Source organism: Salvia hispanica, chromosome 1, assembly GCF_029641045.1.
Source record: "Salvia hispanica isolate PSC_SH4W2 chromosome 1, Shi_PSC_v1, whole genome shotgun sequence".
NCBI classification, from domain to species: domain Eukaryota; kingdom Viridiplantae; phylum Streptophyta; class Magnoliopsida; order Lamiales; family Lamiaceae; genus Salvia; species Salvia hispanica.
The window spans coordinates 61701114-61845292 of NC_142692.1; the positions used below are offsets into that span (position 1 = coordinate 61701114).

Sequence of the window (144179 nt, forward strand, 5' to 3'; positions counted from 1 at the left end):
TTTACATATTCAGGAATAGACAATTGAGCTTCAAACTTGTGAGGATATGGGTTGCTGCCAGCTTCCTTTTGAGCTGCAAGAGCTTTTAGCCTATTTTCATAGTATTGCTGCAAATAAAACATATCATCTGAGAACAGCTAAAGTCCCTTCATAACTTTAATATCCTCCTTTTAAACATAAGAAACAAAAGAAAATCTCAAGATTACTAATGCAAGATAGATTCATACTGTTGGATCCATGCCCTCATCTTCTGCTGGCGCAGCAGATTTCTTTCCTTGACCTTTTGCCTTCGCAGATGCCTGAAATGAATACCACCACAATCATATAAGATCATGAAAAACTTTAAACATCACACCTTGTTCTCCATAAAATATGCAATAAGCATATAGATAACAGCAGCCACAAACAAACAATCAAACCACTATAATCCAAATAAAATATTAATAAAACAAGAATTACCTGATCATGATAACATGCCCTTTTCTGGGACTAAAACAGTTTAAGCAGGTAATAGCATGTAATTCTCTTTCAAAGGCTGATGGGAAAATAGCGATCAAAATACTAAATCATACTCCCTCCGTCCCATAAAAATAGACCAGTTTTTCCATTGTGGTACGTCCCATAAAATTAGACATTTCTATTTGTGGTAAGTTTTTTCTCTTTAATGAGGTGGGCCCATTCTCAACTAAAAATTCTTCAATAACTTTTTCTTTCTATTTCTCTCATACTTTACTAATTGTGCATTAAAACCAGCATCATTCCAAAGTGTGCTATTTTTATTGGACGGAGGGAGTGTTTAATTAGATAAAATAACGGAACATCTAATATATTGCATTTTAGCCATTTGCATTCTATAGGAACTCAGAAAGTCAATCGTATGGGATTTAACTAACTTCTTGCAAACAAGTATCAAAATTAAATGAATGAAGCAAATGTTTAAGAGCAGTTACTTGAACCGATATTCTTCTTCAAACCCATTTCGGCTGCAAATACAGAAAGCCTGTTTGCAGCTTCCATAGTCATTGCATAAATGCTAATACTCTTTTTTTTAAAATCCCCTTATGGTAACCAATCAGTCTAGTCAAGCTCCCCAAACTCCCTCTACCAAGTAAGCAACTCTGTCCCTTACTCTATCTATCTGCCTCAAAAACGACTTCCCTCTTGGCGCCAAAGATACTTATTTACAGTCGCTGATTAGAGGCCAGGGTGGGTTCAGCTGTCAGCCTATATTCGAATTATGTTAGGGTTTCTTTCACTTTTGCCAGATCTAGAGAGAAACTATCGCCGCAGCCATCTGGTTCTCCAGTACTACCAAAACGTCTCATGCCTAAGTTGCAATGTTACTACCAAAACGTCTCATCACAGAATCTCTAGTGTTTCCAAACAAAAAAAAGTCCATAAAGCTTGCAAAATTCATCAGAGTCATAAGCAGAGCAAATTAGCCATACAAGAAGAGTCCGAACTTTAACCGATAATTCAACTGATAATAACAAAGCTATTTGTTCTATACATGATGGCATAATTTTGTTTAACCATGCTATAGCAGAGTGAGATTGACAGTTCATTCACAAATCATTTTAAAGGTAAACTTTAAAGTTGAAAATTCAATAAGAGAAAAGCAAACAAAAATTCACAAACAATCAAAGGAAAGAGAGGGATTACCATGTTGATTGTTGGGGTGAAATGGAAGACTGCTGATGAAAAGGTTGACGCACTCTTCGCACCCCTAATTTATCTGCCAATGACTCAGAATGAACTTTGCTAAAACCCTAGCACTTGAAATTCAAGCTTTACTTTATATATGAGGAAGTGAATTAAGTTATGGGCTTTTGTTCGTTTTCAAGATTGGGTCGAGTTTGGGCCTTGCCCAACTACCAAATTGTTTAAGATTGGACCAGACTGACCTGACCGAACTGGGCCGGGCCTGTTGTCATAATGCTAAAGATTAAGTTGTTCAATCCAAAAAAAGTTGGGCCGCAACCTCAACGCATTTACTCCACCGTCCGTAAAATATTGTCCAGTTTTACTATTTTATTCTGTCCATAAAAAGTTGTCCACTTTATTTTTATTTTTTGGTAAATGGACCTCATTTCTCACTAACTCTTTACACTCGCATTTTATTATAAAATTAACATATAAATATAGACTCACATTTCTTTATAGTATTTCTTAAAATCTACGCCGAGTCAAACTTGGACAATATTGCATGGACGAAGGGAGTAGTAATTTAGAATAAACTTCATAAATCCATGAAAAAAATGGAGTATGCAACTTTTAGATCTTTACAGTATCTCTAATAATACTCCCTCCATTACATGGTAGTTGAGTCATTTTGTCATTTTAATGCGTTTCATGGTAGTTGAGTCATTTCTCCTTTTAGTAAAAGTCAACACACTTCTTCTCACTTACTTTACTCCCTCTTACTTTTTACTCTCTACCTTTTTCATTTCCTTCTTTATTCATCCTTTTAGGTCGGTCAAAATAGATATCAGGTAATTGAATACCCAATACCCGATTTTTTGAGTTTCGGGATTGGGATCGGGTTCGGGTATTGAATTTTTGGATTATTGGGTATCGGGTATACCCAAATTACCCGATTTTTAAAATTTCTTTTAAATTTAATAAATGGTGTATCTATTTTATAATTAAAAAAATCATATGTACTCCCGAAATCCTTCACTCTTAAGTCACATTTAGGGTTAAGGTATGACTTGTGAAGTTTATTATGGATGAATGATATGAATTTTTTATTTCTAATAATTTGTAGTAGTTTTTTTTTTTCCTTAAATTCGAACTACTTCAAGTTTGTCTCAAATTCGAACTACAAGTTTGTATTTCTAAAATTTGTAGTTAATTTTCTTACAAAAATAACTAAAAAAATATTTAAACAAATCCACAATTGGGACTGGATACCCGAGTCGGGTATCTGAGTACCCGAAATCATTTTCGAATCGGGTATCGGGTATTAAATTTTGGGAAATTCGGGATCGGGTACCCGAAATTTTTGGATCGGGTATCCGCGAGTACCCGATTTGACAGGCCTACTTCCTTTACTTAACTCACTTAACACAATTTTTCTTAAACCGTGCCGAAAAGAAACACCTCCTCTACTATAGAACAGAGGGAGTATATATTAAAGTCAAACTTATTTTTAAATAATAATTTTAATCCAATTATTTTTACTAAAATCTAATTTAAAAGAACATTCGCAATCCATTTAATTTTATATACAAATAGTTTTGAAAAAGTGATTTAAATTAAATTTATTTAATTTAAATCTAAGAATAGTAATTTTTTACTCGAAAACCCAAAATAGGATGAGTTTTGGAGTGTAAATGTCACATCAAATATGATTTTAATTCAACCGTTTATACTAAACTCAAATTTAAAAGAATATTATCTATATTATGTTTTTTACTAACAAAATTTGAAAAACTGGATTTGAGTTTAGTGTAAACCTAAAGATAGATATTTTTTTTCCCAATCATAAAAAATGAGATTGGTTTTGAAGTACTATTGGAGCTAAGACCATCTCTAATGGTACAAATAAACCAAAAATGGGATAGAAATTAGCTCCAATAATACTCCAAAACCAATCCTATTTTGGTTTTTTCGGAAAAAAAATACTTACTCTTTTAGTTTACATTAAACCCAAATCCAAAAAAATTTCAAATTTTGTGAGTAAAAAAAGCATAATATAGAGGATATTCTTTTAAGTTTGAGTTTAGTGTAAAGGTTGGAGTAAAACTATATTTAATGTGATATTTACACTAAAATGTGTTTGATTATAATGTAAATGGTTGGAGATGTTCTAATTACCTATCCCAATTTAAGTTTTAGTGTACCCTTGGAAATGGTGTCAGAGTTTGTCTATTTTATAATGGACTATGAAAAATGGTAGTAGGAAAAAAAATCATATTTTGAGATCTAAAAAATAAAAAAATTCATATTTTATCTATGCTATTGTTTGTAGGGTGCTTTTGGTTGTGTGTTGTTTTTTAGTTTTTCGGCTGTTTGGGTGAGCGTGTTGGTTTCTTGGCCATTGACGCGTTTTGTTGGTTGTCTGTCAGGTAGCTTTGACCGTTGTTTGTTGTTTTTTTTGTTTGGATTTTTGTACTCTGAGCTTGTTTGCTTGCCGATTTTGACTTGAGCCTTTTTGATATATATATATATATATAGGGAGATGATCAAAATAAGAATGCATTTAAATCCAGAAATGCAACCCAAATCTTGGCCCTAGGATTAGATGATCTAATGGTCAATAATTAACCCAAAACAGGGAAGGTCATAATTAAGTAGTTTTAGGTCATATTATAAGATTTGGGTTTATGTTATGTTAAGATCATTTTAGGTCATGCTTTGTTAGCATGACCTAAAAATAAACTAACTATGACCTAAAAATTTCTTATGTATGACCGTGTTCTGCGTTTCTATATTTAAATCTGATCTTCATAGATCAAAACCATATATATATATATATATAGGGATGTATTCAGGTCAGAACGCTAAGTATAAGTAAAACTCAAAACACTTGCAGTCCATTGGATCATATGATCTAATGGTCAGATTAATGCCACGTGTCATCTAATAATGTAGAATTTTAGACTAATAATGTAGCTCGGATGATAATGTAGCATTTTAGTTTAATAATGTAGCATTTTAGTTTAGAAATGTACAGTTTTAGTCTTACAATGTACATTTCTAGTCTAATAATGTACCTCGCCTAATAATGTAGATTTTTAGTATCATAATGTAACAAATCACAGCCATCCAATCTAATGATCCAAGGGCTGTGATTTGTGCTGTGTTTTACGCTAAGATGCTGTAAGGACCCTAACACACCTATATATATATATATATATATATATATATATATATATATATATATATAAAACCTATACAAGGCCTCATGTGACTATTTTGCCCATGAGAATATGAAAGATATATAAATCTTTTTCTCTCTTTCGTTATTAATTTCTGACATTGCCATTATTCATGTAATTAGTATAGTACTAATATACTACCACATCAAATATCTTCATGATTGTATTCGTATTTTTATTTTTCGTAAAATACGCACAGATGCAATAGTATATGAAGAAGTAGTTTTCTCTATCTTGCTCACTTTCTGATGTAAACTTATACTTTTATTAATTCCATTCATTACACAAAATTTTGACTTTGTTCTATATTTTTTAATTTGGTATTTTTGTAAAGCTTTTATATTCCTTCACGGGATCAATAATTGTCCATAAAAATACGAACTGTTTGCTCATATTTCATATAGTGTTTTAATTTACGCATTATCTTTATTGTATACAAATTCAAAAAGATCAAATTTTATATGACTAGTGATGTCTTGAACAAAGCCAATTACATTTTTTAATTGGAACATTTATTATATGGTCACGAAGATGTCTAAAACTATTTAAAATTCTAATTATCTATTTTTTATATGAAATTTAAATTGTAAAATTATAATTCAATTTCAAATTAAATATTTTTAGATTTGAAATTGAAGGCTTTAATTCCAATTTTGCATATTAATTATATTGATTTTATTTTCGTATTATTAAATGTTCATGCACGGATGCACCTACGGGCTACGGTTACAGACAAAATAATGCAACTAATTATGCTACAAGCCTATAAGTATAGCCATTCTATTTCCTCATATATGAAGAAAAATATTCAATGCATTCTTAAAAGTAAATCCACATAAGTGTACTCACCAAACATCTGAGTGTGCAATAATACAAATTATACTTTTAGAAAATAATATACTTCCTCCGTCCTATATAGGAGCGCTATTTAGTTATAGCACGGATTTTAAGAAATGTAAAGCAAAATGAGTTGAATAAATTAGCAGAATAGGAGTCTCACTTCAATGTCAACTAAGATGCATTTTCAGCCACTCATTCACAATTTTCGCGCAATATCAACTACTGAGACATTATGTCAACTAGGGGGTATAATTATCATTTTCGCACGATGTCAACTACAAAGACATTATGTCAGCAACAATGTCAACAACAAACGTTATTTATGTCAACTACGATGTCAACAACAAACTTTATTTATGTCAACTACGATGTCAACAACAAACTTTATTTATGTCAACTACGATGTCAACAACAAACTTTATTTATGTCAACTATTATGTCAACAATAACGTTTTACAAATAATTAATGTCAACGACGTATATTATTTATACCAACAAAAACGATTTACATATAATTCATGTCAACAACAATGTTTTACATATAATTTATGTCAACAACATTTTTCATAAAATTTATGTCAACGACCTATTGTTGGGGTTTGGTGCCCTTTGCACAACGGAAGACTTGTACAAAACAAATAAATCAGACGTAGGATCTATTTGACCGATTATGCGATTAATCAATTCACATGTTAAACAGATAATTGCATGCTAGAACGCAAATAATTCATGCTCAAAGAAAGTAAATCCTAAAACATGAATTCTACGGTTTAGGGTTACTGATTTGATTCTCCAAAGAATCGTCGATTGCTCGCGCCTTCTCCACGATGATCTTCAATACTAGACCACGGATCTTCTCTCTGGTTCCCGAATTGTATCTCGATATCAGGGTGTGCTGATCTTATCAAAATACTAGGACTCGAATAAAGAAGACAAAAGAAATCCTTCTCCAATTAGGAGAGAAATTCAAACTCCTCTAGGTAGAGAGAGACGAAAAATATGAGTAATAATAATGAATGAATTATGTCTCCTTTATTCTCCTATTTATATTAAGTTCCTTTTGGGCCCAGACAGGGATCTATGGAAGGTTTTGGATATGGGCTCCCCCAATTAGCTTTTTACTAATTAAATGAACCCACAATTTAATACAAGCTTATATTCGAATATTACGAGCAACCGCTACAGAAGTAATATTGAACTCTCCCCATCCAAATCCGAAATTACAAGTAATCCGGGTTTCCACTTTGTTTATTATTTATTTCTCGCGCTTAAGATATAAATGTCCATTAATTAATTAATGTCTGCTATGGACTTAATTTATTAATATCTTATTAATTCCAAGAGTGGACTTAGCAAGAAACATTTATTTATTATTCATAGAGTAATAAAACTCCAACTGGCCAGTTTTCCGAATAATAAAACCTTGTTCGAGCTCCTCTTGAGGACATTATCAAACGAGACTCACCTCGCGCACGTTTCAACATAATAGCAATCCTAGCACCGCTAGATATTAATCACCACTACCCAATATATCAGGGTTATTGGGTTGCGAAAAACCTGCACCATTTGATAAGTCAAAGTAGTGCATAATCAATACCGTATGCTCAATGCTAATATATGTAGATTAAGAAATAGTATTTTATCAAGACCTAGTCTTTCAGTAGATAGCATAAAGGCACGTCTTGCTGTTAGATCCGTTCAGTGCTATACCACACTAATGTCATCTTATTTTAGTAAGGCTTAGAAATATGCGGACTGACATTGCAACCTTTCACGATAGGTAGCCAAAGCTTATCTAGGTTGTGAAATTCTTCTTTTTCTTTTGCAAAATATTGCATAGATCTGACCGTGTTACCTTAAAGTGGACGACGCCCACAACCGTTCTACTAAGCAAAAGACTTAGACTTTGTTTGCTTCTTATACATTTAAATGTTTATAAAACATCTTATAAATGCACAAGCAAACACAATGTAATAATATACTGATTCTATTCGTGCGAAACTGCTCGAATAATACTGAATCGGGTTAAAAGTGGATTATAGAGTTTTACGTATACAAGCAAGATTCTATTCGAGCGAAACTTGCTCGAAACATGCTTTTTAGTATACCAAACATAACACCTATATAATTCATGTCAACAACAAACGTTATTATGTCAACGAGCAAATGCAAGTGATTTGCGAAGCAGATTTGAGAGGCATAAATCGAATTAAATAAAAAAATGCGAGATCTCTGTTGAAATCGCGAGATAAAAGCGAAATTCAGCATTGAAATGAGCAGAAATCAGTATTTTCAGATTTTTCCCCAAATGTTCAAGCATTTTGATAAAAACAGCGAAAATCGCGAAGATGAACCTTAAAATAGTCGACTTTCTAGATTCTAGACAGAGCTCTGGCGACAGACGCGAACAGGAGCAGCGAAAACAGAGGTAGCAATTTCTCTCACTAAAAATCAGTTCACATCCATACTTGAATCAACAATTAAGCTTCTGGCGAAGCGACGTCGTGAGAAGCGAAGGCTGTTCGGAGCTTCGTACAGCAGGAGCAGCGAAGCGTAGTGAACAACAGCGACATTAAACCACGCGAGAGAGAAAGGGCGTGTCTGGAGGCGGCGTCGTCTCTGGCTTGATTGATGATCGGCGAAGACGATTGATTGTGGCGACGGGCTGCACGATCAGTAGCACCGGCGAGCACTACAAATTGGTGCCGAAGAGAGAGGGCAGCGGCCGAGAGGAAATTGAGAGAGAAAGGATGAGTTGAAGATGTGTCATTCTGAAATTACCATTCTGCCCTTTCATAATAAATTAATCTAAAAATATTTTCTGTGTGGCAAAATCTGGACCACTCATTTAATAAAAATGAGTGGCTGATATTGCATCTCATTTTTCAATTACCCTAAAAAATCTCAATTGATCATGGACCTATTAACTTATATATATTAGTTTTATAACAAAATGTGAATGGAATAAGTTGGTGGAATGTGGAACCTATTTATCATTTATGTTAAAAGTAAAATATAACTCTTATTATGGGACGAACATAAATGACTAAACAAGACTCTTATTGTGGAACGACGTGAGTACTTAGACTATAATTATGAAAGCGACTTAATCATAAAAATAAAAACAATAACTATTTACGAAGAATGGTAAGAATTATTAAAATACATCCACCTGTAAAATATGCTCTCCAAATCTAACTTTCTTTACTTAGTGAGCATGATAATAATAATTAAATCACCAACAACCTTTTTAAGTCACAAGCCATGTCTGTTTCATTTTCCAAGTAAACATTCTTGTTTATTGCGTGTACATTCTGCAATGAATGATGGTACTCTCTACAGCTCATATAATAACCTTTTAATTCGACATTAAATTAATTGATTTTGAACAGGTAAGTTCGACTGTTTTTGCACTTTTGCTCCAAATCAAGCTCGGTTTAGTGTTTACACAGGTGATCCGAAATAGTAGTATTTAAAATCAAATTTGTTTCCAAGTAATTGTTTTATTTTTATAATTGTGAACAAATATGGTTTCACTTTCATTAGTTTTTGCAATAGTAAGAATAATTGATTTCGAAAAATGGGTATGATATAATTAAAGAATATACATCAAAGAATGACATCCTAGCAAAGAATCTATATATAAATATGTATGCACATATCTAGTTGTCAAAATGCATAACACTTGGTGCAAACCTCAATAATCTATCCAAAGCATTTAGAGTGAATTTTCTTGCAAACAAATAGCAAACATTCGTCTTTGCTCCATTATACTCGCAGCTGCTCCCACTCCTCATCTTTTCCAAGAACTCTTTCGTGATATCCGTCCTAATAAACTTCGAGGGGTGGGGTCCGCCCCTCGACCAGTCAACCCAAGTCAACGTCCGGTTCGCGTTCCTCTCTCCGAATTTCATGCTCACGAACGTTGGTAGGTAGTGCTCGTCCGCGTAGCACGAGCCGCTGCAGTAATTTTGGAAAACTGGAAAATACGTCTTGTCTGAAATGATTTCCATGGCCAAATTTCGGTCGATCTGGAACCACTGGGACCCCTTCCGCCACATGTCTAGGGTGATGCTGGGGCCCATCTCTTGGCTGTATCTGCCGCGGCCCACAGGCCCCGGCAGATCATAAGACTCGACGAAGTTGTGGGAAGACTCCATTAGATGGGAATATATAGTGGAGAAGTTGTAGAGAGGAATGCAAGACTCTGAGAGGAGGACAAAGTATTGATTTGAGAAATCAAGAAGTGCATTTGCTAGTAATCTTCTCTCTGCTTCGACCATGTTTACATTCCCCCATTGTACCTCCTAAATTCATTTTAAAAAAATAGTCAGTAAATCACCCACGGTCTTTTACAAATTTTAGGAATTCTTGAATTGTGCATTTGATAATGCAAAATTTAAGCTCACCCAAAATGTAGCACATGACATAAAACTTTAGTTAACATCATAGGCCATAGCTGCTTATGCATTGCATTAAATCACACATGGGCCGGAGGCATAGCCTAGCTAACTCATAATTTCTTAAAAATAAACTGTAACATTTAATAATTATTCGAATGGTGTTCATAATTAAACACACCTAACTTATTATGTAATTTCAGCAATTCCAGTATATACAACATATATTTCAAATTTGAATCCTAGACTATAGTCTCAAACAAGACGCGTTAGGTTGACTATGTGATCTGGCATGATGAATGCAGTGATTGGGGTAACATCTAATTTCACATTACAATTTTTCCACATACAAATTGCTTCTGCGTGTTAAATTTACTAAATAAACGGACCCATAAGTTAGAAAGTTAATTAAACTCTACCCCCAAAAAAGTTGCCACATCTTTCCTCAATTTATTAGGAATTTGAATACAAAATCTCACTAACCAAATATTGAATGTGTCTGGACCACTACGCGTAACAAAAAGGGCAATTTTGAGATGAATCTTTTACCTAACATATTTGCTACATTCACAATCAGGAATTATCAGAAGCATATTAATACAATTCCTATAACTATTAGCAGTTGAGGAAGTATAAAAATTTTGAAGCCAACACAATAACACAATATTAACCGTACGTGTGTGAATTGTGATGTTTTGGGATAATAATGAATTAATTAATGAATAAAGCCAAAAAACATAATGTATATTATCTCGTCTTTAAAGTTATTTGCCAAAAAAAGAAATGACTTGGACTGACCTTACTGGCAATTCTCCGGCCATAAAACACGGAGCCCTCCGGCTCCGATCCATTAAACGATGGATCAGAGTGGACGTAAATCGAGTAAAGCCCTTGGCTTCCCTTGAAGAACCGGTCCCACAGCGGCGCCAGCACGACCGGCCCTTTTGTCAAGAACATGAAGGCGATCTTCGGCACGCGCTTGAACGGAAACTCTTGGATTTTGGGCGCCATCGAGGCCTTCCACAGCAGCTCCTCGTCCCGCATTCCGTGCATCAAGCTTGGCGGTGGCGGCGGCGGAGGGGGCGACGACGACGGCTGCGCGGTGGTGATGGAGAATTGGCCATTGGTGACTTGGAGATTGAAGGAGAAGCTTTTGAAGTGGAAGCAGATGATGATGCCGAATGTGAGGCCGGAGATGAAGAAGAAGAGGTGCGCGAGGAGGTTCGCCATCGGGGATGGGAAGCTCGCTCGTTTCACTGCGGCCGATATCGGGTTCTTCATAGCGACTGACGGCGGCGGCGGTGGAGAAATCGAGAGGGAATGAATATTCTGATGAAAACAAAGATACATGGATTTTTTTAGACAAGTCTTATATATAGAAGAGTTGGGGAAAGAAGAAAATTCTAAGGCTTAGTTGGTCAAAGAAGTTGGACACTGATTTATTTCATTTTTCCCTATTGTAAATGAGCAAATATTCCATACTTTTTCTTTTGCAAAAATAAATTACTTTTCACACATTTTTTTATTTATCATTTTCTTATTTATCTTTCGAATTTGCCTCATGTTTGCTGTAAATGTATGCATTCGGAACAAGGCTAATTAAATAGTATTCCAAAAATTTGCCAATTCTCGTCGTCGTATTAGTTGAAGTGAGAAATTATATATACATTGACCATTGGAGATATGTTGACATTCTAAAGAGAATTAATGATGATGTGAAAATAAAACAATAAAGATTTCGTGCATTTCGAGGAATGATTTTTAACTTATGTAAATTAGAATTTAATGAAAATTCATGCATTCAAAACAAATTGCTCATTTTTTTATATATGAGTTTTTGTTAAATAGGGAAAAAATTCCTAATGCATATGTGAATGCTAAGACTCTCCACCAATGCCTTCTTAATATATTATAAAAACCGTTGAACTAATATGTCACACATCGTGTTGTTTAAAATAGATTCATAATAAGTAGTAGAAAAAACGATCGCATGTCAAATGCATGGTCAGTATTACAAAGATTTTGCAATACATTATTTTAATTTGTGTCCTAATTAATAGTGCAAGATTTCCCAATTAAGCTTGCTAATATGATATAAATATTAATAAATGACACCAAGTCACCAACTGTCGGTTGTAGTGTGAAATTATTCCAAAGTATCTGATAAGAAAAGCAAACTTTGGATTAGAGAAGAAGTCTGTGTTGCCAATGATAGTAGTATATACTTATTACTTAGCACACTTAGTTAAATATATATGTTATTAATACTCGAAGGTCCTTTTTATTTTGTTTTCTTTATTCACATACAAACTACACATTTTTTATACATACATTACCATATAAATATCAATTTATTTGTCATTTCTACTATATAGTCCACTATTTTCTACACTAACAATATATACTAGTATTCGTTAATTTTTATAAAACTATCATCAAACTCAAGTAAAATGTAAAGTTTTAGTTAAAGGGAAAAGGACGAAAGGGGTTTTTTTTGTTGTTTACACGAGTTGCATATGTTATAATAAAAAAACACGTCAAAACTGATTAAACATTAATGTTGTTGGATTTTTGAACTCTCCAATGTCAAAAACTTAGGAGTTTTCACAACTCGGGGCCTATATGTAAATTATTAAAATACGTCCTAAAAAGACACAAAGTTTGCGATGGTTATTTCAAACAATTCTTTATATATTTTAAGAGAAAATCAAATGAAAAATCTAAGAAAAAAAATTAAAGAATTATGATTATTGAGTCTAAATAAATTTCTCTCTTAAATTTATCTAATCTATGAAATGGAGCAGACGATTTTTAAAAAGTCAAATAAGCACGATTGGAAATTGGTTGAATTTTAAAAAAAGTCATACAGATGGTCCATGACGGTGGCTACGGTTACACCAGAAGATGTGTTGATGTTGATGACCAAAAATACCACCACATTCATTACCAATTCGTTACTCGTTAGCCCATCTGTTACTATCACAAAGCATAGCACTTTCTAGGAATGGGCTCCATTATCAAATAAATATAATCAAGTTATTATTACTTTTAATGGCAAAATGCAAAATCAAAATAAAGAATTTATTGTAAAATAACGCAGAGTTTCATTATTAGTTTGTCCTTAGTTTATAATAGAAAATTCAAAATTTTGAAATACGCAGACAACATCCGTGTTTATAAAAGTTTGAATTTTCTACAATAAACTAAAACAAATTTATAATAAACTCCCTATTATTTTATAGTGATTTTTAGTGTTTTGGTTATGTGTTTTGCATAAAACTAGTTTTACATATGATAAAATATCATATTGTGTTGCAAAATAATATGAACAAAAATTGTCAGCACACTATCAACAAAATGTTAACACAGTATCAACCGTTGACTTTGTGTTGACATTATATGTTGATATTATTTTATCATCTGTTGATTTTTTCTAATAGTCCAAATCATAGTTTAAAGTTTATACAATATATAGAGTTTGCATTTGATTCAATATTGCAAAATAATACCAACACAAACATGATTAGTTAATATCGGTAATTAGACTGGATGTGAAACAATAAATTACCATATCATATTTTGCTGAGGAGATTTAAGGAGAGGAAGGCGACTTAGTAGCATACAAGCCAAACTAGGCCATGGCCCTCGAAATATTGATTTCTTTTCAAGTATTTCAGTGATATTTATTGTTAATTATGAACTGCTAAAATATTTAAACTAATTTAATTTGAAAATTATAAAGTGAACTTTTCCAATGATAAAAATAATTTAATCCCTTGTAAATATATAAATTATTTCCAAAGTTTGGTGGCGAATTAATATTATTATATTCTAGTTAAAATTAAATGAATTGATAAAATTTAAAATCTGGCATAGCTAGTGATTCAGTTTTCGTGAGTATGACGTAAAATCCAAATGTAATTTTCTTATGGTATCTGTAATGCTGGATTCTGATTATAAAAATTTTGTTGTCATGAAAGGAAAACATGACGTCTAATTAAATGAGATAAATAGAGTATTAATGTTAAATCACATACCTAATTAACTCAGTGAGAAATATTTCTAAAATTGATTCATATTTGCATATAAAAACTTAATCCTAATGAGAAACTACGTAAAATAATTTCTAGATATACAGTAGGTAAATCAGGAAAATAAATAAAACGTAGCTAAATCGGGAACCATTGATGTCAAATAAAAAACCTAACTACTAAACTGTTCCTTATTTGAGTTTGTAATTATGGTATGTTTCTTATTTGAGTTTGTAATTATGGTATGATAATTGCAATCTTATTCATCATAGAAATTTTACTCTACGAATCAATCAAGCAAATTATTACGTATATACATAAATCCTCCGATCCATAGACTTGATTGAGAATGTGAGGTTTCCTATTAGTAATTAGCTACCATTAAATTGGTTGTGACTTGTGAGCAAATAAGAGACCTGACATCTGATTCTATTATTAACAATAACCATGGCTACTAGACCTACCTCAATTTAATTGAATCATGTGTAGATGGGAGATAAAACTCAAATGATTGCGAATTAAATATGATAAGAAGTTATTTGTCATTTTCAAACATAACTGAGATTTTGTTGGTGCAATATATTGGTTGTCCACAAAAAATCTTCATTCAAATTCTGCAATTAGATTTTGGAATGGGCTTTATATACATGATTATAGATAGGGCCCAACCCACTTCGTATAGTGTGCTATAGGCCTTAGACTGGTTGTTTATAGCAATTCATATATAAGCATACAGAAATGATACCGAGTTCGTTTTGATTTATATATTTAGTTTGATTTTAATTAATTAAAAATTATTATTGAAAATTTTAATTTTATAAAATTTATAAAAATCAAAGTTCGATTTACTCATTTTCTCTATAGTTTTAAATAAGAGTGAATTACATATTTAGGACCTATACTTATCACGACGAACGTTTGCGGTTCCTATACTTACAAAATATCATTTGCGGTCCTTATACTTGTACTTATGCACGTTTTAAGGTTCTTTTCACTTTCTAATATTTTGTTGGACAAAAATATCCCCAAAGAAAAAATTTATACACTATTTTCTCTCTTTCATCCTCCTTCTTTCTTTTTCCTTTGTCTATAATAAAATTAGAACTAAAATTATGGGTTTGTTAATCTTATTTCCTTGTATTCTGTTAAATTTTTTGAGAAATTTAATCATATGATGATAAATTTTATATTTCCACGTCATTTTTCTTCATCACACTAGAGTATTTGTGATTATGCTTCAAATGTGGAGTATTATAGTTAATGATCCCGTAAATAAAAGATTAAAAATTTGAACGACGAATTTCAACAAGTGAATATTTGAATCTAATCAACCGTAAAGTGAGGAATAATAAGCGATAAATGGAATGTATGAAATTATGGTAATTTTGGTTGTGTGTATTTAGCAAGTGCGCAGCGCCCGCGACTTATGTGGGTTCTCACATCAGAAATTTATCTTCGCAATTCTAACAAAATAATGTAAAATAAACTTCTTAGCTGAACATTTGATTTGTCTAATTTCCTTCTTCAAATATGTCTCATCTCAATTTTTGTACTAATTATACAAGTCATTTACAAAAAGAAGAAAGAGAAAATATGAAGAAGAAAGAAAAAGGAGAGAAAATAGTAATAATATATAAATTTGCCCTTCATTTATTTGGGGGTATTTGTGTCCTAAAAAATGTCAAAAAAAGAAAAGAACCTTGAAACGTGCATAAATACAAGTATAGAGACCGCAAATGATATTTTGTAAGTATAGAGACCGCAAACGTGCGTCGTGATAAGTATAAGTCCTAAATATGTAATTCACTCTTTAAATAAATTAATAAAATAATAAATCAAGCTTTGATTTTAATGAATTTTGTGAAATTAAATTTTTCATAACATTTTTAATATATTCGAGTCAAACTAAATATATAAATTAAAACGAACGAAATAAACATGCATCAAACTGGAGTGATGCTCACGTAAAAAGCTCACGGCATAGGAGGGACATTTGCCTCTCCTCATATTTTCTAGTCCATGTATATATTACCAATTATAAAATTCATTTCTTCTAATTTTTCACTAAATATCCCTCCTCAAATTCCTAAATTTACTTAATAGAAAAATTTGCCCCTTCCCTGCAAATTCCTAGCTCCATCCCTACTCATATTAAATACGTAACATATCATTCCTCAGTATACAAATATTTATCATACTTACACTAGCATTTACAACATTAATACGTTACCTTATTTATTTACTCAAGAATCAAGATAGTTAGCATAGTCGTGATATTGGTATTATTTGTATATATCCTTAAAAAAAAATTACTATATAACTCTTTCATCTTTGTCTGCAGTTTATTTATGCAAATATGGATTTGTGTTTTTCATTGAAATGACAATGTGAATTTCTCTAGGCTTTTCATAGATAAAAATAGGCAATTTGAGAAACCATTTTTATATGCATCGTGATTCTTTAATATTACTCCATCCATCTCGTAAAAGTATGCCCTCTTCCTTTTTAGTTTGTCTCATAAGAATCTGTATATTTTTTTAAGCAAACGAAAACTCCTTTATGTTAGTTGAAAGTTGAATGGTGGTCGTGTCCAAAACGACCATTGGAGAACTTGAAAGATGAACTCACAAGAAAGTATCCTATGCAGTATTCTATTCGTCTTATTGCAAGTGGTCAACTTTCTATTTTTGGTTGTCTCATAGCAAGTGATTGCTTTATTTTTTTTTAAAAAAAAATTACATATTTTTTTTCTCTCTTACTTTGTTCTTTATTTTTATATCTCCTACATCTTTCATATATTATTCTCTCCACTTATCTCAATAAATATCATCTTCTTAATTCCCTTGCAATAAAGAAGTTGATCATTTGCGGTAGAACACACGGAGGTAGTACTATTTATTATCGTTCCAAATACTCTCTAAACGACCCATATTAATAGATATAATCAGTGGACAACTTTTTGCCCCCAAGTTCAAAATTTTCTTAAAGGGCAAAAAAATGTATGAAAATAGTGCAAAAAGTCCTTGAAAAATGATAACCTCTTATGTTTCAAATACTATATATGATAAAGAAACTCACCGGATACTTAACCTATTCTTCATGGCCCATCAAATGCACCCAGGCCTAAGGTGCTAATCGGCCCAAAAGGTATTGATAGCTAATTGGAGTGAGTCAGAAAGATCAGTAGTAGTAATTAATTTGCAATTACTTGTTTGCCCCTACTTTTACTCAAACATCAACATTTTCATTTTGTAATCAACAAAAAAAGAAGATAAACATTTCGTTATTGTCGACCTAGCAAAAAAACATTGAATCGAAAAGAGTAAATACCAAAATTGGTCCTGAACATATGACCATTTTATGGTTTTGGTCCTAAATATTATCTTTTGGATTTTTTGGTCCTGAACATATGGAAATTTGATCATTTTGGTCCTCCGTCAACATTTCCGTTAATATTTAACAGTTAACGAATTTAATCATAATTTTGACCAAATTAAGTATGTTAATTCTGATTTTTAAGTCACTCATTAAAACCTTAATTAGTAGTAAATATTAATTTAAAATCAAAAATATTAAATAGAATTAGGGTTCTTATTTCATTTCCTCACATCGTGTTTACGGAGCAGCATTCAACTTTCAGCTCCAATGATTTTCCCCAAATCCCAAATCCAAAATTTCCCTAAAATATTCATACTCATAAATCTATGTTAAGTCCCCCAAATCCAAAATTTTCCCTAACATGTGAAACCCTAATCACTTTAAAACTGAAACAACCCTAATCACATGTTCCCCCATTTACATTTTAAAAGCACTTTTAACTAAAATTTCACCTTCAAGATAAGCAGTCGGGGCCCATACATTACGTCTTGGAAATGGTGGAATTTCAGTCGGAAGTGGTGGTCGCGGTAGATTTTGAGAGGCAAGTGGTGGAATTTGAGTCAGAGATGGTGGTTGCGGTTGATTCTCAGTAGGAGGCGGTGCTTGAGGTCGATTCTCAGTCGGATTCGATTTTGAGAGGTAGGTGCTCTTCCCCTTCCCCTCCCCCTCCCCTTTCTCCTTCTCCGTCGACTTATCGTTCTCCTTCTCCATCTAGAGTTTACTTCCGCCGCTCGCCGTCGGAGTGAGAGAGGGTGAGACAGTGACGAATGGTTTTTGTTCAAAATTTTCTTGAGTGTTGAAAACGTATTCTGTACTCTTTATTTTCTTTTTTAATTTTCTTTTTTAATACTCTTATTTTAGTATTTTAAATGATACTCCCTCCGTCCACGAATAAGAGTCCCGTTTTTCCATTTTGGTCCGTCCACGAATAAGAGTCCCGGTTCATAATTACCATAAATGGTAAAGAGACCCCACATTCCACTAACTCATTCCACTCACATATCATTTAAAACTAATACAAGTGGGACCCCTATTCCATTAACTTTCTTCTACTCACTTTTCTTAACATTTCTTAAAACCCGCCCCATTTAGAAATGAGACTCTTAATCGTGGATGGATGGAGTATATGCTTAAAATAATTAAGGTTATGATTAGGAGTTGGTAATCCCACTAAAAATTGCTTAAGTTGGTCAAAACCGGGTTAAAATAGTTGACTGTTAAATATTAACGGAAATGTTGACGGAGGACCTAAATGATCAAATTTTTATATGTTCAGGAAAAAAAAATCCAAAAGATAATGTTTAGGACCAAAAACGTAAAATGGTCATATGTTCAGGACCAATTTTGGCCTTTACTCAATTGATAATCACGAAGTGGACTAAAGATCTCGCAATGGCGTATGACGTCTTGTAGGTTGGTATCTCTCGCTGCTTTTTTTTAATCAAGTTAATTACAAGAATTTCCTCTCTCCATCTTCTTCAACTCAAAATCACTCCAAAAACACCATGAAATTTCTAAGTTCGTGAAATTAGAGCCTAGAACAAATGCGTGAATCAACATAATGTTGGAGGATATAAATGTCAATCCAAAGGACATGAGACTGTATACATATGAACCAAATATGTGAGAAACAAAATAATGGAATGTAAAAACCCAAACTAAACAAGAGGCCCAAATTTCATAACTAAAAAAAAAAGACTTCTGTAGACCCCTTACTCGTTATTCTTTAATTATGGTTCCTGACAAATCAACTCCTCCTAATTGTAAAACAACCTAATTTATAATGGATTTGGATCCCCTGGCATTTGTGGCACAAATACCACAGCAGGGGATGTTGTGCACATCACCACCATTGATTTGTAAATAAAAGAAAATTGTATAACTTTATAGAAATAAATAGAAGGTGATGATGTGCACAACATCCCCTGCTGTGCATTTTGCCACAACAGAGAATCCAAGTCCATTTATAATTCCTCTTCTCTTAGTAACTGGATAAAGATGGTGAATTGAGCAATTTTGAAAATAAATAGATGTATTTTTCATTAAATGGAAGCTGTCTACACTTTCTTTATATTCAAGTACATCTACATATTTATAGACTTTATTTTAATGTAAAATTGATAGAATTGGAGAAAATAGGAAGTAATTAACACGCAGTGGCATTTGAATTAGTTTATCAGTTTAAATGTTTAAAAAGTATCCCAATTTGCTGTCTAGATAGGAGGAGTATTATTTTAATCTAGATCACTATTACTATTACATCATATACCTAACTCGTAATATTTATTTTCTTATAACATCAAATATCCTTAAAATTAACACATATTTACACACAAACTTCAAACTTTAAAAGGCCTAACCAGGTTTTCGGGCTAAAAGCCCAATGCTTTTGGGCCAAGAAGCTCGCCTAGGATTTTTTTTATTTTAATTTTTTACATTTAGTTAATTATATCTTTTCTGTTAAAACAACTTTTATTATAATATTTGAAATTCATGTAATGATCAAATGGTATTATATATATTAGTTTTTAAAACATTTATTGAGCTGCATATTACAGGATAGTAGTGAATAGAAATCATCCTTTTCTTGATTCATGGGTTGTGTTTTTGACATGATTGTTGTTAGTACTACATGCGAAATAAACTTATACTCCATGCACATAATAAGTTAGGTCTCTAGATCTTTTTAAGTTAATAAAAAAGGAAAACCAAGCAGAAAATTTCAAACTCATTCATATAACTATGTGGTAGTGATAAAATGCAAACCTATATATTGTACAAACTCCAAACTATGATATGGATCATTAGAAAATGTCAACAAATGATTAAAATACATCAACAGAAAATGTCAACAAGTTTCAACACAATATCAACTGTTGACATTGTGTTGACATTTTCTGTTGATATAATTTTGTCATCTGTTAACATTTTTAATAATTCAGATCATAGTTTGGAGTTTGTACAATATTTAGAGTTCGCATTTGATTATATCCACTGTGGGTATAATGATTATAATATAAAATACAAATAAAATACACCAAACAAAAATCCAATCCAAATCTATAAGTGAGATGGTACATTCATGCAACCAAAAACAGGAACTTAATTCAAATAATTAGCCAAAAATGGACTCTCGTACCGGAATTTGCATTAAAAGACTAGCAAAATTAATAAATTCATCGAAGCAAAATCTATTTGATCGATTAATCGATTAAACTAATTGACTAGTGCATAACAATCAAATGCCAGGAAAAAGTATTCGCAATAGGGTCGGAATTCCGGCCGGCTCCATGCGGTGCAATTTCCGGCACTAATGCATTTGGCCGGAGGAGGGAGCACGAGTGGATTTTTCTCTTTTTTGAATTTAAATATATTATTCTATCTTTTAATACACACATTCTTCTTCTGCTACGGTAGTATTTTAATCCATGTTATTTTTTATAAATCAAAAATTAAAATAACAAAATATGAATAATAGTGAAATAATATCAGCTTTGGTAGATTTTGGGGCCTACGTAGGTATTGGGGTTGGAATTTAAAATGCTGAAGTAACATGGAAAAAATGAATTCTTGCCGATTTTGGGACAATTTTTATGTCCATCATCGTAGATGCCCTAGAATGCAAATAGTAAATCACATAAATGAGTTAAATATCAATACATTATTTCTACTGTTAGTTAAATATATCGTTGATGATTCTCCAAATAATTGAAGATGAGATGCTATGTCTTCATATTGTATCGCAATTCTTTTAATCTGTTTCCCACACTATTTATTTAATTTTTGGGTTGGCAACACTAATCAAATAACATAGGATTTCACCATTATAGAGACAAAACTTTAGCCCCCGGAGAGAGATGAAGAATTTGATTTGTTAAATTCTTCAAATCATTGTCCCACATCGGCTTGGTGATGATCCTAGCTTATCTATATAAGTGTGGATAACCCTCCCCCTTATGAGGCCTTTTAAGGGGCGAGTGGCCCATTTCTAATATGGTTCAGAGCAGGACCCAAGTCGATGATGGTTTATCTCTTTATCTCTTCTCTTGCTTACCCACGTGATGGAAGTTCGATGTGTCATTCCGGCCCACACGTGAGGGGGCGTGTTAAATTCTTCAAATCATTGTCCCATATCGGCTTGGTGATGATCTTAGCTTATCTATATAAGTGTGGATAACCCTCCCCCTTGTGAGGCCTTTTAAAGGGCAAGTGACCCATTTCTAATAATAATTAAATGAAAGAGGAATATCAGATCGACTCGTAATTTTGAGATTGAACGGTCAGACAATGTTATTTTATCGGAGTAACTGATTATAACTCTAGTGAGGTTGAATTAAATTGGAGATCAATTTAATAAGTAAAAGTGCAACGAGTGTGACCTAGTCCAACCTCCATAGATCTCTTGTATAACCGTTATAACTTTATAAATAGTAGGTTAGACATGATAAAAAACTCTAATCCTGTAAGTCATAATTTTTCAAGATTGCTCTAGTGTAGGAAGAATTCGAATTCTTCTCTTATTTTTTGTAGAAATCATATTAGAAATGGGCCATTCACCCCTTAAAAGGCCTTATCTGTATTAGAAATGAGGCCTTTTAATGGGCGAGCCAAATCTATTACAGAGAACATAGAAAAACAAAAGCCAAACAACTAGAGCAAAAACAAAACCAAAAAACAAAGACAAAGTCACCTATGAAAAGTCCTAACAACAAACCTACAACACGAACCCACTCAAGAATAAAGCTGTCAAACCTGAAGACCATTCCCCAGTTCGTCCGAGCTATGGGTCCTATCTTTTATCTGACCATCTCCTCAAATCATTAAAGAGCATCCGCAACGAGTGTCCGTCCGTTCGTGCCAGCGGCAGGGACACCCGCCGTCCGCCAATGCACATCGTCCGTCCGTACCGCTGAGCACCCTTACGTGGCAGCTTCTGATTGGCCAACGGCATAGCCTTTGGTAAATTGAATTTTTCTTTTTTTTTGAAAAAAAAAATGCAAAATTAATTAAAAAAATGGTTTTAAATAAAAAAAAATATTTTTCTACTTCTCAATAAATTATAACCATTTTATACACATTTTTAATTTATTTTTCAATTTTTTTCCCCAAAATTCACATTTTCATCTTTAAATACCTCCACTTCAACACAAAAAAATTCCCATAACACTACACAATTCTCACCTTCTATCATCTAAATTCTCTCATCTATTTTCCCATCGATTCTCATCTATTCTCTCATCTTTTCCCATATTCTCTCATCTAAATTCCAACCACACTACACAATGTCTGGCTCCGGCGATCACCCCTCCAGCTCCCGCGGTTGGAACCACGAATGGTTCGGCTCCGAGCCATTCTCTAGTCCGAAAACGCAATTTTCGGCCCCTCCTCAAACCCAAGGTTCTCAAGTTCCGGGTGGTTACTGGCCTTACCCAGTGGACGACCAAGATGCTCCTTAGTTCGAGTGGGCACCCGAACCCGGATCGAGAGGGAACGACAGCTCTGCTCGTACTCCTACTTCTATTCCTACACCTACTCCTCCTACTCAGGGTACCCATGTTGGAACTGGCAGCGGAAGCGGGCGCATAAATAACAATCACATAATAATCAGATCTATTTAGCAGATTATTTAGACAAAACCTATTCGCGTAATTATCACATGTATCATGCTCATAACTTGAATTAATCATGCTTTAAGAATAATGAAACCTAAAACATGCTTTTCTACGGAGCAGAAAAATACCTAACTAATTCTCCAAAGAATTGAAGATGGCTAGCTTCTTCTCCACGTGATGCTTTGAGTACTAGACCAAAAATCTTCTCTCTGGTTCCCGAACTGTATCCCAATATCAGTGTGGGCTGATCTTACTAGAATACTAGGACTTAAATAAAGAAGACATAAGAAATCCCTTTTGGAATAGGAGAGGAATTCGAGAATCTCCTCAGCTGGGGAGGGGAATTTTCGAAAATTACAATAATAAAAATTGTGTTTTTTTCTGTCTCCTTTTTCTCCTATTTATGCTTCCTTTTGGGCCCAGACAGGGATCTATGGAAGGTTTTGGATATGGGCTCATCCAATTTACTTTTTACTAATTAAATTGAACCCACAATTTAATATAAGTTATAATTGGAATATTACGAGCAGCCACTTCCAAATCCGAAATTACAAGTAATCCGGGTTTCCGTTTAACTTTCATTTCCCGTGCTTAAGATTAAAATGTCCATTAATTAATTAATGTCTGCTATTGACTTAATTAATTAACTTCTTATTAATTCCAAGAGTGAACTTAGCATGAAACGCTTATTTATTATTCATAGAGTAATCACACTCCAACTAGCTAGGTTCCGAATAATAAAACCTTGTTTCGCGCTCCTCTTGAGGACATTATCAAATGAGACTCAGCTCGCGCACGATTCAATATAATAGCAATCCTAGCACCGCTAGATACTGATCACCACTACCCAATATATCAGGATAATTGGGTTACGAAAAACCCGCACCATTTGATAAGTCAAAGCAGTGCATAATCAATACCGTATGCTCAATGCTAACCTACATTGATTAAGAAATAAATATTTATCAAGACCTCGCCTTTCAGTAGATAGCCTAAGGCAAGTCTTGCTGTTAGATCCGTTCAGTGCTATACCACACCAATGTCATCTTATTTCAGTAAGGCTTAGAAATATGCGGACTGACATTGCAACCTTTCTCGTTGGATAGTCAAATTCCAACTAGGTTGTGAAATTCATCTTTTTCTTTGTTTAGAACTGACCGTATTACCTTAAAGTGGACGACGCCCACAACCGGTCTACTAAAACAAAGACTTAGACTTTGTTAGGCTAACTTATACATTTAAACATGCATTAACATCTATTAAATGTAAAACATAACAACATTATGACAAAAAATAATCTGTTTTATTTATTGGAAAATAAAATAAGAGTTTTACAGTATTCAATCACTCGAAACGTGATTTCTAGTATACAAACTCTAACAATCTCCCACTTATACTCAAAACACTTTCGAGTATACAAAAAAATTGTGCTAACGTCTAAATAATCTCCCACTTATACTGAAAGCGGATTTCCCATTCCTTCAACATGGCTTTCATACGGCTTTACCGCTAATGCCTTCGTGAAAGGATCTGCCAGGTTGTTCTCTGACTCAATCTTGACCACTTGTATGTCTTCTCTCTGGACTATATCTCGAATGATATGATACTTCCTCTCTATGTGCTTGCTCGCCTTATGAGCTCGTGGTTCCCTCGAATTTGCCACAGCACCAGAATTATCGCAATAAATGGTGATGCTCTTGGGCATATTCGCAACCACACCTAAATCCAGAAGGAAGTTCTTAAGCCATGCAACCTCTTTTGCAGCCTCCGAAGTGGCCACATATTCGGCTTCCATGGTAGAGTCCGCAATGCATTTCTGCTTTACACTCTTCCAAATTACAGCTCCACCTCCTAAGGTAAACACATATCCGGAAGTTGACTTCCTCGAATCTACATCAGATTGAAAATCTGAATCTGTATATCCTAAAGGACAGAGCTCGGCTGCATTGTAAACTAGAACATAGTCCTTAGTCCGATTAAGGTACTTGAGTATGTTCTTTACGGCAGTCCAATGACCTTGGCCGGGATTGGATTGATATCTTGCTACCATGCCAACAGCAAAGCAGATATCGGGTCTAGTACAAAGCATAGCATACATGAGACTACCAACTGCCGAGGCATATGGTATTATTCTCATCTCTGCTATCTCAGATGTTGTCTTAGGACACATCTCTTGAGATAAATGGATGTCATGTCTAAAAGGTAGAAAACCTTTCTTGGCATCTTGCATGCTAAAGCGTCTAAGTACTGTATCGATGTAAGATTCTTGGGATAAACACAACATTCTCTTAGCTCGGTTCCTAAGAACCTTGATACCGAGAATGTGTCTCGCATCACCCATATCTTTCATCTCGAACTGGCTGGACAACCAAGTTCGCACTGATGACAACATCTTTTTATTGTTTCCAATTAGAAGAATGTCATCTACATATAAAACTAAGAACACAACATTTCCTTTTTCAACCTTCTTATACACACAGCTCTCGTTAGGGCATTTTTCGAATCCAAACTTATGAACAGTGTGATCGAAGCACTGATTCCATGATCTAGATGCTTGCTTGAGGCCATAAATGGCCTTCTTAAGCTTCCAAACCATGTGTTCCTTGCCCTTTACCACATAGCCTTCGGGTTGTTCCATGTAGATGGTTTTCTCAAGACTCCCGTTTAAAAACGCAGTCTTGACGTCCATCTGCCATACTTCCCAATCCATGTAAGCTGCTATAGACAAAAGTATACGGATCGATTTGAGCATGGCCACTGGGGAGAAGGTCTCATCGTAATGGGTATACCCCTTTGCCACTAGTCTTGCCTTGAAGTCTTTAACTCGTCCATCGGGTCCACGTTTACGTTTGTATATCCACTTGCTCCCAATGGCAGTACAGCCTTCGGGTAGGACAGACAAATCGTAGACGTCCTTGTCTACCATTGATTGTAGTTCCGAATCCATTGCTTTCACCCATTCGCAATGATCGACATCTGTCTGCGCCTCTGCAAAATTCCAGGGATCAAGTACATTGCTGTCCGAGGAGTGATCCATGCACTCTCCCAAACCAATGTATCTTTCGGGCTCATGAGAGACCCTCCCACTGCGGCGCGGCACTACAATATCTTGAGTATTAGTTGAAATTTCTGGAATTGTTGATACACTAGGTAATTGTTCTTGGTTAATGGAAGTTGTAACTTGAGTGAGCTCTTCAAGAGCTATCTCACTACTGGGCTTATGATTCATTACATAGTCTTCCTCTAAGAATGTGGCATGAGTGCTCACAATCACTTTCTGATCTCTGAGACTATAGAATTCATAAGCTTTCGTTCCTCTAGGGTATCCTATAAACACACAAACCTCCGTCCTAGATTCCAGCTTAGTTGGATCCTTTTCCAATACATGAGCCGGACACCCCCATACTCTGAGATGTTCCAGATTGGGCTTTCGCCCATTCCACAACTCATATGGGGTAGTAGGAACTGATTTAGAAGGTAAGTTGTCTAAGAGATAGTTTGCTGAAAGAAAAGCATGACCCCAAAACGAAACAGGTAACCGCGCATAACTCATCATCGAGCGAACCATATTCAATAAGGTCCTATTCCTTCTTTCAGCCACGCCATTCTGCTGGGGTGTGCCCGGCGCAGTCGTTTGGGATTCAATTCCCGCCACTGATAAATAGTCCAAAAACTCGGCACTTAGGTATTCGCCTCCGCAATCTGATCGCATTGATACTCTTTCCATGATGCGTCTCCACTTTAGACTTAAACTCCTTGAACTTGTCAAAAGTTTCAGACTTGTAGCGCATCAAATAGATGTATCCGATTTTCGAGTAGTCATCTGTGAAGGTGAAGAAATATCGAAAACCGCCCCTTGCCTCGGTTGACATTGTTCCACACACATCAGTATGAATGAGCTCAAATACTTCCTTGGCCCTATTCCCCTTTGACCTAAAAGGTCTCTTAGTCATCTTGCCTTCGAGACAGGACTCACACTTCGAAAACGGTTCCTTCTCAAGACCTTTGATAAGATCTTGATCAACCATCGCATGAATCCTTCTTTCGTTGGCATGACCAAGTCTAAGGTGCCATAAGTACGTTTCATTCATTGAAGTTGAAGGTTCTTTTCTTTTCTTAGAAATTTTCGATGTAGTATTGAGTTCTGATTTACGTTGATTAAATTGTGTAGAAGTGATTGTGTACAGATTGTTTTCCATGATACCACGACAGATATAAGAACCATCTTTCTTAATAACGCAATTGTCATTAAAAGAAATCGAATATCAATCAAAAGACAATTTAGAAACTGAAATTAAATTTCTTCTAAAAGAAGGTATCAACAAAACATTCTTCAAAATCAAAAATCTATCACTAGAAAAACGTAAATAAACGTCTCCCACTGCAACGGCCGCCACTTTCGTAGCGTCGCCCAGCTGGACTTATATCTTACGATCATGTAACCGTCTTGTCACCTGCATTAAGTCAGGATCAAAACAAATATGATCAGTTGCTCCAGTATCAATAACCCAAGTATGAGTAGATGTCGAAGCCAAACATGACTCGACTACTAGAGCATGGTGCATACCTGTAGCCTTGCCCTTTTTAGGACAATCTGGCTTCCAATGACCCTTCTCTCCACACTTGAAGCACTTTCCAGTAGGCTTCTTGTCACCCCGCTGTTTCTTCTTTCCCTTAGCATTCTTAGCTGCCACTGGGTTCGACGCCTTTTTCTTTCCTTTTATAGGCTTAGAGCCAGAGGAATTAGGCGCCAAACTCATCATAGCTACCTTAGCTTGAACCATAAGGTCCTCCGCCGACTGAAGTTCAGTCAGCAGCTCTGCCAAAGTGTAATTCCGCTTGTTCATCTCGAAATTGAGCTTGAACTGTTGGAAGCTAGGGGGAAGACTCTGAAGGATTATAGTAACCTGGGACTCGGGATTGATCGTCCCTCCCAAAACCTCAATCTGGTTGAGGTGACTCATCATCGCGAGGACGTGTTGCCTCACAGACGAGCCTTCCTTCATAGACTTCGTCATGATACTCCGAAAAGCTTGAGACTTAGCCGTTCGATTCTGAGTACCAAAAAGATTTGCGAGATTCGTCATGATCTCGGCGGCAGTTTCCATGACAGAATGCTGATGCTTGAGTACTGATGACATAGAAGCCAACATATAGCACTTAGCCATCTCATTCGCCTTATGCCACCGTCTATGCGCATCTCGCAGTGCTTCCGCGGCATTAGCTGCCGGCACAGCTGGGCGTGGAGTAGTGAGCACAAACTTGTACTCTTCGGCTGTGAGAACGATATCCAAGTTTTGTTTCCATTTTATGTAATTTTGGCCCTCGAGTTTGTTTTCTTTGAGAATGGCAGAAAGAGGATTAAAAGACATCTTGACGGATTTTATTGCACTGCAAAAAGAAGATTTTACTATTTGTTATAAACTTATGTAAGGAAATTGAGTAGATTAACCATAAAACTTTTCAAAATCTTACAACAGCAAAATTAATAAATTGTATCCTCCTCTGGAGGTTAATACGCATTAAAAATTCAACAATTTACTGGTCACAACACCGACGTATCAATAGCTTCCTCCTCTGGAGGTCGACACATCTAATGTTGCCTAAGCACGACCATCAGGTTTAGCATTACAGAATTTTATTTCTACAACACACTCCCATAACAATGTTTAAATTCTGATTGAACCCTGAAACTCGTAGTTCCTTAGGATTATTGTCCCTACTCTGTAGGTGGCGATAATATTAGGAACCACTTTCTAGTTCATTCTATTTATTATTTGAGAAGTCCGCCCTTATGAATTTATTGTTTTCGTAGGATTATTGTCCCTCCTCTGTAGGTGGCGATAATATTAGAAAATCAGCTTCACAATATTTGGCAGTCCAACCGATGGAGACCATATATAAACTTTTAGTTCATAATTATCGCTTAGATATTTGAGTTATGGTTTTAATTAATTATCCTTTAGCCTTAAGGCAGATTAAGACTAATTAAATTCTGTTGGTATTTAATTGACTGGATAATTAAATCTTTTATTATCTTTAATATCTTAGTTTAGGAATTATTAATCTAGAAATTAATTCTTATTCATGTCATACTATAAGATATATCTAAAATAAAGTACATTATTTATAATCTTAACTAGACATGAAAAATTAAATTCATATAATTTCCAAGTTCAAGATTTAGGAAGAAAATGAATTATATTATTTAACGTAATCTTATATATATCTACCTTATTATAGATTCTAGATATATTATATTTAGGAAACTATTAAATTATTCTTATCTATATCATCTAGGATATAAAATATTCATAGATATAGAAAATAATCCAAATATTCATAAAATCTAGGGAAATCTTCCCAAAATATTTTATTTCATTAAATAATATTATTTTTAATGATTTTTATTAATTAAACAATTAAATAATCATTAAAATAATCTTTCGTCAATATCTTGCGATTCGAGGTTGGCACGAATCTACACGACGAAGATTTGAAGATATCCTCCCGGAGACACTTGCCGGAGCGGCGAGATCGCCGCCCGACTGCCGCCGGCAGGCGCGCGCACTGGGCGCGCCGCTTCCTCCCTTCTTCGCGACGATTGCACGCCGCGAACCCCTTTCCGTCGCTGACAATCCAGCTGCGCAGCAAGAGCCGCGCAGCTCCGGCGTCTTCTCTCTGCTCCGGCGGCCTTGCGCTAACCAGCAGCCGCCGTCTCCGGCGATGCTGCTCTCGGTCGTGCGCCGCTAGGGCTAGGCGACTAGGGTTAGGGTTAGGGTTGAGGCTCGGCGCCTCGGTGGCTCTCGGACGAGCCACCGCGCCTCTCTCTTCCGCGCGACGTTGCGGATTCCGGCTAGGGTTGCGGTCTCGCCCGGCGATGCGCACGAGCCCATGCTCGTCGGCGCATCGCCGCGTGATCACGTCCCTCGGCTCCCACTGGTCTGTCGGCAATCGTCGAGCTCGATCGGGTGCCACCTAGGGTTGCGAAGAATCTTGGCCGGCGGCGCGCGCGAGCCCATGCTCGCCGGCGCGTCGCCCCTTGATCGTCGACCCTCGGCTCCCCTTTCGTCGACTAGTTCGTCGAATTCGTTCGGGCGCCGGCTAGGGTTAGGCGGGTTCGGCTGGTGGCGCGCGCGAGTCCAATCTCGCCGGCGGGTCGCCCCTTACCCGTCTCTCTCGGCTCCCACTCAATTCGACAACCCTACTCCGATCGCATGTAGTGTGATTCGTCCCGGCGTAAGCGCCGACGAATCGCACATCTCGTGCGTTCGAATAATTCAAGTTCTATGATTCGAATGTTCTTGAGTTCAACATGCATATACAAAAATAACAAAATCACAAGAACATACTTTGTAATCAAATAATACATGCATACATGAATTTCGCGAAATTTAAATCCAAATAATTAGAGCCAAAGACTGGCTCTGAAACCAATTGTTGGAACTGGCAGCGGAAGCGGGCGCGTAAATAACAATCACATAATAATCAGATCTATTTAGCAGATTATTTAGACAAAACCTATTCGCGTAATTATCACATGTATCATGCTCATAACTTGAATTAATCATGCTTTAAGAATAATGAAACCTAAAACATGCTTTTCTACGGAGCAGAAAAATACCTAATTAATTCTCCAAAGAATTGAAGATGGCTAGCTTCTTCTCCACGTGATGCTTTGAGTACTAGACCAAAAATCTTCTCTCTGGTTCCCGAACTGTATCCCAATATCAGTGTGGGCTGATCTTACTAGAATACTAGGAATTAAATAAAGAAGACATAAGAAATCCCTTTTGGAATAGGAGAGGAATTCGAGAATCTCCTCAGCTGGGGAGGGGAATTTTTGAAAATTACAATAATAAAAATTGTGTTTTTTTCTGTCTCCTTTATTCTCCTATTTATGCTAAGTTCCTTTTGGGCCCAGACAGGGATCTATGGAAGGTTTTGGATATGGACTCATCCAATTTACTTTTTACTAATTAAATATTTGTATGTTGCTACTTGCTAGTGAATATTAATCCGCTGCAATATTGTTAGTAATTTATTGCTAACGAGATTTATTTGTTGCTACTTAGCAGTGCAAATGAGTCCGTTGTAATTCCGTTGGTAATTGTATACCAACAAAATTTGTACGTTGCTACTTACCAGTGAATATCAATCCACTACAATGTTGCTAGTAATTTATTACCAGCAACATTTGTTCGTTGCTACTTACTAGTGAATATCAATCTGTTGCAATATTGTTGGTAATTTATTACTAGCGACATTAGGTCATTGCTAATTACCAGTGACTATCAATTTGTTGCTATATACGCTGCTAATCATGACCCGTAATTGTGAAATCAAAATCCATCATAAATTTGCTACTAATTACGCTAGTACATTTACTAGTGGACTTTCCGCTCCCAATCCGCTACTAACAGCAACATACTATATCCGCTACTAATTTTCGCTGGTAATCTGACAGTTTTTTGTAGTGAATTGAACCCACAATTTAATATAAGTTATAATTGGAATATTACGAGCAGCCACTTCCAAATTCGAAATTACAAGTAATCCGGGTTTCCGTTTAACTTTCATTTCCCGTGCTTAAGATTAAAATGTCCATTAATTAATTAATGTCTGCTATTGACTTAATTAATTAACTTCTTATTAATTCCAAGAGTGGACTTAGCATGAAACGCTTATTTATTATTCATAGAGTAATCACACTCCAACTAGCTAGGTTCCGAATAATAAAACCTTGTTTCGCGCTCCTCTTGAGGACATTATCAAATGAGACTCAGCTCGCGCACGATTCAATATAATAGCAATCCTAGCACCGCTAGATACTGATCACCACTACCCAATATATCAGGATAATTGGGTTACGAAAAACCCGCACCATTTGATAAGTCAAAGCAGTGCATAATCAATACCGTATGCTCAATGCTAACCTACATTGATTAAGAAATAAATATTTATCAAGACCTCGCCTTTCAGTAGATAGCCTAAGGCAAGTCTTGCTGTTAGATCCGTTCAGTGCTATACCACACCAATGTCATCTTATTTCAGTAAGGCTTAGAAATATGCGGACTGACATTGCAACCTTTCTCGTTGGATAGTCAAATTCCAACTAGGTTGTGAAATTCATCTTTTTCTTTGTTTAGAACTGACCGTATTACCTTAAAGTGGACGACGCCCACAACCGGTCTACTAAAACAAAGACTTAGACTTTGTTAGGCTAACTTATACATTTAAACATGCATTAACATCCATTAAATGTAAAACATAACAACATTATGACAAAAAATAATCTGTTTTATTTATTGGAAAATAAAATAAGAGTTTTACAGTATTCAATCACTCGAAACGTGATTTCTAGTATACAAACTCTAACAACCCACACCCCGTACACTCCGGATGAGATGATGCAGATGTTCAAAGCCTACTTGGCAGTCTCCGAAGACACAGATGTTGGCATGAACCAAACCGGGGAAACGTATTGGTGACGCATCACTCGTCTTTACAATGAAACCCAACCGGAGGGAACCATCTATCGCAATGATAGTATGGTACGCAATTGCATCTTCAGATGCAACGAGATAATCGGTATGTTGTAGGGGTATTACCAACAAGAAGAGCGCGCGGGGGGGGGGGGGGGGGGGGGGGAGGGGGGGAGCGGCAAGTGCGAGCTCGACATCATCAATGCGGCCTTGGCGACCTACCAAAGCTTGGAGTTGAAACCGTTCAAGTACCTCAGTTGTTGGCAGGAGGAGCGCCAACATCTGAAGTATAGGGGTGGCGTAGTAGCATCCTCCTCCAGCTCCTCCAGCAAACTGTCGAGATCGGTAGCCCTATCCGACTGCGCCTCCGATGATGTGGCTACCCAGCTTGCCGGAACTAACTTGGGTAGCTCCGACGCTGGCCCGAGCAGTTCCCGCCATCACGCCCCGAACAACTCGTTGTGGGCCCTCTTGGGTCAACTCAATATGACCGATACGTCTAACATGACTCCCGACCAACTTGCAACACATGTGGGAATGATCCGGGGTCTCAAGAGAACATTGGGGATAGAGGACTAGTCTTCCACGTGGGTATTTTTTAGTCTTTAATTATGTAATTTTTAATTTGTAGGATTTTAATTATGTATTTTTTTTTTATTTTCTAGGATTTTAATTATGTATTTTTATTTTTTAAAATTTTAATTATGTAATTTTTATTTTTTGGGATTTTAATTATGTAATTTTTATTTTTTAATGTATTTTTATAATGTAGAAATGTTTTTAGTAATTGAAATATTTAAATTGAATAATAGAATGGTGGGACCCTTGAGCTTGTCCTTAGCTAAGTGCACGGATGTTGGTGTTGTGCTCACAGATGGGGATGCTCTAACTTTTTGAGAGTTTGTTCAGGAGAAAAGGGAAAATCATGGCACCAACCCCGAGTCCACAAGCCAAGCTACCAGAAAACTCAAAATCTCAATTCGGATTGAAGCCTTGAAAGACCACCTTAATCCGGATATTCCAGATGGATTATGTAATGACAAAGAACAGGGACATCCAAATCTTCCTGTCAAACTTTACAAAAGGCGCCCCATTCTAAGAGAGAAGACTTGCCTTTTGCTTGGATTGGAAGACAATAAGAAAAGTTCCATTGATGACAACAGTAATGCCATAAGTTGCTGGAGAATTTGCATTTAAAAAAAATGATAGATGGTTTCACTTTCATCCTTGCATAGCGCACACCTATCATCACCAATCCCTTGTGCTACATGCTTGCATAATCTTCCTTTGTATTGATTCTTCTATGGAGCAAAATCCACACATGCAGTTGCGCTCGTGGCGGAGCAATTTTCATCCAAGCCAATCTTCCATCTTCCATGTCTCTTGAGTCCATTTGGCAATTGATCTGCAAAAAATATTTAGAGACCATAAAGGAAGGTGCATTAGTGTTAAAAGCCCACACCCTCACATCCCTTGAGCTTCCTCTCATCCTCTAACGATTCACAACATGCAAAAGATCTCCAACTAAGTTCTCTTCCCAAGAAAAAAGCTTTCTTCTCCATTGGAATTTCCATGTCCATTTTCAAACAGTAACGAATTCAGAACTCGAAATGGATGGGGCGGAATTAAATATATAAAAAATTTAATATAATTTTTAATAATAATATTAGTTAATATATTAAATAAAATGTAATAATACAAAAGTCATACTATAAGTTAAGTAGTAAATATTTAGACTCCATAAATATTTCAAATATTTATTTTGGTATACAAGTAATAATATGCAATAAAAATCACATAAAATAAGCACTTTATAGTACTAATAAATGGTAGTAAAATGTAGTACATCAAATATTTTAAAAAAATTATTTAACTAAAAATAAATAGTAATATAACGATAATATGTGTAAATAAATAAAAATATAGATCTATAAAATATTTTAATGGATTGATTTGGTAATAAGAAGTCATTTGAATTGATAAAATAAAATAAAGAAAGTAAGGTTAAAAAAAAGTAAAAAAATGCTTGAGGCTTCTTAGTTAAAAGACAAACAACATAACCACTAGGCTAATAACTTTAATATGACATTTATTAAAAATTTATATTTTTCTACATACAGAGGAGGCGATTTTGTTATTTCCGGCTTGACCATAGAGGCTCTTCTCATGCCGGGAAAGGGCGATCGCCGGCTCCTATCCCCTAGATCCGCCGGTCATCCAAACCCATCCCTAGTGCAATTAATCCAATTTAAAATTATATTGCATATTTTCATCTAATAATATTATTAGTATGATAATATTTTACTACTACAAATTTTGCATATATTCTTATCCCTAATTATAATAAATCTATAGGGAATAAAAGTGTAGCAAAAAAAAAGGCCGCGGACCCTAGCCATTTGATCAACTCAAAAAAATTGAACTCGAAAACGTTGCGCGAGGAGAGGGCGGACATGAGGATATTACGAAAACACCCCTCCACCTCCGTATATAAAATTGGTTGCTTCCGTCCGTTCCCGGCGATTTTCCCATAATTTTACTCCCACCGCAAATTAGGAGAATTGCGAGAGAAAGTATATGAGCAAACAAACCCTTGTGTGCTTCAAATTTCGAGAAATTGAAGCTCCGAGATCTCCCAGACTGTGTGTGTTTTGTATGTGTGCGAGATCGTGAAAAACAAATCTTCATGGCTATGGGGACGGAACGATCCAAGGCGTTGCACAATTTCACGATGCCGTGCGGCCTCCGCTGGGGCAATCACCGGATCCTCCGCTGCATGAGGGTCAACTCCGACGCCCAAACCTCCCCCCTCCGCCGCCACTCCGATCACCACCCAATCCAGCAGCGCCGCACCACCAGGGAGCGCAATAAGGACGACTTTCTCAACGAATCGCCCAAAACGTGCGCCCGTGGATTCTCCGAGGACGCCGACAACGGGATTGCCGCCACCAGGGAGAAAGTCATGCTCGATCTCCAGACGGCGGCGGATAAGATGAAGGATGCGATCTTCAAGGACGGCCTCGAGGAAGGGGAGGTCGCCGCCGCCTCCCTGCCTCCTGCCGAGGCCGAGGGTTACTGCCCCTGGAATTTGAGGACGCGCCGCGCCGCGCCGGGAAGGAGCAGTGGCGACTCCGCCGCCGATGTCGGCGGCGGGAAGAGTTTCAGGACGGATTTGCCGCGGCCGGCTGGATCCTCTCAGATTCGGTCAGGGCAGAAATCGCCGATGCGTAAGAGTGACGACGGCGGTGCGGCGGCGGCGAGCGGGAAGAAGAGAGAGCGGGAGAAGTTCTCAGTGGCGCTATCGAAGCGAGACATCGAGGAGGATTTCTACGCGATGGTAGGTCACCGGCCGCCCCGTAGACCGAAGAAGAGGCCGAGGATTGTTCAGAAGCAATTGGATGTAAGCCTCAAATTCCGAATTGACCTAATTTCTTCATAGCTTGATTTGTCTCTGATTGATGATTTGTCGTGCATCACTGTTCCATTGATTGATCTTTCCAATTCTGATGATTTATTGAATAATTGAATTTCGGCAGACCTTATTTCCGGGATTGTGGCTGACGGAAGTTACAACAGACATGTACAAGGTTATTGAAGCTGCCCCTCATTAGGTGAATTGAAATCTTCTCGTTTCAATGTCAAGATTTTTGCCTTTTTTGAAGTCCTGTTTTTGAGTGTGATTCATGGCTCAATTTGCAGTTTTTCAACGGAGATAGGATTGTTCTTGCTCGTTACTGATATAGAGGCTTATTGCACCAGCATTGTTCAATCGGGGTTGGCGCCAAGTGCCGAAATTCCTCGTGCTGTTGAAGGGAAAGGTTTACAGCTGCTTTGCTTTAGGGATTCTGATTTTTGCTTCTTTCACTGGTTATAATTGTTCATATATATGTTTCTCTTTTTTCATGGAATAAAGTTCATTCATATAGTGGAAAAGTAAGTTAGGGATTTTTTTTCTTTCTACTTTCTCTCAATTGGAACTCCTGTCCTTTATGTCTGATATATCCAACCTTAAAATTCTCATTTTTAACAAACTGCGAGCACTGTTTACTGTCTTTTTGTACTTGGTGATGATAGCTGTGATTTCTGCACATAGTTTCTCGGGTTGATTATTAAATTTATCAGAAATATAATGGTATGTTGGTTTCTGTTAGATTGTGGAGTATTGATGGATGTTACTTTAGTAGTGTTGATTTTAATGGCATTTCTCATCGGTGATGGAGAGTATAAGTTATAACTCCTGTAGGCCTTCTAAGACTTCAATTTCTTAGCAATGCACATTAAACTCAACTAGTGGAGAAGCCTCGAGCTCGTTCTTTCGTTAGTTTTTGCCTAAACCCATCCTGAAGAATCAGAGTTGAACATGGCAGATTGACTGAAGTGCATTTGCAATCTACTTTGTGCGTTGTATTGTTTTAGTCATAAATATTGAAGCTTCATCTGGAACTAGAAGCATTTGCTTTCTAGTGCTGGTAAGTTAGAGATGGGCTTTCTGATTCTCAAGAGTTTGATTTTCATTAGAGATAGCATCTCTGTTTCTCCCTTCCACTTCACCTTCAAACTTCTGTCAAAAGCATTTTTTGGCTTTGATCTTATTCCCTGTTAATGTTTCTTGATGGATTTGCTGCTTATTTGGCTTCTTCATTGATCTGATCTTGGTCCTTGCACCATGACTAGATTTCAGATATCATGTTCTGAAATCACAGCCCACAACACAGATCAAGGAGGTGCGTCATGGTCGATTCCGGTAGGTTTTTGGTTAACTGGAAACATACTCTGTAACTGATTCTTTGATGATCTTTTCAGTAAGAACAGAATATTGAAAAAATTTGGAGGTATAAATATGGGGTGGACTTTGATTCGTCCTTCCCTAGATTTATTAGGAGTACTATTTAAATTTAGGGTGTCCACTATACATGGCCGGGCCAAGCCACAAAGTATGGCCAGGCCACAAAATCGTGGTCGGGTCACCAATGCCCATGTTTCCCACTATAGTGGACATGGCCAAGCCATCAAAATTTTTATTTTTTCCATTTTATTTATATTTTAATTAAAAATAGGTATATTTATAGAATTTGTGTAGGAAAGAGGTAAAAAAATGTGTATACTTATAGAATTTAAAAAAAAAAAAAATCAAAAAATATGGAGAGCCGCAGCTCGTGGCCAATACAATAGGAGGGCCACGGCTCCCGCCCAAGAGCCGCGGCCGGGCCACGATCGTGGCGCGCCCACGTCCACCCCCTCCCGCCGCGGCTGCCCACCCCAGTCACTATAGGGAGCCGCGGCTCTCCCGTGGCCCGGCCGCGGCTCCCCTATAGTGGACACTCTTAGATGTATCTTGATTAGTTGAGTTGATATGAGTGATTGGTTGGGAATTTGGGATTTGTGAAAGTACAGAAGAAAACGAAAAATATTTGGAGTGGTTTTGGAACTTTTGTTTCAGGCAATATTTTCGAAACTCAAACTCAACCAAGTTGTGATTTTTCTTGATTCACCTACTCATGTATTTGTTGACACATATTTCCTCCGTTAGTCATTAATTATTCCAACTTTTTTTTACACCGGCCAATAAATGTTTTGTGATTAGGAATTTTAGTTGAGTTCGGTATAAGTTAAAACATATAAATAATATCGGTGGAAAACAAAAATATATAATGCGAGTCTAATTTCAATTAGTTTTATAAAAAAATTGAGTTGAATGAGTTAGTAGAATATGAGAGATATATCTTGTGTATAGTAAAATTGAATTGAGACCCCTAAAGACCCCTAATCACAGATTGACTAAAACGGCATACCGGAACTTCTAACTATGGATGAAGAATTGAAGATATCACATTTAATTGATGACACTGATTTTAAGAGATGTTTTCTGTGATAAGTGAAGAGAGAAAATATATTGTTAAATATTAATGATAGAGAATATTTTTAAAAAATATGAAATATTTTGTGAGACAAACTAACGAGGAAAGTTGAGACATTTACCTTGAGCAAATGAACTGTACATGTCTATGCCAAACTTTATTTATTATATAATTGATACTGGCCCTAATATCATGTACTCCCTCCGTCCCTGATTAAGAGTCACACTTTTCCATTTCGGTCCGTCCCAATTAAGAGTCACACTTCATTTTTACCATAAATAGTAAGTAGGTCCCATATTCCACTAACTCATTTCACTCACATTTTATTATAAAACCAATATAAAAAAATGTGTCCCACATTCCACTAACTTTTTCAACCAACTTTTCTTTACATTTTTTAAAACCCGTGCCCGGTCAAAGTGTGACTCCTAATCGGGGGCGAAAGGAGTAACTTTCAAAAAGTTGAATCCTGTGCCGTCCTACAAGTGTGACATCTTTTGTGGGACGGAGGGGGTATATAATGGATATTGGCCCTAATATCATGTAACTTTCAAAAAGTTGAATTTTTCCAACGAACTTTTAACTTGATAAATAATATCACGAATTTTACTAGAGTTTTGTTATTTTTCACCAGCGAAAAAATTCCGGCAAATAATATCATGATACAGACTTTTTTCCATAATTTCTTGATGACAACTGCGAAAGCATCATGTTCTTCAATCTTTGTAGATACATTCTCTTGAACCACATCCTCCAAAATTGTTCTTCAATCCATTAATATAGTCGGAATTTTTTAGCCGATAGGATATAACAAACTCCGGTAAATTTCATGATATTATTTGCCAAATTGAAACGTGGAAAGAACCCAACCTTTTGAAAGTTTCATAATATTAAGGGACAATACCCCATTATATAGTTACATGTATATTATACACGATAGACAAACAAATCATAGGAAAATGATCAAAACAATATTGCATCTTAATACAGAAATGTAGCCCAAATCGCGGCCCTATGATTAGGTGATCTGATGGTCAATAACTAACTAAAAACACGGAAGATCATTATTAATTTGTTTTAGTCCGGTTTAAAATTTAGGTTTAATGTCAATTGTAGATCATTTCAGATCATCCTTTATTAACATGACCTAAAAATAAATTAACAATAACCTAAAAAAGTTCTCCACGTTATTTTGTCCTGCATTTTAATAATAAGATCTTAGCTTTGCATAAATCACAACTCAGAAAACATACATGTATAATTTATTCGATTTATTTGATGATATATTTCGAAATCTTTTCACTACGATCAATACCATCTATACGGAAAAAGACCTCATATTAGGGAAAGTTCGAAACAAGTTACCGAGCTTCGCTTGAGATTTTTATTCTCAGGCACATTTATTCATAAGTGATTAATCAGTTTTTATATGAAACCATATAGGAGTACTTTATTATTTATATTTATCATTAAAGATTTGCGTGCACTGTTGTAGATTTGGGGCTCAATGCTAGGCCTGGCTTGACCTTATTATCCCATACAATTTTAGTGTTACCATGGAAAGAAAACGAAAACCTAATGAGTCTTTTTTTTTGCTCTTATAGTCTTCTTCTTATAAAAACAGCCTTTTTTCTTTCATTTTATTATTTTCCACAAAACTAATCCTTTTTGTATTTGGTATATTTGTCTTTCTTAGAAGGTGAACTTCATTTTTCCGCTATAAATACTCTAATTATTTTCTCTTTCTATCTCTATCATATTTTACCGATTTTGTATGTAAAATCCATGTTGTCTCGAAAGTCTCTATTTTTTGTGGACGGAGAAAGGATATTTAATTTAGCTAAAACTTAGACCATCTTCAATAATAAACTAAAACTCAAAATGGTATTGGCAATTAGCTCCCATTTTTTGGTTTTTGAGTAAAATATACTCCATCCACCCACAAAATATGCACTCTTTTCTTTTAGTCCGTTCAACAAAAATATGCACTTTCTAATTTTGAAAACTCTTTTCTCTCTGATGAGGTGAGACTCATTCTCCAGTAACAATACATTAATTACTTTTTCTTTCTATTTATTTCTTATTTTATTAATTGTGCATTAAAACTCGTGCCCAACAACAAATGCATACTCTTGTGGGACGAAAAGAGTATCTATCTATATTTAGATTTACACTAATATAAAACCAAAATACTTTTTCAAATCCTGTGAATACAAAACATATTCTCCGTATAGATTATATTCTTTTAAATTTGAGTTACTATAAGTGATTGGTATAAAATCACTATTTAATATAATATTTATATTAAAATAAATTCGAACTTAATACAAATAATTAGATATACTCTTAGCATAAATATACCACAAATTCTTTATTTCATTTTTATCTTTTAATTTAAAATATTATTTGACATTTACCCGACTCAACCTTCAACCTATTTATTAAAATTAATAATATACCTGTTAAATTATATTTAATCATTTTAAAGTGCAAGTTGGAGAAAAAAATATGGATGGACATTATCTATTAAAGTCGAAACATTATAATTGACCGGTCAGTGGTGATGTGATTTGACATAAAATAATCACGTTAGATGCCTGGTTTATACTTCAACAAATACTTTTATCTATCTAATTTGATAATGCCTCGGTCTCATTTAAGATATTAATATTCCACGTTACGCTAAACCTTTTCGAGTCACTTTCTGTTATATTTCTTATCAGTGCCTGATCAAAGTGAGACAAACTATCTGGGACGGAGGGAGTATATCATACTCCATCTGTTTCATTCAAGATGATCACCTTTCGTTTTTTTATTTGTCCCAATCAAAATGACCACTTTCCAATTTTAGAAATAACTTACTCCCTCCTCTCTCCCCATTAAAATATTCAACTACATTTTTCCTCTCTACTTTATTCCACCTAACAACACTTCCTAAAATCCCGTGCTACTCAAGAATTTGGCCATCTTAAGTGGGACGAAGGGAGTATCATATTATATTATATTATATTACTTCCTCCGTTCCATACACTACAAAAAACTGTCAATTTACCAGCGAAAATTAGTAGCAGATATAGTATGTTGCTGTTAGTAGCGGATTGGGGGCGGAATATCCGCTAGTAATTATACTAGCGAAATTAGTAGCAAATTTATGATGGATTTTGATTCCTCAATCACATGTCATAGTTAGCAGCGTATATAGCAACAGATTGATATTCACTAGTAAGTAGCAACGAACAAATGTTGCTATTAATAAATTACTTACAATATTGCAGTGGATTGATATTCACTAGTAAGTAGCAACAGACAAATGTTGTTGGTAAACAATTACCAACGGAATTACAACGGACTCATTTACATTGCTAAGTAACAACAAACAAATTTCGTTGGTAATAAATTACCAACAATATTGAAGCGGATTGATATTCACTAGTAAGTAGCAACATACAAATGTTGTTGGTAATAAATTACCAACGGAATTACAACAGACTAATTTGAACTGCTAAGTAGCAACAAACAAATGTCGTTGGCAATAAATTACCAACAATATTGCAACGAATTGATATTCACTAGTAAGTAGAAACAGACAAATGGCGTTGGTAATATATTACCAACGAAATTACAACGGTCTAATTTTCACTAGTAAGTAGCAAGAAACAAACGTCACTGGTAATAAATTACCAACAGAATTATAGCAGACTAATGTTCATTGTTAAGTAGCAACAAACAAATGTCGTTGGTAATAAATTACCAACAAATTAGCAACGACGAACAGTGAGCGACTAATTAACAACGAATAATGTCGCTAGTAATATGTTACCAACAAATTTGCAACGGAAAATGGTTCATAAGTAATTATCAACGAACAAATGCCGCTGGCAATAAAATACATTAGCAACAAAATATGGTCCACGAGTAATTATCAACAGAAAAATGCTGCTGGTAATAAATTACCAACGGAATTGTAGTGGATCTTGGTTGCCTAATGTACTAGCGGAGAAGTTTCATTTGTGATATTTTCTCTTCAATGAAGAAATAAATAAATACGTAAAAATCAAATATCTAATTTGGAGCCCGATGTTGATAATTATTTAAAAAAATAGTTGAAAAATATTTATTTATAATAATTTGACTTTAATTAGTATTATGTTTGTTAATTTTAATATATATTACAAAATATTAATAATAAGAATACATTTTCAATTATACTTTTTTTATACAAGTGATTGATTTCTCTTTTAAATTCGTCCCACTGCAAGTGAGTAATTTTCATTTTTAAGCAAAAAAATAATGTTCTCTCCGCCTTAAAAGATAGACTATTTTACCATTTTTTGTCATCCTCTAACATTAGACCAAGTCTAAATATGGAAGTTTTTTTTACCAATTACACTACGTTTTCACTCTCTTTTTCTTACTTTTTACCATCTCTCTCTTACTTTACGAATTGCACATTAAAACCCATGTTATATACAAATTTGTCTATTTTTTTTGGACGTCTATTAATTATTTTATTCTCTCTTAATCTCTCATACTCTATTCTCTATCATTTGATTCAATATAATTTTCTCATTCGTTCTCATTATTGAATATTCTTGAATAAAACTAGTAAGGTAAAATTTGTACATATATTATCTTAATTCATAGTGTCCAATTTATATTATAATAATTTTTGCTAAATGTAAAAGTCTTAGTCCAGCTCAATTATCTATGTTAATGTAAATTAAATTGTATTGATTATTGTTTAGTCTATATAGCAATATTTAAATCATTCAATATATAACATTTCTTCAAACTATTTCATAAAGTCATCGAGTAAATAAAAATTAAATATAACATAATGACATAATAAACTAATATATTTAATTAAAACCATAATTAAAAGGAGAAATAATTAACTTTGTCTTTAGAAAATTTCTTGAAACCTACGAAACAAAGCCCAATAGTAATTATTTATTGAAACAAACCCTTAGGCATTAACTAAAATCTTACTATTAAATTAGGTCAAAATCCCACTGTAGGTTAAGTTTAATAGCACACAATTCTTCATTATACAGAAATTCTAATCAATCCCGCCGCCGACATTTCCTCTCCGCCGCCGCTGCTACCGCTGCCTCTCTCACCGGCTTGCACCATCCTGAACCTTCCTCTCACAGTTCTCTCTCCAATGTTGCTTCTAATTTTACTAAAGCATTATATATACAAATGTTCTTGTGAATTTTGATTGCTTTATATAAATTTCGTGCACATGTATTTGTGAATTCGCAATTGCAGATATAATATAGTTCCATCTGCAAATTGCTCTTAATTGATCATATTGCTTGTTAATGTTAATTAATAACTTTCATTTTTCTGTCTTTATTTTAATTCTAGTTGTTTATTTATTTATTTTTTATATATTAATTGTTAATAGATGCTTCATATCATGTTTATTAAGTACATTTTTAATGTCAAATTTCTTTTATTATTAGAACGAGATATGAATGCAGCACTTGTGGATGTCAATCTAGATGGGCACATACTTCTGGATGGAAGGAAGCAATTTCAAAGGAATACACATACTGGGTTTGGTAAGTGTGTAATATATAAAAATTCTTATAGTAGATTTATTATTTGTAGTAATGTTAGTCTTATTATATTTTGATAAATAGACGGCGGAAAAAGTTGTTCAAATCAATGACTGTGTGTATGAACCGTTCATGGTACGATAGAAGAAGTGAAGACTATAAAAGAGAGTATCAACCAGTACATGCCCCAACAGTCCCAACACTGTAGTCACTCTACTGTCAGTCTAGTCGTGATGATCTGCGGAATTAGTAGATTGACATTTGTTTTTTTATTTATAAACTAGTATAGTTTAAACTTATAACGGTACCAGATTTCATGTTTTTTTTTAAAAGTACATTACTATTACTTTATCAATCTATATTACTTGTCTACAAATTGATGTTGTTTATTTTATATTTTGTTGGTTTGCTATAAGCAATTTGTTGTAACTGGATAAACAAACAAATAATTGAAACAATAATGTGTAACTTAAACTTAGTAGCAAAATACCAATCAATGATTTTTTTTAAATATTAAATTTGGGCCGAATTGAGCTTATTGCTAATTTGTTGATAATTTTAGGACTAATTAAGTGTGTTGCTAACAGTTTGTAACGGACTAAGTTTGTTGCTAATTTTTTCGATCCCTTTTTGATGCAGATAATTTAGGAGCAAATTTGGTGCGCTGCTAATTTCGTTGCTAACAATTTGTAACGGACTAAGTTTGTTGCTAATATTTTCGATCACTTTTTTATTCCAACAATTTAGGAGCAAATTTGGTACACTGCTAATTCGTTGCTAATAATTTGTAACGGACTAAGTTTGTTGCTAATATTTTCGATCCCTTTTTGATTCCAACAATTTAGGAGCAAATTTGGTGCATTGCTAATTCGTTGCTAACAATTTGCAACATACTAAGTTTGTTGCTAAATTTTTTGATTCCCTTTTGATGCCAACAATTATCAACAGACACATTCTGTTACTAATTTGTTACTAAACCATTAGTAGCACAATTTTGGTTGTTGCTAAATTTAGCAGCAAGGAATTTACTAGCAGTGTTGATCTGTTGCTAATGCGTTGCTCTAATCCATTTTACTAGCGGAATTATGCGAATTAGCAACAAAATTTTTCGCTAGTAAACCGACAGTTTTTTGTAGTGATAGTAGTGGATGCATTTCTTTTCGGCACAAAGATTAAGAAAAAATGTGTTAAGTGTGTTAAGTAAATGAATGATAAAGTAGGAAAGAAAAAGAGGTAGAGAAATAACGAGAAAATAAAGTAAGAGAGAGTAAAGTAAGTAGGAAAAAATGTATTGACTTTTACTAAAAAGGGAAATGACTCAACTACTATGGAACGTACCAAAATTGCAAAATAACTCTACTATTATGGAACAGGTGAAGTATATTATCTTAGTATATTCTATAAATGGTTATGGTATCAAGGAAACAGCCAAATGGCACGACTTCTTAACCAACTTGATTATATCCCATTCTTTACCTAATGACTAGAATATTATCCACACAAAAAACAAAATATTTATATTTTACAACTGTAATTATTCTTTTTCCATCATATTCATTTTAATTAATGAGCATACCCTAACATATTTTTGGTCAAAAGTTGAAGGCCTAAAACATTGTAGTGGTGCAATGTTGGTTTGTAAAGTGATTTACAGAGATAACACTTTTGCAATCATTGATAAATATTCTCTTACAACTTTTCATTGGATCCAATTCAAATCTTGTCTTGTTGTACAATACAACTATAAACATATATATCCTCACTTAGAAGCAAACCAATATATTTTCAACTAATCCAAAAAAAAAACCCTCATAAATTAAAGCAAAAGGATGAAAACAACAACTGCCAGCTACATTATTTCCACACCACATACTTAAAAGCAGGATTCAAATTAACGGAACACATGATAATGGACAAACCCATTGAATGACGCCTTTTCTTTTTGAATTTTTACCGCTCTAACTTCAATTTGTTTGCAGCATTTAATGGTTTATCTTTAAAATAATTAAAAAAAAAAATGGTGTGTGATCAAATACTAACTAAGTTACGATAATAACTAATACCCCCTTCGTCTCATTAAAGATGATCCACTTTCCTTTTTAGATTTGTCCCAACCAAGATGACCCATTACTTTAAATGAAAAACACTTTATCTCTACTTTATCCCCTCTCTCTTACTTTACTCTCTCCATTTAACACACAAAATAAAGTTGCATAAAATCGTGCCGCCCAAGAAAGTGGTCATCTTCCTTGGGACGGAAAGAGTAACTAATATCAATTTTGTAGGTTAAAAGTATCAATACAAAGATATAAATTTATCAATTTTTTTGTGTTGATAAATTTATGTCTTTATGTTGATATTTAAATTTGTATATTGTGTTGATATAATTATGTCTTGATAATTTTAATACACAGAATTGAAAGTTATTAGTTATTACTGGTATAAAATTTTTACATGTTACTGTGGTAGCCAATGGTTTCCAGATAAGCGGATAGACAATAATTCAATCAAAAGAAATATGTTGATTTCAAAAGTAAAACTTTGAATCTGTACAAGTTTTAATTAAATAAAAAAGAGGAAGAAAATAAAAAATAAAGTGTTGGTATCATTTTCTCTTCTTCTTTGATTTTTTGCTTGAAAAAAGAGAGCCGATTCTGAATAAACTCACAGTATAATTTGGGGCAATGTTCAAAACTGGAGTAATCCGAACTCCATTGTTGTACGATCTGCTGCTGCTCTTCCCCAGCGACGGCTTATTGTAATGGTAGAATTGATTATTAAGCCCCGGCGCCGGAGAGCTTCGCCGATTAATCGGCGCTTCCCGCAGCGAATTCTGCTTCTGCATCACTTTGGCCAATACCGAGGGCTTCGGATTGGGAACGGATCCCGTGGAGTTGCTCCGCGTCAGAAACTGCAGCGATCGCAGCAGGCCGCCGCCACCGCGATCACAATTGACGCTGCTGCTGCGCCGGAATTGCCAGAACGATTTCGCGATTGGTTTCCCCTCTTCCTCGAGGAACTCGACGAGCCGCTTCTTCTTCGAATTATTGTCGTTTTTGTTAAAATTGGGGGCGATTTGGGTGGGTGGAGCGGTGGATTTGATCTGGAGGGGGAGGGGGAGGATTTTGCCGTTGGCGAAGAGCTCGTCTGCGGAGGAGAGTTGGAGATCTTGGGGGATGTAGAAATCGAAGTCGATTGTAGGATTCAAATGCAGATGATTGTGCGATTCGACGGGGACGGAGTCCAATTCGTTGAGGTCGTGAGAGAAGGAGATTCTAGGGCTGAGAATTTCTGAGCAGACATCGACCGCCATTGATGGAGAATATGAATACCAGAAGAGTTAATGAAGGTGAGGATATTTATTGTAGAATTAAAGGAAAGGAAGATAATTGGGTGTAGGAGTGAAGAGGGACATGGAGATTGACATTTTGTTTGTGTCAAGTGATTGAGGAAAAAGAATGAAAGCGATTGAATTTAAGCACCGAAAGGCTAAGGCATCTCTTTGTAGGGTAAAGAGAGAATGAAAGGAAAAGTGAAAGCGAAAGTGAAAGTGGGTGAATTTGGCGGGCAGGTGGCCTGATAATGTGGTTATGATGCTGGGTTTAATAATAAGGTGCGGTAATTACCACGTCTCACTGCAAATAATCACACGCATACATCGCTTGACATCTTTTTTTTAGGAATGGAATTCCGTGGTGTTTGCACGTGTTTACTGAGTTGCACGGATATCTTATTATCTTTGAGAAGTCGTGGGAGCACTAAGAGCATCTATTATAGGAGGATATTTTTTGGTGGACACTTTTTTTTTTGTCTATAGCCACTTTTTATTTGTCCACGGCCACAAAAAAAAAATTTCCGCAGCAATAGTGGACACTTTTGTTAGCCACATTTCACTTTATTTTTATTCTTTGTATATTTTAATTCAATTAGACTTAAAATTCTAGGACTAAAAATAATTAGAAAACGAGATAATAATAAAATTAAAAAGTGCGATGAGACCAAATATTCGTTGTATTAATGGATACCGGAAAATTATACAACGAACATTTTATAAAAAAAAACATATAAAAACAAATAAAAACACCGCCACCATCTACTCGGTGGCGGAGTCGGAATCCTCTGCCTCTTCTTTGTCGCCCACTCCCGCCGGAGCCGCCGCCCCTGCCCCCGCCGCCCCCGGCGTCGCCCCTGCCCCCGGCGCCGCTGCACATGAGCTCATAGTATATCGCCTTGGTGATCGGGTCGGTGGCGGACTCGTAGAAACGACAGTTCTCTTGCAGTTGTTTCATCAACTGCACATTCAGGTTCCTGTTCAAGACCACATGGGGCCCAGGGTCCACGGACTGAGCTCCAGAAGGTGCCTGCGCGCTGCGCGATCCAGACGCGGACGCCGAGTAGCGGGAGGAACCTGCAGACATTCGGGCGCTGCGGATACTGGCCTTCTGCCCCGGAGGGCGTGAGCGCCTAGTGTGTGTATCAGAGGGCTCCTCCGTTTGGGCGTCGTTGAGGTCGATTGATTGTCCGCCGCTGCTGCTGCTGTAGTTCCCGGCTCTGTTGCGTCTATTGCGCTTTGCCCCTTGACCTTCAGTCTCCTCTGTATAGATGGACTTGAATTTCGGGCAGTTCTCGAGAACGAGAAACTCCTCCCAGTGGGTGAACTTAGGCTTCCATAGCGCGTTGTATTGGGATACAGACAGAGCCTTCACGTCGGCTTCGTTGTGGCCACTCTCAGCGTTGAGAAGGTTGTTGCCGTAGATGCCCGCGAACTTCCTGGTGGGTGTCAGAATCCTCCCAAACTTTTTCCGGATTTGTTCCGCATCACGCGGTTTGGCGCCTCTCGGCTTGAACTCATTGTAGGTCAACAAAACGCGCTTCCAAAAGCCCATCTCGGTCTGATCGGTGCCAACACAGGGGTCTGATGTGACGGCATCCCATGCCCTCGCCACAACAATCGACTTGTCTTTGGTGTAGTGCCCGCCCCGACTCGCTACCGCCGCTGCCGCTGCCATCCCCGTCGCCGTCGGCCTTCACCCCACCGTCGTCGCCGCCGCCTCTCCCACCACCGCCGTTGCCGCCGCCCCTCCCACCACCACCGTTGCCGCCGCCTCTCCCACCACCGCCGTCGCCGGAACATCTCGTCGGCGGGGTCTCCGGTAGGCCCGGACTCATCAGCCCCATCATCTGCTCCAGTGTGAACCTATCGAAATCAGACAAAGGAGTCTGGGTGCGCTGGAAAGAGTGAGAAGGGGTATCCGGATGCGGATGGTTGGGCGAGTTCATAGTGGGTCGATAATCTCCGAATGCCGAACGACCCAAATTCCTCTGATGAGATGACTGACCCCGATATTGGGTTTGTTGCCACGGCGGGGATGTCAGTGACCACGACTGGAATAGAGGGGGACTGGGACTCGATCCCCGGGGGGTGGGACTCGATACCCACAGCGGAGATGGCTGGGAAGAAGGATAGTATCCGTATCCCGATTCTTCCGTGTCGGGTGAATCTTCGTCTCTCCCGTGCATTTGGTATAAAATTCTGAAGAGTGAAATTGGAGGTGGAGTGAAAATGGGTGTGGAGTGAAAAACAAATTGGTGGGGTATTTAAATAAGCCAAAAAAATAATTACAAATTCGAAAAAAAAAAAAATTAAAATAAAAACGGCGACCGCCGCGCTTCTCTCTTCTCCGGCTCGTCCACGCCGCCTTCGGGGCGGACGCGTCCTCCGCAGTAGCCCGCCGCGGCTAAGCCGCGATCGGAGTGGCCGGCGCGCCGCCCCTATAGTGGATGCTCTAAGAGCATCTCCAACGAGGAAAGGTAAATAAAAGCGGCCCCAAGACGCAACTGCGTCCTTCCCGAGCCGTGCCACTATATGCTCCAACGCTGATCTCGGGCCGGGACTCACGAGTTGCGCCCGGCCCCTATGCGTTAAGGATGCTCTAAGTATATCTTGTTTTTCAATTACTACTCCCTCCGTCCCAAGATAAGTGACCTACTTCTTTTGGGCACGGGATTTAAGGAATGGTATTTAAATAAGTTAAAGTGGAGAGAGTAAAATATGAGAGAGGGAAAAGTAGAGGAGAGAAGAGAGAATAAAGTAGGTGGAGAATAAAGTAAGAGAGATGACTTTTTGCTAAAAATGGAAATAGGTCACTTATAATGGGACACCCCAAAAAGGAATACAAGTCACTTATCTTAGGACGGAGGGAGTATTTCTTTTGGTTGCAATTTGAGTCTCGTGGAATAGCAAGTATACCTTAATTTCCTACATTATTTTGGTTCAATAATCATCCATTATTATTAATTTTTTATTCCCCAATTATTACAATTTTTTTATCCGAGGCTGCTTTGATTTCACTTGAATTTAGAGTTTATATAAAGTAAATTAAATATTCAATTTCAAAATTGTACTAATAAACTGTGACTCCACTTAGACTTACTTGTAAAATTGTAACCGAGACAATAATCTTTTGAATTTATTAATATTCGGACAACATGCGCATTAGACAATAATATATTACAAATTAACAATAGTTTGCAGACCATTCTACGTATACTACTTAACTTCGCGGTGTGGAATAATAATTAAGTAATGTCAATAATTTTATGAATGACGAATGATATGTCCAAACATAAAATGATGTCGCTACCTCAATTACTGTCCATAGACATGAGTACTTTAAATCTGTTTGGTTAGAGAAATAGAGACATTACTTTTTTTTCTTTTGCATTTTTAGCAAAAAAGGTTGCTTTCTCTCAATGAATGTAGCATTTTATTTGAACATTCGTGAATTCGAAACATTACTATACAGAGATACATTTGATGGAGATGTATGCATAGCATCAACTACATGGAGTACTACTTAAATTATTGCATTCTAAACCAATTATTAGAAATGTTAATTAAGTGAAGTATTGATATATCGAATTGTAATTTACGGACCAGTGGTTAATATTAGTGAGATCAGTCTTGCTAAAATGGGAGGGAGAACTACAAAGTTTTTTAAACGAGTGATACTTAGATTTAACTATATCAATTAATGGAATGTGTCGCATGAAATATTGAAATGAGGGGACGTGCACAATATGGATTAAACTCATAAGCTAGACCAGCAAAAATATAGGATTCTATTACAATTAGCACTAAAATATTGATAAAGATATTTTTAATGCTTAATTATTTGTGTTTCTAAATACCATCAATGCTTGAAAAACATCCTCATATTTTGGTCCTAACTATAACGGAGGAATACAAATGTAAGCGTCCTAAAAAAACAAAGTTTAAAAGAATTTATCCTCAACTTAGAGATACTTTGTTTAGTGTCCTAAGTTATGATTATTTTTAAATAATTTAAAACATAAGTAATTATATATTAGTTGGTGACACGAACCATATCAGTTGCCAACTGATATCAATTGTCGGGGACTCAAGTAGGGTCGACCGACCCCACAGGCGGTCCACCGAGCGCTGCCAGAAAACTTCATTTTCGACCTTCGACCCAGCACGCAGCACAACTCCAGTCCGACCCCACAGAAGCTTCAACCCCACCTGAAACCTTCTACTTTTTTCAAAAATTAAAGAGGAGAGAGGAGAGGTATATCTTCTTATATCTTCTTCTGCTAATTTAGTCAAGTTAAATAAAGAGGAGAAGGGGTTGCAAAAGTGAGAAAACTGATGTTGGAAAGATGAATGAGACGATCGTATATCTTCTTCTGCTAATTTAGTCAAGTTAAATAATTGAAATACTTTGGGCCTAATTTATGCAAATAAGTTGGCCACCAAAAATGTTAGTGTGCAATAAATTAAATAGGTTGGCTCATTGAATACTTATTTACGAAGCATGATTATTTTTTTAATTTTTGTTTCGTCATATACAGTTTCATTATATTTACATTTTTTTACTAATTTTTTAAAACTATTAGTAAAATTTTTGGTGCTAAGAAATTTAAATTGCTGTTGTAAAAATGGATATTCTTAACAATTAACTATCCCTCACAGAATATGACAATTTAAAATACTTATTTTTACATAATTATTTAAAGTGTGAACTACAAAAACAATCCCTTAGTTATGAGTGTATCTCGTCAATAGTTCCTGAACTTTTTAAAAATATTTACAATAGGGTTTATTTCATAATTGGTCCTTTTGCACTATTTTCGCCCGAAAATATCCCCAGAAGCGAGACGGACATTTTTGTCCCCTCATAATTACAACTTTTTTAATTTGATATTATTTCAAACTATGCACTGCATGCCATATTTTTTTTAGTATTGAATATGATATTATTTCAAAAACTAACTTGAATAGGGAAGCAGATATGAAATAAAGAAGTTTCTGCTTAAATAATACAAATATCATTTTAGATATCCAAACTATAAGAAAATTTCATACTAGAATACCTAGTACTAGAGAGAGAATTAATGACAGTTCTACCCTGATTTTATGAAAGTCAAAAAATACCCTTCGTACCTTTGAGTGGTTGAAAACTTGTCCAAATAGTAAAAAATACCATGGATTTGATTTAGTGTACCACCTTACTGGGACCAGAAAAAACAAATTTGGTACTTTCTAAAACGACTTAAAGATCAATTAAATGTTTATGTTTTATGTAATTATTTAGTGTACTCGGGCCTTTTAAGTAAAAACTCCGAGCTCATTCAGTGATCTCCCATTTTGCCATTTCAGTATGTCTGCGATTTAAAGTTCCATTTGTCTTTTTTTTTTTCATTTTAGATAGGTGATCCCACCATTCAACTTAAATCATTACACTTACATTTTATTATAAAACCAATATATAAAAAGTGACGTCTACATTTCATTAACTCATTCTCCATTACTATATGTCCAGAAATTAAAAGTGCAAATAAAATTTTATAAGGATCAAAAAGGTTAAAACCCAATCATCCAAAAACCTAAATCAGTTGCCAACATTTATCGAAATCTCCTAAGTTGAAATATGAGTGAAGTCAATTCCTTTTAGCTTCATTATTGAGGTCGAAGTATAACTGAAATATTCCCTCACATAAATTTTTGGCAAAAATACTTTTTCATTTATCTACAAAGTAGCCATAAAGTTACTCAACCATTCCTTAGACCATACTATAGAGCACATTACTACATCTTTATAAAAACACACACACACACATTGATATATTCAACCATGGAAAATAGGAAACTTTTTCATATACTATTGATCTCATTTTCACTCACACTTGCAACTCCATTTGCATATGGTTGGGGCTTTGAAGGCCATACAGCCATCTGCCGAATCGCGCAGGTTCGTCCTCACGTTTCGCTCTCCATTCTTTGAATCACACGTAACAATAACATATGCAACAGGCAAGGCTTACCAAACCAGCATTAGCAGCATTTCAAAAACTGCTACCAATAAACGGCGATTTTGGAGCGTTGTGCCCGTGGGCCGACACAGTGAAGTTTCGCTACCGGTGGTCATCGTCACTACACTTCATCAACACCCCTGAAAGCCTCTGCTCCTACTCATATGCCAGTTACATTTTTTTTCTGATTTTTTGTGAGGTTTTCTGATTTAAACTAAATAAAATAAAATAAAAATGAAATTGCAGGGGATTGCAAAGATAGAGTAGGAGTGAATGAGAATTGTTTGGAAGGAGCAATCAACAATTATACTACACAACTAAACCTTAAGAAAATGCCCCAATGTAAATGATGCATTCAGATATCATAAATTAATTCTTTTAATTATTTGTTCCATATCTAATTGTTGTAAACATAATTAAATTAGATAATCTAACAGAGGCGTTGCTCTTCCTGTCACATTTTATAGGAGACATTCATCAGGTAAAGAACTACTTTAACAAATCAAATTCTGAATTTTTTTTGGTGATAAAAATGATGAAATATTTGCAGCCGTTACACACGGGATTTGCCTCGGACAAAGGAGGTAACACCATCAATGTGCGATGGTTCAACAGAGCCTCAGAGCTACATCATGTGAGATAACTTTGATTTTAATTAAACAGGGTAATAAAAATGAGTCATAATTTCATGGTCTAAATCTCAGCTTTTTTGTTGATTATTTGTAACAGGTATGGGATACTGATATAATAAAAAGTGCACAGGGAAAAGGAGCATCTGCTACAACTCTAGATGGATTCATCAACCAAATTCAACAGAAAATAAATGTAAATCCACATTTACATAAGTCACATGTATATTTAATTGCATTACATTAATGTTTTTTATAATTTTTGGGATTTTAAAAACAGGGTCTATGGGCAAAGCAAGTGAATGAATGGGAGGCTTGCATGACAGAAACATGTCCAAATGTGTAGGTTTAGAAAAAATTAAGAAATTGAAGACTAAAAAAATCAGAAATGCAGAAGTGTAATAATGTGTGGATTTCAGGTATGCAACAGAGAGCATCAAAGCAGCTTGTGAGTGGGCTTATAAGGGAGTCCAAACTGGTTCAGTACTTGGAGGTTTACTAATTAATTTTAGCAAAATACTAAGTTTTATTGTATTGAGGAATTGTTTTTTTTGATTGGTTTTTTCACGATATTGCAGATGAATACTTCAAGACGCGATTGCCTATTGTAGAAATGCGAATAGCTCAAGCAGGGGTTCGACTAGCAGCAACTCTAAATCGCATACTTGCACGCTAACTACTCTTCAAACACCAAAAATGTACTATTGTTTAAAATAATGTTATGCCTGCTAATTGGAATATTATAAATAATTAAGAGGTCACTCTGAAATTATTTATAAAAAGATGCCAATGTTGGACTCGACACAAAATTATATAATTCGAACATTAAAATATGAAATATGTAACATTAAGTATTTATAAATTATACTACTTAATTTTTGATATTTCATTAATATTGTTTTCGGTATTAATAAGTAAGTAATTTTCAATAGTTAAAAGATGAAAAATAAATAAATATTACTGATATAATCTGAGATTTAATTTGGGGTATAAGTTGTTGGCAATTGCATCTGGTTTGTTACATAATTAAAAAGGAATGATAATGTGAGTTTTGGCACGATTTGAGGTATGACGTATGGATTTCACCAAAACTATTTAAATCGGTTTCGCCGGTATTTCGACCTGATGTTGGAAGACGAAAATTTATAGAAGACTAAAAGCCAAAATTTGGTTCTCTACATTTGTTCAAATTTTTTTTTATTCTTTATAATAAGTATTAAGGTTTATCTTTTGGTCACAAACACTATATTTTGATCCAAATTAATATTTTCCGTTGAATTTAACGGTCAAACGTGATTTGACTAAATTAATAACTTAATTATAAATCTAATTAACCAATTAACTTAATTAATTCAATATTAAAATTTATAAAATATGTTTTACCTATATCAAAATATGTTAATATTCATAAAATATTTTAATACATATAATAAAAAATATTAAAATTTATAAAATATTTTTTACCTATAGTAAATATAAAATTGAATTAAACTTATAAAATATTCAAAAATTTAATAATTTAAAATTTGTAAAATATTTTTTTCCTATCATAATATAAAATAAAATAAAATTAAAATTTATAAAATGTTCACAAATTTAATTTTTATTATAGGTAAAAAATATAATTAAAATATTTTACAAATTTTAGTTAATTTAATATTTGCAAATTGTAAATTAATTTTTATTATAGATAAAAAAATATCTATAAATTTTAATACTAAATTAATTAGGTTAATCTGATTAATTAAATTTATAATTAAGTCACTAATTTAATCAAATCACATTTGACCATTAAGTTTAACAGAAAAAATTTAACTTTGGACCAAAACATATTATTTGAGATCAAAAGATAACAAAGTTAATATAAAAGAACATACTCCCTCCGTCCCACATAATTTTATCCAGTATTTCACTTTGGGCCGTCCCATAATTTTACACACTTCACTTTTACCATTTTTGGTAGTGGACCCCATATTCTACTAACTCATTCCTACTCACATTTTATTATAAAACTAATACTTTAAAAGTAGGACTCACATCTCACCAATCTTTTCAACTCACTTTTCATTAAATTTCTTAAAATCAGTGCCGGGTCAAAGTGGGTAAAATTATGTGTGACTGAGGGAGTAGTTAATATAAAAGAAAAAAAAGTTGTAAAGTCTAAGAGGTGTAATAATTATCCATAATTAATCAAATAGTCAATGGTTCAATCTGTGCTATTGAAAAATAGAGTAGCCCTAAATTACATCAAATATATTACAGAAATTAATTAGTGGGACATATGGAGTATTTTCTAAACTATATATCATATATATGTTCTTAATATGTGTGAAAATTAAAAGTGAGCTACATATCTACGTAGAATTTGCAAATACGTCATCCATAATATAGTATCCCAAAAATTCGTGCATCATATGACAAAAGAATCTTTGAATTTGCAAAATTACGTGGTTTCCAATCCTGGGCCTATTTTACTTCTACTCTGGGCCTTGCTACCTCCCTTTCGACTTAATCCATTCAAGATTAAGAGGACCCAATTCATATATATAATAGGCCGGCTTAGACCTTTTGCAATTGCCAAAGGCCCATTTACAAGTTATAAAGTACGCTTACATCGACCAAGGATAGAGAAAACAAGAAATAATTATTTGAAATAGTAAAGTGGGGACCTGTAGTTGAAAACAAAAAAATTGGGTAAATTAGGCTCTATAGTGTTTGATATTAATTAGTAATTGATTTGGGCTCAAATGCGCATGTATATAATCCGCGGTTGAATACTCCCTCCGTTCCACTCAAGATGGCCACATTCTTGAGTGGCACGGAATTTTAGGAAGTGTTGTTAGGTGGAATAAAGTAGAGAGAAAAAAGTTGTAACGACCCGCCCATCTAGGGTATAATAAATGCGGCGATCGTTAACTAGGCGGACTCAAATGCATCAAAGATCATAGGCTAGGGTTCCATTTAAAGAAGGAATTTTACCAAAACATTTAATGAACAATCAAGTAGGAAAAAAATAATGCCTTAGCAATGAAATCCAACAAAAGGTTATCACAATAAATGCTTATCAAAGTTTCCCAAAATATTCTCAACGGTTCCATATCCAAAATAATCCCACGAAATAAAAGAGTTTAAACCCAACCAAAAGATCACAAGTTTTCATAATATAGCGGAAGCGATCAAGAGAGAAGTGAGGCTATGTATGGAGACACAACGACACTTAAAATTCCAACAGATCATGATATTATTTTCTACTCAACACCGCCGCCCGCTCGCCACCGCTCAACCTGCACATAGGGAAAACACATGCAGGGCTGAGTACTTATAATCATACTCAGTGGACTCAGTGCCGAAAACAGTTTTATCAACAGTAGTAATTATCATGCCATTTTCAAGTGTCCATCGGGGTTTTAACTTTAGAAAGACCCGAGGCACCAAAATATATTCTTTATCAAATATCACGGTCGCGCAACCATTTTTCTCATCGACGTTTACCATATCCTCATTCTACATGACAAGGACTGCGGCCGCAATCCAGGTCACTAGACCGGCCAACCCGTACGCTGACACTCGGTCTAACATTGGTGTACACTAACCCAAGTAGAGTTTGCGGCTCTACAAGGATCCGAATTCGATTAAATCAATAGTGGCATAGCCACGAGGGATAGGCACGACAAAACAAATCAAAGCATGATAACACATATCTCATTCTCATCAATATCAGTTTAGGACAATGTCCTTATTTTAAAAGAAAGCCCACCTCGACGGCTTAGATTGCAAGTATTCTCTTCTCCTCGTTTATCACGCTGAGAGCGCGAAGTATCACCTTTAAATTAGGCGTATCACAAATCAGTTTCAATCATTGATCTCAAATCATGCATGTCTCCCATATTTCCCTTTTTCCCATCGATTATTTTCAAAATCATCATCCAAAATCAAAGTATGATTAGCATGTCATTCTTATTCAATGAACAACTCCAAATTCACCATTAAATCGTGTCACGCATGAGTGTTCCACACACACAACACACGTATACGATCACCACACATGTGCACGCACGCCGAGGCGTGCGCACACACACACACACGACCACTCACACACGGCCACACACACACACACACTTCCATGCATCCCAAAATTCATCAATTTATTTCCCCTTCACTCAATCTAAATGCATGTGGACTCAAGAACATCGATTAATTGGTAGAAGAAGAGGAGATCAAAGATTAAAGTACCTTTTCCAGAAGAGGAGATCAAAGATTAAAGTACCTTTTCCAAAAGAACAATCGGTAGAAACAAGTTATAGCCTTGATTCTTCAATAAAATCTTGAACTCCAACTTGAATTCTTCTCAATTGATGAAGAAATCTTGAAGAAAACTTGAAGAAATTTTGGAGAGAGTGGGGAGAGAGATTTCGAAAATAATGGAGAGTGGGGCGCCGGTTTTTGATCTCTAGGGTTAGGGTCTCTCTCTTATTTATAGAGTGCCAACAATAATATCTCTAATTAAATAAATTAGAGATTTGAGAAGATATGGAGAGATTTGAAGAGTAGTTGGCGTTGAAGCCGTTGAGAATTAAGAGGATTTCAAAAATTTAGGCTATTTTAATTAGCCTATACTTAAATTCAAATATTTTACGGAGTAGAATAATATATCACGGAGCAGAATAAATAATTAAATCCTCTTCCAACAAAAGGAAATAGGCGTGTATTTCAAATCTTCCAAGGGATTTGAATTTCAAATCCTAATTTAATTAGGATATGCAATATCTTCTTAGATTTGGCAAGATATGGTAAGATATTCTAGCATATTTATATTTATGCATGGAATAGAATAAATAAGAGATCAAATAAATAAATAATCCATTCTCCCACAATATATGAGATTTTCGAAAATCCCATAGAAAATCTAAGGTGGAGTTCGAAAATTCCATGTAGGAATTATAGAGTATTTGGACTTTGGATTTAATTTGGATAATTATCCCAAACAAATAATTAAATCCAAGAATAATATTATTTCTTCTCCAATAGTCATAGGGGTCGAAAATTCCACACATATTAAATAATGCTCCTATTTAATTCCCACTCATCCCTTAGGAATATAATTCACCACACTTATATTACTCCGCATCAAATATTCACACCCAATCAATCATTTCTTCACCTCCTCCTCTTTTTCTCAACGCATTGACCTTTCAACGGCCACGTCATATTTTCCACATCTTTGACTATTCAATAGCCACATCATAATTTCAACAAGTTGACTATTCAACTCAATCTCCATTCTCATACGCAATTAGGTCACAAAGACTCCATGCATTTAATTACTCATCAAATAATTCATATATCATAGCATTTAAGGCATTTAATGCAAAAATTTTATAACCCGAAAATTAGGGTTTGAAAAAGTGGGGCGTTACAAAAGTTGTTGAATATTTTAACGAGGAGAGAGGAGAGAATAAGTTATTTTCAAAATTGGAAAGTGACCATCTTGATTGAGACAAACATAAAAGGAAAGGTGGTCATCTTGAATGGACGGAGGGAGTATATATTTAGACATAGTTTGCAACACTATTTGAAGGGTAGTTTTTATTTTCAATAATTAATCAATGAATAATTTAGACATATTTTGGACATCTAGGGTTTTTGTTGAGAGATAAGGAAATTTAGGGTTTTTGTTGAGAGATAAGGAAATTAATCAATGAATAATTTAGTCATGAGTGGATTTTTCTTGTTACAGACCTAAGAATATACTCCCTCTGTCCCACTAGAAATGAAACGTTTTCCTTTTTGGGTTGTCCCATTAAAAATGAAACGTTTCTTAAAATAGAAATAACTTTATCTCTACTTTTCCCTCTCTCTTACTTTACTCTCTCTTCTTTAACTCACAAAACAACACTACATAAAATCCTGTGCCGAAAAGCAAACGTTTCATATTTATTGGGACGGAAGGAGTATATTATACAACCCTTCTAATTTTAGATGTTGAATCTTTTAAGAGATAGTAAACCCCATATATACTATAGTACTAGTTTTAAAGTCTTCTACATTTACCTTAATTTATCAATTGGTATAGTAAATTAAAGTAAATTTTTGTTTAAGAAAACGTCTTTGTTAAACTTCAAATAAATTCTATCGATATTACTATATTCTTTTATTTGACACTAAAGAAAACCTAAAATAATCAAAATCAAAATTTAAGACCAAAGTCCCAATTGTTGAGTTGTTGTAATGGAAAAATAGCTGGGGGGCTAAAGTAGAAAACATCACGGACGTAATCGGAATTGGAAAGATAGGAGTACGTAGTGCTCTAGGTTATTGGATTTGTGCAGCTGCTGCAATGAATGACAAACACAGGCATGCTTCCAATTTATTACACACTTTCATGCCTTTCTTTCACCTTAAAGCACACGTCTGTTTCACCAAAAATTCATTACATTATCTACAAACGCACATCACCCATCATGCAAAAACAACATATCACAGGTGTAAATTTTTTAAATAAGTCAAGGTTTCTCATATATACTCAACATTGATTCTCCATGATTGTTCTTTTTTTTTTAACAAGATCATGGGGTAAATCCATTTATCAGTTTAACAGTAGTATTTTAAAAAAAAATTGGTTTAAAGAAGCACAACATATACTGTTGTTTAATTATTCCTGCAATAGTAGATGTGACAGATACCAAAATAATGTCCACATTTATCATTTTGGTTCGTTCATAAAATAATGTCCACATTTACTTTTTCCATTTTTGAGAAGTAGACTCCAATTTCCACTAACTCATTACACTCACATTCTAATATATATAAAGTGAGACCGCATTCCACTAACTTTTTCAACCAACTTTTCTCTTAAAACTTGAACCGGGTCAAAGTGATACTTTAAATTGTGGACCCCACTTTCCGGACTTATTTTTAATTAATTTCCTAGTTTTTTTGTGATGGATCTTTTCAGTCCTTAGGGTGTTCTAGCTGCTTATAAATATGAGTATCTTTATTTTGAATGCCAATTTTTTACTAATATATAAGATTATTTACATTTTTCAATAAATTAGGGTTTCCCTGATCGCTATAAGTTGAAATTGAATGTTGTATCACCTCGGAGTATCACTATGGTTAAACTCCCTCAACTAAACCACCTCAAACAGAGATTAGAAAATGTTTAATTAATTGACAAGAGTAGCAAAGGTATTGTCATCGAGAATTAATAAACTCTAATTGTAGATTAATAAATTCTAATTGAATATTGATGAAACCTATTTGGGGTGTGTAGATGAAATTAATGAAGAAAAATTGTGAGGTTTACAATGAAATCTAGAAGACAAAACTAGTACACAGTTTGGCTGTACATGAGATTATAAAACATCATTTTGATGAAGGATTGAGGGTAGGACAGAATAGTGCCAAAATTAGATACAATAGGTATACTTATTCTGGTTGATAAAGTGCCATTGGTTTTGGCTAAACAGAGAGGTACAATTATGGGTTGATATTGATCACATTAAAGAGGAGAAACAAATGGAGAAAAATTAGGGTACATGATGTTGCAGCTTTAAACATGTCTAAAATATGCAACGCATTTTGTAAGCTAAATCTATTATACATACTTATTATTTATATAGGTCGTCGTCTTTTTGCCTAGTTAGCCTACTTTTCATAGCTCTCATATAAATCATGCTGAAAAAGATACCACAACCGTAAAACCTCTTCAAATTTCAGGTCTTGTTCCTTTCACCCATTAATTCTTGAGATTCCTAGAGAGAGAGAGAGAGAGAGAGAGAGCAACGTCTACTGCTCTCTGGTTTTCTTGGAGTTTAACAGTAGATCCATTCTTGAAATATACTCCCTCCGTCCACAAAAGTAGTCTCATTTGTAGACGACACGCGTTTTAATGAGAAATTGGAAAAATAAGAGAGAGAGATGAGAAAAAATAGGTAAATTAAGAAAGATAAACTTTCAATTTTTATTAACGAGACTATTTTTTGTGTTCATCCCAAAATGACAAAATGAGATTATTGTTTGTGGACGGAGGGAGAGTATAGGAAGAGGGATAAGCTTATTTTAAAGGGGGCATACAAGTTGTTTCAAGAGCTTGGGAGTTAAATAAATAAATAGAAAAAAAATACATATGGTTATTGCCAAACAAGATATTTTTATGGACAAGCTCAACAGTCAACACATACGCAACGATTTCCGAATACAAATCATTAGGTACAAAATGTGCATACATCGAATCTTTCATCTTATATAGGGGATGAATCTTATGAAACCGCTACCTTGTCTTTCAAGAATCAAACATAACCTAATTATAACTGTATAATTTCTTAATTGATATCTATCAATATTGGTAAAAATATGTGTATGTTTATATTAGGTTATTGAACTTTGGACTAATTCTAATATTTTTCACAAAGTTAGAAAGCGTGGTGCAAAACATATGAAAAAAACAGACTGAACGGAGAAGTAATTCAGAGAAACCCTAGTTTCTGTGAAACGAAATATTTTTATAAAAAATCAACTGCGTCCAAAAACAAAAACAACGCTATGTCCGAAAAAACAAAGGAAATAAAACGCAAAATAGAAAATTAAAACTACGTCCAAAAAATCAGTAAAATGTCGTTTTCACCCCCTCAGATAGCCAAAATCCATCGTCCTTCGATTCCAAATCGCGTTTCGCATGCACCGTGCGAATTTCAAGTCATTCTGACACCAATGGTTTTAGCCCGATTTCTACATTCGAATTGCATCAAAGCGGTCTTAAAATCACTAACATTTGTAAGTACGCAATTTTCCCAACCCGATCTAAATAATTTTTTCTTTCTTCCAGATTTTGATCTTACTTGGCTAGCTGTGAAATCTATGTAGTTTCTAAATTATACATGAAAGGTAGTCGCTAATTCTTGAATTGGATGTTGAATATCTGACTAATATGATAAAATTTGCTTCATAGATATGTTGGGTTTAAAAAATAACCCGCTGGAGGAAATTGACATCAATCTTAAAGTTTATAATTTTTACTATCATTTTCAAAGTTCGTAAAAAATACCATAATTCGCCAAAGTTTATAGTTAATTTAATTAAAAGTCACAAGTTATAATTACATGTTTGGTGGTGCATATAAGTGTTGTTAAAAAAATCTTAAAATCTTGTCTCACATCGACTTGGTAATGATTGTGTCTCATCTATATTAGTATGGAAAATCCTCCTCTTATGAGGTATTTTAAAGAGTGAGTGACTCATTTCTTTACTCTCTCCGTCCCACCGAATATGATTCACTTTCTTTTTTCGTCTGTCCCAATCAAGATGACCCCTTTCTTTTTTAGAAAATATTTAAAATTCTCAATTATCTTTTCTCTTTCTTACTTTATTCAACTCTCATACTTTTAAACACCCAACAACCTTTTTCTTTCTCTTACTTTTTGCATCTCTCCTACTTTTAAACATCAACACCTTTTATCTCTCTTACTTTATTCATTTATCTTACTTTTAAACACCCAAGAACTTTCTCGAAAGTATAATATCAGAGCAGGCAACTCAATAATGAATCTCTTGTTTTTGTCTGTCTCACGTGTGGAAATCTAATATTCATTCCTTCCAGCCCACACCGATATTAATGAATAACCTTAAGAATATCCATTAGGAAGAAATTTGTTGTACATCAAAAGCCTATTCAGAATTAGTGTATTAATTTTGATGTAGAGCAAGGAATAGTTGTCGGAGCATGCATGATTAGGGCACAGAAAAATGGACAAAGTCGCAAAGCGACAAGCAGCATAACCTAATGAATAGTTGATCTATTAAGGGAATAGTATATCTATTAAGGTAGCTGCCCTTTAAATTTAATTATCTCCATAATTTTGTCAGCATGTACACTGAAACTGAGTCGACCTTTTATGTACCTCAATTTCATCTGCAGCCTTACGCCGAATATTCCAACTAAATTTGTACTACTACTACATTTTTTGTACAACATATATTCAACCCTACCTAAATTTTACTTTCATCTTTTAACACGATACTACTCCCTCCGTCCCATATTTGGAGTCACTTATTATGACTCGGATTTTAAGAAAGAGCTGAAGTGTGTAATAAATGAAATGAGATGGTGGAGTGTGTAATAAATGAAGTGAGATGGTAGAATGTGTAATAAATGAAGTGAGATAGTGAAGTTGGTTGAAGGTGAGTCCCTTTTGACTTTTGATTTTTGTTTTGATTTATTTTGATGTAAATAATGACATTTTTATCTAAATTTGAAGAAGAATGGGGTAAAATTGTATGACCAAATATGAAAAATTCTAAAAATGACTCTTAAACTGGGACGGACTTTTATAGCAAAAAGTGACTCTTAATCTTGGATGGAGGGAGTACTAAATAATTATTTTCTAATCATTCCACTCTATGTGATACATTTTTTTTTGGAATGTCTCACTCTAAATGACACATTTCTACATAAAGAAACATCACACTCTCTACTTTTTACTCTATTTTCTCTACTTTACTCACAAAACAAAACTATATAAAATCTTATGCCGGATTAGAAATGCTCACTTAGAGTGGGACGGAGGGAGTATTCATTTTGTCCCATTAAAAATGACACGTTTTTCTTTTTGAATTGTCCTGTTAAAAATAAAACGTTTTCTAAAATAGAAACAACATCATCTTTACTGGTTCTTCTCTCTTAATTTACTCTCTGTTTTTATTAACTTACAAAGCAACCTTGCATAAAATTCCGTGTCAAAAAATAAATGTTTCATATTTAATGGGAAGATGTATACTACCTTTTAGCAAATCTCCAGTGTACTTTTAAACGAGAAGTCATTTGATTTTTATGATACTTTATATACTCATATAACATCTAGAGAATGTAAATACTTCGAATAAGAAACATTACTTAATTATTTTTCTGATAAAATCTTAGTCGCGTTTGAAATATTAAAAACTTGATAGTACTATTATTTCTGAATATAGTCCCATTAATTGCAATTTAAATAGCAACAACATACACTTGACCATTTCAGGAATGACAATTACTTTGAAAATAAAGTAGCTTTGCATGCAATGATGAATTCCAAACCACATCCGGCATTAATTCAATAAGAATTTGTATAATATGTCAAATAAAATCAGTCCACATATAATAGAGCATGCTGTTACAAATTTTAAATTTACCCCGAAATGGTAAAGATCCAAATGCACAATATATGCCTCTTATTTGAATATGAAAAAATAAAAAGTCTTGTGACGTACTATTATCTTAGTTTGAATGTGATGTGAAACCCATATTTGCAGGTTCCACTTGCCCATATCAAATTATTGAATCACGCATGGTCGATCGCCTCATGATTTCTTCGAATTTGCATATCTATTTTAATATTATCATAATTAATTAGGGTCCAATTAAAGTTTATTTACCTATTATTTGTTCGCAATTTTAATTCTTCTATATGTTTGGATCTTCTACTAATAGACTTTGAAAATATAATTTAGATCATAAAACTACAAAGAACCAAAATCGAAAATTAGATAATATGCATCGGTATGCTATCATTTCGGATGAAAAATGGATAGGGTATTAAAACCAAAACATTCTCATCATAGAATCCTATGATTTTAGGACCAGTTATTTGAGGACATGACCGGAACCATTGATTCGACTAGCCTCTTGAAAACGATATATCAGTTAGCAATTGAAACTAAAAAATGGAGTACTAATATATAACTTTCCCACATCTGTATAAAGAGAAATTAAAATCATTATATAAATCTTATAGGCCACTCCTCCTATCACTAATGTTCCATGTCCCCTACCACGAGTATCATAATATCATATAGTCCCCCATTTTCCTTTCTTTTTCAAAATAATAAATGTCTTCCGTACAGTACTAGTAGTATGTATTTTTCGTTCAAATGATAATAGATTATTGTGCGTTTGTAGTGGCAGTCTTTACCATTAGATTTATCATCAAAGTGGTTAAAATTAAAAAGAAATATAGTAGATTGAAGAGACCTATTTAGCCTATAGGTACCTCAAATAGCTAGCCCTTGCTTTCTTCATAAATATTCCACTTAGCCTAGATAGGAGAAACAAAATGAAGTAATTCAAATTTCCAATTGCGTTATTAGGCGTTTCAATTAATATTACTCATAATAGTAATATCATAAACAATACTAACACAATTTGACTATCTGTATTCATAAATTTGACTATCTTTACGCATATGTAGGTATTTAGGAAAATCTATTGTTTATCAATTTTTATGTTTTGAAGTACTTTTATTTGACATAAACTCCAATATTTTTATAAAAAAAGAGTAAAACAAAACATTCTACTTTTCATCCTAAATTAATTTAATTTTTCATTAAAATAATGGAATAAATGATGGCATTACCCACATCCTATTTTGCTAATTTTATCTGATGACTGATGAGCATTTTTCTCATGCTATTTTAAATTATGCTTTAGCGTCTATCTACTTCTAGCCTGTCTATTTACATTTGTGTATGTTAGTTTCTTAAAAACATAAAGAGATATTCTAGTGCATCCGCTCTAATTCTCTAGTAGTACTAATAAGTATGCTATCTTGTCTAATTAAAAATAAAATATTTATTTTTTATTTTCTCATTAAAAATAAATCGTTTTCTAAAATAGAAATAAAATCATTTCTATTTTTTCCTTTATGTTATTTTACTCTCTCTTCAATAACCCAAAAAACAACACTATATAAAATCATATGTCTGATGCCAAATATTGTGATATATTTAATGGGATGGAGGGAGTAAATCCTAACTAGGTCAAGATGTATCTAGATATATACCCAAAACTTTTTTCATTAAATAAAATGGAGCATGCCATATCATATAAAGTTGTAACAAAAAATCACATAGCATTTAAAATAGTCTAGAAGGATGACATTCAAAATCACACATCACATTATTCCATGGACAAATTAAACCTGTTGGTTTCATTTATTTAAACCTAAGTTGTTGTCCACCTTCAACAACTACAATAACAACATTCTTCTACACCAAACATATTCATTGCAAGGCAGAGAAAAGTGAGAAAAAAGAAACTAAAGAAAAACACACACCACACATCCATCCATCTTGAAATGCGAATTAATGTGTGAGAATGAGAGCTCAAAAAAGGGTTTGATCAAAATACAAAACTCCATCTCCCCTTGCAAATCCACACATCCATCCATCTTGAAATGGAACGATGATTTCTACCTCCGGCCCCAGCTGAGCCCCTCATGATCCTGATTGTGCATCGATGAGTCACCATCGAGGCCCCGGGCAGCTGCAACGGGGGCACCGATACAGGTGTAGAAGCTCCCGTTGGGCGGAGGGGCGGCGTAGCAGGAGTTGGAGAGCATGTAGTAGTCGCTGTGGGGAGGCGGCGGAGGCGACGGGAATCCGTACTGTGGCTGCGGCGGTGGAGTGGTTGGGAACATTCTAGAAGGTGCAGATGGGTATATGGATCTGAAAGCTTCGTCCATGCTGCTGCTGCTGCTTGCTTGATGAAACCCTCCGCTAAATCATTCACCAAAGCATCAGCATTTTATTCACTAAATCCCAAACTTATTTGCGACGTTGCATTTAAATAAGCTAATTTATGTTTTTAAATTTACCACCAACGCTTCAAAAAATATCCTATTGTTGGCGTCGTAAATAAGCAAAAGATTGAGTTAATTTATCATTAATTTAAGAAAGACGTGATGGAATTCATAACCGTTTTATTACCTCGAGACGTAATTTATGTGAGGCGGAGCAACATCGTTACTGAACACAAGCTGACGAGCCTTGTTCAGGGTTTCTGTCTCCCTTTCTGAAACATCAAACAAAAAAAAAACAATAAAATTCCAAAATCCGAATTGAGTAGGGATTGACGGAGCGTTCTATAAAAACATGCCTTGGCGGTGGCGATTCATGTGTCCCCCAAGGGCTTGAGATTTGCAGAATTTGAGGGAACAAAACCTGCACTCATACACCTTCCCACCTTCATCTTTTTCCTCCTCACCGCCGCTTTTCTTTTTCCCTGCAATTTTACTAATTTAACCCTATTTCATGCCCAAACCCTAATTTCCTCTTTTAGGGTTTCTTTTTCTTCTCAAAATCAATTTGAAGCTCAAGTGATTTGGAAAGCATAAAATAATCAATCTGAGAAACAAAATCCTTAAAATTAATTGGTGCTAAAATCATAGTGTTATACCAACCAAGTGGTTAGTGTACCTGCAGATGAAGAGGTGTCGCCTAAGGTCTGTTTGCCGTCTCTAGAATAATCTTCAGGTAGATTATTGAGGTCTAGTGAATTGGCTTCTGATCTCCTGAAAAACAAAGCAAAGACAAAATTAATGAAAGAGAGAGAGATTTAGAAAGGAAAAGTATAGTTAGTATTAAATGAAGATGAAGCTAGAGGTAAAAGGGGGGTTTGTGTGGGGTGAGGTCTACATACATGGAAGCGACAGAGTTAATTTAATTTTATGAAAAAGGAGGGGATGAATTTGATAATTGAGATGGAAGAGAAGTAGATAGAGGTCTGAGGGCTAGTTGAGTGATGGTGAAGAAAGTGAGCGCAGAAATAGAAATGAAATAACGATAAAGGGAGAGAGGGTCTCGTGACTATAAAAAGGAGAGAGTGAGGGCATTTGGTTTGTATTGAGAGAAAAAGAGAGGGACGTTGCCTTATTTAATTGGCTCGGCTAGGTTTATTGCCCTAGACATACTAGGCTGCATGCTCAAAGACAAACAACAATAAACGAACAAAATTTATATCCAAGTACTTTACTTTTGTATTTATATTAATTGTGTTCACACCGTAGAATATGACTATCATTGTGGGAGTACTAATAATCAATGAATATGCAGAATTGTCTCACGAAATCCAAATTCAGAGTGTACTAGCCAGTAGTCTCTTTGAGTTTTAGAACCTGAAAGTATATGCATCTTGTGTAATTGATTCTCATGTATATATCTTTCTTGCTTTAATGGAGTTTTTTTTTTGTGGTGTGGGGATGAAGATGGGCATGGTATATATGTAGTTGGTGGAGAATATGGAACACTAATATACCATGCGGAGACAATTATAGAGAATGTTGTGGAGGCACACTCCAATTTGTGCTAAATGGTGGTGGAGGTGATTATATATGCTTCATAATTAGGCCATGTGATTTTATGCTACCTTTGTAAATATATTGTATTGTTTCTATTCATCTAGCACTTGCAATGCCAATGGATCTTATGTTTGGTCATTTTTCACTAATCAATTCGAATGCTGACACCACAAACCTAAAATAGTCGTTTTCAGGTGAGTCCTCTTCAATCACACAAACACCAAGTGAAAGTAGTATAGGTTGATTTAAAAAAAAAAATCAAAATTTTATAAAGAATGTGGTTAAAATCTTATACATATGTACTCATTTATTCACGGAACAACACCGTATCACTACAAAACTTAGTAGTTATTGCAAAATTAGTAGTACTCCATTCGTCTCACTTAAGATATGACACACTTTTCTTTTTAGTTATTGGGAATTTTCTCTCTCCTATTAGTATTGTCAAGCACTTTTTTTCCCCTCAATTAAATATCCAACTCTTTTTTTTCTATCTACATTTAATATTTACAGTGTACACAATAGGCCTGCCGCGGCGGTCTATTGCTGGACAAGGGGCCGGGGGGGGGGGGGCCGCGTATGCGTCGTGGACGGGGCGGTGGCCTATTGTGAGCCGTCGCCTCTGCCGCGACGGTCTTCTTCCGTTTTGTTTTATTTTCTTAATGTATTTTGTAATGATGTAGAAGAAGAGTTTTTTGTGGCTGTGGCATGGCTATTCCCGGCTATTGTGGACACTCTTACAATCACCTTTTCTCTCTCCTATTAAACTCATTAACCAACAACTCCTAAAATCTCATGTCGACTAAGAAATTCATCATCCTAGCCGGGATGGGAGGAGTAGTACTGAACAAATTATTATTACAAATTACAATGGTGTATATAAGCAAAATCAGTACTACAACGGTATTGACGGTGGCAGGGATGTCAATCGGGCTAACTCGTTCGTGTTCGAGTCAATTCGCTCGAGTTGTCGGGCTATTTGAGTGCAGGCTATTCAGATCGTGAATTTTTCGGGTCACAAATTTTCAGCCCTAACCATAATCCGCCGGGTTTCGGGCTAACCCATTGGGCTATTCAAGCCTAAAAACTTTCAAAAAGAACCTCTTGTATCAAAAAAACTTTCATAGTTTTCTTCAATAATAGTTGCAGAGAAGCATTTCATCTCGATCAATTACAATATAGACAAAGATAAATCTAAATTAAATCTATCGATTTGAATTAAAATCTGTGTTCGTGTCATTATTTTGGCATTGGTTAATAATTAATTCTTTATAAAAATTAAATATCATATAATATCTTACGTGAATTATTATTAAAATAATAGATATATTGAGATTTTGATGGATTGGTTTACAATTTTTTCTTCATTGGCTTTGATAGACAGTAGTGACACATGATGGGACGATGGATCAATGAATTGAGGTGGAACCTGGAAGTTGATAGTGTGAGATCGAGTGGAAAAGTGTAGAATGAAGAAGACTAATGATTGTGCCACATGTAATTCAACAATACAAAAAACCCCTAAAACTTAATAGTTTTTAATTAAAATTTGCAACCCGTCGGGCCAACCCGCAACGCGTTCGGGCCAGTCCGTTAACCCACCAATCCGTTCGTGCTAACCCATTTAGCCCATATTGTATTCGGCTTATAAAATTACAGCTCTGACCCACTAATTTTAACGGGCTATTCGGGCCGACCCACGAATATCGGTAGGATTGACATCCCTAGACGGTGGAGTAAATGGGAGTAATTGTTTGAAGCAAAACGTCGTCGTTTATACGGCAGAATAGCCCCTGCATATCTGTAACTATGGCTACTTCATTACTCTCCCTCTTACTTGCCTCCCCAACCCCTTCTACTGGTACTAATCATCTTTTCCCTGTTGCGATTCGAGCTCGAATCCAGCGAGATCACAACTATCACCACCAATCACACAACAACAGCAAGCCACACACCCAAACACAATCAACAATTAAGCGAGCTAAGATAAATCGAGCTGAGGAAATTTTCGAATGTATATTACGAACGGAAATCGAAAGAGTAACAATAGCAGAACAAGCAACAATGACACCACGATACAATGGAAATCAAAGATAGAACTGCTATGGATCATGGATCCTAGCCCCAATCAATAATCACTCAGCTAACATAACAAATGAGAGTGTGGTCCTTCCTTTTATAGTTCACGCAATGCACACCGCATCCGAGTATGTTCACATGTGCCTTCACTCAGCAGAATCACGTACTCCCCCTCTCATGACAGCTCGGATGTCCACGTGGACTAATTATTCTCCGCAGACGACCCTTATTCCTTCATTGCATAACGCGGCAATTCCGCTTATATGTTCCATGCATTTTCGTGGATTTATGCATGCAACAATACCCCCCTCTTAAGGTTCCTTGTCCTCAAGGAACCAAGGAAAACATGCTTTGATTTCATCCGCATACTCCCACGAAGCATCTGCGGGTGAGCATCCTTCCCAATGTATAAGCCACTGAGTCACAGCTTGATTACGCTTCTTCACCATCTTTCTTTCAAGTATAGCCTGCGGCAGAGCATCCTTAATGTGAGATATAACAGGTAGTTCAGGTATGGGGCCAGTGGGTGGAGAAGCCGGCTTTAGTAGGGAGACATGGAACACATTGTGAATGGTGGCCGAGGGAGGAAGGTTCAACCTATAGGCCACCTTGCCGATCTTATCCAGAATCTGATACGGCCCGAAGAATTTCGGCTCTAATTTATGGTGCTTGCCTCTTATGGATTTTTGTCGATAGTCATACAGTTTCAGCCACACCCAATCCCCTATTCCATACTCACGGTCCTTCCTGTGTTTGTTAGCTTGCCCCTGCATTCAATCCACCGCCTTTTGGATGTTCAATTTGAGTATAGAAATCATTTCTTTCCTGTCCCTTAGAGCAATGTCTACTGCCTCTACCTGTGAGTCCCCGGGCAGATAAGGCACATGTAGAGGTGGAGCGTACCGGTACAAAGCCTCGAAGGGAGTCATTTTGATGCTCCAATGATACGAGGTGTTGTACCAATACTCAGCTAGACCCAACCATTGATGCCACGAATGCGGCTTCTCTCCAACCGAACATCTAAGTAACACTGCAGGTAGGGATGTCCATGTAGCCCGCAGCCCGTGGGCTGGCCCGAATAGCCCGCTAAATTCATAGGGTTAGGGTCGGAAATTTCTAGCCCGATAAAAATAAAATCCGATAAGCCCGCACCCGATTAACCCACAACCCGTTAGGGTCAGGCCCGATAACCCGCCAAAATTTATATTTTTCAATTTTTTACTCCTAATTCAACACTTCGTTGACTAATTTAATGACATAGATAACTAAAAAAAGATAACTTTCAATTTTATGGTAAATATATAAATTATATATTGAATTTTTATTAATATAATAATTGTTAAATAAATTAATCTCACTAAAAGAATATTTAAATTTTTAACATGCATTAAAATTTCACGAAATATAAAAAATATTAGTATTTTATGATTGAGTTTAAGCATATATATCAAATTTATCATAATTAAATATTTTATATTTTATAAATATAACTAATTATCATCATGATTTATTGGATTGTTCGAGCCTTAACCTTATCGGTAGCAACCCGATTAACCCGTCGGGCTAGCCCGAAACCCGAGCCTTTAGGGTTAGGGCCGAACTTTTACAACCTGAAAGAAATCACAACCCGGCAAGCCCGCACCCGATTGACCCGCAACCCGAGTATGGTTGGCCCGAAACCCGATGGGCCGGCCCGATTGACATCCCTAACTGCAGGCATCTATTCACTACTTCAGACTGACCATCCGTCTCAGGATGACTGGCTGTTGAGTATAAAAGATCGACCCCCAGTAATGCGAAGAAATCTGCCCAAAAGGCACTCATGAAGGTTGCACCTCGATCACTGACTATCTTAATAGGCATCCCATGGAGCTTGTAAACTTAGTTCATAAAGGTTTCAGCTACTTGTTTGGAGGTGAAGGGATGATTCATGGCCATGAAGTGAGCATACTTGCTCAGCCTATCCACCACTACAAGTATGACATTCTTCACCTGAGAGATCGGTAAAGCCTCCACAAAGTCCATAGTTAGATCAGTGAATAGTGAAGTTGGAGTAGGCAACGGCTGTAATAGCCCAGCTGGAGGAGAATTCCCTGCCTTGAACCTTTGACAAACTACACAGAGCCTCACAAACTCCTTTACTTCCCTCATCATCTTAGGCCAATACAATAGAGCAGATAGCCTCTTGTATGTAGGTAAAGCACCAGAATGTCCACCCAAAACAGATTCATGGAATATTGATAGAATTTGTGCCTTCAATTGAATGTCATTTCCCACCACTAACTTCCCATATCTCCTCAACTCCCCTTTTTGCCAACTAAATTTCGAATGAGCCTCTGAATTCTGCTGCTTTTCTGAGATAACTTGCTGTAAATGCAAATCCTTTTCCAATGTGGATCTGATCTTAGCTATAAGCTCTAAGGGAATAAATGTAAGAGGTCAGAGCATACAACATAGTTTCAGGAACTCTGGAGAGGGCATCAGCTGCAGAATTCTCCACACCTCTCTTGTACATAATCTCATAATCAAAGTGCATCAATTTGGCCATCCAAGCTTGTTGTGTTGGTGTAGTAAGTTTCTGCTCCAAGAGATACTTCAAGCTTTGGTGATCTGTCATGATCACAAACTTCCTGCATTGCAAATAATGGTACCATTTCTTTACAGCCAAGAGAATAGCCAATAATTCTTTCTCATACACTAACAATGACTGATACTTGGGAAATAAAACCTTGTTGATGAAGGCAATTGGATGGCCCTCTTGCATTAATACCGCTCCTATCCCAACTCCAGATGCATCGGTTTCCACAACAAAGTCTTTAGAAAAATCTGGTAGGGCCAAAACAGGGGTTGAACTCATCAAGAGTTTCAGCTGCTCAAAAGCTGCCTGAGCTGTTTCTGTCCATTCAAAATTTGATTCCTTAATAACTTCCACCAGAGGCTTTGCGATAGCACCATAGCCTTGCACAAATCGTCTATAATACCCTGTTAAACCCAAGAAGCTCCTGACCTGCTTGACTGTTTTAGGCTGAGTCCAGTTCCTAACAGCTTCAATCTTAGCCTCATCTGTAGCCACCCCCTTTTCTGATATTATATGGCCCAGGTATTCACCTCTTTTCCACCAAAAACACATTTAGATCTCTTAGCTAAGAGAGTATGCTCCCTCATCAGCTCCAGTACCACCCTGAGATGTTTAACATGTTTAACTTGACTGCCATTGTACACTAAAATCTCATCAAAAAACACCAATACAAACTTCCTTAGGTAATCTCTGAAGATGGTGTTCATTAGATTCTGAAAAGTAGCCGGGGCATTTGTCAAACCAAAGGGCATGACAAGAAATTCATAATGACCTTCGTGGGATTTGAAAGTTGTCTTATGCACATCATCAAGAGCCATCCTAACCTGCCAATAGCCTGATCTGAGATCAATCTTTGTAAACCAGCCAACCGTTCCTAGCTCATCCAGAAGCTCTTCAATAACGGGAATAGGATATTTATCCTTCACAGTAGCTGCATTTAGAGCCCTATAATCCACGCACATCCTCCAGGTATGATCCTTTTTCTTAACCAACACTATCGGGCTAGCATAAGAGCTCTGGTTGTTCCTTATACCTCCTGCCTCTAACATCTCTTTGATCATTGTTTCAATAGCATCTTTCTGATGAGCGGCATACTTATAGGGCCTCACATTGATAGGTTCAGTTCCTTCCTTCAGAACAATCTTATGGTCCAGCTCCCTCTGTGGTGGTTGCCTTTAGGTTCTTCAAAAATTCCAGCAAACTCCTCAAGCAGCTGCTCCAACTCAGGCCACATTTTCTCCTTACTTATTCCATTACATTGCCAAGGAACTCCCTCCACCGCTGTCACCATTTGGCTCATTTTTACTAGTTGTCCCGAGACCTCATCTTGAGTTAGTAGTTGGATACAATTGAGTTGTTTCTCCTTAAAATTCCACTTCTCTCCCTGCAGCTGATACAACTGACCATCTAACTTGAACACCATACTGAGTGTGTTAAAATTCCAGCCAATAATTCCCAATGTAGACAGCCAAGTCACCCCCAATATCAAATCATAGGTTTCCAAGTTAATAACATGAACCTCAGTAGTGAATCTAGAACCTTGCATTTCCCATTGAAACTCTTTGCATTTTTTTGTACACTGCAGTAGTTGCCTGTTGGCTACCTCAACTGCTGCGGGTGCTACTTGTGTCCATTGGCATTTAATCTTATCAGCTATGTGGCTGCTCAAAAAGTTGTGTGTGCTTCCAGTATCCACCAAAACTCTAAGGTATTTTTTCTGGCAAAATCCTCTCATCCTCATAATGCTTTCCCCATTAATCCCCCACATAGCATGCAAAGATAACTGCAGTTCCTGAGTAGCTTCGCACTCTTCCTCCTCTTCCTGCTCCCCAGGCTCTTCTTGTCTTAACTCCTCAAGCAATTGCATTACATAGGATTTCCTCTTAGAGCAGCGATGATTCGGTGTGAATTTCTCGGGGCACCAAAAACAGAGGTTCTTAGCGTTTCTTTCATCCAATTCCTTACTCGAGAGTTTAAGTGGTGGTCTCATTGAGTTCCCTCTATCATTCTCCTTATTGCTCCCATAGCCGCCCGTACTTCAACTCGGCTTGTAGTTGGTGGTTGTCACCGTTAGGGTTTGTTGTTCGAGCTGTAACTGCTCCCCTGCGAACCTCCCCCTTGACTCACTTTCGGCTTGCCCTGCATCGCCTTGACTGTGAGATCCTGCAGCTTGGCTAAGGCATAGGCATCGTCTAAGCTCTGCTGCTTAAACATCCTCACCGGCATCTGTAACTCATCCACGAGCCCAGACAGAAGGAAACTGAGTGCCTGCTCTCCCGACACCTTCGATCTCGGGTATAACTCATCAAATTCTTCCATGTACTCCTGCAACGAATTGGTTTGCCTCAAATTTCTCAGATCGGCTAATGGATCCTCATAGGCATGTGTCCCAAACCGCGCTGACATATCTCTCACATACCCACCCCAATCTCTGTAGGCTCCTTCCCCATGCAAACTCACAAACCCCCTGTGCCATTGCAATGCCTTCCCTTCTAGGTGCAACGTTGCTGTTTTCACCTTCTCCCTATCCTCCGTCACCTTCGCAATTTCGAAAAAGAACTCCGATCTCATCACCCAACCTTCTAGTCCAATTCCATCGAATTTAGGAAATTCGTACCGAGTAGATCGGCCAAAATCATTTCCCCCTTCGTTCTTACATCCTCCATCACCTCCGACTTCATGATCCCCTTTTACTCCCGCCGTCGGATTCTGTACGTTCTGATTCCGTACGTTTATCGCCACAATTGCTTTCATCATCTCCCCCATTCTCGCCTCTACTCTCTCCTGCTTCTGACTCAATTCCCCAATCATCTCCATCACCCGCCTCTCCGACTCCATCGCCTTCCTCTCCACCTCCGTCGACCCCCTCGTACTTACCGGCGTCATTTCACCGAGAATCGGTAGCTCTGGATACCACTTGTTGCGATTCGAGCTCGAATCTAGCGAGATCGCAACTATCACCACCAATCACACAACAACAGCAAGCCACACACCCAAACACAATCAACAATTAAGCAAGCTAAGATAAATCGAGCTGAGGCAATTTTCGAATGTATATTACGAACGGAAATCGAAAGAGTAACAATAGCAGAACAAGCAACAATAACACCACGATACAATGGAAATCAAAGATAGAACTGCTATGGATCACGGATCCTAGCCCCAATCAACAATCACTAAGCTAACATAACAAATGAGAGTGTGGTTCTTCCTTTTATAGTTCACGCGATGCACACCACATCCGAGTATGTTCACCTGTGCCTTCACTCAGCAGAATCACGTACTCCCCCTCTCATGCCAGCTCGGATGTCCACGTGGACTAATTATTCTCCGCATATGGGTTTATTCCTTCATTGCATAACGCGGCAATTCCGCTTATATGTTGCATGCATTTTCGTGGATTTACGCATGCAACACTCTCTTTCTCTTCTGATTTCAAGGGTAATTCTCTATGACATTACACACGCACTCTCAAAGCAACCAATTCATTTTCTATGCAATTTTACCTTGCTTTATTTGAGTTGTGAATCCATCCCCTTTTCCCTTTTCCCTCCATAAATCTCTATTTGAAGCCACAGGAAGTCTCTTCTCGTTCAGAATTATGCTGGAAATGCTCGATTTTGCCTCGATAACTTGGGCTCGCAGCCGGGGTCCCGGAAGAAAGCGAAGAGAAAGGGTCGAGGCCACGCCGCCGGGAAGGGGGGCAGCTGCGGCTTCAGAATGAGGGGTCTGAAATCGAGGTCCGGTCCTAGCGTAAGGAGGGGATTTGAGGGCGGCCAGATTCCAGATGCCCCTCTATCGAAGAATCCCCAAATTGAAGGGCATTGCAGGAGGTACTATAATATTTCTTTCAAATTGTTGAATCAATTTTCCTAATTTTGTTTTTATTCTGGGTAAATTGTGTCGGTGATCATCTTCTCATAGGATATGATTTGAAAGGTGATTTGAATTTGTAAGTTTCTGAATTCTGATGGATTGTGCATATGCTATCTAGTTGCTGATATTCTGATATCTAGTAAGGTGGATTCAATCTTGTTTTTCTTTAGAATTATATTATTCATTTATATTCATAAGCAACAATCTTTCCTAGTGCTGCTTAATTTCAGGTCATTTGATGTACTTTGTTTCTCTAGTACAGTCTTATACTCTCATTAAATTAAGTTCTAGATCGTAAGCCTTGTGTGTGTGCTTTGTTGAGTGGACATTGTAGAGTATTGAGGTAAATTTGAACAGGGCTTCCTTTTCGTTTGAGTTCTTCATAGTTGCACTAAAATTACATTAGGATATCGTGCTTGTCAAATATTTTGATACATATGTTGGTTGGAGGGGAGTGATTTGGCCAGAATAAGAGGGAAGTGGTTAGTGGAGAAATCCCAAGATTATCTCGCCTTATTAGTTAGTTAGTTAGTTCAATTTAAGAGATTTTATTATTATTTGAATTATTGTTGATTTGTTTAGCCGCCTATACAAGGTGGGTCATTAGGAGTAGCTATTATCTTGGAGAAATCAGTTTATTGGACGAGTTTTTCTCGTAGGCCTCCTTCGTGAGGATTAGGCCTCTGCAGAGGATTTTCCTTTCAGTCAAATAAAGCCGAGATATTATTTCCAGATTCATTATTATTCTCTTAGGGTAGTTTATCAAGTCATATGTGGAGGAGTTTATTCCTCTAAAGCATTTCTGTAGAGCATGACTTGTGCTCATTCTTGTCAAAAGCCTTTACTCCTATCAATCTTGAAACAACCTTGCTCTCAAGGCTCAGTTAAAATTCAAAACAGATCACTCTGTCTGGTTGAGGTTCAAACTCATGCTTTCGGGTAGTAGCTAGAGCACCGAACCATAGAAGATTGCCAACTATATGTTGGAATCGCAGCATGACCAGATTGGAGAATGGAGCGCCCGTTGATGAAAATAAGGAATCTGAAAAGGGAACCACCATGGGCGTGGACCGGTGGCCAGCAGCAGGAACTAAACATCGCAGCAAGGCTGAGAACGGAGACTGAATCTGCAGAATATCGTGGCTGGCAGACAGCAGCGGTGCTGTCACCGTGGCTGGTGTAGGCAGTGTGGTAGAAGGTAGTAGAAAGGCATGTTGTACTGGAAGGGGCAGGGGCGCGCTATTGTCTTTAGTGGTACCAAGATCATGGTGGTCTGTAGACGTTTTAATAGCTGGCATCTCTTGATGGGCTGTTGTAGGTGGACTAGAGGGCAACAATGGTGTTTTCACGGTGGGTAGGATAGCTGCAGTATTATTGCTGGGTGTGGGTGGAATTTTTGGTTGGTTTTTGGCAACATGGACAATAACAATGGGATCGCCACTGCTATAGTTGGATGCACTGCTAGTGACGCGGCTTTCTGATGGGATGGTATCTCCAAAAATGTTTCAAGAGCTCTTGAACAAATCTGTCCCACGATAAAGAGGGGCAGCGATCCGTCTATGGCAGCCATGGCCAAGTCGACTCATTTATCCGAAGGAGTTTTGTTGAGGAGAAAATATTGGTTTGCCCGCGAGAGCCACACGAGAACCTCAGATCCATCAAACTGCGGAAAGGTCATTAGTTGTGAAGCAAGAGAAGCTCGAAACTCCCATATGGTACTCAAGGCCTCGATTTGATCTGTCGTCTTTTGGGACGACAATTTCATCACTGCTATAGCCTTCTCCAATCCGTTGAGAGTGTTCACCATGATTGTCCATGTTCACCGCACCAATTGATAGGAGTAAAGGCTGTTGACAAGAATGAGCACAAGTTGTGCTCTACAGAAATGCTTTAGAGGAATAAACTCCTCCACATATGACTTGATAAACTACCCTAAGAGAATAATAATGAATCTGGAAATAATATCTCGGCTTTATTTGACTGAATTGGAATAGACAGAAACTGAATAGCAAAACAGGAAAGGGAAATCCTCCGCAGAGGCCTAATCCTCACGAAGGAGGCCTACGAGAAAAACTCGTCCAATAAAACTAATCTCTCCAAGATAATAACAATAAAATCTCTTAAATTGAACTAACTAACTAACTAATCAGGCGAGATAATCTTGGGATTTCTCCACTAACCACTTCCCTCTTATTCTGGCCAAATCACTCCCCTCCAACCAACATCCATATCATATTTTTATATAATTGCTAGGTCTATTTGAGAATATAAGTAGAAGGGTAGAGGATATTTCTATATGCAATTATGTATTACTCCCTCCATCCGCCATTAGGAGTCTCATTTATGGGTGGCACGGGTTTTAAGAAATGTTAAGAAAAGTAAGTAGAAAAAAGTTGGTGGAATTGAGGTCCCACTTGTATATATTAGTTTTAAATGAAATGTGAGTGGAATGAGTTAGTGGAAGGTGGGACCCTATTACCATTTATGATAAAAGTGAACCGGGGCTCCTATTCGCGGACGGACTAAAATGGAAAAACGAGACTCCTATTCGCGGACGGAGGGAGTAGTTGGTTACCTTGATTGGCCAATAGCCACCTTGTGTGACCTTTTTGTTTTAAGATGTGTTTCAGTTTTTACAAAGAGTAGCCTGCGAGAGCATGCACAAATGCGAGTTGCAGGCGTATGCAGTCAGGATATGCTTGTCAGTGATTGTCTCTGTGGCTGTATTTTTTTTCAAATGAAGTTTGGGAACAAGTAATCATATTCTTTATTTACCTTGGGGAAGTTGGTCGCTTTATTTGAATTAAATTCAGCTGGTACCTCATAAGTCATAACTAACTTTTCTGCATCATCTGTTTGCAATGTTTGAAGCTTCTTATCTGACGATCATTGCATTGCAATCCCAGTTCTGTGATGCAATTGTTTCTTGTTTGTACTACCTCCCCGTTGAATATTCTGTAAACTTTCCTGCCTGAAGCATCATCTGAGATGTTCAAATGAGCACATTATGTACTTAAGGTTATGCTGATAATGTGGGTTCCTTTTGTATATTCAGGCATGCGTGCTGGACTACCAAAGTATGTACCTGTGAACTTGAAAGATATGCAGATGCTGGATTTCAAGAAGGAGAATAAGTTTCGTTGGAGTCCTTGAAGAAGAAAGGTCTGATAAACCCATCAGGAAGGGAAAGAAGACTTCCTCTCAAGGTAACGAACAATTGAATGCTATAATCTTTGGCATCTTTTACTTGAAAGAAGATCATATTTATCAGTCTTTTGAAATTGTATAAAAGCAGCAAGGATTAATTTCATCTCTTTCATGATTACTGGAACCACTCTACTGAGATTACTCATATTCATGTGTATTGAAGTATATATGAATGGTTGGTTTTGTAAAGAAAGAAACTTCCACGGCTCCTTCACATATTTCTACATATTAGATGATTTATAATACGGAGTACCTAAAAAAACAGTTGGACTTCCATCATCTCTATAATATATTCAACTAAGAACTCAGCTGGTTGAACCTTCAGAAATCATTGGACTTCCATGTTAGCTTCTCATATAACTCTTGTATCAGATCTTAGGTGATGGGGACTTTTGAGTGTGAAGCTCGACTTCAAGGCCCGAGCTTTCTCAGCATCAGCGAAAGAGAAGATTGAGGCAGCTGGTTGCTCACTAACCATGCTTCCAGGGCGAAAGAAATGGGTGAAGCCATCTGTAACAAAGAACCTTGCCCATGCTGAAGAGTACTTCACCAAGAAACGTGCTTCAGCTGACTGGGCCGACTCACGTCACTCACCTTCTGCTTGAGCCTCAATTTTCTGAGATAGTGGAGTATAAGATATGTAAAGCAAGTATTCATTGTTGTATGTTCAAAATGTTATCTTTTGTAGGTGTTTTTACATTGAAACCATATTGAGTATTTGTTGGATATGTCAAATTGAATCAAATGGCTCATACGGCTGGTGTTTTGTACTCCACCTGTCACGTTAAAAATGAAACGTTTTCCTTTTTGAATTGTCTCATTAAAAATGAAACGTTTCATAAAATGGAAACAACTCTATCTCTACTTTTTCATCTCTTTTACTTTACCCTGTCTTCTTTAACTCACAAAACAACACTACATAAAATCCCGTGACGCTTCTCAAATATTGCATATTTAATGGACAGAATTCCATGACGATTCTCAAATGTTGCATATTTAATGGGACAGATGGAGTATTACAGCAACGTTTCAATTTTAGTTTCCACTTATTCATTTTATTCGGCCCCAAATGTCTCTAATTCTGTAATGTTGGGCCTACATATTTTATTGGATAAATGGAACATATTCTTGGTTTCCACTTATTCATTTTATTCAGGCCCAAATGTCTCTATTTCTTTCAATGTTGGCCTACATATTTTAAATTGGATAAATGGAAATTTCAAAAGTCGTGTCATTATAGATTTGCAGAATTGTATTTATCATTTTTAAGTATTGGGCATTAACTATTTTATCAATAAGGTAACCCAAGGAGAAATAAAAGGCTTAATAGTTACTTAAATTATGTAAATGTTAGTCAGTTTCATTAAGTTTGAAATCGATATATTAAATTATAAAGTTTTAATTTTTCTAGATTATCACATTTATATTATAAAATTTCTTTTGTTGATGTTTAAAATAACATAATTTATTAAAATAAATGTGTTTTTTTTTAATCTTATTTTAATGAATTAATGTCAATTTGAATATGACAAAATGACAATATTTTGTATATGGATGAAATGAGTAAAAAATTAATATTCAGATTTCAAATTTGGTGACTAGAATAGGAATAATTTTCTCTATATCCACAAAATCTGATAAGTTTTGATAAAATAAAGACGCATTTATGTTTCTCTATTTTTTAAGTGGAATAATAAAATGGTTTCCATTAAATTTTTTACTCATTTTTTAGTTATAAAATAAAAAAATTTCTTTGAATTTGTATCAAGTCAAATGTATCTTTTATTCACGAATGGAGGGAGTATCATTTTTCACTTATAAATCAATATTATTATCCCTAAAACTTTGTCCATATATGTTTATATGTAGTGAGAAGATGCAAATTGGGTGAATCAACCAAATTTCATATTCACGTTTCTTAACACGTAGTAGTACTATTTTATTTCCATCAGCCACATGAAATCGATAATATTGACCTAAAAGGAGCAAATAATGTGTGGAAGGAGAGGCTCAGGCCAGCTTCCCATTGATTGAGAAGGTTGCGTGTTTGATTCACGTCGGGTTCAAATCTCCCGATTTCAGATCCTAATTTTTTTATACTGTTTTTTTAAAACTTTTTGGTTATGGGATTGCAATTTCACAGAAAATTAATAATGAAACTAGTGAAGATTAAATACGATTACAATAATAAATTAACAAAGATGAATGAAATTAAAAAATAAATTCAAAATTAATTAGAAAGAATTCTCACCTTCACGGCAACATTATTTCTGCAACACTTAATGTCCATTTTATAGAACCTGACACGCAAGTCGCACGGACGAGCACAAGCACGTGTACATATATATATACTGATATAGCAAGCTCTGCAATCACATTATGCAATTTCATTTGTATGTGAAAGTGAAACTGGAAGGTTGGGGAGTTGGTGTCAAAATTACCAAAAAAATGATGTTACGCCTAAGTTGAGAATAACATAATTTTGTGCATAAATCTAACACTATGATGACGGATTTTTAATATATTGTAGGATGACGGATTTTAATGTTTCATATATTTGATTTATGCACAAAATAATTTCACATAATTTTGTGCATAAGTCTCCAGTGCTGATTTTTCACGGGGCTGCTGATATGATGACGGAACCCCAGCTCATCCGGTTCTTATATGACAACGCCTCGAGGACTCGGCCAGTGACATAACCTAGAATCTCTATGAAGGAGGATACCACTCTATACTTGAAGGGGAACAATTCTTAATCACATTGTTTCATGGCTTCATTGTAGGATAACTTTTAAATAGATTTCTTCTTTCTAGTAGAGATCTAATAGTAGTTGACTTGGGTTTTGACTTTTGCATGTTTTAAACACGGAGATAAATGAACGTGGGTAACTTTGTTATGGATTTTGATGGGACAGGAGGGACTAGGGAGTGTTATTGTGTAAACTGATTTCCATCTTTTGTGCAAACTGTGATAGAAATGCATGGGTTACGTGGCCCATGAGATTTATATACTAGTTTCAGTTTTCTCTAGTTTTCTCTTGACACCGAAGTGAGACAGTTATATGTTATTTTTTTTAGTTTCAATTGCCAACACCCTCCCTCAAACCCTTCAAGATGAACCTTAGAGGAGTTGAACTTTTTTTCTTATCGATTGGACGATTGGCCCAATATTTTTTCCGGTCAGTTGGACCATTGGCCCAAATTTTAAGTCCAGATATACTGCTGGGTCAGTCATTTTCTCGGTTTCAGCCCAGATATACTGCTGGGTCAATTAATTTTAGCCCATAATCGGTGACCCGCTCTGATACCATAATAGAAATCCATTGGTTCTATCCTAAAACCAATTAGTGATATGAGGAGTGGCTCATGAAATTTATATACTAGTTTCAGTTTTCAATTGCCAACAAACTATATACCCCTTATTTTTCCAAGGAACAAATTCATTCGTTGTTGTGTACTCCCTCCGTCCCCGATTAAGAGTCACACTTTTCCATTTCGGTATGTCCCCAATTAAGAGTCACACTTCATTTTTTACCATAAATAGTAAGTAGTCCCACATTCCACTAACTCAATTCACTCACATTTATTATAAAACCAATATAAAAAAATGGGTCTCACATTTTACAAACTTTTTCAACCAACTTTTCTTAAGATTTTTTAAAATCCGTGCCCGGTCAAAGTGTGACTCCTAATAGGGGACGGATGGAGTAATTTTTATTTTATGGGACAGGAGGGACTAGGGAGTGTTATTGTGACTATTTGGATATATACACGTAAGTTGTCTTCGAAAAAAAAGAATAAAAGGACCATGAAATGCAAATATAGTAGTAGTAGTAGTAGTAGTAAAAATATATAATATTTGAGCACAAACAAAACTAATAAAGATTTTGTGTGAGTATTTTTTTTAAATTATCAACCTAATTTTGGGGAGATAAAATAATCATCCAATTATATTAATAGGTTGTGGACCTGAATGCAAATAAAACATTTGATTACACCAAAACAAAATATATTAATGTTTTCATATGATCAATTACTATATCATCTTTCTCGTTTAAGTACAAAACCAAAATATGATGACTAAGCAACTCTCCAAATTAGGCTCCTAAAATTAGGGGTGACAAATCGTTCCGTGCGTGTTGTGCCGTTATCATGTCGACACGATAACGACACGACACGATAACAACAAACACGAACACAATCCGTTAAGAAAACTCCAAACACGAACACGAACACGACCCACTACCCTCAGACACGAACACGACACGAACCATTAACGACACGAACCACTTCGGGTAAACACGACACGATAACAACACATATATGACACAACACAATAACAACACTATAATAATAATATTATAATAAATTAATATTATATCTAATATGAAATTTTAAATTTTTAAAATTTTAAAATTTTAAAATAAATAAAAATAAAAATAATATTATAATATACTTAACGTGTAACATGAACACGACATGAACACGACACGAAATAATATTATAATATACTTAACGTGTAACACGAACATGACACGAATACGACACGAACACGACATGAAATTTTCGTGTCATTATCGTGTCGACACGATAAGGACACGAACCCAATAAGCTTTGACACATACCCATTAATTTCGTGCGGATTCGTGTCGTGTTATCGTGTCGTGCCAAAAATTGTCAGCCTTTACCTAAAATCAACAAGTCCATGCATGTAGTAACTTTTAAATGACCCATCCAATAATTTTTATTTATGTGTTATGAATTGATCATTGTATTCACCAAAAAGTGGAGTCTTTTGGTAGTTAAATTGCATTTGAATTCGTGTGGTTATATCCATTAGGCTCAAAATGGTGGTCCAAAGGGCATGTGTTTGGTATATTGCAGCAACCTTTCAATTTCAGATTAAAACTTCATAAATGATCTGCTACTGCTTTTTTTTTACCATTTAATGTGGTTACACTTGCACATGCATCATTATTTATTTACTTATTTATTTAATTTATCATGAACATGATCTTATCTAACAGATCTTGAAAACTGATTTTGATCAAATTTGTTGAGTATGTATCATTTATTTGTTACATTTAAGTTTTTAGTAGGTAGTATAATTTTTTTAACTTTATACATACTTGAACTTGCATTTGAATTTTAACTATCATAGAACTCTTAATTATCATTACAATTTGAATTAACTTGTATATATCGCTTGCTTTGAGATTTAGATTAGACACTCTTATAAGTAACAAAAGTGTTAAATAGCCCTTGGTATAATGAGGAGTAATTTAATGCTAGAGACTTACAAGTTAGCTAGGATGGTCTAATTGAGACGACAATTGAGATTAATTGTGGTAGACAAGAGTTTGTTATGACATATATAAGTCTCAACAGCAAAGATATTTTCTTGAAATTAAACATGTGGTGCCTAACTTTGACATCCTCCCAACTGAAATCAATGCCTAATTACCAATCAAAAATTCTTAGTGGAACTTACGCACAGTAGCCCAATATTTATTTCAAGAAAAGAAAACGATGTAGATTTTGTATAAACCAACCAACTATATACTTGAAGGAAATAACACGTTTACTATTTGAAATTTGGGAGCTAAGTAGCAGGCAATGTGGCGTGTCACGTGTCCCATGATTCGTGTTAGATTTCATATTATGTGATAATCGCTTAGGATTAGGACACGAGACTAATTAATATTTCCATAGATTCGGCAACTCCATGTAAATTAATTGAGTAGTGTAGACTAGGGTGGGCGAAACCGCGGGTACCCGCATCCGACAAGTCGGGCACTCGTACCCGATTTCAACCAAATTTGTTGTCCCAATACCCACCCGCAACATATCAGGATTATCCGATACCCGTGTTGGGTATCCTGTACTCGACATTGCGGGTACCCGTACCCGACCTGAAAATAAATTGAGTGAACTGCATGAAAGGTCCCTAACTTTTGCGTTTGTAACACTGGTGACCCCTAACAAAAAAAATATCAACACAAGGGTCTAATAAAATATACAATCACAAACCAGATGCTTTTAGCCATTTTTCGGACGAAAATGCCCAAATGACTTGAATGGTAATTTTATCTAATAACCGCCAACCTACTCACCCACTCTACATTGACTTGCATAGCTTTGTCAAATCATACAGTGTAAGGGTCATATATCTTATGGCCCTTCAATTATTTTACTAGATTCATCAATAGATCAACTTCATCCAATTTTATCTTAAAAAAATTTCGAATTCATTTTATTAATCCAAATTCTGTAAATAAAAAATCATTCATCTTCCAATATCATCAAACACAATTAAAATTCCAACAAATTGAAAAAATTGAAGAATCCCAAATCTACAAATCCAAACAAAGCCGAAGAACACCCATAAATCTGCATTCTCCAACATCATACTCTTTCCCAATCTTGCACTGGTGTTCCATTTCCAACCTAAAAATAAAATGCAATTCCCACTCAAAAATTCCAAAATCAAAATGCAATTCTATCTTCAAACCCACAAACCCACATCCACAAAGTTAAAGTCTGAAAATGACTGTAGAAGGTAATGAAACCTCTCTCCGCCACCAAAACTCCGCCACGTCGGAGGACCATACCAGAATGGTTGGTGGCGGCAAGGTTCAAAAACCCTAGATCCCTAATTGAAAGCTGAGGAAGGAGGGCGGTGGGTGGGGTGAGGTCTGAAGCACAAAGAGGGGCCGCGTCGTCGATCTGCTGCCGGAAATTGAAGAGGAAGAAGATCGGCGAGGGGATTGGTAGAGAGAGAGATATCGTTGAAAGTTGAGAGCGGAAGAGTGAATTGTGATATCTTAATTAAAAATAAGTGTAATTAAAAATAAGTCTTTCTGAAATATATATTTATATAGAGTGAAAAAATATTACTTCAAGTCACATCCTCTTGATGTGTAAGTGTGCCAGTACATGAAGCAGGCTGCATGACAGGGGCGGCGTCAGCATGGTATCTGTGTTTGACGAGAATGCCCTTTTAGGGGCTGAGGGTATTATGGTTCGAAAAAACCTCATTTGTGATTGTATATTTTGTTAGACCCTTGTGGTGAGATTTTTTTTGTTAGGGGTCACCGGTGTTACAAACCGAAAAGTTAAGGACCTTTCATGCAGTTCACTCAATAAATTTATAAGAGAATAAGTTTATGGGACATAAAATATTTGTTACTAATTAACTAAAATAGAAAATTTGAAAAACCTTATAGCCGACAATGTTTCCTAATTAATTTTTGCGTATTAATTTTGACGGTAAACTTTGAATAGATTAAGAATAAAAGTGGGGGAATCTGTAGTTATTTTCAGTGAGTTTTCAACTGAATATTCGTTGGAATATAAAAATGATTCAAAAGATCTCTTAGAACACTTAGATTCTATAAAGTATTAAAATATTATATATAGCTAATACTAATAATATCGGGTATTATCGGGACTAACGGGTATACCCGTGTGTTAGGATTGGTATACAGAAAAGCATATTTCGAGCATGTTGCACGGATAGAATTGCTTGTATACAATAAACTCTACAATCCACTTTTAACCAAGGTGAGAAGAAGTAATTTTATCTCATTGATGTTTGCTTGTGCATTTATAAGATGTTTCTCAAACATTTAAATGTATAAGAAGCAAACAAGTCTAATTCTTCTGCAATAGTAGACTGGTCGTGAACGACGTTCACAGAAGGTGACGCAGTCGGTTCTTTGTAGAAGAGAAACAGAATTTCACAACCTAGATAGACTTTGGCTACCTGTCGTGAAAGGTTGCAGTGTTAGTCCGCATATTTCCTTACCTTAGGAAATAAACGACATTGGTGTGGTATAGCACTGAAGGATCTAGCAGTTGAGATAAGTCTTTCTTGCTATTTACTGAAAGTCGAGGTCGAGGTGATTGTTATTTCTTAATCATTTTTGATATAACATTGAACATACGATATTGATTATGCACTACTTTGATTTATCAAATGGTGCGGATTTTTCGCAATTCAAGAATCCTAATATCTTGGGTAGTGGTGATCAATGTCTGGAGGTGCTAGTATTGTTATTGCAATGAATCGTGTGCTGGGCGAGTCCAGTTTGATAATATCCTCAAGAGGTGTTCAAAAAAGGTTTTATTATTCAGAAACCCGGCCGGTTGGAATATAATCCAGAATAACAAATAAAGATTTTGAACTAGACAACTCTTAGAAAAAGATATTAATTAATTAAAGTCAAATAGCAGACTTAAATTAATTAATGGATATTTATATCTTAAACACGTGAAATAATAAATTAAAGAGGTAAAGCCCGGATTACTCGTAATTTGGGATTGGACAGGCAGTCAATATTATTTTACTGTAGTGGCTGATTATAATATTCTGTTGGACTTGTATTAAATTGGGGCTCAATTTAATTAGTAAAAGTCCAATAGGTTTGCAAGTCCAACCTCCATGGATCCCTAATCTGGCCCATCATAACTCTATATAAAGGAGATTAGATAGAAGACAAATGAATTAATTCATTTTTAATCGTTCCTCTCTCCAGATTGAACGTGTTTTTCAGTTCTCTCCAGAACTGAATTTTTGTCTTATTCCCTAATCAAGTCCTTTTGATTCTGACGAGCTTTGCCCACCCAAAGGTCAGATTATGAGATTAGATCTGATTTATTTTTTTATGCATGACTTCTGCTGTGCAAGGGGCACCAATCCCCAACACAGCGTGGGTAGCGGGTTTACCCGCTACCCGCAAAACTCTAAAACATACTACCCGATCCCGCCCCATTTCCAGTTATCGCCGGGTAGTGGGTACCTAGTACCCGACATGGTATCGGGTCGAAATGAGAATTACCCGTTACCCGCTTCCCAATTTGCCACCCCTAAGTGTAGTAATGTTTTATAATTGATTTAGTTTCAATAATTTGATTGTATCCGTTGTTTATAATGTAGCCTACACTTTATTTTTTCATAATTTAAACACAATATCTAAATATTGACGAATCTATTGGCCAGGATCGGGATCGACCGATCTCATCGCCAACCCATGACTAGCCTTCTTAATCGGCTTCCGATTCTATGGTAGTTTTGCTTCTACATTCAATCTCCCTCTTTTGATTGTATGATTTTCAGAACCTCGTAATGTTGTATGATCAAAACATATCTAGTAGAAATTGAAATTTCATCATTCAAATACTGATTTTCCACAAGATTCATTTAGTTTTTCCATGTTACCTTACTTATATTCTCTCTAATTAATAGTTTTATTTTAGTTATTTATATTAATTAGGGCACGGTTCTAAAATTTGGTTCTAGTTCCGACTAACCGATTTGTGACCAACTTTAAAAATAAAGAATAAAAACTGCTACAAGGGATCATGCATAGAAAAATGGCCACCCCGCCCACCACTTATGCTACATCGATTTCTTTATTTTTATGTTTGTAGCAATAATTATGTATGTATCTTGTATTATAAATTAAAAAAATAAAAATATTGTAATATGCTTAATCTAATAAAACAAAGTTTACAACTTGATACAGTCAAAATCCAAAATTAAAAAAAAATTGAAAAAATAAACACCAAAAAGCTCAAAGATTCTAAAACAACATTGTCAATCCAACAAAGTTTACACCTACACAATCCAACAAATATTCAAACATTCAAAGTTCATATGATGTCTATAAGTGCAGTATTTGATCATCAACATCATCACTCCTTTCCAATTCTTCCAATTATGTGTCTGCATCCACATCGTCCAATGGCCATGTCAATTTGTCATCCTTATGGACATCCAAGAACGTTGTCACAAATAATGAATAAAGAAAATTGGTTAAAAATGAAGAATAAATAAGTATATTAATAAATAACAATGATTTACTCACTCTCATAGAAATGATTTTTTTAAATGGTATTGGTTTCCCTTCTTCTTCCATGAGATCGATAGAACTAGAATTAGAACTCAACCAATCCCCAGAGCATATATCAAAGCTTCCACCATTTTCAGTGCCAAATAGTGTCTAAATATCGAAAGCACACGCCCCTCATGGTGAATGCCAACTCAGAAGAAATGGTTGATATATGAATAGAAAGGATATTTTTAGCCATCTCTGATAGGATAGGAAAGAGGAGACAATATTTCTTCCACAACAAAAGAATGTCAAAATGCAAGTTCATTAGCATTCATCGTGTATTGCTTCTCTGAGAAGTATTAAGTGAGCTCTGAGCTATCATCTTCATTGTCATCATCCTCATTAGCAACACAGAACAACATTACCAAAACTTTTGCCAAGAAATCTTTGATCTGTCGATCTATTTGACACTTGGATAGGTGGTGTTGTTCGTGGATGTGTTCGGTTCACTGTTGGAGTAAATTATCTCTTGTAATACTCAAATAAGTCAACGATTGACTTTCTCAACTCCTCCGCCATCTCATTTGCTGGTGTGTCACCATAAACCATTTTCAAACAATAGTTCCCATGCTTCATCTTTTGTCTATGATCCAACATTGCAGCAATGTAAAGAATTTTGTTCATATTTGGGTTTAAGCTCATATTCCTACTTACCAAGCTTTTCCATCATCTTCATAGCCATGCATCTAATGTGAGCATCTTCACGATCATTCTCCAAGCTTTTAATGATAGTGAATAAGTCACCCATCTCATTTGTCAGTGTGTCACCATATACCATCTTCAAACAATAGTGCATATGCTTCATCTATTGTCTATGATCCAACATTGCAGTAATGTAAAGAATTTTTTTTAAATTTGGTTTAAGCCCATATTCCTCTAACAAATATTTACCATGATTTTCCATCATCTTCATGGCCATGTATCTAACATGAGCATCTTCACGATCATTCTTTATGCTTTTAATAAAAGTGAATAAGTCACACATCTCCATGAAAAATGAATGTAATGTACGTGATTCCAGAGACGAGAAAAGTCATATCATACGTGGTACCCGGCCCACGCCCACGCATCCGCACCACACCCGCCCATGGCCGCGAAACATAGGGCGCGATTAGGGATGTCAATCGGGCCAGCCCAGCGGGTTTCGGGCCAGCCCTACTCGGATTGCGGGCTTATCGCGTGCGGGCTTACCAGGCTGAAATTTTATCGGGTTCTAAAATTTCAACCCTAACCCTAAACCTTCAGGTTTCGGGCTAGCCCAGTGGGCTGGTCGGATTTAACTTTTAAGAATCTTATATCTATATTCTATAATAAATTATTATATAAAAAATAAAATATAAGTCAATATATAAGAAAAATAATATATTAAAAATCTAAAATATTCATGACATAATCTAAGATTGCATAACAAAAAATTAAAGATAAACTGTTTAGTGTTCAACCACAAGTTCTACAAAAAGTCCATGTTTCAAAATAAATCTAAATATTTGAATGACATTCTTCCAAGTCGATAAGCTTTGACACTTTAGCTTGATCATTAGCTTCCTCCTCATCATCTTCAGAATCTCCATCTTCTATTAACAAAATTACAATGTTAACATAAAATATAGTTTGATAGTTTAGAATTTTATAACAAAAAGTAAATCTTACCATCAGGATACCCATGCAACCAATTGCGTGTGCAAATAAAAGCTTGCACTTTGAAAGGAGTCTGTTTCGGTATTTGTTTAAGACATGTGCTCCAATGCTAAAGGAAGATTCAGATGCTACCGTTGTTATAGGAATACTAAGCCCGTCACACGCCATCCTAGCAAGTACTCCAAAACGGGATGACTTCTCTTTCCAATACTTAAGCAAATCGATTTCAGCATCTTCATCCATCGGGGGGTCTTCCAAATATACATCCAATGGAGACTTTGTATCAGAAGTTAGACCTTTGTAACTCTTATATCCCTATAGCAATAATATTAAAATGTAAGTAAAAAAGATAAATGAAATTACTTTAGATACAAATATAAATACAAACAAATATTTAAAGAAAATAAGATTACTTACAAGCTACAACAAGTACAACAAATATTTAAAGAAAATAAGATTACTTACATCAAGTACGCTTGGTTTCATTCTCAATGCTTTCCTTCCTCCTCCTTCCGTGAATTTAGACTCTCCACCTTCAGAATTAGAACTTCCACTAGATTGAGGAATTTTAATCGAAGATGCATCAACACATTTTTTCTTGTACTTTGTACAGATCATACATTTTCATCTTCAGCCTATTGACTTTGTCCTCACTTGAAAGAGGATCAAGTGTTGAGTAACAATACTCCACAAGTTTTAACTTCATTCTTGGATCAAACACGGTTCCCATGGAGAGAATGTCGCTATAATCTTCCCAATATTTCTCGAACTTTGATATCATCAAAAGAGACATAGACCTTACCACTTCATCATGACTTCTAGAATTCATCTCCAACAATTGAGCAATATTCCATACTTCCATAAAATACAGGTTGGAAGTAGGATATGATGTACCAGAAAATAAATTAGTTGTTTCATAAAATGGCTCCAAGAATTCACTCATAATTTTTCCTCTTTCCCACTCTTCCTACGTTGGGCAATGCTTATAAGCTAAATCATCACATTCAAGCATAGAAAATACCCGTCGATATTTAATTCCACTGACGAGCATCAAATACGTGGAATTCCAACGTGTAGGCACATCCATCCACAATGACGTAGTAAATTCAATATCAACTTTTCGTGCACATTCCTTAAACTTGATCATTCTCGCTTCTGATGCTTTTACATATTTGATACTTGCTCTGGTTTTATGTAAAGCATCACTAGCTACTTTCAACCCTTTTTATACAATAAGATTTAGGATATGTGCACAACATCTCACATGAAAATATTCCTCATTGCACAAAAATGAGTTTTGCAACTGAAGTCTTGTTTTCAATAATTTCACCATGGAATTATTAGCAGAAACATTATCCAAAGTCAGAGAAAAGACTTTCCTATTTATGTTCCAATCCACCAAAATGTCAGAAATCTTTTGAGGGTTTATGTTTCTATTTATGTTCCTAAACCCTAAATCTTTTGAGCTAATTCAGCTCCATTATGTGGAGGAGGCATTGAATAAAATGCAAGTATTTTTCTATTCAATTTACATGTTTCATCCACAAAATGTGCAGTCAAACAAATATATCCCGATTAGTACAAGCAGTCCAAATATCAGAAGTCAAGTTCAATCTTATCTTCAATTTTTTCTTTTCGGATTCATACAACTTCATCACATCCGAGGCATGCGTATTTCTAGAGATAAACCTCATATCCGGGTTCAAATACTTCAAAACAACTCGCATTTCACTATATTCAACCCACTTTAATGGAAGATTATGTGCAACTGATACTTTAATCATCAATTCTCGGCATATTTTTGGGTCTATCACATTATCCTTATCCTTTTAACTTGCCATCATGATTAAGAAGCATAGCACCCACATCTCCAAAATTCGGTTTCTTCTTACAAACCAACATATGGCGACTAAAAGTGGAAGTTCCCATTTTCGTACCTTCATATTTCCATCTTTGAAGACAATGATTGCACTTGACATTCTTCCCATTTTTGTCGGGTTCTTCATTTGTAAAGTTATTCCAAACATCGGAAGTCTTTAGTCTCTTCTTAGTCTTGGAATCACTTGTAATCTCCCCATTTTCAATATTAATTGTTGGAGAAAATCTTCCATTCTTAACAATTATAAATCTGCATCATAAATATAAATATTATTAGCATTGATTAATCACTAATCAAATAATCATGTATAAGTATAACCAATGTATAAACTAACTAAAATGCCGCTGTTTTGCATCGGCTGTAATCAATAATCACTTATATTTATTTAGTATAGAGTTCTAAAACACATACTATATAAAGTAAATGCTACCAATATTTAAAAATAAAAAAGTGAACTTAATAATGAAGTAACTAATCAAACAGTAGCTAAAATACAAAAGCAATACATTACTAATTAAACAAATACGGTAAGTTAGGGTTTTAACAAAAAAGTGCAAATTCAATTTTTAAATCCTAACAAAAAAAATTCACTTTTGCAGGTATATAGATATATAAGTATATACGGAAATGATAGACCTTTAAAAAATACAGCAGAAATTAAATTATCAAACATATTTATATGAACACTGACATGCACTGATACACAAATAAATAAAAAGAAAGAGAAGGGGGGAGAGAAAGAGAGCGCACCCGATGAAACTTGAAAGAGGAGTGAGGCGGTGGAGGTGAAACTGTGAAAGCACCTGATGAAACTTGAAAGTGAAGTGAGACGGACTGGAGATGAAACCGTGAAAGTGAATTTAGGATGTTGAGAATATTGTGGGATGTGGGATCCAGTGGAAACGTCATTTAAAAAAGAAATAATAAAATTTAAAGTGGAAGACTAAGAGTCATACTGATGCCAGGCATTTAATATTAATAATTTATAAGGTTTTTATATAACCCGATGGGCTGACCCGGTAGCCCGTCGTGCCAGCCAGATAGAACCCTATTCATTATCGGGATGCGATTTTTCGACCCTAATCCTGTAATTTTGGCGGATTTTTCGGGCCAGCCCATCGGGTTCGAGCTGCATCGACATCCCTAGTCGTGATGCATGGTGCACGTGACACGATGCACGGGGCCGCGACCCACAACTCACAGCAGCGCGCTCGTGTAGGCTCTGCGGCCATCATAGTCCACTTAATTATTACAAGTAATGTTTTGGCTTATTAAATGTGTCTAATAATTTTTTAACAACCAATGTGGGATAATTAACACTCTCAATTAATCCATAGATTTAATCTCATAGTTCTTTTATAGCACACAATTGTAACCAACTTTAATCCATTATTCTCACTCAACTTGAATCCATTTAGAGAAAATGAATTTGTCGCAATCATCTATTCCGAACATAGATCGACATTATATCATTTAATTTTATAAAATTCAAATATTTCATTTTTCCTTTGTTCCTTTACAAATGAGACATTTTTTATACGTATTTCAGAAAAATCATACTCCCTCCGTCCCATGATAAATGTCACACTTTCCTTTTTAGTTTGTCTCACAAAAAATATTACATTTCCTTTTTTTTAGAAAAAACTCTCTCTCACATTAATATAAATATATTATTTTCTCTTTCACCTAACATTTAAAACAACGTCTTCTAAAATCTCGTGTCATTCCCCAAGTATGTTATCTATTATGGCCAGAGGAAGTAATAAATAGTTAAAGTGAAGAGAAAATAAAGTAAGAAATAAAATAATGTAGATGGGTGTCTCGCTTTAGCAGTCCCGGTTACTTTTGTGCACTCGTTTTATAAAAATGATATTAGTTAAAGTGGATAAATTGTAAAGTAAGAGAGAGAAATAATGTAGATAAAACTCTTCTACATTATTCTCTCTCTTACTTTACTATTTCTCCACTTTAATTATTTATTTTTATTTGTATAAAAGAGTGCAGAATAGGAACCGGGATTGCTAAAGCGGGCAACGAATCCGATGGTCCAATGGCTTATTGAGATTACATTTTGATGGCCTGGGTTGTCTTTACTTTGAAAAACCAATCAAATTATCATAAATATACGTATACCGAAAGATGACAATACCATTCATAATTATTTTCTTAATTTTATAAGGAAAATATTGTTACCAAATATTTATTTTTCCCACGTTTATAATGATGAAGAACTTGAGTAGGTGTTTTAATAAAAAAGAAATTTGCACTCTCATGTGACTTGTACAAAGCCAGAACTTTTATGTAAGGGCTCGAAACACTATTTATTAATTGTGAGATATTTTTCAGTGTCGGCATTAATATCGCGGGAAATAGTTTCGGCATACATCAAATGGGTAGCAAGGGACAGAGACAACTATGCGAGAGAATAATTAGATAAATAGTGATAAAAATTAGTGATAAATATGATCTTTGTTGTTAAAGGAACCTTGGTGTCGAAAGAGTCGACTATATCAGTATTACGACAATAATACCATCAAAACTGATATTAAATTAATACCATCAAACTGAATATATATCACCAAATAAGCTACTACATAAAATAAATTTTTTTGAAAAAGTGAACAAACAAATAACCTAAATTAATAAACGAAGAAACAAATATGCTTAATTGCGTGACACTTGTTCTTGTAGGGTGCTCGCCACGCATTCCTATGATGTCCCATGCCCCGAGATCGGAATTTATTCGATGTGGGTGCTCTTTATTGGATTCCGTATCACTTAAATCTGTTTAATTGGATTTCAAGTGTCGGGTGCTTGCAACGCATCCCTATAAATGAAGAAACAATTATGCTTAATTGCATGACACTTGTTCCTGTAGGGTGTTCGTAACGCATCCCTATGATGTCCCATGCCCCGAGATCAAAAGTTATGTGCTGCGGATGCTCTTTATTGGATTACGTATCACTTAAATCTGTTTAATTGGATTCCATGTGTCGGGTGCTAGCAACGCATCTCTATAATGTCCCATGCCCCGGGACCGGAAGCTTTGCGCTGCAGATACTCTATATTGGATTCCGTACCACTTATATCTGTATAATTGGTTGCCACATATCCCTATTTTACATTCTATAAAGTAATCCACTGTCCACGTCCCTCCATCACTTAAGAACATGTCAATTGAATTCCATATTACTCCTTTATCCATTCATTCCTTCAATGAAAATAAACCAATTTTGTTAAAATTAATAAATATAAATAAATTCACTATATATAAAATTCAATTAAATATATAATGCAAATTAAATTAAAAATTTAAATAATGGATAGAAATATGAAAAATCTCAGTCCAAAAATAGAAAAGGATTAGATAGGCATGCTTGCAATTAATTAAAGATTATTTATGATTTCGAGATTAGATCACATATTCATTGCACGTGCTTACATAATTCCTGGTTCGGAAAAAATCATAATCTCGGAAATCGCTTCATCTTAACGTAATTAAAAGAGTAATGCTAAATGGCCATGGCCAGCCATAAACTTAAAATATTAATAAAAAATTATACATTTATTGCTGATTCACTTTAATTTATTTCATCTAGAGAGAAGCAATTTATTTTGGACTATATTATCCTTCAACATTAACACTTCAGTACATAACAAAGAGAAATTTAACCCTCTTTTCAATTCTTTTAAATTGATTTCGTATCACTTTTTATATTTTTTTTATTATTTTAGTATTGTTATTTAAATTTTGAGTAAAATTAATTTTAAAGTAATAATATAAATAATCTAATGATATTAGAATTTAATTGTTACAAATTATTTTTGTTCTCCTTTATACTCCATATAATAAGTCAACTATTAATAATTAGTATTTACATAATTATAACAAAATATATGTAAATATTATATTAGTATATAATGCATTTATAAAAAAGGTAATTTAGTTTTATAGAGGGGACAATGTTTCAAGATTAAAAGTATACATAGAAAATATCTTATCCTGGAAACATAAATTTGAAAATTGAAAATTACTTAATTGAAATCCATTAAATAAATTAAAAATCCTAGATAATTTATAAAGCTAAGTTATGACAAAGACTCATATATAGTTTATAATCAGTTTAATATATTCAACAATTCAATGTAATCGAAAATGAGTAGTATACATTATTATTTGAAATTAATATTGTTCAATTATATCTATAATCAGTATAAACCCTCAATTGTTATGATGTCACATCTTAATATTATCAATTAAAATGTTGAATTGAAACATAATCATCCAATAAAATAAAATAAATTAAATCTCCCGTTGAATCTAAGATCAATATAAAACCATAATTATTATTATTATTTGTATATCATAAATTCATAATACAACGTCATATATACTACTCCCTCCGTCCCGCTTAAGATGACACGTTTTCCTTTTTAGTTTGTCACAACTAAGATGACACATTTCCTTTTTTGGTAACTTTCTCTCTCCAATTAATACACTCAACCATTTTTTCTCACTCCTATTAAAATATCCTTCTTTCTTTATCTCTCTACTTTAATACTTACACCCACATTCCCTCTCTCCAATTAAACCTTCTCTCTCTCCAATTAAACACTTTAACCAATAACTCCTAAAATCCCGTGCCGGCTAAGCAATGTGTCATCTTAGCCGGGACGGATGGAGTAGTATACAAATAAATATATTGATTTCAAAGCTATTTTAATATATATTTCAATGATTAATAACAAATATTTATTGTTATAAATAAATTCAATCAATATAAAACTATATTAATCAAATTTTCAGTTTCTCAATCATATAATTAATAACTTGATTATACACGTTACATTTAAATAAATAATACATCATATATAAAAATATATTAGTAAAAATAAAAAAAATAAAAACTGAGTTGAAAACAAAAGAAATATAAATAACGGAGTGTAGAAATTGAAATTTCTACTGCAGTTAAGTAAAAGGGTAATAGTGTAAACATTGTTTGAGCATTAAATAAAGTAATTAAATGATTTCAATTTATAGTCTTTATATTTACTAAAATGCCATTTTATGCCTCAGTCACATTATGGCCGCGTAGCATTTCCCTAATTAAAAACCCCCACCCTCTATTCCTAATTGATTTTATTTTATACTGTATTAGGAGTACAAGATATCTTGCCCAATTTGAGTTGTAATATCCTAAGCAGCATATTTTGTACTAATATATAAGAAGATAATTAGATTAATTCGGCAAATCCAATATATGGCGGATTTGAGATTCCAAAACTGGTTTATAATTCCCAAATTATATTATTCCAAACAAAAGAATACAAAAATCTTTCTTAGGACAGCAAGCAATATTTAATTAAATTAAATTGGCGTTTAAATCTAGTAGTAGTGGGCCTACGCACAAATAATTTAATGACGATGTTTATTTCTTTATTAATTTAATATTAGTAGTAATTCACAGGCTTTTGCAGTATATAATCACATGGACTTTTTTCACTCTTCTCTCCCTCCCATCGCCATTTGCCATCTCTGTCTCCCTCTTACTTATCGCTCACTTTTATTATTATTTTAATTTTAATTTTTTTTGTCCCAACTTTTTCATTTTTGTACAGCCGTTGAGGTAAGATTCAACTCCATTTTCTCGAGGGAGAATATATGGGTTTAAATTTGGGGAAATTACAAGTATTGAGCATTTTTAGGGTTCTGAAACTCGATTCAGTCTTAACCTTTCCAGCTCTGGTTTTAAAGGTTATGAAACTATTAGTAGATCTGGTGGACTATTTTGCGGAAATTTTCGCCAGGAATTACTGAAAAAACTCTGTATTTTCTGAACTGGTAGCCGATTTCCTCTTTTTAGCGGCGTTGATGAATGAAATTATTAATAAATTTTTTTTACGATATCTTTTCTGAAAGTTTCAATTTAACCTTGAGATCTGCATAATTCTCATCTCTTCTTCAAAAGGTGTTTTAAATAATTATTTTTAAAAAAGTTTGAACCGACTTAGAAATTTCCGCCGACGTTGACTAGATATCTCCAATAGTGAGCCAGTAATTCGTATGTGGAAGAGTGTTAGGGTTTCGTGCCATAAATTTTTCTGTTAATTCACAGATCTGCTATTTTTCTACATTTCCAGCTAACTCGATTGGAGTTTTTCCTGATTAACAGGATTTGATTTACCGTCTGAAATATGAATCGCTACGCAATCCACCAAAACAGCTTTGCTGCCTATGAAGAGGTGAGGGGCAGATCTGCAGAGATGAAGGAAACCGTCATCTGCCCTAAGCCGCGGCGGCTCGGCTTGCTCCAGACCACGCTTCATGACCCGAGACCTCTGAGATGGCACGCCAGGTAATTTTTTCTTTAATTTTGTTTTACGTTATTTTTTCTTTAATTAATCTTATTTTTGTTTTCTAATTTTCCTCTGTTTTTGTGTTATTCAACAGCCATCACCAAGAGCTATTTGATTCCAAAGCCGGAACCGAGCTTCTGGACATCATCCTAGAAAAGGTTCGCCTTTTCTGAATTTTCATTTAATTTTTCATCCCAATTTCATGAAAATTTAAAATTTGGGGATTATAAGTGGTAATGTGTAAAATTCTTAGTTAGATTCCTTGTGTCCAAAGCGCATCTTGAACAAAATGGTTTCTTTAATCTATGAACAAAGTATCTCTTCACGTGATGATTGTGATCTAATAAATTTTTGGTACAGGGTGGTTGTGGTAGTGATCAAGCAGTCCCACCGGTAGTCTCGTCGTCGCCCCCATTTTTTTCAGGGTCGCCGCCGAGCAGAGTATCTAACCCGCTAATTCAGGATGCGCGGTTCGGGGAAGAGCGCTTCACCCCCCCTGTTTCCCCCTCCTCCAGCCGCAAGGGGGGCTGTGTCCGGGCGAATTTCGGGAACAACCCGGCCGTGAGGGTGGAGGGGTTCGACTGCCTAGACAGGGATAGGCGCAACTGCAGCATCCCTACCCTGGCTTAAAGGTTCCAACATTTAGGAGAGTTTTGAAGAGAAGTGGAGGATGATGGATCGATCATTCAATTATATTTAGCTAATACTTGTGTGAATATATGGAAGTTGTTTGCAGGTGTCTGTAATTAAATGATTGTGTAAATAAGTTAAGTATTGACCAGGAAATAATTTTAGGGAAGTTGAGAGGTCCCTCGCTTTTGCTGTAATGTTGTAAGTAGAGAGGGGAGAGAGGAAGTTGTTTTGAGTTTGAGGTCATTTTTGAGATTTGAGTAGGGGCGAAATATGTATAGAATGATGCTGGCGCTGAGTCATGATGTTTTGCAGTCGACAAATTGAGTTTGTAAATGATGAAATATTATAAAATTTCATTACTATCTCCGTTTGATATTTTGTCCTTGTTTGGTTGATTGTATGGTGAAGATATGATGATGCCTTGCGTGGTTGGGACGCGGAGCGTGGATAGCTCATTCATGAATCATAATGATAGTGCCCCGGGTCGGTCTGGGCCGTGAATTGATTTTTAAAGAGTTGAAAAATGCTACACTATAACTAATTTTTATAAGTCGGCAGTGCGTCTTGAACGGTGTCATATTTATGAAGACGATTTTTGTGACTAGTATTCAAGGTAGAATAAAAAATTAAAACGAACTGTGAACAAAGAAGTTGCGAGGTAGCACAAAATGTTCGGGTATCAGCAGCGGTTACACTGCGTCATGTTCCGGTGGAGCAGAACGTTTAAGTAAGAGCATCCACATCGGTTGTCCGTTGTCAGCGGCACGGCGACCGCTTGTCCACCGCTGCAGCTTGTTCGTCCTTGTCAGCGGCAGGGCGGTGCTCTTAGCTAAGAGCACGTCTGTGCCGCGGTCGACGTGGCGGGCTGTGAATGGCCAACGGCTTAGCCTTTGGAAATTCTTTTTTTTTATTCGAATTTAATTTAAAAAATCACTTTTAAATAAAAAAATATTTTCCCACTTCCCAATAAATATAACCGTTTTTTACACACTTTTAATTTATTTTTCAATTTTTCTTCCCTAAAATTCACATTTTTCATATATAAATACTCTTACTTCAACATTAAAAATTATGTAATTTTTATTTTTTTAGGATTTTAATTATGTAATTTTTATTTTTTAAGATTTTAATTGTGTAATTTTTATTTTTTTATGTAATTTTTTTATTTTTATGTATTTTAAATTGAAGTATTTAAATTGAATAAATAGAATGGTGGAACCCTTGAATTTGTCCTTGCGGAAGAGCATGGATGTGGGTGTTGTGTTCTTGCCTAAGGACAAGGAGTAAAAGTGGGTGGGGATGCTCTAATATTTTGTGGGGGAGTTACGCGGGAAAGGGTGAGGGGGTGACATTCCTCACTTGTCTATAAATACCATATTTAATCCATAACTTTTAAGTAAAAAAAGTCTCTCTTATCCCAAATTTAATCTGAAATTTTACTACCTCCGTCCGCATATAGGAGTCATTTTTACCTTTTAGTCCGATCACGAATAAAAGTCCCATTTCATTTTTACTGTAAATAGTAATAGGGTCTCACATTCCACTCATAATTTATTTAAAATTAATAATACAAGTGAGACTCATATTCTACTAAATTTTTTTCACCCATCTTTTCAATATTTCTTGAAACTCATGCCACTAAAAAGTGGGTCTCCTAATAGTGGACAGAAGGAGTATCATACTATTGGATGTTTCAGCCCTGGGACGACTCACCAGTGGCACCCCGAGGTGTCTACATCCCACACACATGGCCAATATGTCGGATGCCTCGACACAATCGTTGGATGAAATTTAAACCGCCATCAAGCGCTTTAGTGCTTGCGTTGCCTATGCCTATCCCTAGGCGGGAACTAGAAGACTCTTCGAAGTGTCCAATTTGAGAAACTAGGAGGCTATTCAAAGGATCAAATTGTTAAAACAACCAAAAGGCAAAGGCTTTTGGGGAGGGAGTTGCTAAGTAGCACAACTAGACTCGATCCAATGGGTGTCCCACACTAATGAACATGAGTTTGGGCTCATTATAAACGAGTGAGCCTCGAAATTTGAATGTTTTGCGCACTTAGAATATTGAGGAAAATTAATGGGACATTGGATCAAGTGAGAAATATATTTACAATCCGCTTTCAAAATCTAAGCACACCGACAACAACAAGCTTTTCAAATACGTGCTAACCTAGGAAAAGGTTCGTCTTATCACACGTGGATGGGTGACATGGAGTCGACTTCAAGCTCGACCCCAAAATGCACAAAGCACACCAAGATAGGTCAATATTCGATAAGCGACGAGGCCATATCTATGAGTACAAGCGAGAAGTGAGCCAATAGTCGCGACAATGTCCGATTGGAATGAAGGGGCGAAGATGGGAGAAAGAACTGTATATGCAATCAAGAAAACACAAACCAAACGAAGAAATCATGCATTCAAGCAATTCACATAACATGAAATTAATCCACATAATCAGAGCCAAAAATTGGCTTTGATACCAATTGCTGGGGTTTGGTGCCCCTTGCACAGCGGAAGACTTGTACAAAACAAATAAATCAAATATGGATCTATTTGACCGATTATGCGATTAATCAATTCACATGTTAAACAGATAATTGCATACTAGAACGCAAATAATTCATGCTTAGAAAATATAAATCCGCGTGGGGGTGTCGTCAACAGCCGGCTGCGACGACTCGCCGACCACCTTGCTCTTCCCCTTAGTCTTCTTCTTCTTCTTCGGCGCGGCCCGACCCGCTGGAACGGGAGTGTCCGCCTCCCCGGTATCGATCCCCAGCTCATGCAATGAGAAACGGTCATCCCCGGTGAACTGCGTCTCCACAGGGGTCGAAGTGTGAGAGGAAGCCGTCAAAAAATCAAGAGAGGGACGATAGACTGTGTCCCCTCCCCCCCCGATGACCTCTGCATCCCGTGATGCACACTGGGCCGCATCCCTCCCTGCCATACCGGCATCATCCCCATCATCTGTTGCAACATCTGCTGCTACATCTGGGGCATACCTCCCTACCCCGGCGTTGCCTGCCCGCCACTGGCCTGACCCCCACCCGGCATCCCCCCCTGCGCTCCCGCCATCATCCCCATCAAATGTTGCCAAGGGACGTTAAACCCTTGGCCCATCTGCCCGCCCATCTAGCCCCATCAAGATCCCACGGGACCGTGGGAGTCAGAGATCCTCTCGTCGCAGGACTGGACTCGTTGTTGTTGTCCATCGCTCGATGTTGCTATTGTACAGAAAAATTTAGAGAGAGAGAAAACTCGATAAAACAAGTGGTGCCAATGAAAATGAAACTAAAATCGCGTATATATAGTTTTTCAAAAAATTTCAAAAAAAAAAATTAAAAAATACCGCTGGTCGATGGGCACGCCACAATAGCGGCCAGCGCATCGGCCAGCGTCCACAAATCAGCGTGCGCTTGCTGAAAACGCGCTGGCCGATTCCAATGGTTCGGCTAACCGACCAGCTAGCGACGCGAATCGGCTAGCCGGTGGGCTAGCCGCTATTGGAGATGCTCTTAGAGCATCCACTATGGTAAATAGGCCAGCGATAGGCTAGCCTATTTCTCCTCCTGCCACATCATCCAGCACAAAAATTCTTCCTGCCACATCATCAGGACAAGCAACTGGATAAGCAATAGGCTAGCCATATCATCAGCACTATAAAAAAACAACTAAATTTACGGAATTAAACACAAAATACGGAATTAAATTTACGACACATATACGGGAAAATTCGTTAATTTTATTTAAATAAAAAAAATTACATAATAAAAAAAAATTGGGCTTCCATACACGAGCCACCGCCCCACTCTACTCCTCGTCGCCGTCGCCGCCGTCCTCGCCGCCACCGGCTGCACCCCCGGCATCTGCGCCCACATTTGATCCCCCCAACTATGTCGCGAAGGTATCCAAATCGACCCGTATACTCTCGAGCATTGAGTGAAGAAACCTCTTCTTCACGGGGTCAGTTGCCTCCCTCCATTCGACCAAGATCTTGTGCATCTGTTTGCGCATTTGTTGACGCGCGTAGAAGGCGAGCTCGGCTGCCGACTTGCCAATGGGGGGGATGCCGACTGGACCTCCTGAGACCCCTGGGCCATTCCCCTCGCTGCTCGTTGCGCCCTCCTCTGACCAATCGGGCGAGTGCGGCGAGCGAAGGATGGAGGGGACGGCTCCTTTGGAACATCCTCGGGGAGGTCGTGGGAACCGACACTGCTGCCGCTGTAATCACCGGCATAGTTCAGCCGCTACTACTTCGGCCAGCCAGCATCGACACCCGCTCAGAACTTCTCAGAATCCATCAGCACCAGATAGCAGTTCCAGTAGGTGAATTCCTTATACAGCCCCAGCACGGGGAAGGGTTTCTCCGCTATCCTCCTGCTCCTCGTCAGCTGGCCACTGGTCTTCATGCGGGGCGTTGGTGTACAAGCCCGCAAATCGGGAGACCGCAACCCTGATTCGCTCTCACCCCTTCCGGCACTCATCCTCGGTGTATGCCTTCCCATGCGGGCAATTCCTCCGGTTGGTTGCTGCAACCCTGATTAGCCCACATGTTGCCGATCCTCTGATTGTTCGAAATGATGGGATCGTCACAAACAGACACCCAAGCCTTAGACAGCGCGACGTTCTCATCATCTGTCCACTTCCTCCGTACACTGTCGTCATCCGCCTGGTGCGACGACTTGCCTACCACCTTTTTCCCCTTCTTCTTCTTCTTTTGTGCACCCCGACCCTGCCCCCGCCCCTGACCTACTCCCTCTGTCTGAATGGGAGTGTCTTCGTATCGAACACCCGGTACCAACAACTCCTCTATGGACAAAGTGATGGAACCGGCAGCGGAAGCGGTGTTGAACTTGATTATCAAAATTTTACAATTATTAATCACACCAATAAATCACATAATAATCAGATCTATTTAGCAGATTATTTAGACAAAATCTATTCGCGTAATTATCACATGTATCATGCTCATAACATGAATTAATCATGCTTTAAGAATATTGAAACCTATAACATGCTTTTCTACGGAGCAGAAAAATACCTAATTAATTCTCCAAAGAATTGAAGATGGCTAGCTTCTTCTCCACGTGATGCTTTGAATACTAGATCACAAATCTTCTCTCTGGTTCCCGAACTGTACTCCAATATCAGTGTGGGCTGATCTTACTAGAATACTAGGACTTAAATAAAGAAGACAGAAGAAATCCTTTTGGGAATAGGAGTGGAATTCGAAAATTCCTACAGCTGGGGAGGCTGAAATTTTCGAAAATTACAAATAATGAAATTGTGTTCTTTCTGTCTCCTTTATTCTCCTATTTATATTAAGTTCCTTTTGGGCCCAGACAGGGATCTATGGAAGGTTTTGGGTATGGGCTCATTCAATTTACTTTTTACTAATTAAATTGAACCCACAATTTAATATAAGTTATAATTGGAATATTACGAGCAGCCACTACAGAAGTAATATTGAACTCTCCCCATCCAAATCCGAAATTACAAGTAATCCGGGTTTCCGTTTAACTTTCATTTCCCGCGCTTAAGATTAAAATGTCCGTTAATTAATTAATGTCTGCTATTGACTTAATTAATTAACTTCTTGTTAATTCCAAGAGTGGACTTAGCATGAAACGCTTATTTATTATTCATAGAGTAATCAAACTCCAACTAGCTAGGTTCCGAATAATAAAACCTTGTTTCGCGCTCCTCTTGAGGACATTATCAAACGAGACTCAGCTCGCGCACGATTCAATATAATAGCAATCCTAGCACCGCTAGATATTGATCACCACTACCCAATATATCAGGATAATTGGGTTACGAAAAACCCGCACCATTCGATAAGTCTATCTAGGTTGTGAAATTATTCTTTTTCTTTGTTTAGAACTGACCGTGTTACCTTAAAGTGAACGACGCCCACAACCGGTCTACTAAAACAAAGACTTTGACTTTGTTAAGTTACTTATACATTTAAATATGCAGTAAACATCCATTAAATGTAAAACATAACAACATTATGACAAAAATAATCTGTTTATTCATTTGGAAAATAAAATAAGAGTTTTAACAGTATTCAATCACTCGAAAGGTGATTTCTAGTATACAAACTCTAACAATCTCCCACTTATACTCAAAACAGCTTTCGAGTATACAAAAAAAATGTGCACTACGTCTAATTCTCCCACTTATACTGAAAGCGAGTTGAGGTCTCGAGTGAGTCGAACTCCCATTCCTTCTACATGGCGCTCGAACGGTTTGACCGCCAATGCCTTAGTAAAAGGATCTGTCAGGTTGTTCTCTGACGCAATCTTGACCACTTGTATGTCTCCTCTCTGCACTATATCTCTGATGATATGATATTTCCTCTCAATGTGTTTGCTCGCTTTGTGAGCTCTTGGTTCCTTCGAATTTGCCACAGCACCAGAATTGTCACAATAAATGGTGATGCTCTTGGGCAGATTCGTAACCACACCTAAGTCCATAAGAAAGTTCTTGAGCCATACAACCTCCTTTGCAGCCTCCGAAGCGGCCACATATTCGGCTTCCATTGTAGAGTCTGCAATGCATTTCTGCTTTACACTCTTCCAAATTACGGCTCCACCTCCTAAGGTAAACACATAACCAGAAGTAGATTTCCTCGAGTCCTGATCAGCTTGAAAGTCTGAATCAGTATATCCCAAAGGACATAGCTTGCCTGCTTTGTAAACTAGAACATAGTCATTAGTCCGTTTAAGGTACTTGAGTATGTTCTTTACTGCAGTCCAATGTCCTTGGCTCGGATTTGACTGATATCTTGCTACCATGCCGACAGCAAAGCAAATATCAGGCCTTGTACAAAGCATAGCATACATGAGACTACCAACTGCCGAAGCGTATGGTATCCTTCTCATCTCTGCTATCTCAGATGCAGTCTTAGGACACATCTCTTGAGATAAATGGACGCAATGTCTAAAAGGTAAGAAACCTTTCTTGGCATCTTGCATGCTAAAACGACTAAGTACAGTATCGATGTAGGGTTCTTGGGATAAGCACAACATCCTTTTCTCACGATCCCTAAGGACCTTGATACCTAGGATGTGTCCCGCATCTCTCATATCCTTCATCTCAAACTGTTTTGACAACCAAGTTCGAATTGATAACAACATCTTTTTATTGTTTCCAATTAGAAGAATGTCATCTACATATAAAACTAAGTACACCACATTCCCTTTTTCTACCTTCTTGTACACACAGCTCTCGTTAGGGCATTTTTCGAATCCAAACTTATGAACAGTGTGATCGAAGCACTGATTCCATGATCTAGATGCTTGCTTGAGGCCATAAATGGCCTTCTTAAGCTTCCAAACCATGTGCTCTTTGCCCTTCACGGCATAACCCTCGGGTTGTTCCATGTAGATGGTCTCCTCAAGACTACCGTTCAAGAACGCGGTCTTAACGTCCATCTGCCATACATCCCAATCCATATAAGCTGCTATAGACAACAATATCCGGATCGATTTGAGCATGGCTACCGGGGAGAAGGTCTCGTCGTAGTCGACACCCTCCTTTTGGGTATACCCCTTAGCCACTAGCCTTGCCTTAAAGACTTTAACTCGTCCATCGGGTCCACGTTTACGTTTGTATATCCACTTACTCCCAATGGCAGTACAGCCTTCGGGTAGGACGGACAAATTGTAGACGTCTTTGCCTATCATAGATTGTAGTTCCGAATCCATTGCTTTCACCCATTCGCAATGATCGACATCCGCCTGCGCCTCTGCAAAATTCCAGAGATCTAGTACATTGCTGTCCGAGGAGTGATCCATAGATTCTCCCAAACCAATGTACCTTTCGGGCTCATGAGAGACCCTCCCACTGCGGCGTGGCACTACAATATTAGGTGTAGAAGTTGAAGGTTCGGGAATTGGTTGTACTATAGGTACTTGTTCTTGGTTAATGGAACTTGTGACTGAAGTGAGCTCTTAAAGAGCTACCTCACTGCTGGTTTTATGATTCATAACAAAGTCTTCCTCTAAGAATGTCGCGTGAGTACTCACAATGACTTTCTTGTCTCGGAGACTATAGAATTCATAAGCTTTTGAACCTTTGGGGTACCCTATAAACAAACATACCTCTGTCCTTGAGCCCAGCTTAGTTGGATCCTTTTCCAAAACATGAGCTGGACACCCCCATATCTTGAGATGTTCTAGATCGGGCTTACGCAGTCCACAACTCATATGGAGTAGCAGGAACAGACTTTGACGGTAAATTGTCTAAAATATGACTCGCAGAAGCAAGGCATGTCCCCAAAACGAAATAGGCAGTTGTGCATAACTCATCATCGATCGGACCATGTTCAACAAGGTCCTATTCCTTCTTTCAGCTACGCCATTTTGCTGGGGTGTGCCCGGCGCAGTCGTTTGGGATTCAATTCCCTCTACTAACAAGTAGTCCAAAAACTCGGCACTGAGGTACTCGCCTTCGCTCGAATTGAATCTTGCTTGTATACCTAAAACTTTATAATCCACTTTTAACCCGATTGAGTATTATTCGAGCAGTTTCGCACGAATAGAATCAGTATATTATTACATTGTGTTTGCTTGAGCATTTATAAGATGTTATATAAACATTTAAATGTATAAGAAGCAAACAAAGTCTAAGTCTTTTGCTTAGTAGACTGGTTGTGGGCGTCGTCCACTTTAAGGTAACACAGTCGGTTCTATGCAATGCTTTGCAAAAGAAAAAGAAGAATTTCACAACCCAGATAGGCTTAGACTACCTATCATGAAAGGTTGCAATGTCAGTCCGATTATTTCTAAGCCTTACTGAAATAAGATGACGTTGGTGTGGTATAGCACTGAATGGATCTAACAGCAAGACGTGTCTTTATGCTATCTACTGAAAGGCTAGGTCTTGATAAATAACTATTTCTTAATCTACATACGTTAGCATTGAGCATACGGTATTAATTATACACTACTTTGACTTATTAAATGGTGCGGGTTTTTCGCAACCCAATAATCCTGATATATTGGGTAGTGGTGATTAATATCTAGCGGTGCTAGGATTGCTATTATGTTGAATCGCGCACGAGGTGAGTCTCGTTTGATAATGTCCTCAAGAGGAGCTCGAACAAAGTTTTATTATTCAGAAAACTGGCCAGTTGGAGTTTTATCGCTCTATGAATAATAAATAAGTGTTTCTTGCTAAGTCCACTCTTGGAATTAATAAGATATTAATTAATTAAGTTCATAGCAGACATTAATTAATTAATGGACATTTATATCTTAAGCGCGGGAAATAAATAATATAAATAATGGAAACCCGGATTACTTGTAATTTCGGATTTGGATGGGGAGTGCAATATTACTTCTGTAGTGGCTGCTCGTAATATTCCAATATAAGCTTGTATTAAATTGTGGGTTCAATATAATTAGTAAAAAGCTAATTGGGGAGCCCATATCCAAAACCTTCCATAGATCCCTGACTGGGCCCAATATGAACTTAATATAAATAGGAGAATAAAGGAGACAAAATCATCACAATTTTTATTCTCAAAATTTTCAAAAATTTCGAACAGATGTGGAGGATTTCGAATTCTTCACCTATTCCCAAAAGGATTTCTTCTGTCTTCTTTATTAGAGTCCTAGTATTTTGATAAGATTAGCCCACCCTGATATCGAGATACAGTTCGGGAACCAGTCAGAAGATCCGTGGTCTAGTATTGAAGATCATCACGTGGAGAAGGCGCGAGCAATCGACGATTCTTTAGAGAATCAAATCGGTAACTCTAAACCGTAGAAATCATGTTTAGGATTTATATTTTCTAAGCATGAATTATTTGCGTTCTAGCATGCAATTATCTGTTTAACATGTGAATTGATTAATCGCATAATCGGTCAAATAGATCCGTATTTGATTTATTTGTTTTGTACCAGTCTTCCGCTGTGCAAGGGGCACCAAACCCCAACAATTGGTATCAGAGCCAATTTTTGGCTCTGATTATGTGGATTAATTTCATGTTATGTGAATTGCTTGAATGCATGATTTCTTCGTTAGGTTTGTGTTTTTTTATTTCTCGTCGAACTTGAAAAACATGATATACGGAGAAAAAATAGGGAGTATCTCTCGCTATGCTGCGCTCTTTTGTGAATTGTGAGTTCCAATTGTTTGCTTAATCATTACGGATGATTTAATCATCATATTCATGTACTTGTATTATTTTGTATTCACTATGATTGATTGTACATGGACCCTTCTATGCATGCGGTATTTTTATGTTGTGGTTGCGACTTTGGTGAATTGAATCGTGAAATTTGACAATCGAATCACGATGTTCGTTCGAGATGTCGCAACAGCGGCGTTGGCCGTTCGAGTGGAAGCCCTTCGTGGGCAGTTCCTTGACTCGAAAGACGGTCGACGGACGCGAGCAGAAGGACAGCAACGCAGCAGCGTGGCGGCTTCGAAGTCGACGTCGCAGCAGCCCTGCGACGATGACGCAGCAGCAGCAGTGGTTATGGTTGTCGGCAATCGGAGCAGGCTGTAGCAACAGCGGCAAAAATGACGGAGCAGCGCTGGCAGCTGCAAAGTCGACGTCGCGACAGCGACGACGACGCAGCAGTAGCAGCGGCGCTGTCCGGCATGCTGTGTCAGCGGATTTCCGATTAGTGCCAATGAAGAAGCTGTCAAGACGAGCAGCAGCGGCTGCTGTCCAGTGGGAGTACGACGACACAAGATTAGGGTTTCCCTATGCGTGATGTTGGTTTGTCTAGTCTCGTGACATCGCTTTCCAAATTTTGATTAGGGTTTCCTAACCCTTGGAATTAATTTTGGAAATAATTCAAGATTAGTTTAGAATTAAGATTTGAATATATCTTTTGTGATTTTATATATTATATGAGATTTAATCATGTATCAAATCATGGATTAATTATAGATTTTATCTTTATTTTATGGATTCGTAGGGATTTAATTCCTAGACGAAATCCTAGTTAAATTTGGATAATGACAATCTAACATTTTTCTATATCCTATGGATTTAATGTGGATTTATCACTAGACGAATCCTAGTTGGATTTAGATAATGATAATATTATTTTATTCTTATCCTATGAGTTTATATGAATTTATTCATAGATAATTTCTATATGGATTTGGATAGTGATAATATAATACTACCTCCGTCCGCGATTAGGAGTCCCGGTCACTTTTGCACACCCGTTTTATAAAAATCATAAAAAATAGTTAAAGTGGATAAATGGTAAAGTAAGAGAGAGAATAATGTTGACAAGAGTCTTATCAACATTATTCTCTCTAATACTTTATCCTTTTTTCACTTTAACTATTTTTTTTCACTTTTATACAATGGTTGCGCAAAAGTGACCGGGACTCCTAATCGCGGACGGAGGGAGTATTTTATTCTTATCTTATAGATTTATATGGATTTGTTCCTAGATAAATCTTAGATAGATTTGAATAATTATAATATAATACTATCTTATTATATGGATTTATATGGATTTATTCCAAGATAAATCCTAGATGAATTAGGATAAACATTTATATTAATTTATTTTATCCTATGGATTTGAATAGATGTAATTCTATTAAGACAAATCTTAGATGGATTAAAATAAGCATTGATCCAAGTTATCTTTATCTTTTGGATTTGTATCCTAGATAGATTAGGATAAAGATGATATATAAGAAATCCTTAATTAATTGGATTTAGATAAATTTATTTATCTAAGAAATCCTAAGTAATGTTTGATATATTCTAAATGTCTATTCTAAATAGAATTGAGATTTGTACAAATCTTTATTGATTGGATTTTATTTTTATCTTATGGATTATGATGGAAGTGTTTCTATCTAGTAATATCCTAGTACGATTTAAATAATGATAATCCTAGATCAACGTTATCTTGAATTGTAGGATTTGATTTTATGGAAATAAAATCTAGAATAATCCTAAGTGGATTTAGATAGTTGACTCTATCTTGATAAATCCTAAATGAATTTGGATAAAGATTATCTAAGATAAAACTAAATTATTTAATTGATTCTCCCTTGACTAGATTAAATAATTTTCGATAATTATCATGTGTGTTTAAATGCCATGCATTAAATGGATTTATCTGTTTATTTGGTGTTTATCTTTTTTAAGTGGATTATCTGTTTTAATCTGCTTATGTGATAATTATGCAAAAACCATATAAAAATATCTAAGTGATGATTACAACAAGTGCGTTGTATACGGTCTCCATCGATTGGTTTGCAAATTTATGAAGCCATTTTCTAATATTATCGCCACCCATGCTGTGGGGACAATAATCCTAAGAAATAGCAAGTTCATAAGGGCAGACTTCTCAAATATAAATAGTATGAACTAGAAAGTGGTTTCTAATATTATCGCCACCCATGCTGTGGGGACAATAATCCTAAGAAATTACAAGTTTCAGAAGTTCAAACAGAATTTATGAGATAGCTTTGTTTTGTTATCAGCACATGAGCATTGTTATGGGAGTGTGTTGTAAAAACAAGATTCTGTAATGCTAAATCTGATGGTCGTGCTTAGGCAACATTTGGTGGCCATGCCGTGCTGCGGTCTCTGGACTGTTCGTCGGTGTTGTGACCAGTAAAAATGCTAAAATTTTAATGCGTATTGACCTCTGCTTGAGGGTACAAAATTTTAATTTTACAGTTGCAAGATACATAATTGTTTTGTGGTTATTTGCGATTATGTATTGAGCATAAGTATGTGATAATAAGTTTATTTGCCAAATCTTCATTATGTCATTTAATATTTGTCTGCGATCCTTAAAGAAAGTAAACTCGAATGCCTAAATTATGTAGACCGGAAATGAAAATGGATATGATTCTCATCGCTGAAAGCTTGGAGTTTATACTCAATGATTCATGTCCTCCAATTCCTCGACATAATTTCACGAAGAATGTTCGAGAATGCATTATGCATGTACTTGACAAGTTCTTTGAGGAATAAGGTCAAGCTATTTTCCTTTAAGTAGCACGACAAGTCTTGGTTAATGACGATGAAAGATGGATATCAATAGAATCTGTCAAGATGATTCAATTGGAATATCCTAGAGTGACAGAATGTTTTGAGGATCTTTTGACCACTCAAATAGTTTCTGACACAGGTCATCGCCTAAAGTAATAAGAAATGGCTACAAGAAGGTTTAACTGAAAAGTAGAAAATCTTCAGAATAATAGTCGTTAAATTACTGTTAGAGAAAAGAAACATGATAGATGACGAATTCATAAAGGCTGCATTTTTCTTAAGTCCTAGTTCATTTGAACAAAAGACTAGATATGGAAATGGGAGAGCCTGAATTGTCATCAAAGTTTGTTTAAAGCGAGAAAAGATGCTTTGTGAGTTGGATTGACCTATTTTAAAGAAGGACAATGACTTACATGACAATGCAACTTCTAAGTAAGAGATCTTGATGCAGTTAGGTTTTTGTTGCAGTGGGAGCTATTAATGCTCAACTATTGTTTTATGGTTGATGCTTAAGGTATGATAGTATTAAAATAATATAAGTGCGACAAGGTTGAGTGTTCAACAACACATCAACTTCTTAATCATTGAATGATAAAGTATTTATGGCTCTTAGCCTTAAGGCCAAGAAAATACTTAGAAATTGTTCGAACTGATCTAGACTATCAAGATTTTAACATTTCGTTAAATAGCTTGAGAGTTGAGAAAGTATATTTGATGCACTATGAGTTAGAATCATTTGATTTTTCAAGAGATTCAGAATACTTATAGAAGTGCAACATAGAAAGACTAGCAAGTCTCAATGGTTTACGCCATAAGGAGACGAGCAAAAGGTTATGATCAGTAGTGGGAGTCTAATCTCCATTAACGAATCCAAGCATTCATCTAATGAATGGGATAGTTATGTAAGAAGGAATCAAAGTCTTTCTAAGACAAGTTTGATTAAGTGATGAGTTGTACTCATTAAAATCTTATCATTGATGGGATAAACATTAAAGAAACTACCAACATCAGTACCTTCTACAAAACACGAGTTATCGACTAGAGTGTCTCTAGTCCAGCATATCTCAAGGTGTAATGTTGTTCCAACACGTGTTGGAAAAGTGTCCAAGAAATTGGAGTTGTGTACTGAGGCATGTTTTAAGGTTTGTCCCAAATGATGTAAGGTTATTAGTTCTGTAATCTTCAAAGATAGAATTCTTGTATGAAGATCAAGAGAGGAACTACAAGCCTAACAACATGATAACTCTCAAAGATAAAGAGAGAGATATCGGATTTTTCATTACCAAGAAGTCATATCATTAGAAACTTTTGCACTAATAAAATCAACTTCAATACCTAAGATTGTAAGAACCATATCGTAGTGGGAGCGTTCCACTGGAACACAACAAGTTCATGGGTCTAAGAGTGTCGTAAGACTCAGTCTTAGATTAACTTGAACATAATCCCTTTAACTACAATGTAGTATTGGTTAATTTGGATAATCATCTTTGAAAAGGTGATAGATTCCATATTACAATCTAAGATAGACAACATATTTTACAAGACTTGCAATACTACCTACAGGTTGTGTCAGTTAGTGGGAGCGAGTATCTTTGCAAGTGTAAATGTGGATCTCAAATGGCAAGACAATGACAATGGGTTATGCACAAGGAGAATTATCTTCTCGCTATCGTTGTGCCATAATTTATTCGATCATATTGTCTATTAGAACTTACATAAATTAGAATGTATGTATTATGATTGTCAAGACAGCCTTCTATAAATAGAAGTCTTGAGGAAATCATCTACTAGAACATTCTAATGGATATGTAATTAAGGGCAAGAAACACATGATTGGAAGCTAATATAGACCTTCGTGGTCTTAGGCAAGCATCTAAATCAGAGTATATGTGTTTTATCAAAATTGTCAAATATTTGGAATTTGACTTTTGCCCATAGCAGTGCTGTAAGCACAAGGAAGTTGAAAGTGCATTAAAAATGATATTATTGGTACTCTACGATGATGAAATCTACAAAAGTTGCAAACAACTAAGATTGGCATCTGGCGTAGGAAACTGGTTGTCTGCCCAGTTTAAGATAAAGGATTTAAGAGAAACTAATTACATTCTTAGCATCTAAGTCCTTTTTAAGATTGCTAGAAAGAATGTTGAGATTCTCTTAGGAATCTTATATCTACACATTGCTTGGAACATTTTAGCATTAGAAATTCCATGAAAAGGTTTATACCTTTCAAGATGGAATTGTCTTGTCTCTAGTCAAGTGTCGTTTGACGCTTGGTGAGATCAAGAATTATGAGACTAGTTTCGGAGATAGTTGTCTCATGTATGCTATAATGTGTACTAAGTTTGATATTAGTTGTGCTTATGCATGAAAAGTGTATATCATATTAACCATGGCAAAGGACTTTGATTGAGGTAAAGAGTATACCATAGTGCTTGAAAAAGACTAATTGCTATATTCTAGTTTACCAGTCATTCATGTAATGTCCTTGGGGTTACACTGACTTAGATTTATGACTAATCAGTAATCGAGTAAGTCATCCTCTGAGCATGTGATAGGAGTATCTTCCTAATAGCTTTAATCGTAAGTTTGAGTATGCCTATGAGTATTACATTTGGTTGTGATTACTCTAGTGAAGGCAAACTCAAGGGACACACGAGCAAATAAAGCTAAGCAATCACATATAGAGATGAAATTAATTAAAGATCAAGTACGCAGCAAAGACATTATGGTGGAAAAGATATGATAGAGAACAACCAAGCAAATTTTTTATATAAAATGCCCTTGTGGCAACATGTTCAAACATGATGTGAAATGAATGGTGGTTCGATATATCTAGTACCAAGACCTGCTTTGTGTATAAGTGGGAGAGTTTTTGGCAATGGGTATACTCGAAAGCATGTTTTGAGTATAAGTGGGAGATTGTTAGGTTTGGTATACTGAAAAGCATGTTTCGAGCAAGTTTCGCTCGAATTGAATCTTGCTTGTATACGTAAAACTCTATAATCCACTTTTAACCCGATTCAGTATAATTCGAGCAGTTTCGCACGAATAATCCGCTAAATAGATCGTAATTATCGCTTAGATATTTAAGTTATGGTTTTTCATTAATTATCCTTAGCCTTAGTGCAGATTAAAGGCTTAATTAAATTCTGTTGGTATTTAATTGACTGGATAATTAAATCTTTTATAATCTTTTATACATCTTATTAAAGGATAATATATTAATTACTAAAGTTTAATCTATATTCATGTCTTCTATAAGATTTATCTAAAATAATTAATTATTTATATCTTTGACGGACATGAATAAATAAACTTAAATTAATTCCTTATTAAGATTGGGAAGAGAATAATATATTTTATTATTTAATGAAATCCTACATATCTATCCATATTAGGATTCTAGATATATAATATAATTAGGAAACTATTAAATTATTCTTGTCCACATCATCTAGGATTAGGGTTTAGGTTAGGGTTAGGGTTCCGGTTTGGAGATACCGCCGCTGCTCTCCGACGAGCAGCGGCCTCCGACAACCACCGCTATCGTCGTTCGCCGCCTCATCCGAGGAGAAGGTGCCGCGGTCTTGCCGGCGGCGCGGACGAGCCCACGCTCGTATTCACGTCGCCGGATGATCGCGCCCTAGCTCCCACTCGATCGGTGATTAGTGCTTGGAGATCGCCGGATCTGGTGGTCACGCCGGTGGCGCACACGAGGCCACTCTCGTCCGTGCGTCGCCGGTCGATCACCCTCCGTACTCCCACTCGCACAACAACCCTAGATTGAATCGCATGTCGCGCGATTCGTCCCGGCGCTAGCGCCGACGAATCGCACATCTCGTGCGTTCCAATAATTTGAGTTCTTTGTTTCGATAGTTCTTGAGGTCATCATGCATAAAAATAAAACAACTAAAAATAAGAACATGCTTCGAAAACAAAAACGCATGCATACATGAATTTCGCGAAATTTAAATCCAAATAATCAGAGCCAAAGACTGGCTCTGATACCAATTGATGGAACTGGCAGCAGAAGCGCACACATAAATCAATTACATAATAATTCATATCTATTTAGCGAATTATTTAGACAAATTCTATTCGCGTAATTATCACATGTATCATGCTCATAACTCAAATAATAACATGCTTTAAATTAATTGAAACCTAAAACATGCTTTTCTAAGGTTCAGCCATTATACCTTAATGATTCTCCAAAGAATCGAAGATAGCTAGCGCCTTCTCCACGTGAAGAACTTTAGTACAAAACTACGGATCTTCTGACTGGTTCCCGGACTGTGAACTGATATCAGGGTGGGCTGATCTCACCAGTGCACTAGGACTTAAATAGAGAAGACAGAAATCCTTTGGAGGAGAAGAATTCGACCACTCCTAGGAATAGGGGGGGCCGAAAATTTTGAATAAAAATTAAGTGTCTTTTCTGTCTCCTTTATTCTCCTATTTATAATAAGTCACATATTGGGCCTAGTCAGGGATCTATGGAAGGCTTTGGATATGGGCTCCTCCAATTAGCTTTTTACTAATTAAATTAAACCCAATTTAATATAAGCATAAAATTGGAATATTACAAGCAGCCACTACAGAAGTTATACTGCACTCCCCATCCAAATCCGAAATTATAAGTACTTCGGGTTTCCATTACTTTATATTTATTTCCCGCGCTTAAGATAGAAACATCCATTAATTAATTATTGTCTGCTATGGACTTAATTAATTAATATCTTATTTATTCCAAGAGAGGACTCAGCAAGAAAATCTTATTTATTATTCATAGAGTAATTAAACTCCAACTAGCTAGGTTCCGAATAATAAAACCTTATTTCAAGCTTCTCTTGAGGATGTTATCAAACGAGACTCACCTCGCGATACCAGGCTTATTGGGTTGGGAAAAACCCGCACCATTTGGTAAGTCAAAGTAGTGCATAATCAATACCGTATGCTCAATGCTAACGTACATTGATTGAGAAATAATTTAAGAGTGCAGAGAGGAGACATACAAGTGGTCAAGATTGCGTAAGAGAACAACCTGGCAGATCCTTTTACTAAGGCATTGGCGGTCAAACCGTTCGAGCGCCATGTAGAAGGAATGGGAGTTCGACTCACTCGAGACCTCAACTCGCTTTCAGTATAAGTGGGAGAATTAGACGTAGTGCACATTTTTTTTGTATACTCGAAAGCTGTTTTGAGTATAAGTGGGAGATTGTTAGAGTTTGTATACTAGAAATCACCTTTCGAGTGATTGAATACTGTTAAAACTCTTATTTTATTGATGATATGATACTTATCTCTGACAACCAAGTTCGCACTGATGACAACATCTTTTTATTGTTTCCAATTAGAAGAATGTCATCTACATATAGCTTTCATTAGGGCATTTTTTGAATCTAAACTTTTGAACTGTTTGATCGAAACACTGGTTCCATGATCTAGATGCTTGCTTGAGACCATAAATGGCCTTCTTAAGCTTCCAAACCATGTGTTCCTTGCCCTTTACTACATAGCCTTCGGGTTGTTCCATGTAGATGGTCTCCTCAAGACTCCCGTTTAAAAACGCAGTCTTAACGTCCATCTGCCATACTTCCCAATCCATGTAGGCTGCTATAGACAAAAGTATACAGATCGATTTGAGCATGGCCACTGGGGAGAAGGTCTCATCGTAATCGATGCATTCCTTTTGGGTATACCCCTTAGCCACTAGTCTTGCCTTAAAGACTTTAACTCGTCCATCGGGTCCACGTTTACGTTTGTATATCCACTTGCTCCCAATGGCAGTACAGCCTTCGGGTAGGACAGACAAATCATAGACGTCTTTGTCTACCATTGATTTTAGTTCCGAATCCATTGCTTTCACCCATTCGCAATGATCAACATCTGCCTGCGCCTCTGCAAAATTCCAGGGATCAAGTATATTGTTGTCTGAGGAGTGATCCATGCACTCACCCAAACCAATGTATCTTTCGGGATCATGAGAGACCCTCCCACTGCGGCGCGGCACTACAACATCTGGTGTATTAGTTGAAGTTTCTGGATTTGTTGTTACACTAGGTAATTGTTCTTGGCAAATGGAAGTTGTGACTTGAGTTAGCTCTTCAAGAGCTATCTCACTGCTGGGCTTATGATTCATTACATAGTCTTCCTCTAAGAATGTGGCATGAGTGCTCACAATCACTTTCTGATCTCTGAGACTATAGAATTCATAAGCTTTCGTTCCTCTAGGGTATCCTATAAACACATACCTCCGTCCTAGATTCCAGCTTAGTTGGATCCTTTTCCAATACATGGGTCGGACACCCCCACACTCTGAGATGTTCCAGATTGGGCTTCCGCCCATTCCACAACTCATATGGGGTAGTAGGAACTGATTTAGAAGTTAAGTGGTCTAAGAGATAGGTTGTCGAAAGCAATGCATGCTCCCAAAACGAAATAGGTAACCGTGCATAACTCATCATCGAGCGGACCATATTTAATAAGGTCATATTCCTTCTTTCAGCTACGCCATTCTGCTGGGGTGTGCCCGGCGCAGTCGTTTGGGATTGAATTCCCGCTACTGATAAGTAGTCCAAAAACTCGGCACTTAGGTATTCGCCTCCGCGATCTGATCGCAGGCATTTGATAGTCTTACCATGACGCGTCTCTACTTTAGCCTTAAACTCCTTGAACTTGTCAAAAGTTTCAGACTTGTAGCGCATCAAATAGACGTATCCAACTTTCGAGAAGTCATCTATAAAGATGACGAAGTATCGATAGCCGCCCCTTGCCTCGGTTGACATTGGTCCACACACATCAGTATGAATGAGCTCAAGTACTTCCTTGGCCCTATTCCCCTTTGACCTAAAAGGTCTCTTAGTCATCTTGCTTTCGAGACAGGATTCACACTTCGAAAATGGTTCCTTCTCAAGACCTTTGAGAAGATCTTGATCAACCATCGCATGAATTCTTCTTTCGTTGACATGACCAAGTCTAAGGTGCCATAAGTACGTATCATTCATTGAGCTTGAAGGTTCTTTTCTTTTCTTAGAAATTTTCAATGTAGCATTGATTTCTGATTAAATTGTGTAGAAGTGATTGTGTACAGATTGTTTTCCATGATACCACGACAGATATAAGAACCATCTTTCTTAATAACGCAATTGTCATTAAAAAAAATCGAATATCCATCAAAAGACAATTTAGAAACTGAAATTAAATTTCTTCTAAAAGAAGGTATCAACAAAACATTCTTCAAAATCAAAAATCTATCACTAGAAAAACGCAAATAAACGTCTCCCACTGCAACGGCCGCCACTTTAGTAGCGTCGCCCAGCTGGACTTCGATCTCACGATCATGTAACCGTCTTGTCACCTGCATTAAGTCAGGATCAAAACATATATGATCAGTTTCTCCAGTATCAATAACCCAAGTATGAGTAGATGTCGAAGCCAAACATGACTCGACTACTAGAGCATGGTGCATACCTGTAGCTTTGCCCTTCTTAGGACAATCTGGCTTCCAATGACCTTTCTCTCCACATTTGAAGCACTTTCCAGTAGGCTTCTTGTCACCCCGCTGTTTCTTCTTTCCCTTAGCATTCTTAGCTGCCACTGGGTTCGGTGCCTTTTTCTTTCCTCTTCTAGGCTTAGAGCCAGAGGAATTAGGCGCCAAACTCAGCATAGTTACCTTAGCCTGAACCATGAGGTCCTCCGCCGACTGAAATTCAGTCAGCAGCTCTGCCAAAGTGTAATTCCGCTTGTTCATCTCGAAATTGAGCTTGAACTGTTGGAAGCTAGGGGGAAGACTTTGAAGGTTTATAGTAACCTGGGACTCGGGATCGATCGTCCCTCCCAAAACCTCAATTTGGTTGAGGTGGCTCATCATCTCGAGGACGTGTTGCCTCACAGACGAGCCTTCCTTCATAGACTTCGTCATGATACTCCGAAAGGCTTGAGACTTAGCCGTTCGATTCTGAGTACCAAAAAGATTTGCGAGATTCGTCATGATCTCGGTGGCAGTTTCCATGGAAGAATGCTGATGCTTGAGTACTGATGACATAGAAGCCAACATATAGCACTTAGCCATCTCATTCGCCTTATGCCACCGTCTATGCGCATCTCGCAATGCTTGCGCGGCATTAGCTGCCGGCACAGGTAGGCGTGGAGTAGTGAGCACAAACTTGTACTCTTCGGCTGTGAGAACGATATCCAAGTTTTGTTTCCATTCGATGTAATTTTAGCCCTCGAGTTTGTTTTCTTTGAGAATGACAGAAAGATGATTAAAAGACATTTTGACGGATTTTATTGCACTGCAAACAGAAGAATTTACTATTTGTCATAAACTTATGTAAGGAAATTAAGTAGATTAACCATAAAACTTTTCAAAATCTTACAACAGCAAAATTAATAAATTGTATCCTCCTTTGGAGGTTAATACACATTAAAATTTTGACAATTTTACTGGTCACAACACCGACGCATCAACATCTTCCTCCTTTGGAGGTCAACACGCCTAATGTTGCCTAAGCACGACCATCAGATTTAGCATTACAGTATTTTATTTCTACAACACACTCCCATAACAATGTTCATGTGCTGATAACAAAACCAAGCTATCTCATAAATTCTGATTGAACCCTGAAACTCGCAGTTCCTTAGGATATTGTCCCCACTTTGCAGGTGGCAATAATATTGGGAACCACTTTCTAGTTCATTCTATTTATTATGTGAGAAGTCCGCCCTCATGAACTTACTGTTTTCGTAGGATTATTGTCCCTACTTTGTAGGTGGCGATAATATTAGAAAATCAGCTTCACAAAATTTGGCAGTCCAATCGATGGAGACCATATATAAACTTTTAGTTCATAATTATCGCTTAGATATTTGAGTTATGGTTTTTCATTAATTATCCTTTAGCCTTAAGGCAGATTAAGACTAATTAAATTCTGTTGGTATTTAATTGACTGGATAATTAAATATTTTATTATCTTTAATATCTTAGTTTAGGAATTATTAATCTAGAATTTAATTCTTATTCATGTCATACTATAAGATATATCTAAAATAAAGTACATTATCTATAATCTTAATTAGACATGAAAAATTAAATTCATATAATTTCCAAGTTCAAGATTAGAAAGAAAATTAAATTATATTATTTAATGTAATCTTACATATATCTATCTTATTATAGATTCTAGATATATTATATTTAGGAAACTATTAAATTATTCTTATCTATATCATCTAGGATATAAAATATTCATAGATATAGAAAATAATCCAAATATTCCTAAAATCTAGGGAAATCTTCCCAAAATATTTTATTTCAGTAAATAATATTATTTTTAATGATATCTATTAATTTATCAATTAAATAATCATAAAAATAATCTTTCGTCTCTATCTTCCCGATGGCGCGACGCTTCCTCCTCTCTTCTTCCCGGCGTATAACCGCCAAGACTCACCCTCCGTCGCACGTCAACTAGAAACGTGGCCGGAGCTGCACCTTTCCGGCAAACTTCCACTGCCCGGCGGCCTCGCACGAACCTGCAGCTGCCAGTTTCGGTGTGGCTGCTCTTGGTTGTGCGCCGCAAGGGCTGAGCGACTAGGGTTTAGTGTTTCTAGGGCTAGGGTTAGGGTTTCCAGCGAAGAACCGGCGCCTCGGCAGCTCTCGGACGAGCCACCGCGCCTGTCTCCTCCGCTCGACGCAGCAGGTTCCGACCTGGGTGTGCGGTCTCAACTGGCGGCGCGCACGAGCCCACGCTCGTCAGCGCGTCGCCGCGCGATCGCTGCCCGTCGACTCCCACTCAGACATCGGCAATCGTCGAATGCAATTTGGCGCCGCCTAGGTTTTGTCGGGTTTGGCCGGCGGCGCGCGTGAGCCCTTGCTCGCCGGCGCGTCGCCCCATCTCCGACGACCCTAGGCTCCCACTAATTTCAACTACCCTACTCCGCTCGCATGTAGTGCGATTCGTCTCGGCGCAAGCGCCGGCGAATCGCACATCTCGTGCGTTCGAATAATTCAAGTTCTATGATTCGAATGTTCTTGAGTTCTTCATGCATAAGATAAATAACAAAAACACAAGAACATGCTTCGTAATCAAATAAGACATGCATACATGAATTTCTCAAAATTTAAATCCAAATAATCAGAGCCAAAACCTGGCTCTGATACCAATTGATGGAACCGGCAGCGGAAGCAGTGTTGAACTTGATTATCATAATTTTACAATTATTAATCACACCAATAAATCACATAATAATCAGATCTATTTAGCAGATTATTTAGACAAAATCTATTCGCGTAATTATCACATGTATCATGCTCATAACTTGAATTAATCATGCTTTAAGAATATTGAAACCTAAAACATGCTTTTCTACGGAGCAGAAAAATACCTAATTAATTCTCCAAAGAATTGAAGATGGCTAGCTTCTTCTCCACGTGATGCTTTGAATACTAGACCACAAATCTTCTCTCTGGTTCCCGAACTGTACTCCAATATCAGTGTGGGCTGATCGTACTAGAATACTAGGACTTAAATAAAGAAGACAGAAGAAATCCTTTTGGGAGTAGGAGTGGAATTCGAAAATTCCTACAGCTGGGGAGGCTGAAATTTTCGAAAATTACAAATAATGAAATTGTGTTCTTTCTGTCTCCTTTATTCTCCTATTTATATTAAGTTCCTTTTGGGCCCAGACAGGGATCTATGGAAGGTTTTAGATATGGGCTCATCCAATTTACTTTTTACTAATTAAATTGAACCCACAATTTAATATAAGTTATAATTGAAATATTACGAGCAGCCACTACAGAAGTAATATTGAACTCTCCCCATCCAAATCCGAAATTACAAGTAATCCGGGTTTCCGTTTAACTTTTATTTCCCCGCGCTTAAGATTAAAATGTCCATTAATTAATTAATATCTGCTATTGACTTAATTAATTAAATTCTTGTTAATTCCAAGAGTGGACTTAGCATGAAACACTTATTTATTATTCATAGAGTAATCAAACTCCAACTAGCTAGGTTCCGAATAATAAAACCTTGTTTCGCGCTCCTCTTGAGGACATTATCAAACGAGACTCAGCTCGCGTACGATTTAATATAATAGCAATCCTAGCACCGCTAGATATTGATCACCACTACCCAATATATCAGGATAATTGGGTTACGAAAAACCCGCACCATTTGATAAGTCAAAGTAATGCATAATCAATACCGTATGCTCAATGCTAACCTACATTGATTAAGAAACAAATATTTATCAGGACCTCGCCTTTCAGTAGATAGCCTAAGGACAAGTCTTGCTGTTAGATCCGTTCAGTGCTATACCACACCAATGTCATCTTATTTCAGTAAGGCTTAGAAATATGCGGACTGACATTGCAACATTTCTCGATGGATAGTCAAATTCCATCTCGGTTGTGAAATTCATCTTTTTCTTTGTTTAGAACTGACCGTGTTACCTTAAAGTGGACGACACTCACAACCGGTCTACTAAAACAAAGACTTAGACTTTGTTAAGTTAACTTATACATTTAAACATGTATTAACATCCATTAAATGTAAAACATAACAACATTATGACAAAAATAATCTGTTTTATTCATTGGAAAATAAAATAAGAGTTTTACAGTATTCAATCACTCGAAACGTGATTTCTAGTATACAAACTCTAATAGAAAGTGTCATCTCCAGTAAACTGAGTCTCCACTGGGGTCGATGTGTGGGAAGACGCAGTAAAAAAATCAAGAGTGGGACGATAGACATTCCCCCTCCCCCCCCCCTCCCCCGGCGTCACGGGCTGCACCCCCGCCTGCCACCCCGACATCATCTGTGGCATCATCTGCATCCCGGCTCCCCAACCGGGCATCATCTGCATACCGGGTTGCATGCCCGGAACCCTGCCCGGCGGCATCATCTGGTGCCAAGGGTACATGTTGTACTACCCGCTGCCCATCTGCCCCCATCCCACTCCCGCGGGTACCGTGGGAGTTTGATTCCCGCTCGTCGCTGGAGTAGACTCGTTGTTGTGATCCATTTCGCGTTATTGCTCTTGTACAGAAACTAAGAGAGAGAGAAAACTCGTTAAAACAAGTGGGCGAATGAAAATGACGTGAAAATCGCGTATATATAGTGTTTCGAAAATTTAATTTTTTTTAAAAAAATAGCGCTAGTCGATCGCTCGCCGATCGCCAGCCTACAATTGCGGCGAGCGGAGCGCTCGCCGAAATTCTTGCCGATTCCGCGCTCGCCGGCTACAATGGTTCGGCGAGCGGACCATCTAGCGCCGGGTATCGGCTAGCCGGTCGCTCGCCGATTATAGTGGATGCTCTTACGACATCAAGGAGTTGCATGGAGTTGGGACACATGAAGTTTTTCGATAAGCATGCTTGATTGCATAAATAGTATAAGTATTTTATTTTATTAGTAATTTTCAAGTGAGAGGACAAGCAAGAGAGAATAGATGAAAGAGGAGAAGAAAGAGAGAAATTAACTGTAATTGAAAAAAATAAAAGTGCAGAGGCGAAAGAGAAGGATGCAACTTGAAACAATATAACAAAAAATTAAATAAACTTTAGGGTGAAGGATCTTAAATTAAAAAGTAAAAAATGTAAAAGTCAATTAATGAATATTAAGGTTAGGATGTTTGACAATATTTTTGAAGAATAGGAAGCGAAAGATATTATACCAAAGTATATGGACAAAAAATATAATTCTCTCAGAATATTAATATATAGAAGTAATACTTATGACTTTATTGTTATCAATTTTTTCGGCATATCTTAAATTTATCTTTGCAACACTTTCAATCGAGCTTTAATCGAACTTGGGAAAAATAACATTCAATTGTGTGCGTGTGTGTTTAAAGTTTAGTGTGGCATGTAATGAAAACAAGTTGGCTTCAATTTGAAATATAAGTTGAACTCGACAAAATTGTAACAGTCATCATCATTATTGAGAATGTACTGAAGCTGATCGGAAATGGAAGGCTGTAAATTGTAAATGGAATTGTGGAGTGACGACTTGCAATAACTCAACTGTTGCCAAAAAAGAAGTTATCTATCATAATGAATTCATCTTTTGGCAAAGACAACTACTTGCATAACTTTATAGTTATATGGTTATTCACAGTAAATAAGACGTCCATTTGAGTCTTTGTAACCGTTTTACTTTTGAAATTTTTATAATTTGTAAAACAGTTTAAACGAAAATTTAACTTTACGTTGGGTTAATTTGAATTACCTGGAGAAATAAAAGACTGGAACAAAGAGTTTACGTTAAGATCCTTTTTTAATGCAATTAAGGACAATAATTTGTATTTCTATTTCTATATATACCACATAAACTTAAAAAAACGCCCTTATTATTGGTGTACCAACTAAAATAAAAGATGTAAATGGAAGCTTCCTAAAAAAGCAAAATATTAACTTAATTTGTCCTTAATTCAGGAATTTTGTCTTCTTTTGCATCCTAAATTGTTGTTATTTTAAAAAAATTTCAACGCAAATAGTTGAGTCTCGATTTTTATTTCCTTAAAGTAAATTTTATTTTTAGGACAATGATCAATGAATTCATCTATATTTTTCATAAAACATCGATAGTTGTCTCATCAAATGAGTGAGTAATTTCCATAAAACATCTATAGTTGTCTCATCATATATATGCCCTGTATATTTGACTTGTCTGTCGAGTAGGGTTCATCTAATCTTTTTTTATTCGAACATGACTTGTGTTTTGTTTCTGTTTCTTATCTTTGTAAATTGACCTTTACTTTTAATAATAACATTAATGAAATTTCATATATTGAATTGCTTTTCATGATTTTGGTAACATTTTTGGAGTATTTTTTAACGTCACTGTCCCAAGATGTGTGTATATGCATTAAATAATGGATTACAATCAGTTTCTATCCCAAATTTTCACATTATTTTCAATAATGGAAATCTAAAAACAATAATCAGAAACATGAACAAACCATGTGGTTCTAAATTCCTTAACCAATTTTCAAATTTTGATGTCTGTAGACTGTATAATGTGTTCCAAGAATATGATTGACAAAGACCAGATAAAAAGCAAGAATAGAAAAAGGGTAAAGCCCATTCAAACACTTATTAGGGGTGATTAGTTTCTAAGTCATGGCTGCAACAAAATTCCAATTTTCAAGAAAGAAATTTTCAAAGGTTTTCATTTTCACCAAAATCGTGAATCAGAAATAATGATGGAAATACATAGGAAAAGAAACAAGCATCGAGTGTGATGGAGAAAATGGCAAAAAATAGTGAATGAGGTCAAAAAGAAAAGTGCAAAATACAATACATTTTTGAGATTTAATGAGGTGTAGCAAAATCCAAGTAATGAGAACAAAATCAAAGGCACGAAACTACAAAACTCTTTAACTTTGTTAGTACACAGAGAGATCGCATCTTCCCAACAATGGTGAAAAAAATAGTGGCTGTTTCTTCTCTTTTTCCTTTTACCATTTTCAGATACATAAATAAAAGGATTCCATATTACCACAAAAGAAAAAAAAAATACTATGAAGAAAATAGTAATTTTGAATTTTTACTTAACTCTTCTAAAATTGCAATTACAATTTACAATCTTGTTTTTCTTTTTTCAGTTCGAAATCAATTTCAACATATATTCACATGACTAATCAGTAACTTTGGAGTACAAAATCCAACATATAATCGAAAATTAAAATCCAATTCGTTAATTTGTACATTTAAACGGAGAAATTGCCCAAACATCTATAGATCTATTTTGTTGTGCATGTGCCTAATTAGACTACAATTTGGGTGGGGTAAGGCCCACCAAGAATGTGGATTGTTTCTGTGAGTTAGCTAATTTTATTAGATTATTAACTTCTACGATAAGTTTTCATAGTTCGAGGCCCATGCTCATCAATTATTACTACTGAAATGACATCTGCAATTAATTACAAACGTATGAAAAATAGGCACAATATTTGGCTACGAAGAAAATAGTTAGAGTGAAAAGGTCACGCTAAGATGGACGACAATACGATACTTTTGACATTAGACATTAACCATTTAGTCATTAAGATTGTGATGAATTATTGATCAATGACGGATCCAAAAAATAGAATTCGTGGAGTTGAAATTATTAAATAAAACACATATAAAATATTTAAATAATTATTATTTTATAAATTAGACTACTAATATTTAAAGTATTTTAAAAAATAAATTTACAATGTTAGTAACATTACATTTTGTTATGACAATAGTAGTTAATTCTTATTTTCAAATATATTATTTTTTGCGAGACCTTATGTAATGTTTTTATCATTACTTTATTTGTTAATCTTCAAGTATAACTTTATTTGTTATTCTTCAAGTATTATTGTTATTGTTTTTATTTTAAATAAAAATAAAACTCAACAATATTAAATCAATGAAACATAATATACAAAAACAACCAGTAACTTTTTTCCTACGCATTTATTAGTTTGAAAAAATTATATAAAAAGCATAAAATAAATAACTAAAGAATTACTGTACATATTAAATCTGTAAAAACTTTCTTTTCAGATTAATATAATCACATTTTACAAGTATTTGGCTCTCTTTCCTCATTAACTTGGGGCTTTTTTCCGGTGAAACTTGAAATTGTAATATATGGGATGAGTTTTCTCTTTACTGTTAATATAAATGAATATTAGGAGTATTTCAGAAAACTAAAATATAAAATAGGAGTATATACTTACTCTATAAAAGCCTTCATCCTCAGTCATTCCTCACCTAATTACCTTCTCCTTTTTTTATCCACAATGTCATTGTTTTCAATTTTCTCCACTACTTTATTTCTTCTCTTCCATGGAATCACTATATGGGATGAGTTTTCTCTTTACTGTTAATATAAATGAATATTAGGAGTATTTCAGAAAACTAAAATATAAAATAGGAGTATATACTTACTCTATAAAAGCCTTCATCCTCAGTCATTCCTCACCTAATTACCTTCTCCTTTTTTTATCCACAATGTCATTGTTTTCAATTTTCTCCACTACTTTATTTCTTCTCTTCCATGGAATCACTATGGAGGGGTCGGCGGCGGAACTATTCTGGTATCGGCCGGCAAACTAATAGAGATTCCGATGGCTCTCACGGACCCGCATTGGGGTCGGCTGACCCCACCCGACCCCATCTGGGTCCGTCATTGTCATTGACCCTGAGTTAGTCAGTTCGTTATATAGTATAATACGGTGTCCATAAAATTTAGCTTAAATGACAATATTGAGTTGCTAAAAGTATTTCTCTACTAAGAGTATTTTGTTTTTAGGTTCCACCAAGGCCGATCGAATGTATTTTCATTTCATTTGGATATAATCTGACTAAAACTGCATAGTCTGACATGGTAATTGTGTATGAATGATTTTATTTCACAACATAGAAAATACTCCCTCCGTCCACGAAAATTTGTCCCAGTTTTCCATTTCCGTCCGTCCCCTAAAATTTGTCTCATTTCACTTTTACCATTTTTAGTAGTGGACCCCATATTCCACTAACTCATTCTTACTCACATTTTATTATAAAACTAATACTTTAAAAGTAGGACCCACATCCCACCAACTTTTTCAACTCACTTTTCATTACATTTCTTAAAACCCGTGTCCGGTCAAACCGGGATGAATTTTCGTGGACGGAGGGAGTAGATTATATTAGTTCCACACAACATATATACGTTTATATACATAGGGTCCAATATACTGAACCTTTATGTCCTCCGAGATTATTGATATCATAAATTCACAATAGACATCATTTTGTTGGATTCCAATCCATAATGCAACATGCGAGACTTTTGCATATATTTTAATTAGTTCTCCAATATGTTTCTGATATTTTAATATATAATTTTTAATTATACCCCTATAACTCAGGCCAAGCCACTATAAATTTAATTCTCCTCAAAAAGAAACATATGTATATATAATACGCAGAAGAAATATAATGTAGTAAAAAATTATAAATTGTGTATTGTGTTACTCAAAATGTAATACCTGAACTGGCCTATTCTGAGAATTTTGCACTCATCCAATCATACTCCTTAATATTCCGTATTACTATAAATAAACATAGTTGTTATATATTCATTTTATACTGTATAAGTAATTAGTTTGTAGATTAATACATTATACAATATACTTGTTACAGAAAAAAAAATACTCCCTTTACACCATAGCTGGATTCCCGGCCACTCCACTGATCAACCGACTCTCTTGTCTCTGAAAATACAAGTCTCATTTTAATTTTTAAAATAATTTAATTATAATGTTCATTTCTTACCTTATCCCCTTCATTATTTAATCGCTTGTAAGCATGTGATCAAGGTTTGTGCAATCTTCTCCTAAAATCAAATTAGACACGCTAGGGAACTTCAGTCAAACTGCTCCACATTCAATTATCTGAATCTTTCATTTATTACAACGGTTTGAAGAATGAATCGTCTTTATTTAAGAAAGAGGAGCTTAATTATAGGACATAATTAATAAAATAATCCACCTTAAATATTGGGTTGATTATTCAATCATCATAACTATGAATAGTGCGAGTAGGCTTCATATTATTAGTAGGGTAATGTAATGGTAAATAAAATAATGAGTATGAGTAATTTGTTGTTTAACTATTTAAAATTTATAAAATTCATTCTTTTCAAAAATAGACTAATAAGGAAATACTCCTCGTGTCCACCCGTAAACGTCCCATTTTATCAATTTCATTCATCCACCAAAGTCTTATTTACTTTTTGTTTTACTATTTTGGGTAATCTACCCCACATTCCACTAAATTTTCTTCACTCACATTTCATTATAATACTACTCCATCCGTTCCATAGTAATAGAGTCATTTTGCCATTTTGGTACGTCCCATAGTAATAGAGTCATTTCCCTTTCTAGTAAAAGTCAACACATTTTTCCACACTTATTTTACTCTCTCTTACTTTATTCTCTCTTCATCTCTCTATGTTTTTCATTTTCCACTTTACTCTCCCTTTACTTAACTCACCTAACACAATTTTTCTTAATCTTCATGCCAAAAAGAAACGCCTCCATTACTATGGAACGGAGGGAGTAATACTCTTCATCCCAACTAAGTTGAATTGTAGGAGTATCTTACTTTTTGGAATGTCCCAACAAAGTTGAGTCATTTTTTTTTAAAAAAAAGCAAAACATTTAATCACTCTTACTTTATTTCATCCCTTACTTTACTCTTTCTATCTCTCTGGAGTAGTACTATTTTTCAGCAGGAATTATTATATTCGGCATTTTAAAATATACACGTTATGGACGTGTTTGATAAGATAGTTATACCAAGATAGAGAATTATATTTGGACAAATATAATTGTTTGATATCATATTTAAGTTTAACTTAAAGCCCAACATAAGAGAAGGGCATGCCTATCTTGCCAAAATTATAACTTTAACCATGTTTATGTAACCCACCAATTTGTCAAGTTAAGTCACTCTTATTGATGTGATGTGGGTATTTACAATCATAGAATACAACCATATCGAGGGCCATGGGTTGATTGGGGTCCGAGAAGAGGTAGACATGTGACAAGAAACCAAGTGGAACTAGAGTTTGATTCAAACAGTAATTATCCTATCAACGTGATATCCAAATTCGACTCTACAACCACCATTGTCTTCTTCTTTGAAAGGACTTTGCGTAAGTACCTTGCACACCCCAATCGGAGTTCGGAGAAGAAGTTATAGCCACTTTAAGAAAGTAGCATGCAGAAAGAAACGCGAGGGCGGGCGTTTTGCCAACCAGAAAATGCCCGATCGGGCGTTTTTGTCACATGATCAGTTTTTGTTAGGGCTGGCAAATCGTGCGTGTCGGGTCGTTATCGTGTCGACACGATAACGACACGAACACGATAACCACAAACACGAACACGACCCGTTAAGAAAACCTCAAACACAAACACGAACACGAACACGAACACAACCCGCTACCCTCCGACACGAACACGACACGAACCCATTAACGACACGAACTGCTTCGAGTCAACACGATAAGATAACAACACGTATCGAAAAATGAGATTGTAACAGTCATTCAATAAGTATTGAAAAATGAAAATAATAAGAATTAATAATATTAAAATATTATTTGTTAACGGATAACACGAACAGAACACGACACGAACACGCATTGATAACAGATAACACGAACCCGACACGAACACGATACGAAATTTTCGTGTCCTTAATGGGTCGACCCGATAAGGACACGGACCCAATAAGCTCTGACCCAAACCCATTAATTTCGTGCCGGTTCGTGTCGTGTTATCGTGTCGTGTCAAAAATTGCCAGCCCTAGTTTTTGTTCAGAAACTTAGTGCGGGCAGGCGAAATGAGCCGTGGGAAACGTCCGGTCGAGTGTTTCGTCCGGGATATGACTTCTTGACGAAAAATTGTTTTTTTTATTGCTCTTATTAGACATCTATTCTACTCCCTTCGTCCTGCTTTAGGAGTCCCGGTTGAGTTGGACGTATGTTTTAAGAAAGTGTTTAAGTGTGTAATAAATAAATATTGTAGTGGATGTTGAGACCCAAGTATGTAATAAATAGATGTTGCAGTAGATGTTCACTTTTAACACTTTTTTACTTACTTTGTAGGGATTTTTTATTAGTTTATCCCAACCGAGACTCCTAAAGCGGGACACCCGAAATTGATCAACCGGGACTCCTAAAGTGGGACGGAGGGAGTAAATACTTATGTTAGGGTTTATCCATGGCAACTTGAATGATATTATTAAGAAAATAGACTCCATTTGTGAGCACTCATCTTTATTTTTGAAGATTTATCAAATCCCTTGTGATTGCATTCCAATCTATTGTCACGCTTAGGTTGAAAGTTAAGCTATGTTTTACTAATTCTTGTGTTGCTAGTTTTGTGGAGTCATTAGATTTTTGCTTTGGTGAAAGTTGTCTTTATTGTTTTGTAGAATGTCCATAGTTTTCAAGCATCAATCTACTATATCATAACGCCTTCATCTTCTTCCTTTTCCACCATTTTTATTGTTTCATTTCTTGTTGGGTTTGTTGGGTTATTGAAATATTTTGCAAGATCAAGTCCGGGGCAAACATATGTGTCTTGAATCAATATTTATCAAATTATTATTACTTTTTTAAAACTATACAAATTTAAATAATTTCTTTTCTATCAAACAACAATGAAAAAAATCTTATATCTCGTATCTTGACATAAAACCTATATTTCTTAACTTATTTTACATATCTTCTCATATCTCACTTTCTTATCAAACGGGTTCTATATATTTAGTAAAATAACACTGCATAAATCTTGTCATTCCTCTGATTCAACAAAACTACTTCCACCCGAAAATATTCATTATAGCATTTCTTCTTTTCTCTTGACACTATTCATACTGGAAATTATCCCTTCGTCCCATTCTAAGCGGCTATTTTCTTTTTTGGGATATTCCACTCTAAAGGACATATTTTAAAAATTGAAACATCATACTCTCTACTTTTTCTCTCTGATATCTTACGTTATTCTCTCCATTAAATTCATAAAATACCATTACATAAAATCTCATGCTAAAATAGAAATTCTCTACTTAGAGTGGACGTAAGGAGTATAAATTTTAGGTACTACTCCCCCGTCCTACTTTAGAAGTCCCATTTGAGTTCGGCGTAGGTTTTAAGAAATGTAAAGGAAAGTTGGTGAAAAAGATAGTAGAATGCTGATCCTATTTTTATATAATAGTTTTATAATAACATGTGCGTGAAGAAAGGTCAGTAGAATGCGGAGTCTATTATTATTTATGGAATATTTCAACCGGATTCCTAAAGTAGGACACCTAAATATGGTTAACCGGGACTCTTAAAGTGGGACGGAGGGTCTTCACAAGATTATTCTCTTCTCTCTCTTACTTTATCATCTCTCAACTTTAACTATTTATTATTCTGTCTCTCCCTGAAAATATGTCACTTATTTCCATTTTCATCTGTCCCTACAAGTTTTGTCAACTTTACTTTTATAATTTTTCATGGTAAATCTCACATTCCATTAGCTTATTTTCACTTATATTTTATTATAGAACTAATCTATAAAAGTAGGACTTATATATTATTAACTTTTTCAAACAACTTTTTATTATATTTCTTAAAATTTGTGTCGAGTTAAATGATGATACATTATAAGGAATAGAGGGAGTATTATTTTTATAAAAAGGATGCAGAAAAATAACTGAGATTCTTAAAGTGAGGCGGAGGGACGAGTAATTTAAGGCTACAATTCCAAATTGATTTGACCTATGTTCTTCTAACGACGTGTAGACAGGATATACTTGAGTTGATTAGGGCCCACCGCATATATTAAAATAAAATTGATTTTTACCACAATAAAATCTCGACGAGAAAAACCGAGATTTTGTAACATATCCCCATCATCCCTTCTCTCTCTTCTCCAAATCTCTAACATACTATAAATGGAACATTTAGGCATGAGTTCATCCCTCTGCCTCCAGTGAGAGAAAACAGCATTAAAAGTAAAGCTCGGAAGCCTCCGTTTATATACATAGATTCTACAAACACAAGGAAGAAGAATTAGGGAATATTTTACTTCGATTATGCGATGTCCTCCATTTCCGGTAGAAAGAGACCATTTTGCCCTCCGACGGTGGCGCTGCTCCTACTCATGCATGTCTGGATTTCAGGCCAAATCCAGGTAGGGGCAATTCGGTCATTCCCCTCCGCCAACAATCAAACCCAGATTTTTAGTGAGTATTTCAAAGCTAGAATTTCCACCACTCCCACAAACTCTACTTTTCTTGAAAATAAAAGGAAAATTCCTAGCTGCCCAGATCCTCTCCATAATTAGTAGTACATTTATTTATTTTTTTCTTGTCCAAAATACCCATGTTTTTTTCGAATCGTTATACACTTTGTACATCCATTGTTATGCTAACTAGATTTAGTGTTTGTATAAACAGGCTAATTGACCCTTCCTTTTAACTTTTTTGCTACAATCAAGAACAGTCAATTGTGATGCACATAAATTTCAATTCTTGAATTAATTTAATCATCTAATTTGAGCATTTTTATTTTTTGATGGCACAGACTTTAATGTGGTTTTGTTGTTTTGTACTACTATATCAGACTCAGTTATGAAAGGTCAATTTATCAGATATGAGAAAATTGTAGATCTTTTTAAGTATTGTCACTATTCTCTCAAGACCAAAATTTATGATTTTCTTTAGTGAGAATTGAAACACAGTTTACATTTTTGGTATCGATTAAAGGATTTTATCTTCCGTGTAACTTTTTCTACACTTTAACCTGTAATGGAGATTCTGTACACACTTGTCAATCAGTACTACTCAAAGTTACCTTTGCAATTTTCTCCCTTCGTCTCATTAAATATGCAACATTTGCTTTTCGGCACATGATTTTATGCAGTGTTGTTTTGTGAGTTAATGAAAAGAGAATATAGTAAAAGAGAAGAAAAATAGAGAGTCTTGTTTCTAATTTTACAAACATTTTATTTTTAATGAGATAAATCAAAAAGGAAAATGTTTCATTTTCAATGAGATAGGAGTATTTGTTTTTACTGCTTGATATATTTGAGGATTGACTGCAATTCCTGGTCTATCATCTTTGCCGTGAAGCGCTTTCCAAACTGCTAGAATAATGCGATGGGCCACATGGGAATTTTTTATTAAATGGAACTTTTCAATTTTTTTGAGGTCCTAAATTAGTCAGGCGTCTAAAATTTTTTGACAAATTAACTTTAAATACGAAAAATTATCAGATAAAAAATGACCAAACTCAAAATGAAGTGATTCTTGGGCCAGACGCAAATCAGCTTCAGATTGGGCCGAACTGCACAGTTGCGGTCTAGCTATGTTTTTTAGATATTTAGCTTTCATTTTTCTGATATAGATCCTTTTATAAATCTATTCTTTTGGATATCTTAGGCTATCTATTCAATTCAATATTTTTGTATTTTTATTACGAAAACTAATTAATTGACAAAGAAGTAAAATACTAAGACTTAAGATGAGTTATCCAAATAAAAAAGAACTCTATAAGGTACTCCCTCTATCTACCATTAAGAGTCTCATTTTTTTTGGGTTTCAAGAAATATGAGCCACATGGGAATTTTTTATTAAATGGAAAAATTAACGTTAAATACGAAAAATTACCAGATAAAAAATGACCACACTCAGAATGAAGTGATTCTTGGGCCGAACGCAAAGCAGGTTCATATTGGGCTGAACCGCACAGTCGCGGTGTAGCTTTGGTTTTTGGATATTTAGCTTTCATATATGCCCCTAATCAGAAATGGGAGTTGGGCTTTTCATGTGTGCTATTCTTATTGTTGCCTGTTGTAAGGTGATGCTTTTTTATTCCCCTTATAAAATGTGATGATTTATCACAACTAAAAAATTAAGCAATTAGACGCGTATTAAAAAAACTCTACCCGTCCCATAATAAAAGTTATATTTGGTTATAATACCAGTTTTAAAAAAATATAAAGAAAAGTGAATTGAATAAGTTAATGAAATATATGTCTCACTTATATATATTAGCTTTATAATAAAATGTGAGTGGAATAAGTTGGTGGAATACGAGGTCTACTTACCATTTATGGTAAAAGTGAAACAGGGCTCTTATCATAGGACGAACTGAAATAGCAAAATAAGACTTTTATTATGGGACAGATCGAGTTCAGAAAAATAGAAATTACTAAAAAGCATTAACTACAAGGTTATTTTAATCAGGAGAAAGTTTTCAGTAAAATAATTTTATAGAAAATTATCTTTAAAAGATTTTATAAAAAGAGAGTTATCCATACTTATATAGATAAGCTCTAATCATCATAAATTGTTTGGGACAAGATTTAAGGATTTTAATATAATTTGTAAGGGAATTCGTTTATTACATGGATTTCCAAATAATTTAAACGATACGTGTGCCTAATATTAAAAAATTTCAAGTATAGTTTGACTAAATTTTTAATCATCAATTATTTACCTTTTATATTGGTAGTAGGTCACAATCAAGACACCAGAGAATCAAGAATCTTTTGACGACATCCAATTAATAACATTGTTTATAAAATTTGCTTATAGTATATCATAATCAATATATTCATATCTTTTGAAATAAATTATTATAATAATTCTATTCAATAAATATTACAACATTATGCTATATGATTGATTAAAAATCTAAACCTTCTGCTTTAAGCAGTAACATCTATTCTCTCTCGGTTTATTCAAACATACCATTTCTTTTATTATTAGAATTTTTTTTACAATGTTATTTAGTATAGATGCTAAGTACTTTAGAAAAAAAATGAACTTTTATTAGTATTAGAAAGAGGACACTCAAAAACTTGGAATAAATCGACACTCCAAAAAATAAAATGTATATCACTTTTAAATAAGACAAATATAGTTTTATTAAAATTAATATTATTAGTTCAAGATTGAAAACGAAACATCATTTTATTATGTCTACTTCTTTTGCTAGTACTTTTCTTTCTTTAACCAAAAGTGCATCTTGTACCCTCTCGATTATAAAAAACCTTTATATTCATATATTAATATTGAAAAACACAGACACTACCAAATTATAGTACTCCACGAATACTTCATGTATATATTGCTCCTTAGTAGTATCATAAAATAAATTTAATTAAATCAAATTAAACAAAAACAAAAATTGCCTCATTTAGGGTCCAACACCAAACTCCAAGGCCCACCCATTAGATTAGACAGTAAAAAAAGAAGCATATAAAGAGTAACCATAAAAATTCGGTTTAACCGAACGTCAAATCCAATGAAGAGAAGAGAGTCCAATTAAAATCGGAAACAAAATGTTACAAAAAATTAAAAACTGTTGATTTACAGTTGCGTTAAAAGAGCCTAAATTTTAACCTGCCAAAACGACGCCGTCCTCCGCCGTGGCAATGCTCAGATCATCCAGCTTGCTGAATTCCCCAACCAGATATCCATTCGGGTCAACAATTTGCACGCCGCACAGAAACCCTATTTTCTGCTCCGGATCCTTCCCGCCGCCGCTTTCATCGGACGAATTTTCGAGAACCGAATTCGGAGAGCCGCCGGTCTTCTCGGAAGCAACCCACACGATTCCCCCCTCTCTGACTCTCGGCGCCTCCTCGATCTCGCGCTTCGCCGCCAGATAAGCCGCGGAGGCCTCTTCGGCGGTGTTGAACGTGCCCAGCCAGATGCGTTTCTTCAGCCGACGATCCCTCACCTCGGCCGCGTACCTCCCCGATTTCCTCTTGTGCACGCCGACGAAGCTCCTCTCGGCGATCAGATTCTGGAATTCATCGGCGCCGCGTTCCGATTCGATTTCTCGGCTGGAAATCTTCAGCAGAGGGAGCAGCAGCTCGTGGACAATTCTCTTGGATTTTCTGGCCGATGGATCGGATTCGTCCGACGATGAATCGGTGGCGTCGGGATCGGAATAGGAGAGCCTGATTTTCCGGGGATGGGCTGAGAATTTTGTCATGTTTGGCGAGAATTGGGATATCGAGAGCGAAGGAAACGAATTGTGGTTTATAAAAAGCGGATAAGAAATAGGGTTTGTTTGTATAGATTTTGGTGCGATGGAGCTCGAATCAATAGCGTTTAGAATATGCTGTTGGAAATTGGCATATTATTGAGCAGATGGTAATTAATTATTTCAAAAAAATATATAATAATTGGATTGGATGAATGATGATAATTATTTGGACTATCGAAACCCTGATGGGCCAATATCTATTAGCTGGGCTCAAACTCATTAGGTAAGTAGTTTGGTATACTCCCAGCTCTAAATGTCCACGTATTCTTAATTGGCACGAAATTTTAAGAGGAATTATTAGTTGGAATAAGTAGAGAGAAAAATGTAGTTGAATCTTTTAATAAGGACCAATGAGAAAGTGATTTATTTCCAAATTTAGAAAGTAGACATTTTAATTGGGACAAATTAAAAATAATAGTTGAACATCTTGAATGAAGTTGAATATTTTAATAAGGAATACAACGTTGCACACGATCACCCAACCGTTATGGAGGGTTTTTTTTTATCGGTAGTCATTAGTTTGGAAAGTTAGTTAAGTAGTTAGTTATTTATTTGATTTAATTAGTTTATTTTGGAATTATGTTAATTGTTTTGAACAATTGTGTCGGGCCATTTAATGCTCCTCCCCGGGTTTTCTTAGTTGGTTATTTTTCGGGCCATAAGTCGAACCAAGTCGAACTAACCCTAGGGTCATTAGATTATAAATAGGCGTTAGTTATCTCTTCTTGAATCAATGAATGAATAACCAATTTCGCCTATCTTTTATTTTTATCGCTTTCTTGTTAGTTCCCCTAATTTTGCACGCGGTCGACATGATTCCGCCTCCCAGGACTTCGTAAATCCGTTTCCGGCATTGTGATAGGGGCAAAATCCTTATCATTGAATTAGTATGATTTACTTGGTTTCGGGCCTAGTTTTACCTAACTTTTGTCTAACTTTGTATAAATCCGTTGTTTTGACGAGTTTGTTGAATTTGAAGAAAAAAATACCTAAAAATGATGAATTCCATCATGGGTATGGGTATTTCGCGTGCATCATTTAGAGACCGATAGAGAAAGTTAAGATTATTTTAAAGAAATTGTCGATATAGTGCAAAACCAACGAATAATTGAGTTGGTCTGAATTAACCCAGCGGTTCCGTGACTTTCCGGCAGAAATAGAACGCTTTAGGAAGCCCGTTGATCTTTTCCAATGACCTTCAGAATGTGCTAATGCAAGTCCCACGCAATTTTTAGAGAAAATATGGTGAGAGGGGTGGCGTAATAAATAAAGGCTGGTAGAAGTGAGAATTTTGGGCCTGCAAGCTGTTAATTAATGACAGACTCTGATTTTAGTTATTTTGTGTAACCTATAAATCGGTGCGGTTCCAGTTATAAATTTTGGCTGTAATTGTTTGGGTTATTATGATATTTCGGTTTGGTTATGAAAAGACTGAAGAAACAGTTTTAATAACAGTATGAACTTGATTTACATGATAAAAAAATAATATTACGTAATTAAAATTGATTTTTAAATATAATTTTACTCAAACCTTGATAATAAAATTGAAGTATATTTTTTAAATAAAAATAATTAGAATAATACTCACTCCGTCCCACAAGAGTATGCACTCTTTCCTTTTTAGTTCGTACCACAAGAGTATGCACTTGCAATTTTGGAAACTCTTTTTATTATTAATGCGGGGTGACTCATTCTCCACTTAATTATTTAATTACTTCTTTTTTCCACCTCTATCTTATTTTACCAATTATACGTTAAAATTTATATTAAACCAAAAATGCATATTCTTGTGGGACTGGGAGAGTAATATTTATTTTTTGAATGGAACCCTACCGGAAATTATGGAATTCATAATTAGTCGATCGGTAAGGATACAAACATAATAAAGTTTGACTTAAATTCATTAACTTCGCATGTTCGTGTCATGTGAAAATTTTCAACCCTAAATTCCAACCTCTTTCATGCAATAAATGTGTTCTAAGAGCATCTCTAACTATTTACATTAAATTCAAACCCATATTAGTGTAAATTTCCTATCAAATACTCCCTCCGTCCCAAGGTATTAGACCAACTTTCCTTTTTGGGATGTCCCAACATATTAGACTCGTTTCCTTTTTTAGCAAAAAGCATTTATCTTATTTTATTCCCCACCTACTTTTTTCTCTCTTATCTCTCCTACTTTTTCTCTCTCTCATACTTTACTCTCTCCACTTTAACCATTTAAATATCAATTCCTTAAATCATGTGCCCAAAAGAAGTGAGTCTAATACTCCGGGACGGAGGGAGTATGATTTTACTCTAACCATTTACACTAAGTTCAAACTTAAAAGAATATTATGTATTTCTTCCCACAAAATTTTTTTTAAAAAATTTGGTTTTGTAATAGTGCAAACCTTAAAATAGGTACTCCCTATGTTTAATAAAAATAGTTTTTTTTTTTTGGTCCGTCCAAAAATAGTCTCTATCTATATTTAGTAAGTTTTTCTCTCTTATGAGGTGGACCTCATTCTCCACTTATAATACTATTATTACTTTTTCTCTCTATCCCTCTCTTACTTACAGATTTTACATTAAAATCCATGTTATTTCCAAAGTTCCTATTTTTATGGGACGGATGGTGTACTTTTGACTCAAAAACTAAAAATGGGACTAGTTTTAGTGTACAATTGGAGATAGCTCTAACTCTTAAATAATTAAATAATTGTATAATGATTTATGATTTGCCCATGAATTTATTATTCAAGGATTTATGATATATCTATGAATCTACTATCTTTTATACTCCCTTCGTCCTAAGCAAGTTGGGACATTTCAATTTGGCACGGAATTTAAGAAAGAGTAAAGGTTAAAATTGGTTCTGAACATATGACCATTTTATCTTTTTGGTCCTAAACATTATCTTTTGGATTTTTTGGTCCTGAACATATGGAAATTTGATCATTTTGGTCTTCCGTCAACATTTCCGTTAAAAACTAACGGTCAACGGATTTAATCCCGATTTTGACCAAATTAAACTTTTAATTCTGATTTTTAACTCCCTAATTAATTCTTTAATTATTTTAATAAATATATTCTTTTAAAATTAGAATGAATCAATTCAATAACAAAATCAATTCAATGCTTTCGGTGCTACGCCACCACGTGGGCCGGCGACGGCTACTCCACGGTGGAGCTCGGCCGCACCGACGTCCACGCCAAGGACCCAAACTACGAAGAGCCCGATGAGATCGCCGCGAATTGATTCGAGCGAGCTCTGAATTTTCTGAATTTAGTGTTGATATGTTTTTCTCTCTGATCGTCTCTGTGAATTTAATAAAAATCGTATTTTTTGTGCCTACTGTTGTTCCTGATTTCTCTTCTTTTAGTTAAATTTGGGGATTTTGGTGGTAAAGTCTAATAAATAAAATTGGAGACGAATCCATAGTTGAAAATGCAATTTCTGAATTTTTGATGAATCAATCGTATTTTTACGGCTTAGAGCGATTCCAGCGAGGGGTGAGGATTCGGTGACGACATCGGTAGGTTTGGAGTCTTCTCGGTTGTGTCGACAGAATTGGGGATTTGCTCTTGTGGGTGAAGAGGAGAGGTTAAGAGAGAGAGAGTTTGACCGATGTAATGGAGGGAGTAGTAATCTGCCTCCAGCAGTCGCCGGTGTGAGGGCGACGGGAGCTGGGGAGAAGAAGTCGACAGGTTCGCCGTTTCTAGAATCGGAAGAAATAAGGGTGGGGAGAGAGAAAGGGGTTCGCCTTGGGATTCTCTAATTTTAAAAGAATATATTTATTAAAATAATTAAAGAATTAATTAGGGAGTAAAAAATCAGAATTAAAAATTTAATTTGGTCAAAATCAGGATTACACCCGTTGACCGTTAGTTTTTAACGGAAATGTTGACGGAGGACCAAAATGATCAAATTTCCATATGTTCAGGACCAAAAAAATCCAAAAGATAATGTTTAGGACCAAAAAGGTAAAATGATTATATGTTCAGGACCAATTTTGGCCTTTACTCTTTAAGAAATTGACATATGTAGTAAAAGTTAATGTGGAGAGAGTAAAGTAGATAGATAAAGACATAGTTAAGTATAAGAAAAGATAGAGTTTTTTCTTAAAAAAAGAAGAAGAAATCATTCAATTACATTAGAATAATCCAAAAGGAAATATGACTCAAATACGTTGTGACAGAGGAAGTACTATTTATGTAGAATTTTTATCACGATCCACTAAAATTTATGACTGCATTACATTATATTTTCCACAAGCAAAGTAGGAAAATGATTTAATTATTTATAGACAATCACTTGCAAAACTATGT

At 35.8% G+C, this 144179-nt stretch overlaps 8 protein-coding genes and 2 pseudogenes across 11 annotated transcripts in view; 4 read left to right on the top strand and 6 right to left on the bottom strand.

Annotated features, from left to right (window-relative positions):
• ATKRS-1 (lysyl-tRNA synthetase 1) overlaps nucleotides 1-1785 on the bottom strand; it is a 5582-nt gene extending 3797 nt beyond the window's left edge. For both annotated transcript variants that reach the window (XM_048125703.1, XM_048125702.1), the window contains exons 1-3: nucleotides 1663-1785; nucleotides 228-299; nucleotides 1-107 (exon numbers count right to left, since the gene is read on the bottom strand). The exon at nucleotides 1-107 is cut by the window's left edge and continues 59 nt beyond it. In XM_048125703.1, the coding sequence (XP_047981660.1) occupies nucleotides 1-107; nucleotides 228-299; nucleotides 1663-1665 (182 nt within the window). In that variant the 5' untranslated portion in view covers nucleotides 1666-1785. The remainder of the gene's footprint in view (nucleotides 108-227; nucleotides 300-1662) is intronic.
• Nucleotides 1786-9294: 7509 nt separating this feature from the next.
• On the bottom strand, nucleotides 9295-11450 carry LOC125224039 (glycosyltransferase BC10-like). Its single transcript, XM_048127380.2, has 2 exons — nucleotides 10922-11450; nucleotides 9295-10030 (listed from the first exon to the last, which is right to left on the bottom strand). The coding sequence occupies exons 1-2, from the start codon at nucleotides 11402-11404 to the stop codon at nucleotides 9386-9388; spliced, it is 1128 nt and encodes a 375-aa protein (XP_047983337.1). The 5' UTR covers nucleotides 11405-11450; the 3' UTR covers nucleotides 9295-9385.
• Nucleotides 11451-35139: 23689 nt separating this feature from the next.
• LOC125223377 (uncharacterized) lies at nucleotides 35140-36660 on the top strand. The gene is made up of 3 exons (XM_048126499.2): nucleotides 35140-36029; nucleotides 36166-36240; nucleotides 36329-36660. Exons 1-2 carry the CDS (start codon nucleotides 35316-35318, stop codon nucleotides 36238-36240), a joined length of 789 nt encoding a protein of 262 aa, XP_047982456.1. The 5' UTR covers nucleotides 35140-35315; the 3' UTR covers nucleotides 36329-36660.
• Nucleotides 36661-46553: 9893 nt separating this feature from the next.
• Nucleotides 46554-47563, bottom strand: LOC125220276 (uncharacterized). Its single transcript, XM_048122434.2, has one exon. It carries the CDS (start codon nucleotides 47362-47364, stop codon nucleotides 46657-46659), a length of 708 nt encoding a protein of 235 aa, XP_047978391.1. The 5' UTR covers nucleotides 47365-47563; the 3' UTR covers nucleotides 46554-46656.
• A 5643-nt stretch (nucleotides 47564-53206) lies between these two features.
• Nucleotides 53207-54897, top strand: LOC125219934 (endonuclease 2-like). Its single transcript, XM_048122029.2, has 9 exons — nucleotides 53207-53323; nucleotides 53386-53554; nucleotides 53631-53726; nucleotides 53810-53865; nucleotides 53935-54018; nucleotides 54114-54209; nucleotides 54294-54355; nucleotides 54433-54506; nucleotides 54592-54897. Exons 1-9 carry the CDS (start codon nucleotides 53207-53209, stop codon nucleotides 54687-54689), a joined length of 852 nt encoding a protein of 283 aa, XP_047977986.1. The 3' UTR covers nucleotides 54690-54897.
• Nucleotides 54898-66925: 12028 nt separating this feature from the next.
• Nucleotides 66926-68606, bottom strand: LOC125185435 (zinc finger protein JAGGED-like). The gene is made up of 5 exons (XM_048081965.2): nucleotides 68466-68606; nucleotides 68243-68337; nucleotides 67923-68048; nucleotides 67754-67838; nucleotides 66926-67543 (listed from the first exon to the last, which is right to left on the bottom strand). Coding segments are annotated over exons 1-5 (615 nt in total). The 5' UTR covers nucleotides 68468-68606; the 3' UTR covers nucleotides 66926-67236.
• A 2326-nt stretch (nucleotides 68607-70932) lies between these two features.
• On the top strand, nucleotides 70933-81468 carry LOC125220275 (large ribosomal subunit protein uL15c-like; annotated as a pseudogene).
• Nucleotides 81469-92241: 10773 nt separating this feature from the next.
• Nucleotides 92242-93547, bottom strand: LOC148934321 (zinc finger BED domain-containing protein RICESLEEPER 2-like; annotated as a pseudogene).
• Nucleotides 93548-99755: 6208 nt separating this feature from the next.
• On the top strand, nucleotides 99756-101644 carry LOC125217936 (uncharacterized). Of its 3 annotated transcripts, none has more exons than XM_048119520.2 (4): nucleotides 99756-99906; nucleotides 100453-100635; nucleotides 100731-100794; nucleotides 100997-101644. In XM_048119520.2, exons 2-4 carry the CDS (start codon nucleotides 100475-100477, stop codon nucleotides 101264-101266), a joined length of 495 nt encoding a protein of 164 aa, XP_047975477.1. In that variant the 5' UTR covers nucleotides 99756-99906; nucleotides 100453-100474; the 3' UTR covers nucleotides 101267-101644. The 3 variants fall into 3 exon arrangements, with proteins under 3 accessions (XP_047975477.1, XP_047975479.1, XP_047975478.1); XM_048119522.2 differs by lacking the exon at nucleotides 99756-99906 and adding an exon at nucleotides 99913-100121; XM_048119521.2 differs by lacking the exon at nucleotides 99756-99906 and adding an exon at nucleotides 99920-100034.
• A 37475-nt stretch (nucleotides 101645-139119) lies between these two features.
• On the bottom strand, nucleotides 139120-139943 carry LOC125220274 (ethylene-responsive transcription factor ERF118-like). Its single transcript, XM_048122432.2, has one exon. It carries the CDS (start codon nucleotides 139812-139814, stop codon nucleotides 139212-139214), a length of 603 nt encoding a protein of 200 aa, XP_047978389.1. The 5' UTR covers nucleotides 139815-139943; the 3' UTR covers nucleotides 139120-139211.
• Nucleotides 139944-144179: the final 4236 nt, after the last annotated feature.

What these genes read in the sequence shown, in the direction of transcription:
- LOC125224039 (XM_048127380.2), bottom strand. Translation starts at nt 11,404, where the DNA reads ATGAAGAACCCGATATCGGCCGCAGTGAAACGAGCGAGCTTCCCATCC. An exon ending in GCCGGAGAATTGCCAGTAAG is followed by an intron (nt 10,031 to 10,921) that starts GTCAGTCCAAGT and finishes AAATGAATTTAG; the next exon opens with GAGGTACAATGGGGGAATGT.
- LOC125223377 (XM_048126499.2), top strand. Translation starts at nt 35,316, where the DNA reads ATGGCTATGGGGACGGAACGATCCAAGGCGTTGCACAATTTCACGATG. An exon ending in TTGTTCAGAAGCAATTGGAT is followed by an intron (nt 36,030 to 36,165) that starts GTAAGCCTCAAA and finishes GAATTTCGGCAG; the next exon opens with ACCTTATTTCCGGGATTGTG.
- LOC125220276 (XM_048122434.2), bottom strand. Translation starts at nt 47,364, where the DNA reads ATGGCGGTCGATGTCTGCTCAGAAATTCTCAGCCCTAGAATCTCCTTC.
- LOC125219934 (XM_048122029.2), top strand. Translation starts at nt 53,207, where the DNA reads ATGGAAAATAGGAAACTTTTTCATATACTATTGATCTCATTTTCACTC. An exon ending in GAGCCTCAGAGCTACATCAT is followed by an intron (nt 54,019 to 54,113) that starts GTGAGATAACTT and finishes TATTTGTAACAG; the next exon opens with GTATGGGATACTGATATAAT. An exon ending in ACAGAAACATGTCCAAATGT is followed by an intron (nt 54,356 to 54,432) that starts GTAGGTTTAGAA and finishes TGTGGATTTCAG; the next exon opens with GTATGCAACAGAGAGCATCA.
- LOC125185435 (XM_048081965.2), bottom strand. An exon ending in CGACACCTCTTCATCTGCAG is followed by an intron (nt 68,049 to 68,242) that starts GTACACTAACCA and finishes GTAAAATTGCAG; the next exon opens with GGAAAAAGAAAAGCGGCGGT. An exon ending in CACATAAATTACGTCTCGAG is followed by an intron (nt 67,544 to 67,753) that starts GTAATAAAACGG and finishes TGAATGATTTAG; the next exon opens with CGGAGGGTTTCATCAAGCAA.
- LOC125217936 (XM_048119520.2), top strand. Translation starts at nt 100,475, where the DNA reads ATGAATCGCTACGCAATCCACCAAAACAGCTTTGCTGCCTATGAAGAG. An exon ending in CCTCTGAGATGGCACGCCAG is followed by an intron (nt 100,636 to 100,730) that starts GTAATTTTTTCT and finishes GTTATTCAACAG; the next exon opens with CCATCACCAAGAGCTATTTG. An exon ending in TGGACATCATCCTAGAAAAG is followed by an intron (nt 100,795 to 100,996) that starts GTTCGCCTTTTC and finishes TTTTTGGTACAG; the next exon opens with GGTGGTTGTGGTAGTGATCA.
- LOC125220274 (XM_048122432.2), bottom strand. Translation starts at nt 139,814, where the DNA reads ATGACAAAATTCTCAGCCCATCCCCGGAAAATCAGGCTCTCCTATTCC.